Raw genomic sequence first — 144,179 nt, 5'->3', positions numbered from 1 at the left:
TCCCTCCTTTCTAAGAACTAACAGTTTAGTAGAGACTAGGCAAAAATCTGTGAAAATTAAGTATACAATTTCAAAAACGATGCAGGGAAGAGTAAAAGCATCCCAGGGTATTGAATGCTTTAGCTGCTCAACAAATGACACTACATGCATAACTTCTGGCTAGTGGGACCTCCTGAATAGGCATTAGAAAGCAATGGAATTAATAACTGCTTTATGTGATATATGAAAGAGAATTATTATTATTAACAGAGTTCCTAAGAGTTCTCATCACAAGGAAAAATTATTTCTTTCCTTTTGCTTTGTATCTATATGAGATGATGGATATTCACTAAATTTACTCTCAGGATGCATGTTAAGTCTAATCATCATGCTGTATACATTAAATTTACATAGTACTGTATGACAAGTATATCTCAGTAAAACTGGAGGAAAAATATCTCAAAAATAATAAAGTAATGGAATTAAATTAGGTATTAAAAAATTGGTAAGTTTTGGATAGTCTCACAATGGGATGATGAGGTAACTTTCCTAAGAGTAAAAATCCCTTCAGCATCATGGGGAAGATTGGAAAGGTGCACTTGGAAATATGAGTAAATCTCTTCATCTGAAAAGAAAATTCATGTTAGGTGAGTTCTAAATTATTATAATATCTCTAAGACTAGAAAAGGCCAATGTAAGGCATACTGAATTAAAAAAATCATCAGGACTGGCTTACTGGTCTGGTATGCTTATCACATAGATGGTGCCCAGTTAACATTTGTGAAATGAATGATGAATTATTCAAGGTTTAAAAACCTGAATGACAAATGCACATAATTAATGAGGTCTTCCATACTTGATGTAAATGAGCCTTTGAAACTCCTGAAACAGCCACAAACCTACACAAGTTTCCTGACTTGGTGGCTGACTTTACTATTTAAGTTACTTCCAAACAGCTTAAGAGAGAGCTCATAGTGAAAGGTACATGTATTTGAAAAGTAGCCAAGATATGGTTATTGTAAATGATGCTTCAGTGAACTTTGGTGTGTATTGTTAATGATTTCTAATTACATTCTACTCTGATCAATGAACATACTTTGTATTATTTCAGTATTTTTAAATTTAATGAGATTAATTTTGTGGTCTACTATGTGATCTGTCCTGGAGAATGTTTCTTGTGCCCTTGAGAATAATATGTATTCACTGCTGTTGGGTGAAGTGGTCTATAGATGCTGTTAGGTCAAGTTGATTTATACTGCTGTTCAAGTATATTTCCTTGCTGATCTTTTCCCTTTTTTTGCCACACTGTGGGTCATGTGAGATTTTAGTTCCCTGATCAGGGGTCAAACCCATGACCCCTGCATTGGAAGCACAGAGTTTTAACCATTGGACCACCAGGGAAGAGCCTCCTTGCTCATCTTCTGTCTACCTGTTCAATTCACTGATGAAAGTGGGATTAATGTCTCCAACTTTTATTTTTAAACTGTCCAAATCTCTCTTCAATTCTGTCACTTTTTGCTTTGTGTATTTTGGAGCTCTATTATTAGGTATGTAAACAATGTTTAATTAAATGCTTTTTTCTTGAAACAAAAAGAAAGAAAACTGGCCAAGATAGCAATAGAAATACAAATTATGCCCTCCTGTCATGGAAAGAAGAGAAGGAAAGGGAAAGAGAGGGAAAGGGAGAACAAGCAAGACAAAGCAAGGTGAGTCTAAGTCACAACACACACACAGCTGAATGTAAAATTAGCTCTGGGCTTTCTAGAAGTGAAGTAAAACATAATATACAACAGACCACAGCTACTTATTGCCTAACAAAACAAAGTATAACAGCCATCACATCAAGGAGAGAAAACTATGTCCTGGCACTGAACTTTAATAAAAATGCATTGAATAAGATACCCGTGGCAGATTCATGTTGATGTATGGCAAAACCAATACAATACTGTAAAGTAATTAACCTCCAATTAAAATAAATAAATTTATATTTTTTTAAAGATATGTTTTTAAAAAATGAAATTAGATAGCATAATAAATATTGTGTTTGATAACAATTTTCTAGACAATGAAGAGGCATTATGTATATGGTCATTTTTTAAATTTATTTTCAATTGGAAGATAATTGCCTTACAATATAGTGTTGGTTTCTGCCATACATCAATAAGAATCAGCCATAAGCAGACATATATCCCCTGCCTGTTGAACTTTCCTCCCACCTCCCATCACATCCCATCACTCTAGGTTGTCACAGAGCACCAGGTTTCAGTTTCCTGCATCTTACAGCAAATTCCCACAGGCTAGTTGTTTTATAGTAATGTATAAGTTTCAATGTTGCTCTAATTGTCCCACCCTCTCATTCCCCTACTGTGTCCAAAAATCTGTTCACTATGTCTATATCTTCATTGCTGCCCTGCAAATAGGTTCATCAGTAGCATCTTTCTAGATTCCATATATATATGTATTAATATGCAATATTTGTCTTCCCCTTTCTGACTTGCTTTACTCTGTACAACAGGCACTAGGTTCATCCACCTCATTATAACTGACCCAAATGTTTTCCTTTTTATGACTGAGTAATATTCCATTGCACACACACACACACACACACACACACATATATATACCAGATTGTTACCATCTTTCTAAATTCCATATATATGTTTTAGTATACTGTATTGGTGTTTTTCTTTCTGTCTTACTTCCCTCTGTATAATAGGCTCCAGGTTCATCCACCTCATTAGAACTGATTCAAATGTATTCTTTTAATGGCTGAGTAATATTCCATTGTGTATATGTGCCATAGCTTTCTTATCCATTTATCTGCTGATGGACATCTAGGTCGCTTCCATGTCCTGGCTATTATGAACATTAGGGTACAGTTGTCTCTTTCAATTCTGGTTTCCTCGGTGTGTATGTCCAGTAGTGGAATTGTTGGGTCATATGGCAGTTCTATTTCCAGTTTTTTAAGGAATCTCCACACTGTTCTCCATAGTGGCTGTACTAGTTTGCATTCCCACCAACAGTGTAAGAGGGTTCCCTTTTCTCCACATCCTCTCCAGCATTTATTTCTTGTAGATTTTTGGATAGCAGCCATTCTGACAGGCGTGAGATGGTACCTCATTGTGGTTTTGATTTGGATTTCTATGATAATGAGTGATGTTGAGCATCTTTTCATGTGTTTTTTTCCCATCTGTATGACTTCTTTGGAGAAATGTCTGTTTAGTTCTTTGGCCCATTTTTTGATTGGGTCATTTATTTTTCTGGAATTGAGCTGCAGGGGTTGCTTGTATATTTTTGAGATTAATTCTTTGTCAGTTATTTCATTTGCTATCATTTTCTCCCATTCTGAAGGCTGTCTTTTCACTTTGCTTACAGTTTCCTTCGTTGTGCAAAAGCTTTTAAGTTTAATTATGTCCCACTTGTTTATTTTTGCTTTTATGTCCATTACTCTGGGAGTTGGGTCATAGAGGCTCCTGCTGTGATTGATATCGGAAAGTGTTTTGCCTATGTTCCCCTCTAGGAGTTGTATAGTTTCTGGTCTTACATTTAGATCTTTAATCCATTTTAAGTTTATTTTTGTGTATGGTGTTAGAAAGTGTTCTAGTTTCATTCTTTTACAAGTGGTTGTCCAGTTTTCCCAGGACCACATGTTAAAGAGACTCTCTTTCTTCCATTGTATATTCTTGCCTCCTTCGTCAAAGATAAGGTGTCCATAGGTGTGTGGATTTATCTCTGGGCTTTCTATTTTGTTCCATTGATCTGTATTTCTGTCTTTGTGCCAGTACCATACTGTCTTGATGACTGTGGCTTTGTAGTAGAGCCTGAAGGCAGGTTGATTCCTCCAGTTCCATTCTTCCTTCTCAAGATTGCTTTGGCTATTTGAGTTTTTTTGTATTTTGCATACAAACTGTGAAGTTTTTTGTTCTAGTGCTGTGAAAAATACCATTGGTAGCTTGATAAGGATTGCACTGAATAAATAGATCGCTTTGGGTAGTATACTCATTTTCACTATATTGAATCTTCCAATCCATTAACATGGTATATTTCTCCATCTATTTGTGTCCTTTTTGATTTCTTTCACCAGTGTTTTATAGTTTTCTATATATAAGTCTTTAGTTTCTTTAGGTAGATATATTCCTAAGTATTTTATTCTTTCCATTGCAATGGTGAATGGAATTGTTTCCTTAATTTCTCTTTCTGTTTTCTTATTGTTAGTGTATAGGAATGCAAGGGATTTCTGTGTGTTAACTTTATATCCTGCAACTTTACTCTATTCATTGATTAGCTCTAGTAATTTTCTGGTGGTGTCTTTACGGTTTTCTATGTAGAGGATCATGTCATCTGCAAACAGTGAGAGTTTTACTTCTCTTTTCCAATCTTGATTCCTTTTATTTCTTTTTCTGCTCTGACTGCTGTGGCCAAAACTTCCAAGACTATGTTGAATAGTAGTGGTGAGAGTGGGCACCCTTGTCTTGTTCCTGACTTTAGGGGAAATGCATTCAATTTTTCACCATTGAGGATAATGTTTGCTGTGGGTTTGTCATACATAGCTTTTATTACGTTGAGGTATGTTCCTTCTCTTCCTGCATTCTGGAGAGTATTATCATAAATGATGTTGAATTTTGTCAAAAGCTTTCTTTGTATCTATCAAGATAATCATATTGTTTTTCTCTTTCAATTTATTAATGTGGTGTATTACCTTGATTGATTTTCTGATATTAAAGAATCCTGCATCCCTGGGATAAAGCCCACTTGATCATGATGTACGATCATTTTAATATGTTGTTGGATTCTGTTTGCTAGAATTTTGTTAAGGATTTTTTCATTGATGTTCACTAGTGATATTGGCCTGAAGTTTTCTTTTCTGTGTGGCATTTTGTCTGCTTTTGGTACTAGAGTGATGGTGGCATCATAGAAAGATTCTGGAAGTTTACCTTCTGCAATTTTCTGGAAGAGTTTGAGTAAGATAGGTGTTAGCTCTTCTCTAAATTTTTGGCAGAATTCAGCTGTGAAGCCATCTGGTCCTGGGCTTTTGTTTGTTGGAAGATTTCTGATTACAGTTTCAATTTCCATGCTTGTGATGGGTCTGGTAAGATCTTCTATTTCTTCCTGGTTCAGTTTTGGAAAGTTATACTTTTCTAAGAATTTGTCCATTTCTTCCAAGTTGTCCATTTTATTGGATATACTTGATGACAGTAGTCTCTTATGACCCTTTGTATTTCTATGTTGTCTGTTGTGATTTCTCCATTTTCATTTCTAATTTTGTTGACTTGATTCTTCTCCCTTTGTTTCTTGATGAGTCTGGCTAATGGTTTGTCAGCTTTATTTATCTTCTCAAAAAGCCGGCTTTTAGCTTTGTTGATTTTTGCTATGGTCTCTTGTTTCTTTGGCATTTATTTCTGCCCTAATTTTTAAGATTTTTTCCTTCTACTAACCTAGGATTCTTCATTTCTTCCTTTTCTAGTTGCTTTAGGTGTAGAGTTAGGTTATTTCAGTTCAGTTCAGTTCAGTCACTAAGTCGCATCTGACTCTTTGTGACCCCATGAATCGCAGCACACCAGGCCTCCCTGTCCATCACCAACTCATAGAGTTTACAAAAACTCATGTCTATTGAGTCAGTAATGCCATCCAGCCATGTCATTCTCTGTCGTCCCCTTCTCCTCCTGCCCCCAATCCCTCCAAGCATCAAGGTCTTTTCCAATGAGTCAACATTTCATATGAGGGGGCCAAAGTATTGGAGTTTCAGTTTCAGCATTAGTCCTTCCAATAAACACCCAGACTGATCTCCTTCAGAATGGACTGGTTGGATCTCCTTGCAGTCCAAGGGACTTGCAAGAGTCTTCTCCACCACCACAGTTCAAAAGCATCAATACTTCAGCACTCACCTTTCTAAACAGTCCAACTCTCACATCCATACATGACCATTGAAAAAACCATAGCCTTAACTAGACAGACCTTTGTTGGCAAAGTAATGTCTCTGCTTTTCAATATGCTATCTAGCTCATAACTTTCCCTCCAAGGAGTAAGCATCTTCTAATTTCATGGCTGCAATCACCATCTGCAGTGATTTTGGAGCCCCAAAAAATAAAGTCTGACACTGTTTCCACTCTTTCCCCGTCTATTTCCCATGAAGTGATGGGACCCGATGTCATGATCTTCGTTTTCTGAATGTTGAGCTTTAAGCCAACTTTTTCACTCTTCTCTTTCACTTTCAAGAGGCTTTTTAGTTCCGCTTCACTTTCTGCCATAAGGGTGGTGTCATCTGCATATCTGAAGCTATTGATATTTCTCCCAGCAATCTTGATTCCAGCTTGTGCTTCTTCCAGCCCAGCGTTTCTCATGATGTACTCTGCATAGAAGTTAAATAAACAGGGTGACAATATACAGCCTTGATGTACTCCTTTTCCTACTTGGAACTAGAATGTTGTTCCATGTCCAGTTCTAACTGTTGCTTCCTGACCTGTATATAGGTTTCTCAAGAGGCAGGTCAGGTGCTCTGGTATTCCCATCTCTTTCAGAATTTTCCACAGTTTATTGTGATCCACCCAGTCAAAGGCTTTGGCATAGTCAATAAAGCAGAAAATTTTTTTTGGAACTCTCTTGCTTTTTTGATGATCCAGCAGATGTTGGCAATTTGACTTCTTGTTCCTCTGCCTTTTCTAAAACCAGCTTGAACATCTGGAAGTTCATGGTTCACATATTGCTGAAGCCTGGCTTGGAGAATTTTGAGCATTACCTTACTAAGCAGTGCCTTAGCTTAGGGCTTTTCACAGGATAGTTCTCTCTCGTGCGTGTGCACACACACATTTTTTTCTCTCTCTCTCTGGCTATCCAACAGTTTAGGTTGCTATCTCAGGTTAGCTCCCTCAGATTGCCCTCAGGACATTCAGGCCCGATCCTTACCCTAAGCAATGCTGCCCACTCCTCTCCGTTCAGCGCCTGCTTGCTGGTAGAGGATGAGAGCATCTGGGGTACTTCTCTGCTGGGAGTTGCCTTTAGGCACATAATCTGTGGGTTTTATCTATTTATTTTTCTTCCCGGTTATGTTGCCCTCTGAGATTCAAAAACTTCCCCCAGAACTACCAGTGAGAGGGTTTCCTGGTATTTGGAAACTTCTCTATTAAGACTCCCTTCCTGGGATGGATCTCCGTCCCTAATTGTTTTGTCTCTCTTTTTATCTTTTATATTTTGTCCTACCTCCTTTGAAGACAATGGGCTGCTTTTCTGGGTGCCTGATGTCCTCTGCCAGAGTTCAGAAGTTGTTTTGTGGAGTTTGCTCAGCATTCAAATGTTCTTTTGATTAATTTGTGGGGGAGAAAGTGGTCTCCCCATCCTATTCCTCCACCATCTTAGGACCGCCCACTGCCCACTTTTTGATTGGATTGGTTTTGTTTTGTTTTTTCTGGTATTGAGCTGCATAAGCTGCTTGTGTATTTTGGAGATTAATCCTTTGCCAGTTGTTTCACTTGCTATTATTGTCTCCCATTCTGAGGGTTCTTTTCACTTTAGAATTTCTTTAGCTGTGCAAAAGCTTTTAAGTTTAATTAGGTCCTATTTGTTTATTTTCATTAATCTAGGAGGTGAGTAGTAGAGGATCTTGCTGTGATTTATGTCAAGGAATGTACTACCTGTGACCTTACAATTAAGTCTTTAACCCATTTTGAGTTGTGTATTGTGTTAGGAGTTGTTCTTGTTTCATTCTTTTACAAGTAACTGTCCAGTTTTTTCAGCACAAGTTATTGAAGAGATTTTTCCATTGTATATTCCTGCCTCCTTTGTCAAAGATAAGGTGCCCATAGCTACATGGGTTTCTCCCTGGGCTTTCTATCTTGTTCCGTTGGTCTATATTTCTATCTTTGTGCCAGTACCATACTGTCTTGATGACTATAGCTCTGTAGTAGACTCTGAAGTCAGGAAGGTTGATTCCTCCAGTCTATTTTATCTGATATGAATACTCCATTTTTTTTTAATTTCCATTTGCATGGAATATCTTTACCAGCCCCTCACTTTCAGTTTGTATGTGTCCCTAGATGTAAGGTGGGTCTCTTGTAGCCAGCATATATAGGGGTCTTGTTTTTATCTCCACAGAAACACAGATACAGTCAATCTGTGTCTTTTAGCTGGAGGATTTAATCCATTTACATTGGAGGTGATTATTGATATGTATAAACCTATTACCATTTACTTAATTGTTTTGACTTTGTTTTTGTAGGCCTTTTCTTTCTCCTGTGTTCCCTGTCTAGAGATAATCCTTTAGCATTTGTTTTAAAGCTGGCTTGGTGTTGCTGAATCTCTTAATTTTTGTTTGTCTGTAAAGCTTTTGATTTCTCCTTTGAATGTGAGCCAGATCCTTGTTGGAGAGAGGTCATCTTGGTTTTAGGTTTTCTCCTTTCATCACTTTAAATATATCTTGCCACTCCATTCTGGCCTGCAGAGTTTCTGTTGAAAGATCATCTGTTAGCCTTATGGGGATCCCCTTTATGTTATTTATTGCTTTTTCCTTACTGCCTTTAATATCTGTTCTTTGTGTTTAAATTTCATTAGTTTGATTAATATGTGTCTTGGCATTTTTCTCCTTGGGTTTATTGTATATGAGACTCTTAGGCTTCCTGGACTTCGGTGGCTATTTCCTTTCCCATGTTAAGAAGGTTTTTGACTATAATCCTCTCAAATGTTTTCTCATACACTTTCTTTTTCTCTTCTTCTGGGACTCCTATAATTCCAACTTTGGTGCATTTACTGTGTCCTTGAAGTCTCTGAGACTGTCCCCATTTATTTTCATTCTCTTTTCTTTATTCTGCTCTGCTTCAGTTATTTCCACCATTCTACCTTCCAGGTCACTTATGTGTTATTCTGCCTCAGTTATTCTGCTATTGTTTTCCTCCAGGGTATTTTTAATCTCAGTTATTGTGTTGTTCATTGCTGATTGTCTATTCTTTATTTCTTCTAGATCTTTGCTAAATATTTCTTTTATCTTCTCAATCCGTGCCTCCAGTCTATTTATCTTTGCCTCCATTATATTTCCAAGGTTTTGGATCACCTTTACTATCATTATTCTGAATTCTTTTTCAGTAAATTGCTATTTCCTCTTCTTTTTTTTCAGGGGGGGGTCTTGTGGATTTTTACCACGTTCCTTCTTCTGCTGCATATTTCTTTGTCTTTCCATTATGTTTAATTTACTGTGTTTGAAGTCTCTTTTCTGCAGGGTGGAAGGCTCTAGTTCTTCTTTTTTAATTTTTTAAATACTTTAAAAATTAGAGGATAATTAATTTATAATATTTTAATTTAATTAGAGGATAATTACAATATTATGATGGTTTTTGCCTTACATCTACATGAATCAGTCTAAGTATACATATGTCCCCTCCCTCTTAAGCACCACTCCCACCTCCCTCACTGTCCCCCTATCCTAAGTTGTCACAGAACTCCAGTTTTGGGTTCCATGAATCATACAGCAAACTCACACTCACTATTGATTTTACATATGGTCATGAATATGTCTCAGGGCCATTCTCTCAAATTATCCCATCCTCTCCTTCCCCCACTGTGTCCAAAAGTCTGTTCTTTATGTCTGTGTCTCCTTTGCTGCCCAGCATATAGGATCATCAGTACTATCTTTCTAGATTCCATCTATATGTGTTAATATATGATATTTATCTTTCTGTTTCTGATCTACTTCACTCTGTATAATAGGTTCTAGGATCATCCACCTCATTAGAGGTGACTCAAATATGTTCCTTTTTATGACTGAGTAATATTCCATTGTGTATATATACCACAACTTTTTTATCCATTCATCTGTTGGTGGACATCTAGGTTGTTTCCATGTCCTAGCTATTGTAAATAGTGCTGCAATGAATATTAGGTTATGTGTGTCTTTTTCATTTATGGTTTCCTCAGGATATATGCCTAGTAGTGGGGTTGCTGGGTCATACGGTAGTTTCATTCCTAGCTTTTTAAATGAAATCTCCATACTATTCTTCATAGTGGATGTAGCACTTTACATTCCCACCAACAGTGCAAGAGGGTTCCCTTTTCTACACACCCTCTTCAGCATCTATTGTTTGTATTTTTTGATGATGGTCATTTTGACTGGTGTGAGATGATATCTCACTATAGTTTTGATTTGCATTTCTCTAATGATGAATGATGTTGGCATCTTTTCATGTTTTATTACCCACCTGTATCCAACCAGTCCATTCTGAAGATCAATCCTGGGGTTTCTTTGGAAGGAATGATGCTAAAGCTGAAATTCCAGTACTTTGGCCACCTCATGGAATAGTTGACTCATTGGAAAAGACTCTGATGCTGGGAGGGATTGGGGACAGGAGGAGAAGGGGACGACCAAGGATGAGATGGCTGGATGGCATCACAGACTCAATGGACATGAGTCTGAGTGAACTCCGGCAGATGATGATGAACAGGGAGGCCTGGCGTGCTGTGATTCATGGGGTCGCAAACAGTCAGACAGGACTGAGCGACTGAACTGAACTGAACTGAACTGTATGTCTTCTTTGAAGAATTGCCAGTTTAGGCCTTCTGCCCAATTTTGATTGGGACTGTTTATTTTTCTGGTATTGAGCTTCATGAGTTGCTTGTATATTTTGAAGATGTTTCTGTTTCATTTGCTATTAATTTCTCCCATTCTGAGGGTTGTCTTTTCAACCTAATTGTGCAAAAGCTTTTAAATTCAATTAAATCCCATTTGGGTTTTTTTTTCCTTTTTTTAAAATTAATTAACATATTTTAATTGGAGGCTAATTACTTTACAATATTGTAGTGGTATATATTTATACATATATTATTATTGTAATGGGTTTTGCCATACGTTGACATGAATCAGCCATTGGTGTACATGTGTTCCCCATCCTGAACTCTCCCCACCCCCCACCTATTTCGCCATCCCATCCCTCAGGGTCATCCCACTGCACCAGCCCTGAGCACCCTGTCGTATGCATCAAACCTGGACTGGCGATCTATTTCACATATGATAATATGCATGTTTCAGAGCTATTCTCTCAAATTATCTCACCCTCGCCTTCTCCCACAGAGTCCAATAGTCTGTTCTTTATATCTGTGCCTTTTTTTTTTACTTTACAATACTGTATTGGTTTTGCCATACATCAACATGAATCCTCTGTGGGAACTTATGTATATGTGCCTTTTTTGCTGTCTCACATATAGGGTCATCGTTATCATTTCTCCAAATTCCATATATATGACTTAATATACTGTATTGGTGTTTTCTTTCTGACTTACTTCACTCTGTATAATGGACTCGTTTCATCCACCTCATTAGAATGGATTCAAATGCATTCTATTTAATAGAATAATTAATGAGTAATATTCCATTGTGTATATGTACCACAGCTTTCTTATCCATTCATCTGCTGATGGACATCTAGGTTGTTTCCATGTCCTGGCTGTTATAAACAGTGCTGCAATGAACATTGGGGTGCACGTGTCTCTTTCAATGCTGGTTTCCTAGGTGTGTATGCCCAGCAGTGGGATTGCTGGGTCATATGGCAGTTATATTTCCAGTTTTTTAAGGAATCTCCACACTGTTCTCCATAATGGCTGTACTAGTTTGCATTCCTACCAACAGTGTAAAAGGGTACCCGTTTCTCCACATCCTCTCCAGCATATATTGATAACAGACTTTTTGATAGCAGCCATTCTGACCAGCGTGAGATGGTACCTCATTGTGGTTTTGATTTGCATTTCTCTGATAATGAGTGATGTTGAGCATCTTTTCATGTCTTTGTTAACCATCTGCATATCTTCGTTGGAGAAATGTCTGTTTAGTTCTTTGGCCCATTTTTTGATTGGGTCATTTATTTTTCTGGAATTGAGCTGCATGAGCTGCTTGTATATTTTTGAGATTAATTATTTGTCCGTTGCTTCATTTGCTAATATTTTCTCCCATTCTGAAGGCTGTCTTTTCACCTTGCTTATAGTCCTTTGTTGTGCAAAAACTTTTACATTTAATTGGGTCCCATTTGTTTATTTTTGCTTTTATGTCCATTACTCTGGGAGGTGGGTCATACAGGATCTTCCTGTGATTTATGTCAGAGAGTGTTTTACCTATGTTTCCCTCTAGGAGTTTTATATTTTCTGGTCTTACATTTAGATCTTTAATCCATTTTGAGTTTATTTTTATGTATGGTGTTAGAAAGTGTTCTAGTTTCATTCTTTTACAAGTGGTTGGCCAGTTTTCCCAGCACCACTTATTGAAAATATTGTATTTTCCCCACTGTATATTTTACATCTTTTTCAAAGATAAGGTGTCCATAGGTGCATGGATTTATATCTGGACTTTTTATTTTGTTACATTGATCTATATTTCTGTCTTTGTGCCAGTACAATATTGTTTACATGACTGTAGCTTTGTAGTATAGTCTGAAGTCAGGCAGGTTAATTCTTCCAGATCCACTCTTCTTTCTCAAGATTTCTTTGGCTCTTCAAGGTTTTTTTGTATTTGCATACAAACTGTGAAATTATTTGTTCTAGTTCTGTGGAAAATGCTGTTGATGGCTTGATAGGGATTACATTGAATCTGTAGATTACTTTGGGTAGTGTACTCTATTTCACTATATTGATTATTCCAATCTGAGAACATGGTATATTTCTCCATCTATTTGTGTCATCTTTGATGTCTTTCATTAGTGTTTTATAGTTTTCTATATATAGGTATTTTGTTTCTTTTAGGTAGATTTATTCTTAAGTATTTTATTCTTTTTGTTGCAATGGTGAATGGGGTTGTTTCCTAATTTCTCCTTGTTTTTTCATTGTTACTGTATAGGAATGCAAGGGATTTCTGCATATTAATTTTATATCCTGATACTTTACTACATTCATTGATTAGCTCTAGTAATTTTCTGGTGGTGTCTTTAGGGTTTTCTATGTAGAGGATCATGTCATCTGCAAACAGTGAGAGTTTTACTTCTTTTTCCAATCTGGATTCCTTTTATTTCTTTTTCTTCTTTGATTGTTGTGGCTAAAACTTCCAAAACTATGTTGAATAGCAGTGGTGAGAGTGGGCACCCTTGACTTGTTCCTGACTTTATGGGAAGTCCTTTCAATTTTTCACCATTGAGGATAATGTTTACTGTGGGTTTATTATATATGGCTTTTATTGTGTTGAGGTATGTTCCTTCTATGCCTCCTATCTGGAGAGTTTTTATCATAATTAGATGTTGAATTTCGTCAAAGGCTTTCTCTGCATCTATTGAGATAATCATATGGCTTTTATTTTTATTTTTTGAATATAAATTTATTTATTTTAATTGAAGGATAATTACTTTTACAGTATTGTATTGGTTTTGCCATAGATCAACATGAATCCACCTTCAATTTGTTAATGTGTTGCATCGCATAGATTGAGTTGTGGATACTGAAGAATCCTTGCATCCCTGAGATAAAGCCCACTTGGTCATGATGTATGATCTTTTTAACATGTTTTGGATTCTGTTTGCTAGAATTTTGTTGAAGATTTTTGCATGTTTGTTGTTTTCTTGTTTTTGTGGCATCTTTGTCTGATCTTGGTATTAGGGTGATGGTGGCCTCATAGAATGTATTTGGCAGTTTACCTTCCTCTGCAACTTTCTGAAAGAGTTTGAGTAGGCTAGGTGTTAGTTCTTCTCTAAATTTTTGGTAGAATTACCTGTGAAACCATCTATCCTGGGCTTTTGTTTGTTGGAAGATGTTTTATTACAGTTTTGATTTCCATGCTTGTGATGGGTCTGTTAAGATTTTGTATTTCTTCCTGGTCCAGTTGTGGAAGGTTATACTTTTCTAAGAATTCATCCCTTTCTTCCAAGCTGTCCGGTTTTTTGGCATATATTTGCTGATAGTAGTCTTTAATGGTCCTTTGTATTTCTCTGTTGTCTGTTATAATTTCTCAATTTTCATTGCTAATTTTGTTGACTTGATTCTTCTCCCTTTTTTTCCCTGATGAGGCTGGCTACAGCTTTGTCTATGTTATTTATCTTCTCAAAGGACCAGCTTTCAGTTTTGTTGATTTCTGCTATAGTCTCCTGTCAGGTGATGTTCAACTTTCAGGGATCCAATATGTTTTCTTCCTTCGTGTGCTGTTTTTCAAGGACTCTCTGTTCATTATCAGTTCCTGGAAAACAGGAACGAGTAGAACTGCATGCAGTTCTCAGGACTGAGATCATGGGAAAGGGCACCTGCTTGGATTCCCTTCAGTGACTCTCTTCAGTGACCTTGTACTTACAGGGCTATCCATTTTTTTGTAGCTGGTGGGATTTCATTCTTTTTAATGGCTGAGTAATCATTTTATTGAAGATATATAAGCATGCATTTCTGCAAATAAAGTACCCTTGTTTCACTTGAGACTTGGGTCTCCTGTGTCCTTTTCTTCAGCTCCAGTCCCCGGATCCTGGTCTACGAAGATTGTGACAATTGGTGCCCGAACAGGGACCTGGTGAACACCCTTGGCAAGTGGACGGAATGACTGTTAGGATCTACGGAGGTCGGTAAGTGCGGGGTTATGGGACAAACAACTGGAAAGCCCCACTTTTCTACTTACTTCATCATTTATTTAAGGTTCAAGGACTTTTGGTTTCATGTCAGCAGACAGAGGCTTATCTCCAAACAGTGGTTGAATATAATCCTGGTTCCCTGAAGAAGGCAGTTTCGATTTAAAAATTTGGAAACAGGTTAAAAAAAAAAAATGTTGAACGAGCCGCAAGACAGGGAGAAAATATTCCAATAGATTTCTGGCCCTTGTGGGCCCTCATTAAAGCCATGATCTTGCCATTTCAAGGCAATTCTAGCCCCCCTGATATTCCTCAACAAGCAGAACTCTTATTATATGAATATAAATTACATGACAAGACTTTACAAAAAGCCCAATTAGAGCAACATAAAATGTTTCAAAACTTTCCCACCATCCCTGCTCCGGCTGTCCCAAGCGCTCCTCCTCCTCTTGTAACAGGCACAAAACCAAAGGTCCCCTAGATTCAAGGACAAGATGAATCTGATGATGATTCTTCTGATGCTCTCTTTGACCCTAAAGCCAACAATACTTTTTTTGATGACAATGATAAGCCACTAACACACACTAATATTTATGATTACAGACGATCCACTCATTCTCCTTCAAGACAAATGCTTTCTGATATACTGGCTTTGCAATCTCGAGTCTCTGAGGCCGATGATCTTTTTGCCTTTCCTGTGTTAAAAAATGTTAATGCTCAAAGACAACTAATACCTCAATATGAAGATATTAATTTTTCTCACATGCAACAAGTGAAAAAGGCTATAACTATGTATGGCCCTCATTTGCCTTTTACAAATAACAGAGGGGACAACAGAGGATGAGATGGCTGGATGGCATCACTGACTCTATGGATGTGAGTCTGAGTGAACTCTGGGAGTTGGTGATGGACAGGGAGGCCTGGCATGCTGCAATTCATGGGGTCACAAAGAGTCGGACACAACTGAGTGACTGAACTGAACTGAACTGAAATAACTTCTAAACACTATGACATCTATTGAAAATTTTATTTCTTATGATTGGCAAATTTTGATAAAAGCTCTTCTTAAACCAGGAAAATATCTTCAATAGATAATACGGTTTCATGATGTGGCCTGAGATCATGCCAATTCTAATGCTCAAGCTGGCACTCCCCAAAACCAAATTACTTTTAAAATGTTAACTGGTACAGGGAAATTTAATTCAATGGAAGCTCAGATACAATGCCCTCTTTTGTCACATGAGTAATTGAAAGAAGTTGCCCTTGAAGCTTGGGATCAAATTACTCCTCAAAGAGAACCTAAAGATAGCTACACAAAGATATTACAAGGGCCGAAAAAAGCCTCTGCTGATTTTTCAGCTAGACTGGGAGTTGCTACCTCCCATAGTATTGTTGGAGAGGAGGCTAGAGTACAATTAGAAAAACTGTTTACATATTAAAATGCGAATCAGAAATGTCAGAGAGCCATCGCTCCGATTTGTGAGACAGGAAATGTTATTTATTATTTGAAGGCTTATCACAACTTAAGATCAAAAAGTCAGAAAATGCAAATGTTAGCTGAAGCAATGGCTGCTACCTTTAAAAGGAAAAATGAAAGAAGTTTTGTTTGTAGGGATAAGAGCCATTTAAAAAAGGATTGCCTGATTACCTCTTTTACCTTACGTTTCTATTAATTCTTCTAATGATATACGGACAGATGGATTTGGTAATACTAATCAAAAACAATCCTTATGGACATCAATAGTGTCTAAATATGCACGGCCAAATATAAATATCAAAATTAATGACAAAAGATTTTCTGGTCTTCTTGATACTGGATCCGATATTACCATTATTTCCAAACATTTATGGCCCAAATCTTGGCCTATACAAAGAATTTCTTGCCAAATTGCAGGAGTTTCTCAAACCAAAATGCAACAGGTTTATCAAAATATCCAAATATATTCATGTGAGGGACCAGAAGGCCAGCCTACAACATTACAACATTATGTGATAGATGCACTCCTTAATTTAATAGGAAGAGATCTACTTATACAATGACAAACTCAAATATATATTCCACATTTTTCCTAGGGGTACTGCTCATTTAATAAACAATACAAGCAGAAAGTGAAGAGGAACTAAAAAGTGTCTTGATGAAAGTGAAAGAGGAGAGTGAAAAAGTTGGCTTAAAGCTCAACATTCAGAAAACAAAGATCATGGCATCCAGTCCCATCACTTCATGGGAAATAGATGGGGAAACAGTGGAAACAGTGTCAGACTTTATTTTTTTGGACTCCAAAATCACTGCAGATGGTGACTGCAGCCAAGAAATTAAAAGAAGCTTACTCCTTGGAAGAAAAGTTATGACCAACCTAGATAGCATATTCAAAAGCAGAGACATTACTTTGCCAACGAAGGTCTGTCTAGTGAAGGCTATGGTTTTTCCTGTGGTCATGTATGGATGTGAGAGTTGGACTGTGAAGAAAGCTGAGTGCGAAAGAATTGATGCTTTTGAACTGTGGTGTTGAAGACTCTTGAGAGTCCCTTGGACTGCAAGGAGATCCAACCAGTCCATTCTAAAGGAGATCAGTCCTAGGTGTTCTTTGGAAGGAATGATGCTAAAGCTGAAATTCCAATACTTTGGCCACCTCATGCGAATAGTTGACTCATTGGAAAAGACTCTGATGCTGGGAGGGATTGGGGACAGGAGGAGAAGGGGACAACAGAGGATGAGATGGCTGGATGGCATCATCAACTCAATGGACGTGAGTTTGGGTGAACTCCGGGAGTTGATGATGGACAGGGAGGCCTGGCATGCTGCAATTCATGGGGTCACAAAGACTCAGACACGACTGAGCGACTGAACTGAACTGAACAATTATTAAAATAACTTGAAAAAATGACGAGCTCCTTTAGACAGAGCAGTGGCCCCTTACAAACGGGAAATTAAAGGCTACTAATATAGATACACAATTGAAATTAAAACATATTGAAAAATCTTGTTCCCTTTGAAATTCTCCCATATTTGTGATAAAGAAGAAATCTAACAAATGGCTTCTTTTAACAGACTTTTGAAAGGTTAATGCATCCATGAAACCTATGGATACATTACAACCAAAAATTCCATCACCTACCACTATTCCTCAAAACTGACATATTATTATTATAGATTTACAAGATTGCTTTTTTACTATACCTTTACACCCTCTAGACCGAGAGAGATTTGCTTTCTCTCTCCCTTATCCTAATCATATCAGGCCTCACAAACAATATCAATAGACTGTATTGCCTCAAAAAATGATAAATTCTCCCACTATGTGTCAATATTATGTAGCCAAAGCTTTTAAACCTATAAAAGAAACAATTTCCTAACTTTCTGTTATTCACTATATGGATGATATTATTGTTTTCAGCTCCTTCTATTTTAAAAACTCAACAGATGTTTGACATAGCTCAACAGTACTGAAAATATTCTAGATTAATCATTGCCCCTGAAAAGATTCAAACCTCTACACCTTACCATTACTTAAAATTTATTGTTAATAGACAACACATTACTCACCAACTAACACAGATTCATGTTAATAAATTACAACCTTAAGTGATTTTCAAAAACTTTTAGGCGATATAAATTGGATTAGACCCTCTTTAGACATTACAAATTATCAACTGACTAATTTATTCAACACTTTAAAAAGAGATCCCAATTTAAATAGCCTTCGTTCACTTTCCCAAGACATAAGAACTCTGTTTAATACAAAATAAATTGCAAAAACAGTTTCTTACTCATATTAGACTTGATTTACCTCTAGAGTTATTTATACTCCCCTCTCTCCATTCTCCCACAGGACTTCTTACCCAACGAGAATACCCAATAGAATGGATCTATACCCACTTTAGAGGGACAAAGTCACTTATACCCTATCTCAATTTGATCACTCTAATCATTATCGATGGAAAAAATAGAGCTAAGACTCTAATTGGCTTCAATCCGCATAAAATTGTAGTACCTATTAATAAATCTCAATTCGAAAACACATTACAAACTTCTACTGATTTCCAAATAGCCTTTCTGAAATATTTTAAAGAAATTTCATTTCATTATCCTTCTAAAAAACTTTGAAATTTCTTCAAAAATACTGAATTTATTATCTCTCACATTGTCACATCACAACCTGTACCTCAAGCTGATGTTTTTTTATATAGATGGGACTAAAAATGCTAAATCCTCATTCTTGTCTCTCAAAGAATATAAATTTTTATACTAAATTTCACTCTACTCAACAAAATAAATTTTATGCTCTTATTCAGGTTATTCACCTACATCCTTACCCTATTAATATAGTTTCTGATTCTTTATATTCAGTTTTTGTATTACAATATATAAAAACTTCTACATAAATTCTAAGCAGTCTATTATTCAACTTTTTCTTGAACTACAGTCTATTGTTAAGAACCTCAATCCCCCCATTTATATTACCCATATTCAAGCACATTCTTGTCTTCCTGGCCCTATGGCTCATTGCAATGCACAAGCTGATAAACTTGTCTCTTTTGCTACTCCTGAAGAGCAACATGCTCTATTAAACAATAATGCTGGCTCATTACATCAAATTTAGAAAATTCCATAACGACATGCTAAAAAAAAATCATTAATAATTGCTCTACTTGTAGGCCCCTACATCTTCGACCCATTGCACAAAATATCAATCCTTGTAGATTACAACCCAATAAACTATGGCAAATAAATATAACTAATTGCCCTAAACTTTCTCCCTCTGCCTTCTTACATGTCTCAATTGATAACAAATTCTTCTTTTATATGGGCCACACCTCTCCAAGGTGAAACTACATAACATGTTATAACCCACCTGTTATACAATAATGGAAACACCTAGTTCTATAAAAACAGACAATTGCCCTACCTATATTTCTAGGCAATTCAAAAAATTTTGACATCTATTCTCTATTAAACATATTACAGACATTCCTTATAATCCACAAGCACAGGACATAGTTGAGTGAACACATCACACACTGAAACTATAAATAAAAAAATTTTAAAAGGGGGAATACACAGGAACACTTCTATGTTCCTTATCCACAGCAGACTTTACTAGATTCCAGTGCAATACATTCTTTATAACTATTGTTAATACAGCTTTATTTGTCTTAATTTTTTTAAACTTACTGCAAGGAGATATTTTGACAAAAGAAGAAAAATATTTCAAGACATTGAAGGATACCTCCCTCTGCCCATTTCGTATCAAGACGGGTTGACTCAACGATGGAAATCTTAAAAAAAATAATATTACAGAGAAAGGGGTATGCTTGTATTTCTCCAGATAGATCCAACGAAATCAGTTGGCTCCCTCTTCGGAAGATCTGCCCCAGAAGAGCCACCAGCATCCAAGATAGAGAAGAAATGGTGAAATCCTCAGGAGGAAGAGATTCCAGTACAAGCCATGGTGGCTTTAAAAATTTCCAAAGAACGCTGCACCCAACCTCATCAACCTTATGATCTCCCTGCTTGGAGACAGATAAAAACTTTTACTAACCAGGCTGAAAATCTGGTTTCTCAACAGGGAATGCCTCGAAATCCTGAAAATATTTTTGTCGCTATGATTGCTTTGCTTGCTTTTGCTTCCCCCGCTCAGGCTGACTTGATTAATCACACTTATTGGGCTTATATACCTAACCCCCCTTTATTGCAGGTTATAAAATGGGCAGACATAGGACCAGTCATATCCACTAATGACTCAGTACATATGCGTCCTCCTTGGAACTTGGAGGGGCCCTCTCATCCTGAGAAAGAAGGAAGACTAATTAACATTTCTCTAGGCTATGAAATCCTTCCTTTATGCATGGGCCCAGCAGAACTATGTATTAATGTTCGTCATCAAACGTGGACTTTTGTCCTGCCTCCAAAAAAGAACTTCCACACATTGCTTGGACTGTTCACTGCCCTATCCTTTTATGAAAACCATGTCAATATCACCAAAACTCTAGGGAAAGGACAAAAGTTGGACTGTAAGGGGTTTACTTATAAGGACTTTAAATATACCCTTGTTTATTGGGATAGATGTCAAGCTAAATCAGGGAAATTAATGGTTGTGGCCAATTACACTATTGTTGATTGGGGACCCCATGGTATGTGGCTATCTAACTTCTCAGATGGTATTAATAGTATGATATGTGATTAGGTTACTTAAGTAGCATGGAAGATTACCAACAGTTCAATGAAACACTTCCATGACAAAGGACTTCTTGGCTGGCTTGAAGGTGAAATGGCACCTCCTCACCCTCAAATTGTCCTCAAGAAATGAATAGGGCCTGAACAGTGGGACATCTGAAAACTTGCTGCAAGTACTGAAAAACTTGGAACTTGGACTAGATATTTCACAGAGACCAGTTGTAGTCATAGTAACTATTCCTTCCATTATAATCATTCATATTTTATGCAAGCTTGTGTTCCCCTTTCTTTTGTTATAGCCACAGGAAATTTACAATTTAATGACTTTACGTTCTGTGACTTGTATAGATTGCAAATTGTATACTTGTCTTAATTCCTCTATTTCTCTAAAAAACAAATCCCTTGTGACTCTTCAATCTCAATGTAGTCTGTGGTTGCCAGCAGATCTCCAACGACCCTGGGAAGAGGCTCCCATGGCAGGACTTGCCTCCTGGTTACTCACTAAATTACTCCGACGATCTAAGTGATTCATTGGATGGCTAATTCTTGGCATTTTGGGGTTAATAGCCATTTGCACCACTGCTGCTGTCACAGACATTGCTTTACAAACTTCAGTTCAAACACAAAGCTGTATTCAAAATTGGACTAAAGATGCTCATACTATATGGGTCACTCAGGTTCAGATAGATGAAAAAGTTCAGGATAAAATTCAGGAATTAAAAACAGCCATCCAATGGGTTGGAGATCAATTAATAGATTTACAAAAACAAATATTATTAAATTGTGATTGGAATTCTACTTAATTTTGTATCACTCCTGTGCAGTTCAACCATAATGCTTACAATAGGAAACAAATCAAATTTCATTTGCAAAATATACATAATAATGCTTCCTTAAATGCACAAGTGTTGCAAAAGGAAATATTTGAAACCTTCTCTAAGAGTCTACCCTCTTCCAACAATTTGGAAACCTTAGCTGAACAGCTAGCTAATCAATTATCTGGGCTAAACCCTCGAAGATGGTTTCAAAACATTACACATAGTATTGGATCTGAAACTATAATGCTGATAATTATCCTGGTGATTATATTTGTAGTATACCGATGCCTTTCAACTAAAATTGTTCAAACTAAACAAACTCAATTGGTCAGGGCCTTTTTCACAAAAGTATCTACAGTCACCAATTATGCAAAAATAAAAAAGGGGGAATTGTCAGGGGACGTTCAACTTTCAGGGATCCAATATGTTTTCTTCCTTCGTGTGCTGTTTCTCAAGGACTCTCTGTTCCTTATCAGTTCCTGGAAAACAGGAATGAGTAGAACGGCATGCAGTTCTCAGGACTGAGATCATGGGAGAGGGCACCTGCTTGGATTCCCTTCAGTGACTCCCTTCAGTAACTCTCTTCAGTGACCTTGTACTTAAAAGACTATCCATTTTGTTCCAACTGGTGGAATTTCATTTTTTAATGACTGAGTAATCATTTTATTGAAGATATATAAGCATGCGTTTTTGCAAATAATGTACGCTTGTTTCACTCGAGACTTGGGTCTCCTGTGTCCTTCTTCTCGTCGACTCCAGTCCCCAGGTCCCAGTCTATGAAGACCGTGTCAGTCTCCTTTGTTTCTTTTTCATTTATTTCTGCTCTGATTTTTATTATTTCTTTCCTTCTGCTAACCCTGGGGTTCTTCATTTCTTCTTTTTCTAGTTGTTTCAGGTGTAAAGTTAGGTCATTTATTTGATTTTTGTTTGTTTGTTTGTTTCTTGAGGTAAGCTTGTATTGCTATGAACATTCACATTAGCACTGCTTTTCCTGAATCCCATAGGTTTTGGGTTGTCTTGTTTACATTTTCATTTGATTCTATGCATATTTTGATTTTATTTTTTATTTCTTCCATGATTTGTTGGTAATTAGAAGTGTGTTGCTTAGCCTCCATATGTTTATTTTTTTATTAGTTTTTTTCCCTGTAGTTAACATCTAATCTTACTGTATTGTGATCAGAAAAGATGTTTGCAATGATTTCGATTTTTTTTAATTTACCAAGGCTAGATTTATGGCCCAGGATGTGACCTATCCTGGATAATGCTCCATGTGCACGTGAGAAAAAGGTGAAATTCATTGTTTTGGGGGTGAAATGTCCTATAGATATCATTTAGGTCTAACTGGTCCATTGTATCATTTAAAGTTTGTGCTTCCTTGCTAATTTTCTGCTTGGTTGATCTATCCATAGGTGTGAGTGGGGTGTTAAAGTCTCCCACTATTATTGTGTTACTGTTAATTTCCCCTTTTTACTTGTTAGCATTTGCCTTACATATTGGGGTGATCCTATGTTGGGTGCATATATATTTATAATTGCTATATCTTCTTCTTGGATTGATCTTTGATCATTATGTAGTGTCCTTCTTTGTCTCTTTTCATGGTCTCTATTTCAAAGTCTATTTTATCTGATCTTTGTTATTCCTGCTTTCTTTTGGTCTCCAATTGCATGAAATATCTTTTACCATCCCTTCACTTTCAGTCTGTATGTGTCCCTCGGTTTGAGGTAGGTCTCTTATCTTTTACCATCCCTTCACTTTCAGTCTGTATGTGTCCCTCGGTTTGAGGTAGGTCTCTTTTAGACAGCGTATATAGATTGTCTTGTTTTTTATCCATTCAGCCAGTCTTTGTCTTTTGGTTGGGGCACTCAACCCATTTACATTAAAGGTAATTATTGATAAGTATGATCCCATTACCATTTACTTTGTTGCTTGGGGTTCGAGTTTATAAACCTTATCTGTGTTTCCTGTCTAGAGAAGATCCTTTGGCATTTGTTGAAGAGGTGGTTTGGTGGTGCTGAATTCTCTCAGCTTTTGCCTTGCTGCTTTCAATATTTGTTCTTTGTGTTTGATCTTTGTTAGTTTGATTAATATGTGTCTTGTGGTGTCTCACCTTGGGTTTATCCTGTTTGGGACTCTCTGGTTTTGGACTTGGGTGGCTATTTCTTTCCTCATTTTGGGGAAGTTTTCAACTATTATCTCCTCAAGTATTTTCACATGCCCTTTCTTTTTGTCTTCTTCTGGGACTCCTATGATTTGAATGTTGGGGTGTTTAGCATTGTCTCAGAGGTCTCTGAAGTTGTCCTCATTTCTTTTAATTCTTTTTTCTCTTTTCCTCGCTGCTACATTTATTTCCACTATTCTACCTTCCACCTCACTTATCGTATCTTCTGCCTTGGTTATTCTACTGTTGGTTCCCTCCAGAGTGCTTTTGACCTCATTTATTGCATTATTGACAGACTCTTCTTTATTTCTTCTAGGTCCTTGTTAAATATTTTTTACATCTTATCAATCCTTGTCTCTAGTCTATTTATCTGTAACTCTATTTTGTTTTCAAGATTTTGGATCATCTGTACTATAATTATTCTGAATTCTTTTTCAGGTAGACTCCCTCTCTCCTCCTCTTTTGTTTGGTTTGGTGGGCATTTATCATGTTCCTTTACCTGCTGAATATTTCTCTGCCTTTTCATTTTGTTTAGATTGCTGTGTTTGGGATGTCCTTTCTGTAGGCTGGAAGTTATGGTTCTTCTTTATGGTGGAGCCTGCTCCCTGTGGGTGAAGTTGGACTAGTGGCTTGTCAAGGTTTTTTGGTTAGGGGAGCTTGTGTCTGTGTTCTGGTGGGTGGAGCTGAATCTCTTCTCTCTGGAGTTCAATGAAGTGTCCAATAGTGAGTTTTGGGGTGTCTATGGGTTTGGCATGGCTTTGGGCAGCCTGTCTTTTAATGCTCAGGGCTGTGTTCCAGATTTGTTGGAGAATTAGCATGGTACGTCTTGCTCTGGAACTTGTTGGCTCTTGGGTGGAGCTTGGTTTCAATGTAGGTATGGGGGCTTTGGGGTGAGCTCTTGTTTATTAATGTTCCCTGGAATCAGGAGTTCTCTGGTGTTCTCAAGTTTTGGAGTTAAACCTCCTGCCTCTGGCTTTCAGTCTTATTCTTACAGTAGCCTCAAGACTTCTCCATCCATACAGCACTGATAATAAAACTTGTAGGTTAATCGTTGAAAAGATTCTTCACAGTGAGGGACACCCAGAGTTTCACAGAGTTACATGGAGAAGAGGGAGGAGGGAGATAGAGTTGACCAGGAAAGAAGAGGGAGAGTCAAAAGGGGAGAGAGCAATCTAGCCAGTAATCAGTTCCCTGTGTTCTCCAAGCCCGGAACACCCAGAGAGATTCACAGAGTTAAGTAGAGAAGAGAGAGGAGGGAGGAGATAGAGGTGACCTGGGGGAGAAGAGGGAGAATCAAAAGGAGAGAGAGAAATCAAGCCAGTAATCACACCCCAAAGTGAAAATGAATACTGAAGATTAGATTCTTAAAGGTACAAAACTGATATACCAAAAAGCAGAGATTAAAAATCTAGATTAATGGTTAGACACTCTAAAAAAAAAATACAAAACAAAAACAATCACAAAAATTATAAAAACTATATATATGAAATTTGCTTTAAAAATTGGGTCTTTTTTGGCAAGGTAGTAGTAGGGTATAAAAATGAAATTTAAAGGAGTAGTAAAGAACTTAAATTTTTTAAAAATAGATAAAAAGTGATAATAGTAAAAATATATATATCTAGGAATTTCTCTGGTGCTGTTGTGGGCAGTGTGGGGTCAGTTCAATTTCAGATGGTTCCTTGTTCCAGTTTGTATTTGTTCTCAAGGTCTATAGGGTCCCTCCAATGCTTAGTCAATGTTAACTACAGGGTTTTAATCTGTTGCACCTGTCACTTCCAGAGCAGTTCCCTCTTGTTTATTTTGGCTTCCTCTGTTTGCAAGTCTCTTCAGGGTCTAATTTTGCCCCTGACCCAAGGGGGCGAAGGTGGTCACTTATTTAGGCTCACTTGTTCAGTTGTGTTGTGGGGAGGGAGGGACACTGCAAACAAATATCACTGGTGTGTATGGGGAGTGCTCGCAGTGTATGGACCACACTGGGTTTGCCCCAGCTCAAGGCAGCGTGTGCTTCCTGGGTCTCCACTGCTCAGGCTCCAGGGTGCTCTGCAGGGGCACTGTCCAAAACAGCCCTGTGTTTTATGCACTTCCCAGGTCTAAGCTGCTCAGACTCTTGGGTACTCTGCAAGGGCACAGACTCAGCCTGGGCATGCATTTTTTGCCTTTTCCAGGTCTGAGCAGCTCAGGCAATCAGGTGCTTGGCAAGTGCACTGTCCCAGGTGGACCATGCATCTTAATCACCTCCCAGGTCCTGGCTGCTCAGTTTCCTGAGTGCACTAGGAGAGGACCGTCTCAGATACGTCATGTGTCTCCTCTAGGGAGTTGATCACAGGCTGTGACCCTCCTGGAAGATGTCAACCATCCAGGATCCCAGGGAGACATGGTTAGCAACTAGGAGCCTGCTCACAGTTAGGTGGAGGATGCCAGCCTCTGGGGTCAACACTGGAGCAGCCCCTTGCAGCTATTGCTGTGGCAAGCCTGCCTCTCTGCCTCCGGTGGGGGGGTGGGGGGGGTCGGGGTGGTTGGACTGTACGAAGCTGGCTAGCTCTCCTTTGGTATTCGCTCAGTCCTTTGCTGAGAATTGAGGATTGAGGCCAGGCTGCACGTTAGAGCCTTTCACAGGAAAGTTCTTTTTCTCTCTCTGGTGATCCCACAATTTGGGTTGTTATCTCACGTTAGCCCCCTCAGATTGTCCTCAGGGCATTCAGGCCCAATCCTTACCCTAAACACCAATTATGCAGCCCACGTCTCCCTGTCCAGCCCCTACTCACTGGTGGCAGACATGGGCATCTGTGCTACTTCTCTGCTGGCATCGGTTAGGTGTGTAATCTGTGGGGTATTTTTTTTTCTTCTTCTTCCTGATTATGTTGCCCTCTGAGATTCCAAAACTCCCCACAGATGCCTATGAAAGGGTTTCCTACTGTTTGGAAACTTCTCCTCCTTCACGACTCCCTTCCCAGGACAGGTCTCCATTCCTAACTCGTTTGTCTCTCTTTTTCTTTCGTATTTTGTCCTACCTCCTTTCAAAGAGAATGAGCTGCCTTTCTGGGTGCCTGGTGTCCTCCGCCAGCATTCAGAAGTTGTTTTGTGGAAGTTGCTCAGCATTCAAATGATCTTTTGATGAATTTGTTGGGGAGAAAGTGGTCTCCCTGTCCTATTCCTCCATCATCTTGGGACTGCCCCCTGAGGTAGAATCTATTATTCCCTCTAATTTACAAGTGAGGAAATGGAGGGTCAAACAGCTAAGTGACCTGTCCTAGAGCATTTCAGAAGCTGGCAGGGCCCAACAGGGCCCCCAGGTCTGGGTGGCAAGGCAGAGCTAAACAAGTGACACCAGTAATGTGCCGAGTGAAAGACTCACACCCGGGCTGTGTCCTGAAGGAAGGTATTACAGAACCATAACATTTATATATCAGTCAGTCTGCAGGAAGGTGTTTATGTAGATCCAGAATTCAGAAAACGAAAAGCCAACTAGGGTCCAAATTTGGAAACATCCAGGGATTGGATTATGGATTTAATTTGGTGAGTGCCACCTCCTACCCTCAATGTTTCCATACTTATACTTGGAGGAAAATTTTTAAATCGAACTGTGACAAATTTGTAAATCTGGGCAACTTTTACTTATTGGTTGGTTTCTTCTTTTGGCCTTGTCGAACACTCATCAAACCAGCTATTTCTAGTGGTGACATGCTTTCCAGTCTTCCCTGTGCTAGTGGAAGAAATTCTTATTTCTTTGTTAATTCACAATTTCCAGTGTGATCTGCTCCTGCCGTCATATCACATGACTTATTTACTGCTTCTCTGTAGGCACAGTGCTTTACCTTTTTGATTCATGAATATGTCTCTGTTTACATGTTTTAAATTTTACACAGTTTTACAGTTCTCTCCCCAAAATCCTACATGAGTTTTGTGAGATTTATACATTTTCAAACTATTTAATACATTTTCTTACTGACATTTGGAAAGATAATTAGCTTTTTCATATAGAGTTTTTTTAAAGTAACCTAGTTTTAAATCTTATCAATTTTGATATATTATTAAAACTATTTTTTCAATAAATAAATATTTCATCTAAGAATAATGACAGTTTTTTCTTCCTTACCAACCTTATACATATTATTTCTTTTTGTGGACACATAATTTGTTCATCTTAAAAAGAATACTTTTAACATTTCAGTATTAATTATGGTAAATTTCGTTACAGGTATTTGGTAACCCCCCTTTATTAGGAAACAAAATTCTAGCCCTAATTTGTTGAGTTTTCATCATTAATTTGATGTTGAATTTTATCAAATATTCTTGGATAGACTGAGATAACCATATGATTTTTCTCCTTTAATATAGTGAGTTATCAGGGCTGCCCTGATGGTTCAGCTAGTAAAGAACCCACCTGACAATGCAGGACACTCAAGAGACATGGGTTTGATCCTTGGGTTGGGAAGATCCCCTGGAGAAGGAAATGGCAACCCACTTCAGTATTCTTGCCTGGAAAATTCCATTGACAGAGGAGCCTGTCAGACTATAGTTCTTGGGGTTGCAAAGCTCCCATGCATACATACACATGGTCAATTATGTTGGTTGATTTCCTAATGATAAATTAAATTTGTAACCCTGTGATAAACTCAAATTGGTTATGACATATCTTTTTTTACACATAAAGTTGGATTCTGTTTGATAGTATTCTGTTTAGAATTCTAACAGCTAGGTGAGATCACTCTATAGCTATCCCCTCTCATACTCTCCATCATACTGTCATAGGGTTCTCAAGGCAAGAATACTGAAGTGGTTGGCCACTGTCTTCTGCAGTGGAAATCCAGTGGAAGGACTGATGCTGAGGCTGAAACTCCAATACTTTGGCCACCTGATGCCAAGAACTAACTCATTGGAAAAGACCCTGATGCTGGGAAATATTGAAGGCAGAAGGACAAGGGGATGACAGAGGATGAGATGGTTGGATGACATCACAGACTCAATGGACATGAGTTTTGGTGAACTGAGGGAGTTGATGATGGACAGGGAAGTCTGGTATGCTGCAGTCCATGGGGTCACAAAGAGTCAGACACGACTGAGCAATTAAACTAAACTGATAGTGTCCTTCACAGAGTTTTATATCAGGCTTACACTATACTCAAAATATGAATCATAGATTATTATATCTTTCATGTATGTGGAAGAGTTTGTGTAGGATGGTAATTATTTCTCTTTAATTGGCAGAACTAGTATAATCATCTTGGCCTGATGTGTCTCTGTGGGAAAATTTTGATAACTGATTCAATTGCCTTAATTCTTATTGACACATCCATGTGTTTTATTAATTCAGTTTTTATAAGCTGTATGTCTTTAGGAATTCATTGATTTCTCTTAATCTTCCAATTTATTGCCATAAATATGCCATTAGAATCTCTCATCTTTTTAATATCTGCAGCATTTAAGTACAGTATAATTTATTTTTTCCTTGGAGAGTTGATTGTGAAGCTTAACAGTCTTGAAAAATAACCTGATGGCAAAATCTGATTTTATCATCATATTTACTAAGCTTCTATTTCCATTTTTTTCACTTCGTTCTTTTGTTTCTGTTATTATCTGTTTTGCCTCTTAGTGTTCTTTCTTCCCAAATCATCAATTTATCTAAAAAGGTGTTTTAAAATAATTTCTCCAACATTTCTACTCATTTTCATGATGGAGATGGGGTTAACCATGCTATCTAGCCTCCTAGATTATGGAAACTAAAGACGACTATATGATATATTTTAAGGAAAGGATAATAGAGTTTTGCCAAGAGAATGCACTGGTCATAGCAAACACCCTCTTCCAACAACACAAGAGAAGACTCTACACATGGACATCACCAGATGGTTAACACCAAAATCAGATTGATTCTATTCTTTGCAGCCAAAGATGGAGAAGCTCTATACAGTCAGCAAAAAACAAGACCGGGAGCTGACTGTGGCTCAGATCATAAACTCCTTATGACCAAATTCAGACTGAAAGTGAAGAAAGTAGAGAAAACCAGTACACCATTCAGATATGACCTACATCAAATCCCTTATGACTACACAGTAGAAATGAGAAATAGACTTAAGGGACTAGATCTGACAGACAGAGTGGCTGATGAACTATGGACAGAGGTCCGAGACATTGTACAGGAGACAGGGATCAAGACCATCCCCATGGAAAAGAAATGCAAAAGAGCAAAATGGCTTTGTTTTCCTCTCAGAATACAACAGAATGGGAAAGACTAGAAATCTCTTCAAGAAAATTAGAGATACAAAGGGAATATTTCATGCAAAGATGGGCTTGATAAAGGACAGAAATGGTCTGGACCTAACAGAAGCAGAGATATTAAGAAGAGGTGGCAAGAATACACAAAAGAACAGTGCAAAAAAAGATCTTCACGACCAAGATAAACACGATGGTGTGATCACTCACCTAGAGCCAGACATTCTGGAATGTTAAGTCAAGTGGGCCTTAGAAAGCATCACTATGAACAAAGCTAGTGGAGGTGATGGAATTCCAGTTGAGCTATTTCAAATCCTGGAAGATGACGCTGTGAAAGTGCTACACTCAATATGCCAGCAAATTTGGAAAACTCAGCAGTGGCCACAGGACTGGAAAAGGTCCATTTTCATTCCAATCCCAAAGAAAGGCAATGCCAAAGAACACTCAAACTACCGCACAATTGCACTCATCTCACACACTAGGAAAGTAATGCTCAAAATTCTCCAAACAAGATTTCAGCAATATGTGAACTGTAAACTTCCAGATGTTCAAGCTGGTTTTAGAAGAGGCAGAGGAAAAAGAGATCAAATTGCCAACATCCGCTGGATCATCAAAAAAGCAAGAGAGCTCCAGAAAAACATCTATTTCTGCTTTGTTGACTATGCCAAAGCCGTTGACTGTATGGATCACAATAAACTGTGGAAAATTCTGAAAGAGATGGGAATAGCAGACCACCTGACCTGCCTCTTGAGAAACCTATATGAACATCAGGAAGCAACAGTTAGAATTGGACATGGAACCACAGACTGGTTCCAACAGGAAAAGGAGTATTTCAAGGCTGTATACTGTCACCCTGCTTATTTAACCTCTATGCAGACTATATCATGAGAAACGCTGGGCTGGAAAAAGCACAAGCTGGAATCAAGATTGCCGGGAGAAATATCAATAACCTCAGATATGCAGATGACACCACCCTTATGGCAGAAAGTGAAGAGGAACTAAAGAGCCTCTTGATGAAAGTGAAAGAGGAGAGTGAAAAAGTTGGCTTAAAGCTCAACATTCAGAAAACTAAGATCATGGCATCTGGTCCCATCACTTCATGGGAAATAGATGGGGAAACAGTGGAAACAGTGTCAGACTTTATTTTGGGGGGCTCCAAAATCACTGCAGATGGTGCGTGCAGCCATGAAATTAAAAGATGCTTACTCCTTGGAAGGAAAGTTATGGCCAACCTAGATAGCATATTCAAAAGCAGAGACATTACTTTGCCAACAAAGGTCCATGCTTGGTTTTTCCATTAGTCATGTATGGATGTGAGAGTTGAACTGTGAAGAAAGCTGAGCACTGAAGAATTGATGCTTTTGAACTGTGGTGTTGGAGAAGACTCTTGAGAGTCCCTTGGACTGCAAGGAGATCCAACCAGTCCATTCTAAAGATCAGTCATGGGTGTTCTTTGGAACGAATGATGCTAAAGCTGAAATTCCAGTACTTTGGCCACCTCATGTGAAGAGTTAACTCATTCGAAAAGACTCTGATGCCGGAAGGGATAGGGGGTAGGAGGAGAACGGGACGACAGAGGATGAGATGGCTGGATGGCATCACTAACTCGATGGATGTGAGTTTGAGTGAACTCTGAGAGTTGGTGATGGACAGGGAGGCCTGGCGTACTGGGATTCATAGGGTCGCAACGAGTCAGACACGACTGAGTGACTGAACTGAACTGAATCAAGAGATAACAGTGACCTCAATCTGAAGAAATGGAAAGCAATGGAAAGTTTTGGACAAACATAAGATATTCTAGATGAGATCTCCAAGATCTGCTGATGCATTATACTGTCAAAGGGAGACGAAATTGGATGCAATTGGATGTGCAATTAGGGTGACTTGTTTTCTGCATGAAGCTGTCAGAAGATGATGGATCTATTTACTTACCTTAGGAAATCTGGGGAGGAATATTTTTGAGCAGTACAATTTAAAACATGCTAAGTTCGATATGACTGAGACATCCAGGACAATTTATCAGTGATAAAGATGGCTGCATGAGATTGAGCTCAGAGAAAAGGTTTAGATGGATACAAATTTTCCAGGATCCGTGATGTGGTTTTTGAGTCCACAGAACTAGATGAGAGATCACCAATAGAAAGAAAAAAGAGGGAAGAAGCCAGGAAAGCACTGAGGAATTATAAAATTTAGAAGACAGAGGCACATGCAGCTAGAGAGAGAAGAAGCCAAAAGAAATGGCTGAGATGTCCTTCGGTGAGGGAACTGCTAAGGAAATTAACTTATACCCATCCTATAAAATAGTGTTCACGGGGTTCTCAAGGCAAGAATACTGAAGTGGCTTGCCATTCCCTTCTCCACTGGACTGCATTCTGTCAGACCTCTCCACAATGACCCGCCTGTCTTGGGTTGCCTTGCAGGCATGGCTTGGTTTCATTGAGTTAGACAAGGCTATGGTCCTAGTGTGATTAGATTGACTAGTTTTCTGTGAGTATGGTTTCAGTGTGTCTGCCCTCTGATGCCCTCTTGCAACACGTACCATCTTACTTGGGTTTCTCTTACCTTGGGCATGGGGTATCTCTTCAAGGGAATGGCAAGTCACTTCCGTATTCTTGCCTTGAGAACTCCATGAACAGTATGAAAAGGCAAAATGATAGGATACCAAAAGAGGAATTCCCAAGGTCATTAGGTGCCCAATATGCTACTGGAAATCAGTGGAGACATAACTCCAGAAAGAATGAAGGGATGGAGCCAAAGTAAAAACAATACCCAGGTGTGGATGTGAGTGGCGATAGAAGCAAGATCCAATGCTGTAAAGAGCAATATTGCATAGGAACCTGGAATGCCAGGTCCATGAATCAAGGCAAATTGGAAGGGGTCAAACAAGAGATGGCAAGAGTGAACGTTGACATTCTAGGAATCAGCGACCTAAAATGGACTGGAATGGCTGAATTTAACTCAGATGACCATTATATCTACTACTGAGGGCAGGAATCCCTCAGAAGAAATGGAGTAGCCATCATGGTCAACAAAAGAGTCCAAAATGCAGTACTTGGATGCAATCTCAAAACGACAGAATGATCTCTGTTCGTCTCCAAGGCAAACCATTCAATATCACAGTTATCCAAGTCTATGCCCCAACCAGTAATGCTGAAGAAGCTGAAGTTGAACAGTTTTATGAAGACCTGCAAGACCTTTTAGAACTAACACCCAAAAAAGATGTCCTTTGCATTATAGGGGACTGGAATGCAAAAGTAGGAAGTCAAGAAACACCTGGAGTAACAGGCAAATTTGGCCTTGGAATGTGGAATGAAGCAGGGCAAAGACTAATAAGAGTTTTGCCAAGAAAATGCACTGGTCATAGCAAACACCCTCTTCCAACAACACAAGAGAAGACTCTACACGTGGACATCACCAGATGGTCAACATCGAAATCAGACTGATTATATTCTTTGTAGCCAAAGATGGAGAAGCTCTATACAGTCAACAAAAACAAGACCAGGAGCTGACTGTGGCTCAGATCATGAACTCCTTATTACCAAACTCAGACTCAAATTGAAGAAAGTAGGGAAAATCACTAGACCATTCAGGTATGACCTAAATCAAATCCCTTATGATTATACAGTGGAAGTGAGAAAGAGATTTAAGGGCCTAGATCTGATAGATAGAGTGCCTGATGAACTATGGAATGAGGTTTGTGACACTGTACAGGAGACAGGGATCAAGACCATCCCCATGGAAAAGAAATGCAAAAAAGCAAAATGGCTGTCTGGGGAGGCCTTACAAATAGCTATGAAAAGAAGAGAGGCGAAAAGCAAAGGAGAAAAGGAAAGATATAAGCATCTGAATGCAGAGTTTCAAAAAATAGCATGAAGAGATAAGAAAGCCTTCTTCAGCCATCAATGCAAAGAAATAGAGGAAAACAATAGAATGGGAAAAACCAGAGATCTCTTCAAGAAAGTTAGAGATACCAAGGGAACATTTCATGCAAAGATGGGCTCGATAAAGGACAGAAATGGTATGCACCTAACAGAAACAGAAGATATTAAGAAGAGGTGGCAAGAATACACAAAAGAACTGTACAAAAAAGATCTTCATGACCCAGATAATCATGATGATGTGATTACTAATCTAGAGCCAGACATCCTGGAATGTGAAGTCAAGTGGGCCTTAGAAAGCATCACTATGAACAAAGCTAGTGGAGGTGATGGAATTCCAGTTGAGTTGTTTCAAATCCTGAAAGATGATGCTGTGAAAGTGCTACACTCAATATGCCAGCAAATTTGGAAAACTCAGCAGTGGCCACAGGACTGGAAAAGGTCCGTTTCCATTCCAATCCCAAAGAAAGGCAATGCCAAAGAATGCTCAAACTACCACACCATTGCACTCATCTCCCATGCTAGTAAAGTAATGCTCAAAATTCTCCAAGCTAGGCTTCAGCAATACGTGAATCGTGAACTCCCTGATGTTAAGCTGGTTTTAGAAAAGGCAGAGGAACCAGAGATCAAATTGCCAACATCCGCTGGATCATGGGAAAAGCAAGAGAGTTCCAGAAAAACATCTATTTCTGCTTTATTGACTATGCCAAAGCCTTTGACTGTGTGGATCACAGTAAATTGTGGAAAATTCTGAAAGAGATGGGAATGCCAGACCACCTGACCTGCCTCTTGAGAAATCTGTATGCACATCAGGAGGCAATAGTTAGAACTGAACATGGAACAACAGACTGGTTCCAAATAGGAAAAGGAGTACGTCAAGGCTGTATACTGTCACCCTGCTTATTTAACTTATATGCAGAGTACATCATGAGAAACGCTGGACTGGAAGAAGCACAAGCTGGATCAAGATTGCTGGGAAAAATATCAATAACTTCAGATATGCAGATGACACCACCCTTATGGCAGAAAGTGAAGAGGAGCTAAAAAGCCTCTTGATGAAAGTGAAAGAGGAGAGCGAAAAAGTTGGCTTAAAGCTCAACATTCAGAAAACGAAGATCATGGCATTCAGTCCCATCACTTCATGGGAAATGGAGAAACAGTGGAAACTGTGTCAGACTTTATTTTTGGGGGCTCCAAAATCACGGCAGATGGTGACTGCAGCCATGAAATTAAAGACGCTTACTCCTTGGAAGAAAAGTTATGAGCAACCTAGAGAGTATATTCAAAAGCAGAGACATTACTTTGCCGACAAAGGTCCATCTAGTCAAGGCTATGGTTTATCCTGTGATCATGTATAGATGTGAGAGAAGGCTGAGTGCCAAAGAATTGATGTTTGAACTGTGGTGTTGGAGAAGACTCTTGAGAGTCCCTTGGACTACAAGGAGATCCAACCAGTCCATTCTGAAGGAGATCAGCCCTGGGATTTCTTTGGAAGGAATGATGCGAAAGCTGAAACTCCAGTACTTTGGCCACCTCATGGAAGAGTTGACTCATTGGAAAGACTCTGATGCTGGGAGGGACTGGGGGCAGGAGGAGAAGGGGACGACTGAGGATGAGATGGCTGGATGGCATCACTGACTCTATGGACGTGAGTCTGAGTGAACTCTGGGATGGTGATGGACAGGGAGGCCTGGTGTGCTGCGATTCACGGGGTCGCAAAGATTCGGACACGACTGAGCAACTGAACTGAACTGAATAAAACTGTGTGTGTGTGTGTGTGTGTGTGTGTGTGTGTGTGTGTGTGTGTGTGTACTCAGTCATGTCTGACTCTTTGCAACCCTATGAACTACAGCCTAAGAGGCTCCTCTGTCCATGGAATTTCCCAGGCAAGAATACAGGAGCAGATTGCCATTTCTTTCTCCAAGGGATATTCCCGACCCAGCAATTGAACCCACGTCTCTTGTATCTCCTGCACTGGCAGGTGGATTCTTTACCACTAGCACCACCTGGGAAAGCCATATAAAATTGTATGCCCACACAAATATAGTCAATTAATTTTGACAAAAAGCAAAAGGAATACAATGGAATAAAGGATAGTCTTTCAAACAATGGTGCTGAAAAACTAGATGTGCATATGCAAAAAAGTCTAGACAGATATTATCTTCCCAAAAATTAACTCAGAATGGATTATAGAGCTAAATATAAAATGCAAAACTGTAAAACTCCTATTAGATTGAGAAAAATCTAAATAACATTGAGTTTGGTACTGACTTTAGATATAACACCACAGGCAGGATTCATGAAAGAATTAAGTTGGACATCATTAAAAACATCTGCTCTGCAAAGGACAGTTTCAAAATAGTGAGAAGATAAGCCACAAGACTGTGGAGAAAATATCTGCAAAAAGATATCTGAGAAAGGACTGTTATACAAAATATGCAAAGAACTTGTAAAACTCACCTACAAGAAAATGAAAAGCCCAATTTAAAAATGGCAAAGGATGTGAACATACGCTTCACTAAAGATATAGAGATGGAAACCATGCAGAGGAAAATGATCCGCATCATATGTCATTCAGTTCAGTTCAGTCACTCAGTCGTGTCCAACTCTTAGTGATCCCATGAATTGCAGCACGCCAGGCCTCCCTGTCCATCACCAACTCCCAGAGTTCACTCAGACTTACGTCCATCGAGTCGGTGATGCCATCCAGCCATCTCATCCTCTGTCGTCCCCTTCTCCTCCTGCCTGCAATCCCTCCCAGCATCAGAGTCTTTTCCAATGAGTCAACTCTTCACATGAGGTGGCCAAATTACTGGAGCTTCAGCTTTAGCATCATTCCTTCCAAAGAACACCCAGGACTGATCTCCTTTGGAATGGACTGGTTGGATCTCCTTGCAGTCCAAGGGACTCTCAAGACTCTTCTCTAACATAAAGGAACTGCAAATTACACCAAATGCTGGCAGAGGTGTAGAACAACAGGAATGATCATTCACTGCTACCAGGAATGCAAAATGCTACAGCTACTTTACAGTGGGCGATTCTTACAAAGCTAAACATGCTCTTAAGTTGATCCAGCAATAACATTCCTTGGTATTTAACCAAATGAGTTAAAAACTTGTGTATACACACACACACACACACACACACACACCTGTGCACAGATGTTTCTAGAAACTTTATTCAAAACTGCCCAAACTTGGAAGTAGTTAGAATGTCCTTAAGCCAGTAAATGGATAAATAAGTAGTGATTCATCCAGATAATTATATATTTTTCATCGTTGAAAATGAACTATCATGACAGGGACTAGATCTGATAGAGGGACTGATGAACTATGGACGGAAGTTTATGACATTTTACAGGAGACAGGGATCAAGAACATCCCCAAGAAAAAGAAATGCAAAAAGCAAAATGGCTGTCTGAGGGGGCCGTATAAATAGCTGTGAAAACAGGGAAGCGAAAAGCAAAGGAGAAAAGGAAAGATATGCCCATTTGAATGCAGAGTTCCAAAGAAGAGCAAGGAGAGATAAGAAAGACTTTCTCAGCGATCAGTGCAAAGAAGTAGAGGAAAACAATAGAATGGGAAAGACTAGAGATCTCTTCAAGAAAATTAGAGATACCAAGGGAACATTTCATGCAAAGATGGGCTCGATAAGGACGGAAATGGTAGGGACATAACAGAAGAAGATTTAAGAAGAGATGCCAAGAATACACAGAACTGTACAAAAAGATCTTCACAACCAAAATAATCACGATGGTGTGATCACTCACTTAGAGCCAGACATCCTGGAATGTGAAGTCAAGTGGGCCTTAGGAAGCATCTCTACGAACAAAGCTAGTGGAGGTGATGGAACTCCAGCTGACCTGTTTCAAATCCTAAACGATGATGCTCTGTGAATATGGCAGCAAATCTGTAAAACTCAGTAGTGGCCATAGGACTGGAAAAGGTCAGTTTTCATTTCAATCCCAAAGAAAGGCAATGCCAAAGAATGCTCAAACTACTGCACAGTTGCACTCATCTCACACGCTAGTAAAGTGATGCTTAAAATTCTTCAAGCCAGGCTTCAGCAATACATGAACCGTGAACTTCCAGATGTTCAAGCTGGTTTTAGAAAAGGCAGAGGAACCAGAGATCAAATTGCCAGCATCCGCTGGATCATGGAAAAAGCAAGAGAGTTCCAGAAAAAACTTCTATTTCTGCTTTATTGACTGTAACAAAGCCTTTGACTATGTGGATCACAATAAACTGGAAAATTCTGAGAGTTGGGAATACCAGACCACCTGACCTGCCTCTTGAGAAACCTGTATGCAGGTCAGGAAGTAACAGTTAGAACTGGACATGGAACATCAGACAGGTTCCAAATAGGAAAAGGAGTGCGTCAAGGCTGTATACTGTCACCCTACTTATTTAACTTATATGCAGAGTACATCATGAGAAATGCTGGGCTGGAAGAAGCACAAGCTGGAATCAAGATTGCTGGGAGAAATATCAATAACCTCAGATATGCAGATAACACCACCCTTATGGCAGAAATTGAAGAACTAAAGAGTCTCTTGATGAAAGTGAAACAGCAGAGTGAAAACGTTGGCGTAAAGCTCAACATTCAGAAGACTAAGATCGTGGCATCCAGTCTCATTACTTCATTGAAAATAGATGGGGAAATAGTGCAAACAGTGGTTGACTATTTTTCTGGGCTCCAAAATCACTGCAGATGGTGATTGCAGCCATGAAATTATAAGATGCTTACTCCTTGGAAGGAAAGTTATGACCAACCTAGATAGCATATTAAAAAGCAGAGACATTACTTTGTCAACAAAGGTCTGTTTAGTCAAGGCTATAGCCTTCCCTGGTGGCTCAGAGGTTAAAGCGTCTGCCTCCAACGCGGGAGACCTGGGTTCAACCCCTGGGTCGGGAAGACCCCCTGGAGAAGGAAATGGCAATCCACTCCAGTATTCTTGCCTGGAGAATCCCACGGACGGAGAAGCCTAGGTTACAGTCCACGGGGTCACAAAGAGTCGGACATGACTGAGCGACTTCACCTTATGGTTTTTCCAGTGGTCATGTATGGATGTGAGAGTTGGACTATGAAGAAAGCTGAGCACTGAAGAATTGATGCTTTTGAACTGTGGTTTTGGAGAAGACTCTTGAGAGTCCCTTGGACTGCAAGGAGATCCAACCAGTACATCCTAAAGGAGATCAGTCCTGGGTGTTCATTGGAAGGACTGATGTTTCACTCCAATACTTTGGCCACCTGATGCAAAGAGCTGACTCATTTGAAAAGACCCTGATGCTGGGAAACTTTGAGGGCAGGAGAAGGGGACTACAGAGAATGAGATGGTTGGATGGCATCACTGACTCAATGGACATGGGTCTGGTGAACTGAGGGAGTTGGTGATGGACAGGGAGGCCTGGCGTGCTGCGGTTCACAGGGTCACAAAGAGTTGGAAACAACTGAGTGAGTGGACTGAACTGAACTGAGAAAAGCCAACCTGAAAAGCCTACATACTGTGTGATTCCAATTCTATGGCATGCTGGAAAAACAAAAGTATGAGGACAATAAAAATATCAGTAATTACCAACAGAAGGGGAGGGAGGTGTCCAAAGAGGATTTTTAGGACAGTAAAACTATTCTACATACTATAATGGCAGATACATGTCATTATATATTTGTCAAAATCCTCAGAATGTACACTAAGAATGAACCCTAATGTAAGTTCAGTTCAGTTCAGTTGCTCAGTCATGTCTGACTCTTTTGTGACCCCATGAACTGCACCACGCCAGGCCTCCCTGTCCATCACCAACTCCTGGAGTTCACTCAAACTCACATCCATTGAGTCAGTGATGCCATCCAACCCTGTCATCCTCTGTCGTCCCATGTAAACCATGGACTATTTTTAACCACGTCCATTTTTTAAAATATTTTGCAAGTATTTAAAAGAAGCAATAGGCAAAACTCATTAACATCAAACTTTCATGTGGAGTAAAAAAAAAAAAAAAGTATACTATGTATAGTTTATAGCTATGGTTTCATTTATATGATATATACATCTAGATATATACATATATTAAATACATATATATGTATATATCTAGATATATACATATATTAAATATGTATACTTATACTAGTATATATTAACTGTATGTGCACTGAAACAAATTGTTAATAATGATTCCTGGGAATTAAGAGAAAGAACAGTGAAATTCACCCTTTTACTTTACACTCTTCTATATTGTTTAAATGTCTTACAATGAATTTTGTATTGCTTTAGTAATAATTTCAAAAGGACATACACTTTATAAACCTTCTCTGTACTCTTAAACTCAGTATCTGTGAAAATACTGAATCCAACTGATGCCGCGTTTAAGTCAGAAATACTGGTGTTTATTAAAACATACTTCTGAGACCTCATCTCAGTTTTAGTAAATCAGATATTCTAGCCATGAGGTACAGGTCTTTGCATCCTTAGCAACCACACTGGGTGATCTTAACCTCTGTCATTCTAAATTTCAGTAAGCCAAAATGAATGTATTTGCTTAAAAATCAGCAAATGCCTCTGGGATGAATACTTATGATTGCTATCAGTCTAAAAGACAAGTTAGCACAGGCCTGACCCAGAGGGAGAAAAGGAAAAAAACTAGATTAATTACTTAACACTAAACGTGGTGAGTACAGCCATGAAATTAAAAGTCGCTTGCTCCTTGGAAGAAAAGCTATGGCCAACCTAGAGAGCATATTAAAAAGCAGAGACATTTCTTTGCCATCAAAGGTCTGTCTAGTCAAAGCTATGGTTTTTCCAGTATGGTTTTTCATGTATGGATCTGAGAGTTGGACCATAAAGAAGGCTGAGCACCAAAGAATTGATGGCTTTTGCATTGTGGTGTTTTGAGAAGATTCTTGAGAGTCCCTTCGACAGAAAGGAGATGAAACCAGTCAATCCCAAAGGACATCCACCCTGAATATTCATTGGAAGGACTGATACCAAGCCTGAAGCGCCAATACTTTGGCCACCTGATGCGAAGAGTTGACTCACTGGAAAAGACTGATGTTGGGAAATATTAAAGACAGGAGAAGGGGATGATAGAAGATGAGGTGGTTGGATGGCATCACTGATTCCACGGACAGGAGTTTGAGCAAACCCCGGGAGACAGATAATCATTATGTTTATGTATATAAAATAAAAAGCTCATTTACATTAACACACATAGAAAAAAAGCACATCTTCTTACATCTGTTATTAAATGGCTTTGCATTTCAGTTCATAATAGTCAAGATTTTCCTTTTTCAGTCCATTAGACACTATTTACAAAGATGAAGAGATTTATCAGTTTCATGTCATAACTGGTGCTGCATTTGACACTCATGTAAGGAATTCACAAAAAGCTTAAAATATTAAATCTATATCTACATTCTCAGGCTTGGATTAACTTGAAGGTAATTATCAGATGAAAAACATAAACTTATTAATAATCAGGTGATAAGATGTTTCAGGCTTCCCTGGTGGCTCAGCAGTAAAGAATCTGCCTGCAATGCAGGAGACCCAGGTTCGATCCCTGGGTCAGGAAGATTCCCTGGAGGAGGGTATGGCAACCCATTCTAGTACTCTTGCCGAGAGAATCCCATGGACAGAGGAGCCTGGCATACTGCAGTCCACAGGGTCACACAGAATCGGACACGACTGAAGTGACTAAGCAGCAGCAGCAGCAAAGTATGTTTCATTGTTTTAAGTTGTATAAAATACAGGTGACTGCCACGTACTTCGACCTTCTCTAAGAGTTGTTTGCTGTAAACATTAACCAAGGCTTCTAGTTAATCCTCTGCTAAGATCTATTAGTAAAAATGCCCAAACACTTAATACACAATGTCAAAACCCACGTTAGACATCAGCAGCTAGTTAGGTTTTCATATGGTGAAAAACAAACTCTTAACTTTTAACAAGGTTTCTGTTTCTCTTTAGAGTTTAATGACTTGAACAATTTCAAATAGTACACAATGTTAAAACAAAATGATAAAAATTACCCTAGTTGATTTTAGATCTCTAATTTTGGAAAAAAGTTTTTAAAAGATAAACCTTGTTTTGTTTCTGCTGAAGATTTAGTACTTTGAAATGAGCAAACTGAACAATAAAATACAAAAAATTAAGCTAGAGAAGATAGTAAATTTAAAGCGGCAGGAGAGAAGCGGACAGAAAAAACATGTTTACAATGAAAAAAATGTTAGTAAAATCCATTTCATTATATAGACCCATCAGTTCCGTTCAGTCGCTCAGTCGTATCCAACCAGTCGTGTCCGACTCTTCACGACCCCTTGAATTGCAGCACGCCAGGCCTCCCTGTCCATCACCAACTCCCTCAGTTCACCCAAACCCACATCCATCGAGTCGGTGATGCCATCCAGCCATCTCATCCTTTGTTGTCCCCTTGTCCTCCTGCCCCCAACCCCTCCCAGCATCAGAGTCTTTTCCAATGAGTCAACTCTTTGCATGAGGTGGCCAAAGTACTGGAGTTTCAGCTTTAGCATCATTCCTTCCAAAGAAATCCCAGGGCTGATCTCCTTCAGAATGGACTGGTTGGATCTCCTTGCAGTCCAAGGGACTCTCAAGAGTCTTCTCCAACACCATAGTTCAAAAGCATCAATTCTTCAGCGCTCAGCTTTCTTCACAGTCCAACTCTCACATCCATACAATACCACAGGAAAAACCATAGCCTTGACTAGGACCTTAGTCAGCAAAGTAATGTCTCTGCTTTTGAATATGCTATCTAGGTTGGCCATGATCACACTTAAATTTGAAAATTGGGTGGATTGAGTGACTGAGTTTGGAAAGGCCAGGTGTATGGAAGGAAGTTCACAAATTGAGAGAAACTTTTGGAGCTTGAGGTACCTTTAAAATAACTCAAGCATAGAGTTCAACTAGAGGTTTATGTACTTGTAGATAGAACTTGATGCCAAGAGCATGGTTGAAACTTTGGGAAAGCCCAAGATACAGGATTTTCAGAGCACCACCACTAACGGCCCAGTTATGTGGAGAAATGCTGCTACCTTATCAGTAAACAGGATGGTGCAACCATCCAGCCATCTCATGACAGCCTCCCTAGGCGAGCTCTGTACAGGATGCCCACCGTCTAGCCATCAGTTGATGCAGCTGCCGCCACCACCACCACCACCACCACACCCCTCGTCCCTGAACCAACAGTGCACGCTAAAGACTCAGGATGAGGACAGGATACCAGGATACTGGCCCCAGATAGCTGACATGCGTATCAAAGGAATGATTTCAGTGAGCCCAGACTCTTGCATCCTCCCATACATAGAAAAGCACTTATTTCCTTGAGATGTCGGGTTTTCTTTAACAGCACTCTTCTGATGTTCTGACTACCTGGTCTTCGTTGATTACATCCAGGTTGGCCCTCTCACTCTATCAGTCCTTCAGAGTGATTTCACAGTCCTGGCTCCCAGGTTTCAAGTCTTCAGAAAATCCATCAAATAAAACAGAATTCTCACCTTTTAGTTTGTGCATTTTTTTCCAGTCACTTATCCCCCCTCACCCACCAGTTTATCAAAAAAAGCATCAGTGCCTTGGAATAAAGTACCCAATTTATTGCTTTACACATTCACCCTTAACTAGTTAAAAGAAAAACCTCATTTTAACTTGGTACCACAATAAACTCCTTCACTGTGAAACATTTACAAATAGGGATAATATATGTGGCCAACTCCAGAACAAAAGAATACAGGATATGTGTATGAGTGTATAGATATATTTTGATCCAAACATGGAAAAAAAAAAAACCTAACGTAATTGTGATCAAAATTTGTAATCTGCCCCCCTCCAAAAAAAAGGCCAAGAGTTTTAATTAGAGTAACTATCTTACTGCTTTTTCTTTCTTTCTCCACTTTTATCTGATGGATTTTCTGAGGACTTCAAACCTGGGAGCCAGGACTCTGAAATCACTCTGAAGAACTGCTCTAATGAAGTGAGGGAGGTGATTTTTTTATGTATTTCTTTAGTAAACGGTTCTGTTCAAATCAGCTACAATCCTGGTGACAGAACCATCCTTCTAGAAACTCTCCAAAAAGTACTATTAATAGAAGTACTTGGCATGTGATTAAAGCAGAAGAGATGGTGCAGAAAGCTTCCTGGATATGGATGGGATAAATGTAACAGAAAACATCAAGACTAAAATGAGCTTCCCTGGTCATACATACTGATTTTTACATTGAAGAAACATCATCCTTAAATTTTGTAAATCCCATGGCAACAGCAAATGAACCCATAGGTTTTCAAGGTTGTGTCTGGGAAGTTATTATAAATAATCAAGAATTACAATTACCTGAATTAGGAGCAAAAGGTGGCTCAAATGTAGCTGACAGTGATGGGACGGCCTTTGGATATGATGTGTGCGAAAATAGGGGTAAATGTATAGTAAATGGCACTACTTTTTCTTGCAGCTGCTTGCCACACTGGGCTGGAAACACATGACCAGTCTGTACTGTTTGAATAATCTTTGCCTCCACCAATCTCTATGTATACCTGAACAATTTTCTTACAGTTGTTTGTGCTCTGGGTTGGGTGGGAAGGTATTGTGAAAACAATACTTCCTTTTCAACTGCAAAATTCATGACTAATCCTTACATTAAATACATTGATCCAGATTACAGACTGAGAAATCTTCAGTTCACTACTATATCCTTAAACTTTGGTACTACTGAAACTGAAGTTTTAATTGTATGGATAGGAAAAGCTCAAAATGAAGAAAATGGTTTTCTGGCAATTGGCCTCCACAATCAGACCTTGATAACAGCAGTTAACTTAGGAGAAAGTATCTCTGTATCTATGATTTATAACAATGGGACATTCTGTTGTAATAAATTGCACCATTTAATCATAATTCAAAATCAGACACTTATTAAAGCCTACCTAGATGACAACCTAATTCTGAGGATACTGATACAAACAAAAAAATGTGCTGCTCTAAATTATGAAGGTATTTGTTATCTAGGAGGCTTTGAATATGGCCAAAAGTTAAATATTGTTACTCAAGAGATTTTTAAAAGAAATTCTGCTGGCAAAATTAAAGATGTATTTTTTTCAGGATACAAAAAAAAATCGAGTTAATTAAATCAGGATATAATGTTTGTAACGCTGATGAACAAGATTAGGTTAAATTAGTAATTTAAATATTATATATATATATATAAAAATGTATTGATAGTTATTTCTCTGGCATACCATTTACTTGAATTAACTGTTTACTATTATCTAAAATAGTTTAAATGTTAACAGTTCTTTTTATATAAGCTTATAAAATATAGCTGAAGAAAAGACTTTGGTCATTTTATCCAACATCCAATTTATCGGAGTCCTGGTTTTCACTCCATTAGTGTTTATTCATCTGTAAATTGTTTTTAAATGAAATTTAGATGAGAATAAATTAGTGATACAAAGAAAAATAAGAAAAAGGTAAAAGGTATTAACCAAAGGAAAAATTTAAATTATTAAGAAAGGAAATATCATAGTCTACTACACGGCTCAGCTATGAATAATTACAATTGAAGTAATGTGAAATTTGAATATGGACCTAAGCCAAAAACCAGAGTGATTGTGGGGAGGCGGAAAATGGGGGAAAGGAGAGTTGACTTGTAAAGGTTAAATCCTTGTCTTCCACAGCAAGTTATCAAAAGATATTCGTTTTTTAAGTAAAAAAAAAAAAAAAAGCATATACATGTCACTCACAAATATAAAGGCAAATATCCTAAGAAACGTCTAACAGATTTGAAAGCAGTTACTTTGGGTTTTGTTTATCAACCTTGTAGAATTTCTTGACATTTTAAGCCATGTACTTATATAACTGTTCAAATTTTTAAGTTAAACATTTACGTTTAACTATTAAATTCTACAGGTCTCCAAACTGAGCTTAAAACAGGTTCTGACTGATGTTATTGAAAATTTTTGTCCTGATATCTGTACCTTTAAAAGCATAACTGAGGAAGTCCATTTTGCCCAAACATGTTAGTAACATAATTGTGAACAACATTTGCACCCCCCCTCCACTTAGACCGAGAGGTAGTTATCATTGCTGTTGTTACTTAACATTTTCAGTTTGGGATTTACAACAATTTTGCCACCGAAAAAACCACCTGACAACACATGACTGACAGAAAGTACTACCAGGTAGAACAGGACAGTGAGGAGGAAAAAAATCTTAGTAATAAGGAGCATGTGTAAAGTTGAAAAGAAAAACTCTGTAATTATCTGTTAAATGGAGAAAAGATTTTACACACGTAAGACTGATGCACATTTAACTTCCGAGTGCTATTAAAAAGCAAAATCTGCCTGTTCAGATTCCAGTCTATACAAAGAAGCTAGGTGAACAGTTTATCACTGCAAAATCTGATATTTTTTTTTTTACTTACTTTTGCCCCTGTACTGCAATCAGAAAGCTAGTTTAGAAAAGCACCAGAACCAAAGTTAAGAACTTTCGTGTCATTTGATAAGATACAAATGCCCCCATACATACTATTACCATCAACATTCGGAAGTGTGTGAGCAAAATATAATGTGAGGCAAAACTGCAGAATGTCTATGCATTGATTCAAAGGTTTTGTAACAGAAACCACACAACTCCAACACACGCTGAAAAACTGCCATAAATTTGCTTAATCCATACCATTTAACTGTGGAATTATTGAGATCACAAATGCTCTAAATTCTTTTTGATAGCTGACTTTTAAAGGTACACATTTTATGCATAAAGGCAAGAAAGTTGTTCTAGGACGGTTATGAAGGCTTCACCTAAACCACACACCCTTCACATTGGGTTTTTCTTTAAAGAGTCACTTCCCAAAGTATAGCTGAAGGACCCCTGAGGACCCCTAGATATTTTCAGGGGATCCACATAGAGAGTGATTCCTTTCTCAACAAAAATTGGTGGGAAGTCAAATTTCCTTCATATTTCGAACAAAATGACATTACTACTAAACATTAAATGCAGAAGAGTCCAGCAGTCATCAGATATTACAGATGTACAAATATGAAAACCACCTGTTAACTAAATTGACTTAGCTTGGAAGTTATTTTATATAAAATGTTATTAACACAGAATGAGATTACTGTCAAACAAGTATTTATTTTTACAATTAGGGCACTCAAAGCTGGTTGTCTGGGACAACCCAGAGGGATGGGATGGGATGGGGAGGGATGGGGGAGGGGGGTTCAGGATCGGGGACACCTGTACACCCGTGGCTAATTCATGTCAATGTATGGCAAAAACCACCACAACATTGTAAAGTAATTAGCCTCCAATTAAGATTAATAATTTAAAAAATAAAAAAGTGCTCATAATAAAATTTTGATTTCTAATATGCTAAGTATAGACAATTTATAAAAACAAAAGCTCTTTAGAGGTTTCAATAATTAAGAGTATAAAGAGGTCTTGAAACTAGTTATCTTTGAGAACTGCTGCTTCAAAGCTGCTTCTCACAGCTGGCATCTTACATTCAGATGCCTTCTACACCCCACCGCAAGCACTGAACAGGGTACTACTCACCACTGAATTCCAAGAACTGAGCAAATGCCTGAAGAATAGGCACAAGTAAGACTGAAAATTGCAACCTAGAGTCTGTAGGTAAAATTCATGTCAAAATCGTTAATATTTTTTCATCTTGAAATCCAAATTTTCCTGTGGTAAATTATCAACATTATTTGTTTTTGCTATCCTAAAGTGATGACGGTGTTGAGGATGATTTCCTGTGTGACATGCTTTTCCAGCACAAAATAAAAATAATTCCTTTCAGATAATTTTACTACAAATGGCATGATGCTTTTGTAACAAAAGTGTTGAATATAAACAGGAGAACATTTTTTAAAGTAAGCTGAAACACCTTAGCCAAGAAATTGCACTTCTATTTACATAATTTTTGTTTCAACTCACACATTCATGTACTCTCTTGCTCTACACATTATTGAAATTCTTTATGAAACAAATCAAAACATCAGGGTGTTTGGCACCTTCATAATAGCAGTAACCAATTTTACTCATGATTTGCTTTGGGAAACAAACTACTTGTTAACTGGTGAAGTTACATATAGCTGTTTTCAGTATTTTTAACAGTGACTGGGCATAAATCAAGTTTTGTGCATTCTAGCACCTTGCTGATGAAGAACCAGGTCTTATTAAAGCAAATAGTTCAATGTATGAACACATCAGTTGCATTATATTCATCTCCTCAGATCCCTCGAAAACTTTAGTAACTTGCCACTTACTAATGACCACAAAGTGCAATAAACATAATCAACACTTGACTTTTATGTTACCACACATACAAAAACATGTTAATATTCAAGAAGCTTGTCACTCCATTTTCTTCTCTGTATTTTTCCTTAATTTTTAAGCATTTACATGGCCTTAGATGTTTTATTCAAAAGCAGAGACATTACTTTGCCAACAAAGGTCCATCTAGTCGAGGCTATGGTTTTTCCAGTAGTCATGTATGGATGTGAGAGTTGGACTGTGAAGAAAGCTGAGTGCGAAAGAATTGATGCTTTTGAACAGCGGTGTTGGAGAAGACTCTTGAGAGTCCCTTGGACTGCAAGGAGATCCAACCAGTCCATACCAAAGGAGATCAGTCCTGGGTGTTCTTTGGAAGGAATGATGCTAAAGCTGAAACTCCAGTACTTTGGCCACCTCATGTGAAGAGTTGACTCATTGGAAAAGAGGGATTGGGGGCAGGAGGCAAAGAGGACGACAGAGGATGATATGGCTGGATGGCATCACCGACTCAATGGACCTGAGTTTGAGTGAACTCTGGGAGTTGGTGATGGACAGGGAGGCCTGGCATGCTGCAATTCATGGGGTCGCAAAGAGTCGGACACGACTTAGCGACGAACTGAGATGTTTTATAACTCCAAAAGACTTGTAATTAAGATCTCATTCACTATAATTTAAGCAAATTAATAATGTAAATAATGGCCCTCAAAGTTGTAAATCTCCATCCCTGGAACATATAAATATGCTAGGTTACACAGGGAAAGGAGAATTAAGGTCACAGATGGAATTCAAGTTGCCAATCAGTGGATCATAAAGTAGGATTGCCCTGGACTATCTGGACTGTCTGGACTATAGACCCACTGCGCTCACAAGGGTCATTAAAAGTGGAACAAGAAATATGAAGGGTCAGACATGGCAGAGAGTAAAACTCATGTCGCTGACTTGGAAGATGGAGAGAGGTGCCATGCGGCAAAGCAGGCGGGTGGCCTCCAGAATATGGAAAACGAAAGGAAATGAGTTACTTTCAAAGCCTCCAGATAAGGAATGCACCCTCTAACACCAGAGATACCCATCAGACTTTATAGAAGTGTAAGATAAATCTGTATGATTTCAAGCCACTAAGCTTGTAATAATTTGTCAGAGCAGCAAAAGGAAACTAATAAAAGGACTGGCAAATGAGGGTTTGAAATGAATACAAACTTTGCACATCTGTTCAGAACCCACAGACTTTTGGCCATGTCTTCTTGCTCACTCTGAGGCATGGGTGGTCCATGGGTAGATGAGACAGCAGGAAAAAGGGCTGTGATAGGCAAGTGCACTCATGAGGCTTCTGTCCCTCTTCCATTCTCCAGCCTCAGAGCACAACCAACCACTGGACTTCGGAGAAAAAGTAGAACTGAGCTAGGATTCCAGTTCTGATAACATCAATATAACCTCGGGGCAGTACCGGTTTCTGAGTACCAGTTTCCTCCGCTCTAAGGTAAGTCTTCACCTGGCAAGCTGACCAAGGTTCACATAAAGCACTCAGCATGAGGTCTGACCCACAGAGGGTACATGGAGGCTTTCTTACGAACACAAGGATTACAAGGAGTGGACTTGGTAAGCACTGAGACATCCTGGTAGGTACATTTTACTTAACAAGTGTTTAAACTTTTAATCATAAGATTGTTCTAAACTTTTTAAAGCATCAAACTTTTTAAAGAGCAAGCTTTCCTTAAAACAGGAGAAACAGAGAGATGACTTTCACTAGTTTGTGCAAGGAGGTTGGTAGGTGAGACGAAGCATGAGAATGGCTTTGAAGCTACTGCTCCTCACTGAAAACTTTTCTCATTTTCCCTTTCTCACAAAACCCTCAAAATACTCAATATACCCATACTTACTCTCCACAGTAGTCAGTCCCTGGGGTTAAGAGACCTGGTTCCAGCATTCAGTAGCCCTGCAATCCCAGAGGATGGTCATTACTAACAAAGAGCTATATGGAATCTACCATGATTCTACTAGATATGAACAGAGAATTGTACATTTCCCAGCTATATGTATAAAAACTATTTGCTAAGAGTAATCAAAAACTGACTTAAAGGCTTTCCTCAGTTGGTTAACCCATTCTTCTTTACTTTGTATTTTGCAGAAGAAACCTGCTGTCTGATCAGTTGGATCAGTGAAAGCACATTTACTGAGATACAAATAGTTGATTTTTAACCCATTCTTCTTTACTTGTATTTTGCAGAAGAAACCTGTTGTCTGATCAGCTGGATCAGTGAAAGCACATTTACTGAGATACAAATAGTTGATTTTCTACATCTGTGGATTTTCATCTTTTTTTCTGATTTTCATCTTTGAATTCAACATTAGATGGGGGGGGGGGGGGGGGGAATGCCAGAAAATTCCAAAAACTAAAACCTGAGTTTACTGTACATTGGAAACTATTTACATAGCATTTGCCTCATATTTACAACTATTTAAATAGTATTTACATTGTATTAGACTTACAAAATTGTAAGTAATCTAGACAGACATGATTTGAAGTATATAAGTACATAGGATATATGCAAATTTATGCCCTTTTATATAAGGGACTTGAGCATCCATGCATTTTGGTATCGGTGGGGGGTGGGGGGTGGTCCAGGAACCAGTTCCCCACTGATCACCAAGGGATAATTATATGTGAAATAAAAAACCTAAGGTTTCTTTGGTTCAGGGGCTTTTGGTAAAACCTTAGTAACAATTTCTTCATAATGATGCAAAAGCTGACTGACCTTAGTTTTTTTAATCTGCACTAATTTGTTTTCTAACAAGCTAGTTTCCAAAAGAAAAAGTGCAAATCAAAAAAAAAAAAAAAAACCACACACTTTTATTTAAATACAAATCCTCCTGTTTCAGAACCTGTGCTGTATGCTTTGATTAGCCCCTCAGTTGTGTCCGACTCTTTGCGACCCCATGGACTGTAGCCCGCCAGGCTCCTCGGTCCATGGGGATTCTCCAAGCAAAAACACTGGAGTGGGTTGCCATATCCTTCCCCAGGGTATCTTCCTGACCCAGGGAATGAACCCAGGTCTCCTGCACTGCAGGGGGATTCTTTACCATCTGAGTCACCAGGGAAGCCTGTTTCAGACTCCACATGATGATAAATTTCAGAGGATAAGGATGACAAAAAAAAAGGGATTTCAAGTTGCTGCAAATTAGACAAAATGATTTGGTTTAGAATTTCCACTCATTTTCTCTCCAGTTAAAAACAGCAAGGCTGATTCAGTTTCAAAACCCATTATCTGTAAACTTTTTAGGAAAACAAACTTATCTTCCTAATTTTGTGAAGTCGTGTGTATTTTTCTTCACTAATACAGGAAAATAAAAATACTGGCTTTTCTTTCTCTCCTTTTAGTCTCAAGGATTAGCATCATTTGGTAGCTACTACTTTAAAGCAATCAATATAGTATTATGCAATTTAGAGTGGAAATAAACTTAGGTTTGGATTAACAATAGCCTACCTGTGTTTTCAAGAAAAATGAGCATCCAACATTATATTTACTCTCTCTTTACAAAGAGATTCACATGTTTCTCTTAAATAAAAGTTCTATGGTCTTACAATGATTAGTCAGTGTATCAAATTTTGATGGTGTACCAGTTTTCAGAAACATACCTATAAATTGGATTACAGCTGCAGTTTTTCAACAGTAACTCTAAATTCTAGTCTCATCAGAACTACATGATTTATCTCAACAGCCTATAATCTAAGATAAAGAAATCATTTTTCCCCTCATCTTACTCAACCTATATGCTCTTGGTTGAGTAAGAGAAAAACAATGTCTAAAGGTATTTAAAGCCTCAAAGAAGAAACTCTTTTACTACTGAATTTCAAATCACAACACAAAATAGGTGAGAAATTCTTTTATCATATTTAGAATCAAAATATCCCTTAAAATATTTACATTTTACAGTAAAAAGGATAGCAAAACACAAGATCATGTACAAGCTTAAGTATTCAAGTTTCTGAAAAGCCAAAAAGAAAAGGAAAATAATGGACTACCACAAAGCTGTAGCACAATAATAAACGCCTTCAGTGAGTGCAGATTAAAAGCAATACATGTACTCCTTGGGCTTCTGATTCTTGGTCAAAAACTGCCAAATGAAATGATTAATATAATCTGATTACGAAGTTGCTTGGCTTTTTGTTGCTCCTTTAGAGTTTCTTTAAAAACAGTGCAATTTAAAACAAAGTTACAGAGTACACATTACTCTCAAATTAGTCATTATAGAAAGGACATTCACTAGAGGTGGTAAATATATTCCACAGTTAACCATATTTACCAATTAAGGAATAAAACTAAAATTTCTAAGCCTTTATTGCATATTAATAAAACAAATCTTTGAATATACAGCAATGTAAATTTTTAAAAATATTAAATTCCTGTAACTAGGGCTGTTGGTATGAAAAAGGGATGATGAGCAACTGGCACAGAGCACTCTGCACCAACACACACAATTTATTCTTCTGCAAACCACCAATATTAAAAATTCAAAAGATGGCACGATCCTAGCAGGCAGTCATGAAGTTTCAAAGACACGACATCGAACAGTTATTAAATGCACCCCTGCAGCCGCCCGCCGGCTTTTACCTCTTGCTCTTAGCTCTCTCAGCGTGGTCCCTGTCTTTGTGGTACCTGTCTCTGTCCTTCTCTCCCTCTCTATGCTTACTCTTCTCCCGCTCCTTGTCCTTCTCCTGGTCCTCGCCCTTCGGCTTGTCGGGCTTCCTGTCTGCACTCCTGCTCTCCCTGCTCGCCCTGCCGTCCACCCCGCGCTCCCCATGAGGCAGCCGCGCCCGCTCTTTATCCTTATGCCCCTCGTCCCTGCCCTTCCTGTCTCTGTCCTTGTCCTGGGCTCTGTCTCTGCGCCTGTGCCTTTCGGGTTCCTGCTCCCACTCCTTCTCATGGCGCTCTCTTCTCAGGTGGTGTGAGTCACTGTAAAACCTCTGACGATCCCCCTTACCCCTGTTAAATGGTCTGTCCAGTTGCTGCTGGTCTTGCCTACCCCAAGGGTCACTATGGCGCCGTTCCGGCCTCCGAATGTCTTTAACTTGGTAAAAATTCTGTGGGCCCAAATACCTTGACGCTTGTGAGAGGGGACCCATCATACGCTGCGGCTGGCCGGTCAGATGGACAACAGGTGGCCAGGGAACCAAGGGATTTGGGGCAAAGCCAAAGCCTGGAGGGGGAAGTAATGGGGGTGGCAAATGTGGAGGAAATCCAAACATGCTTTGTGGGGGGAAATTAGGAGGTCCTGGAAATGGAAACCCAGGTGGGCAAGACTTGAGATGCTGAAGGCTGGGCTGCTGCGGCCTTATGGGTGAAAAGTTTGCACTTGTTCTGGGGCTGGTGCTTCTGGAGGTGAAACTGATGCTTTTAGAAGGAAATTCGGATTGGCATGTATTTCCAACCTCAAAATGAGATGCTGATGCTGCTGATCCTCTTCGAAATGGGTGCACAGTTTCAATATTTTGCATTAAAATTTCCTGTAAGGGTTTTGCTTGTTCCACTTGAGAAGACTGTATGTTTTCTACCGATGGTGAGTCTTGTACAGCCCCTGAATCGTCACTCTGCTGAACACAGGGGCTTTTCTCTACAGAAGGCATCTTCTCCTCCACGCTGCTCTGCTCAGTTAAGTGCGATGGGCCAGGCAACGGCGGCTTCTCTCCCTGACGGCAGCCTTCTCCTTCTCTGTTTTCAGGAGCAGTCACCTGCTGACTTCTTCCAGCTGCTTGCCGAGGATCCCTTTTCAGGTTGATAAACTGTGGGGCCCTTGTCGTGTTAGTAACAGCATTTTCACTGCAACTCACGTTACCATCTACGTTTCCTCTCCCTACATTAGACCTACAGGGAGGACTAGTACTTGAAGTCCTGTTATCTTGCAAATTATTCTCTTGATCTTGCAGCAGCTGTTTTAACACTCTCTCTTTACTCTCCACAGTGTCCTCTTGTTTTGACTGAATTGATAAATTTGTTAGGAATGCTTCTGTAGAAACATCTGGTGGTTTACCTCTGAGACTGAGACCTGTCAAAGGCCCAGCAGAAACTGAAGAGACGCCCAGTGCAGACATCTCTTCTCCTCCTACTGCATTATCTGTCAATTCTGAAGGGTTATCTCCTTTAACTTTCACTTCCTTGGCTTCACCACCAGTTGCTTCTCCTGTATCTATCGTCCCTGCTTTTGGATTAGCTTCCTCATTTATAAATGGAATTTCCTTAAGAGTGTTTTGTTCTGTCCCTAACTGAGCTTGTTCGTATGTTTGACCAGTGGTGCCCAAGAGGCTCTGAAGGATATCATCCACAGGAAGAGGTTTATTTGCCAATTCCAGAGTAGAAGGTTGATTTTCCCAGCCAATCAAGACCCCAGGAAGGAATCTTAAAGGTTTTGGTGGTTCCTGTTTGGTGACTTCCAATAAAGGTTCAATGACTGTTGGAAGGTCTTCCTGAAGAGTTTGCTGAGGCTTATTTCTCTGTTTGTGCAATATAGTTGTAAAAGAATTAAAAAAGTCACTTTCTTCCTCTGCTGCCCCCTCTGTGGACACTTCTGTCTTACTTTTCTTGTCAGGTGGTACTGTCACCGGTGCGCTGTCAGATGTCTCAGCTGTGCGACCAGTACCAGCACCAGCACTAGCACTGTGCTGCCGCTTCAGCCTCTGACGAATAATCAAGCCCAGCAACAGATTAGGTCTATGCAACTCAAGGCCTGTACAGAATCAAAAACATCAATCAAGAGTCATTTCCAATCATTACAATAAAGAGTAAAATTCTGCTTACTACAGTCTCCTAAACAGGTGCCTGTTCCTATCTGGGCAGATCCTGACGGCCAAGTCCCAAGAAGGAAAGCAGGCTCAGCTTTCCCACTCGGGCCCTCTCACCCCATTTCACTCATATTCTACTAATTAAACAGATACCTACCAGGTCCATCAAAGGGCACGAGAGGGTGTGGGATTTTATCCGTGGCGCCCAGAGGGATGAGGTACATGTCCTTGACCTGCTTCATGTTGTTAGCGGCCACTCCATAGCGCTTCCTGCTACTGAAGTATGCAAACAGCAAAGTATAAGAAATTTGATCTTCTTCTGTCACAGGTGTGAAGCGAACCACACAAATTTCCTATTGAAGAAAATAACAAATAATAAAAATAATAACCTAAACAATAGCTTGGTTTTAAATACCATTCTCAATTATAATAATCTATTGCGTTTTCTGACATTTACCAAGTAATAACATGGCTTACCAACTTATATGCAGATATGAATACTATAAGGAAACAACTTTTAGGAAAAGATCTTTGCTGATCCAGAGGTGGATCTGTTTCATCTGAAAGTGTTTCACAGAAACTCAGTCCTAAAGTAATTAATTTGTTCAAGGTGACACACTTATCAGTGGCAAAGAAGATATTTAAAGCCACATGTCTTGATATCTATACTATGTCCTATTTCCAATGTTACAACTTCTACAGAGGGCTGTCTATATTCTCAGCACACTGCAAATTAATAGCAGCCACCACCACTGCCCCACTATGTACAAACACAGAGAAATGCACAAGTCCACTGATATTCCAACTTAGAGGAACTGAATCTAGGAATAAAAGGGGCTAAGTGAAATGACCTCAAATACACATAGGCCATAAATTTTATAAAATCATTTGGCTTACTCAGAAACTTATTTGCTTGACTCTGAGTTCTTGGCTTTGTTTCAGATTTTAAAAATAAAAAAATAGTCCCAATTTGGTATTAATTTGGTAGAATGAAAAACTGATGTTTTTTCATGAAAGTATACAATCAAAAAGTGGAGAGTCAGGTCAACCACAAAGCCTAAACTGATGCAAGACTGCAGGAGGAGAGCACGTGAGCTGGACTAAGGCTACAGCTCTTAGATCTGTCACCTCAAATGCCCTCATCTGGAGGCAACAACCGTGACAGTGTCTTGGTCAGTTCTAGACAGAGGCACACTATGCCGTATTTGCGATAATAAAGGGGCAGATGAAGAGCAATTCCCCAAATGTCCAAGAGTAATACTTCCCAACACTTTCCTGACTTCCACTATCATAAGAAAGTGAAAGCAAATAAATAAAACTTTTCTTATAGTGCTTCAAAGTTTTATCTGTACTCTAACACTGCATCAGTTTAAATTCTACAATCTATATTGGAAAAAAAAAATTATTTTCAGCTGAAGAGCATCCATTTTGAATTATTACTAACCTTACTAAAGACTTCTGATCATAAGAGAAAAAAATTAATGTTCATTTATTCAAGATTTATTTTTTGAATGTCTGTAACATGCTGAGTATTAACATCCTTGGAGAGAAAAATGATTTCTTCTAATGATTAAATATTCCTGTGTAGCAGTGTTCTATGAGTTAAAGAAATGATAGAAGATATAGAGAGAAAAGAAAAAGAGAAATATTGCTGTAAAGGTTATTAACTATATCCCAATATCTATCCTCCTCATTTCCTACTAGAGAGCCCTCTTAACCTTCGGTTGGGCACATGGCCATCCAACAGAGACCACACTTCCCAGCCTCCTAATAGCATATAAGCTCTTGCCAATGGCAGTTAGAGGAAGTGAAAAGAAAACTGCACATTCCAGGTCTTGCTTTTAAAACAACTCAACAGCCATTCTTCTTTTTTCCCCCACTTGGAGCTGATAAATCAGCTTTGATTTTGCTTGATTGCTAAGGGCCACAGTCTTAAAAACAATAAGACAGAAGAGCCCAATCCATGAATGATCTAACAACTGAAAGACTCTGAATTATGGACCTACCTATCATAACAAGAAAAGTTTATTTTTTGAGCCACTGTATTTTAGGATCTCTGTCCCAACAGCTTAGCCTGTGCCCCAACCAAAACAAATGTCTATAATCAAAGCAAGGCAACATTCCAGAATGAATCTCAATACTTATTCTAAAGCATTCCTTTCAAAACAATGATAGAAATCACTGAGACAGCATACCAAAAGTGGGAAAAGAAAAAAAAACAAAACAAAACTAAAGGAATAATGGGTTTGAACCTTAGCCAATGGCATATTATGTCAATATAGGTCCTCCCTAGGGGACCTTGCATAAGTAATCTCAGTGGTTTACTTTTCAAATATTTTCACGTATTGGTAGAGAGAAAAAAGTTCTCCTCACCTTGGTTCCTGAAGCTTTAATTTTTTCCACATAATCCCAAACTGTCTGAGGTGATATCCTACCACCTACTTGAATACTATCTGGTAGGTCCTGTGGTAAAAAATGAAGGTGATCAATGTACACAGTTTATCCTCATTATAATATCTATATTTCATACAAATTTAACTCTAAGACTAATTTGAAAAAGTGATTTAAAAAAAGATTATAAAATACATCAATGAATATAAGAAAATATAGGGAGAGGTGACTGAGGTGGATGCTCAAATACAATTAAGAAAGAATCTCAGGTCAAGAAAAAGCAGCAGCACCAGCATCCCATTCTGATAACCCAGGAAGACTACAGCAGACTTCAGAATATTAGGGGGCACTGTTTTCCCCATCCTTTTTTTTTTTTGGTGATAGTAAACTGGAGTATGCCTTAATCACTAACAGCTGGATTTCAGAAGTTATCAAGTTTAACTATACAGTATCATTTTGCACAGAAGAGGATAATATTGTAATAATGCAAAGTTCATTTCTTTTTTAAAGGCCGAATCTTTCTGAGAAAAGGTGACTATACATAAAATCAATTATGAGGGGTATAGTTAAGAATATTTGAAACTTTAATCAGTATATTTGTTTTTTGATGAAGACAGAAAAATCATAATCAATATTAATTCAATTAAATTTAAATAATTAATTGCTTTAAATAGTTTATTTGGAATTTTAGTCCAAATCAAACTAGAAATAAGTAGGAAGCAGAGGTGGAGTTCTGAAAAACAACCACAAATAAACTGGCTCAGAAAAAATAACAATAGTTTTGTTTAAAATCAAAAGGTTTCCATAGTTTAGGACTTAATTATTCATTTAAAAGAAGTATTATTTTCACTGTGGACTGATCTAGAAATTTAGAAGACTAATTATGCTATAAGAAAAGCATAATGGGTCTATTGAATTTTTTTCTTATAAAATCAATGTGTCTGAAATATTACTTCCCAAGCAAACTATATGCAAAAGTAATAACTAAGTTGTTTATTAATCAAAAACACAACTAGACAAATAAGCTGATAGATAAGCAATATTACACTGACTTAAATTAATTTCATTCTAATACAAAGAAGAGTTTATCTTAGTCTTAAAAGAAAACAGGCATACGTAAGATTTATGTCTTATAAAATACTGAAAACTTTGCCTTTATGGTCAGCAGACTGAGAATGGATAGAAAATTTAATGTTAAATAGCATATAGCAAAATGTAATCTCAACAAAAATACAGTACACATATACTGATTTATTTTCCTTTTTGCATAAACACAGAAAAGCACAAACTATTCAAGAGAATTTTTAAAAGTCATACTTTCTCATTTATCATATTCCTGATATAATATTATATATACTGTAGTACTACAGCTGCTTATTTCCCACAAATGCTGCTTAACAGTCCTTTCCTATTGTCTCAGGTATAAAATCAACCAAGGGCACCACTGCAGCAACCATGGTCACTGACCTCAGGACTGTCAACTAGCTGGAAAGATTCCACTAGGCAGCTGACCCTTGAACAACACGAGGATTACCTCTGTGCAGTAGATAATCTCAGTGTAACACATAGTTGGCCCTCTGTATTCACAGTTCCACACCTGAGGATTCAACCAACTGAAGGTCATGTGGTACTATGGTATTCACTATTGAAAAAAATTCACGCATAAGTAGACCCAAGTAGTCCAAACTCATGTTACTCAAGGCTCAACTGTGGTCTTTACCTCATTCACCGAAATGGGCAGGTAAGAACCATAGTCGTGAAGTTGTGGAAATACAAGCAATAGGGGAATCAGAAGACTTGTTAACAATGAAAAGTCTTCCCAAGAGACTAGCACTGGAGGCCATAAACATGTTAATCTTTCATGTAAGTCTGTATTTCAAGAAAAACTTAGATATCCATGCAAAATATCCATTGATTTTTAATTGATATAGTAAAGAGTACAATTGATATTGGAAAGAATACAAGACGTGGATTTAAAACTTTCAGAGAACAATTTTCTATAGTTCTGAAACTCCATTTGTGAACTTATAATTACATTAATTCAATGTCTAACAGTCACTGTCAATAAATACTTTTACCATGAATGAAAATAAATATTTTTATTATTTTATTATGCTGTTTCCTTGCCCTTTGCCTTCAGAAACATATATGTCAAACCAGTCACAGAAGAGCAGAAAAGTTTACAGTACCTCTGTCAAGTATTCAGGGGAACCAGATACTGGGTAGGCTTTGGTAACAAATTTTGCTACAGACGGCATGTTGATAAAACCTTTCCAGATGAAGTTCAATCGAGCTAGGAAGGTACACTCAACTTCGACAGTTCCAGGCATCTCTGGACTAAAAAAAAATGACATTAAGAAATTTTCACCCTGAAGATCTGCTCATGATAATTGTATATTCTACTTGCTCATCAATTATTTCTACTTTAGCATGTCAAGAAGGCCAAAGCAGGACTTCTCTGGTGGTCCAGTGGTTGGGAATCCATCTGCCAATGCAGGAAACACACGTTTGATCCCTGGTCTGGGACGATGCCACATGCCACAGAGCAACTAAGACTGTGCACCACAAATACTAAGCCAGCACTCTACAATTACTGAAGCCTGCATGCCTAGAGCCCATGCTCCCCAACAAAGAGAAGCTCCCACAATGAGAAGCCCATGCATCGCAACTAGAAAAGGCCTATATGCAGCAACAAAGACCCAGCAGAGCCAAAAGTAAAGAAATGAACCAAAAGGCCGAAGTACATAAAGCTATGATTAGAGTGTAAATTTTCACTTCATAAAACATACTCATATTAACATAGTCATGTTTTACATGATTTTCTTCTAGACTGGCTTAGGTGGACTAATGGGGTCCAGAGAAACGCAAGCAATTTTTCTTTAATTCTTGCCTCTTAGGAAAGACTTATTTCTTAAGACTTATTTCTTGCCTCTTAGGACTAATGAAAGAGAGCTTTAAAGTCAAGTCTGCTGCTGCTGCTAAGTCGCGTCAGTTGTGTTCGACTCTGTGCGACCCCATAGATGGCAGCCCACTAGGCTCCCCGTCCCTGGGATTCGCCAGGCAAGAACACTGGAGTGGGTTGCCATTTCCTTCTCCAATGCATGAAAGTGAAAAGTCAAAGTGAAGTCGCTCAGTCGCGTCCGACTCTTAGCGACCCCATGGACTGTAGCTTACCAGGCTCCTCCGTCCATGGGATTCTCCAGGCAAGAGTACTGGAGTGGGGTGCCATTGCCTTCTCCAAAAGTCAAGTCTGCACATACTCAATTCTAACTTTTAGAGTCTAAAAATCTCAATTAGTTGAAAATAAAGGAAAGTACAGTTACCATCTCAAAAAAAAGATTCCTTTCTTAAGAAACATGTCACTTTTCTGTTTCTGAAGACTTCCAAGTACAATCTAGCAAAGAGGTATAAAGATTAGAATTTATAACTAAGGGGAAATTACCGTGGAGCAGGAGAGAATGTTGACTTTGGAGATTCTTGTTTCTCCTCTTCAAAGAATTCAGAGGCCAAAATATTTGAGGTTGAAGACAAAGCATCTGCTATACTTTCTGCTTCATTGTCTGAATGTTTACGAGACACGCCAACAACAACTTTCACTTTTTTTGGAGAAAGATCATCTACAGGTGGCGCCATTCTACCTAAAGCCAGAAAACACCAAAATAGACCACTTTTGTAAACCGAAATTTCTGTAACTTTATCCATTTTCACTTCTGGAGTTATTCACTTTCCCTGACTGCACTGCTGCATACCTGGGGTAGTTTTTAATTATCATCATTTCTCACAATGATTTATGGAACACACCTCTCTTACTGATGTGGGAAAAGAGAACTTTAAACAACTCAGACAAGCTTTTGAAAAGGGAACATGATAACCATACCCTAAAACAGGTAGTCTGATCCCCTAGCAAACATTTTTCGAACTAAACTACACCAAATTCCAACAGTCTTGAGAGGTAATGTGAAGACCAAGTAAAACAAATCTGTATACTACATCGTATTACATACAATAGCAATTCATGACATAGGCATACTGCAAAGTGACTTAGTTATTTACTAAGAATGAAAAACACTAGTAAAGTTTAGAAAATGACACTAGTTTCACCTATAGAACCACAAGAAAAAATCATTCCACCTTTCTAAAAATAGGTTAAGTCTTAGTAGTGTTTAACAAATGTATTGTGGGCTACCATTAAATCTGAACTATTACAATATTAAACAATATATTAATTATAAATGTTACAATGTTAATCATTAAAATTAATAGAAATTAATAGATTCAAAATAATAGAAAAATTACTAAGATTTTTCCCAAACAAAACAAACTAATGAGTATACTAAAAATACTATGACACTATAAGATAGCTTTCTTCAGGGATAACAATATCTAAAAGCACCCTGTCTTTAAGTCTTTACCATTATATACATTGTAAAAATATGAACACACCATTCTGAGAAGACATGTGATTTGTATTATCATAAAGTTACCAAATTTATAATACATTTCAGTCAGTCTCTAATACAGTGATGGAGGATAGCATACTGATAAAAGAATCTCATCTTACTGAACAAAGTGTTCAGTATTCCTTTAGCATACCACAGTAAAAAAATTAAAACTGAGAGCAACAACTCTAGAGTTAATTTAAAAAACTCTTAATCCTCCATCTCTCCCAACAGACTGAATATAAACTTTCTCAACACATTCCATTTTCTTCACATCCCCATTTCTTACGCCCTAAATCCTGTCAGTCTCTAACATTCTATCAGTATTACCTGAATATATCAAAGCTTATTCACCTCTACCTCCAATGCTTCCACTTTAAATAAAACCATTTCATCTCCATCTTGCACCAGTGCATAAATGTCTACCACTTAGGTTCCTTCACCATAATCTCTACTCAAAGTCAAAGAAATCTTCAAAATTCCAATCTGATCATGTCATTCCCCTGCTAAACACCCTTCAATCACTATCCACTGCTCCTAGATAAAAGACTAAAATCTTTAATATGGCCTACCAAAGTAGGTTTTCAGTAGTTTTCATTGTAATTTGTAAAGTATATTTTATATCATGATCCATAACTCACATACATACACACTCCATATACCCCTGTGTGTTTGTGATGTGTGTAATACATGTATGTATGCATGTGTGGAGTTTTTTATAATATGGCAAATAGATGGGGAAACAATGGAAACAGTGACAGACTTTATTTTCTTGGGCTCCAAAATCAATGCAGATGGTGACTACAGCCATGAAATTAAGACGCTTGCTCCCTGGAAGATAAACCATGACAAACCAACACAGCACATTAAAAAGCAGAGGCATAACTTTGCCAGCAAAGGTCTATATAGTCAAAGCTACAGCTTTTTTCAGTAGTCCTGTATGGATGTGAGAGTTGGACCATAAAGGCCAAGAGCCGAAGAATTGATGCTTTTGAACTGTGGTGTTGGGGAAGATTCTTGAGAGTCCCTTGGACTGCAAGGAGATCCAACCAGTCTATCCTAAAGGAGGTCAGTCCTGAATATTCACTGGAAGGACTGACGCTGAAGCTGAAACTCCAATACTTTGGCCACCTGATGCGAAGAGCTGACTCATTAGAAAAGACCCTGATGCTGGGAAAGATTGAAAGCAGGAGGAGAAGGGGACGACAGAGGATGAGATGGTTGGATGGCATCACCTACTCGATGGACATGAGTTTGAGCAAGCTCCGGGAGATGGTGAAGGACAGGGAAGCCTGGCATGCTGCAGTTCATGGGGTCACAGAAAGTCAGACACAACAGAGCGACTGAACAACATAGTCTCTCAAAATTGCACTTATCTTTATCAGTGCAATTCACTGCGATGTTTCCCATTTTCTGTTTTTGTTTGTTCTGAAATGCTAGTCACTACTCACTAAACTGGTTTCACTACTACCCTTTAAGTCATAGACTGACTCACATCAACACTGGGGAAACAAAAACCAACTTAAATCACAAGTGTCCACATTTCAAAATGAAAGCAACATTTTAGGAAGAAATAATTCCAATTACCTATGCAAATTTTGCAGTTAAGATCAAAAAGATGCTGTCTGTGTTGACTAGTGGTATCTTTAGACATCGAGTCAACCTCTCCTTTTTGTTTTTCAGATCCTTCTGTCTTCTCCATTGACTTATTAGCTGTAGGTTCCTAACAAAAGTGAAAGTAAAAATTAGGTTAACAGAAAATAGTTGGCCTCGGTTATTTATGAACTTGTATTTCATACTGCTATTTTTTCCCCAAAATGAAACTGTCCCATTCATATGTTGTTTCTCACTATTTCTTTAAAAAATAAGTGCTAGATGTTAATTATGACATAAAAATGGAGTAAAAACTCAAACATTCCCATTCTCCAAGGCCTCAAATAAGATTTCATATTATTACCTCACTGATATTTGAAAATAAGAAAAGTCACACCAGATCTCAAAGTACAGTCTGTGTGAGAAGCACCTACAGAGTTTAAGGCCTACTAAGAAAATTTCTAAGTCATAAAGACCCTAGGAATCTTCATTATCAAGTGTTTAACTGTCTTTGTGATGCAGGTGGTCTGTACGCTTCATAGAGAGAAACAATACTTTAAACACTCTCAAAAAAACCACCAAACTACTCTAATAAACACACAGGTTAAAAAATTACTTTTTTCTGCTTTAAGAATATTAGGCAAATAAACCTTTTCTGAATCCTCATGTTTTGGGCACTACAAAACATGCTATTTTTATCATCATCATTTACCTGAATCTCCATGGCTGCTTCCTGTTCTTTCATTGGAGCATCACTCTCAATTTCTATCTCACCTTTATGTGTTATTTTTGTGATAGGTCGTCTTTCCACTTCTCTCTGCTCTTTCTCAATCATCTCTATGGTCTAACAGGAAATATTTTAAAGAAATACTTTACAATTAAAATCACAGATGATTTTTAACCTTTAGTTTGTCTGTCAAAAAACAAATATATACTGAGTACTTGCAAATGTCAGAGACTGTTTTAAGTGCTAGGGTTTTAAGAATGAGACCTCATACCTCAGCCCAGAAAGATTTCAATGTAAGAATGAGACCTCATTTCTCAGCCCAGAAAGGTTTCAATGCAGTGTGTGTGTGTGTGTCAGTTGCTCAGTCGTGTCCGACTCTTGCAACCCCATGGACTGTAGCCCAGGCAAGAGTACTGGAGATGGTTGCCATTTCCTTCTCCAAGTCAATGTATAGTAATTGGAGGCAATTGAAGTGCAACGTTATTTGCAAAGTGATGAAACCTAATATTTACATTTAAAACCTGCTTTCTGATCTACTATTTTAGCAGCTGCCAAAGAGAAATAAATGAGAACAAGTTCCTCTCAGGTTCTTAACCTGATGTTCTAACACTCCCCAGAACAGTAATTTACTCAAATAACAAAAACAAGCAGTCCTCCATCAGTGGTCTATTGATGGAACATACTTAGTTACAGTGAATAAGCTCAGCAATAAAACATAATAAACAAGTAAGCACAGAAAGAACTAGGAAAAGGAAGTCGACAGCAGAAAGATAGGTCCAGTCACTTGTCTTGCCATTGTTAAGTGCAAATTTTCCTTCAAAGAAAGAAGTCTCTGGATGCAGATGATACTTGTAGGCATAGATTCAAAGCAGAAGCAAGGCATGTGCGTATTTGGGATTCAGAGGGAAAAAAGGAAATGGTGATACTATTTGCAAAATAAGAGAAATTACACAAAGTGAAAGTGAAAAAAAATGATGTGAATGAATGCAATCTATCAAATTAAGGCCTCTTGCACTTTGAACCAGATTTGGTAGAAAATCAATTTAGAGGCTTAAGATCAAGTATATCATGGACAATTAATATGAACTATAAGGAATCAGTATTTTCTAGAATAAAGGGCTACTACTCTAAGTTTATTGTAATAAAAAACATGGGATAATGTGGCTATCTTGCTGACATAGTAACTCAAAGATACATATTCACCTCACCTTCAAAGGTATATCAAGTTCACAAACCCCAATCGAAAACTCTTGGCATGGTGACTTTCAGGATTTTTCAGTAACAAAATGCAATACAGTGTACATACTACATATGTTATATAATACACTAGTTAGGTCTGGAACATCGCCACTTAACAAGAAGTATTTCTGTGACTATGAACTTTCATACATGACACTTCAGGATCACGTTTTATCAATAAATTTGTAACAGGGGAAAAAGAAGCCCTTATTTTTCAAAGCATTTGGTATTTGAAACTGAATAGTATGGGGTTATAAACATACAACTTTTTCATTCTGACTTAATTTGGCTCCACAAATTACCAAAATTCATAATCTTCAAAGTGTGTTTCTGAAATGTGAAAATGTGAGTGAGAATAGATTCACCAATTTTTCCATCCTTCTGATTTACAAAATATAAGGTTATGTAAGCTGATAACTGGAGAAAATGAGGAAAAAGCAGAACAGAAAAGAAAAAAGAAAAAATTTAAGATTAGGCTAACAGAGGATGTGGAGAAGGCAATGGCACTCCACTCCAGTACTCCTGCCTAGAGAATCCCATGGATGGAGGAGCCTGGTGGGCTGCAGTCTATGGGGTCGCACAGAGTAAGACACGACTGAAGCAACTTAGCAGCAGCAGCACCAGCAATGGAGGATAAGTAATGAGAAATACAGAACAAAAGGTCTGTAACTGTGTACTCTGAGTTTAATTTCCTCTGTGTATATACCTTTTCTCTGTGGCTAAAAAATGTACGTTTTAATATAGACAAACACGTATTCACAGATAATCTTACATGTCTGTTTTCTCTTCGTCTCCAAGCAGCTAACTCTTTAGAAGCAAGCTCTTCTGGACTCATTCTTATAAGGTGATCAGGGGTTACTTCTCCTTTCAGCACTTTTTTAAATAATATCTGGAGGTATTTAAAAATGGGAAGGAGAGAAAAACATTTTTAAAACAAGGAGAAGCTGCTGTATAGAAACATAATAAAGATGCAATTTTGAAATCTGATTTATAAATGTTTAATGATTCACATATCACCTACTGCAAAGAGAATAAATGACAGCCTTGTGTTCTAGAAACATCAAATAAGGCAGCAAAATAAACATTTTGTATAAAAATCAACACATAATGGAGAAGCATGTATGGTGGTGAAGTTATTACACCACCTATCCAAAATTGTATTAAGTCTTCCCAGGGACACACACTATCACAACAGCCAACCCATGACTATATAAAAGCTACTGCCTAAAGGAACTTTACTGAACACAGTCTTTCATATTCTTAAAACTTCACATCTTTAAATCCTAACAGGCTTGGAGGAACTCCCAAGCAAAGAACCAATTGAAAGGAAAAAATCTAAAGGAAATAAACATTTACTTGAAGAAAAGTTTTCAGATTATATAATTCAAAAAGTATCTGATCCCCTGGACCATGAGAGCAGAATTTACATGAAGATTTTTCTTAAGTAGTAGTTAGAAGACTTCAAGAAAATATCTCATATCACACTTACAGCAAGTATCATTACACAAACTGTTGCACTCATGTGAAAACCTTGTAAAACTTAAGCAAATATTTAAGGAGTTTGAATCTACACCCACAGCCTCTAAGTCCCAAATAAAAAACCCTAGGAAAAGATCAGGTATTCAATTAAAGTTTACTGCATTGCTAAAAGATTTTTTAAAGTCATTTTTAAATTAATAATAATATTTTAAAAGCTATCTTTTTATCAAATTTAAATCAGAAAGTATTAATTATAGTGTTATAAAATTTGCCTTAACAAATTTTTGAAGATTACATAGGAATGAATTTTTTGATGAACTGGATTAAACAAAGAACATAAAGGAAAGAATTCACATAAATCAGGTTAAGACATATTTAGTATTTTATATTTTAAAAGACACTGTATAACACTAGTCACCACTGTGCAGAATTTGTAACTCAATTCAATAGCAGAACACTTTATTTAAATTACTGGTCTCACTTCAAGAAATAAATTATAGATCTATTGTGTTAAATTATTAACCCGTACGCATTGTATATGTGCTCAGTAGGAAAGCTGGGAACATAAATGTCCAGACATGAACAAAATATACTTACGTTGTTTTTAGGATCTTTCAAATTGAACATCAAACTTCTATATTTGTTCTTATATTTAGCATCTGTGTCCCGAAAAAAAGAGAAAAGCTCTTTTTCAATTTTTGTGGCAACTTTTGCTGCCTTTTCCTCTGGTACCTTCAAATTTGAGTCTGTAAGTCTTAAAATTAGAATAACTCAATTATTTTTCAAATACATGAAGCGTACATTATTCAATCTTCTACAGTATCAACGTGTGTTACCTTTTCATAAGAATGTCTTTTAGAGAATGTCGGACACTCTGTCGGATCTGGTCTGCAGAAGGCTTGGAAGCAGGAACAGCTGGAGGGTGCACACCAGGCAGTCCCTTTTCAGTTTTCTTCTTCTTTATCTCCTGCTTCTCATGAGCACCTAATTTAAATAAATATCAAAACTCACTAAGCTGCTTTTAAAAAAATATTTTCCTTTTTAATGCACAATCTAAGTTTGTAACAGAGCTGACTGATTAAATATCACTACTTTTAGGGACTTCCCTGGTGGTCCAGGGGTTAAGACTCTGCTTCCACTGCAGGGGGTGCAGGTTCGATCCCTGGTTGGCAAACTAAGATCCCATGTGCCATGAAGAAAAAAAAAATCATTTTTAAAATCATTAGATCAGAATCCATATCCCACATTGAAATATTCTTGACAAGGAAATTCTAACCTATGTATGATGACAGATGTTAACTAAACTTATTGCAGTGGACCATTTTGCAATATATACATATATCCCAAAACATTATATGGTACAACTGAAACTAATGTTACACGGCAATTATACCTAAAAAAAAAAAAAAAAAAGCTCTAAGTGAATTTTACTTAGAAACTAAGTTTCCCTGGAGAAGGGAATATATATGTTGTTGTTTAGTCACTCAGTCATGTCCGACTTTTCTGCGACCCTATGGACGGCAGCCCACCAGGTTCCTCTGTCCATGGGATTTTCCAGGCAAGAATACTGGAGTGGGTTGCCGTTTCCTTCTCCAGGGGATCTTCCTGACATGGGGATCAAACCCATGTCTCTTGCAGTGGCCAACAGATTTGCTACAAGTGAGTCACCAGGGAAGTTCATTTTATTTTTATATATATCCACACAGTGTGATCAGATAGCCCAAAATGTACCCTTCCCCTGTAGCCTTCGCATCTTTATTCTCTCTCCTTTAAACATCTGCATTGGCAAAAACAATAACCTGGCGAAAGCTAACTTTTATCCTTCACCCAAATAGCCTACAAACAGGTAAAGACAGTACTAACAGATCTCACTTTAAATTTATAACCAAAAATCTCAAGTGGATAGCTCAATGTACTACCCTAATCTTATTAAAAGGTCCTAGAATTTAAATTTGCTTTCCCACTTTCCAAAACATATATTTTAGGCTTTTTCTTCTTTCTTCTCAAACCAACAACACCTGCCTCTCCAATTTCAACCTCGCCTGACTTTCTCACTTCGTATTTCATTAAGGAAATAAAAACGTCACCTATTTTCCCATCACCAAACCTACTAACATCACTCACGCGTCCCTGCTCCTTCTGCATGCAGCCTTCCTACCATTACAGGGCATCAGCTGTCCCTTCTTAGGACCAACCCCTCCGGGGGAATCCCATCTCCTCTGATCTCTTCAAGGACTTTGAACCTGAACCATCATCTCTCTCCTATCTCATCAAATTCTCTCCCTAGTGGATCATTCCCAATAACCTTACAAATATGTTATCTCCTTAAAGAGAAATCCTGACCTCGTATCCACCTCAAGTCACTCAGGTCATTACACCATTTCTATTTCTTTAACAGCAAAATTCCTAGGAAGAGTTACGCACAATCACCATCTCCACTTCCTCACCCTCCATTCTTTCATCCACCACTACAACTGGCTTTTGTCCCCACTGGTTGGTTGGATGGTTTAGTTGCTAAGGCATGTATGACTCCTGAGACCCCATGAACTGCCAGGCTCCTCTACCCATGGGATTCTCCAGGCAAGAATACTGGAGTGGGTTGCCATTTCCTTCTACAGAGGATCTTCCCAACCCAGGAATCAAACCCAGGTCTCCTGCATTGCAGGCAGACTCTTTACCAACTGAGGTATGAGGGAAGCCCAAATAGCTATCTAGACTGCATCTGACAGTTGATCATTACCTTCTTCTCAGAACTTAACCTGGCCTCCAGGTCGCCATGGTCTCTCAGTTCTCTTACATCAAAGGCCATCTCTTGATCTCCTCTGCTGGAGCCTCTCTCCCGCCCAAGTTCTAAATGCTGACATGCCCCGAGGCCTCTGCTTCTATTCCTTCATCCTCAAACTCGCTATGTAGCTCTTCACCTTTAAGTGCATGCTTTAAAGTAACGACTACACAACACTAAATCCCAAATTTATACTCCACGGCCCGAAGTCCAGACTCATCAGCCAAAGATTTACTCTAAACATCTCCTTGTGGATCTCTTAGTAAGCATCTCAAAATTCCCAAAACATAATTTTTCAATTTTTTCTCCCCAAATCTCTCTCATCTCCACAAAGAACACCAACACTGATCTAATCATCTGCTAAGACTCCTTTTTTCTTTCACCTACCTACATCTAACCTGTCAGCAAGTTCTACCAAGTCTACTATAAAACATATCTGAACCTGACCACCTTCACCACCCTTACTGTGCTGTTTCAGGCTACCATCCTTTCTTCTAGATCCTGGTAGACTCCTAACCAGTCTACTCTCCTTCTCTCCTATTCCCTGACAGTCCAGTCTCCACAAAAAAAAAGGGAGCTAGCATTCCCTCATGTAAATTCCTCTAAAGGTTCCCCACTCTATTCAGAATAAACAATAAACTCCTCTCATGGCCTCAGTTTCTACATAATTTTCTCTCAACTCACCTTCTGCCACCCTCTGTAACATTCTAACCATTCCACAGGGACCTTCTTGCTCCTCAAATGCAGACTGCTTCCACTTCAAAGCCTTCAGCTCCACTGTGCCCTCTGTGGATTCCTGCCTCCAAAACAATTCTGCATTCCTTCAGATCCCACCACCTCCATTTTCTGTGACAAAAATTCCTCCCATTCTCCTTGACCTTGACTCTCTGTTCCATTATTCAAGTTTTTCTTCAGTGCCTAAATTCTCTAATTTTTTTTGTCTCCCTGTTATCTGTCATTTCCCATTATTATTTAAATGCCATGAGGGCAGGGGTCTTATCTTACTGAGGTTGTTAGTACTGCCCAAGAATTCCAAACAATAATGTCTTATTTCAAGTAAAGTCAATCACCTATTTTTCTTGCCATTAAAATATAAAAACATTAGTATACAATAATTTCTACTGTTCTTACTACCTGGTTTTGAAGCTTTTTCTCCTGTGCAAATAACAGTTGTAGACTCTTTTGTCATTTTTTCACTTTTTTCTTCTGAGGATCTCCGAGGTAACACTGGTTGTCCCATCTTTCGAAAAGGTGCTAGCTGCCATTTTTTAATTTCACTATCCCTACAGTCTGATGAGGTTTTGCCTTCACCAGATTCCTAGGAAAAATAGTATTTAATTCATTAGAATGAAAACTACTAAAATATCTTTAAAATACAAAGCAACCTTCATGAGTATGTAGATGAAACAAATTAAACCTAATTAGTATGACAACTTTTTAAGATCATACCCCATTCTTTGGCCCAGTAACTGTTCTGTGAAGATATACATAACTCTCAACAGCAAAAAGGACCTTCATCCTTTCATCCAAAACCCACCTGTTAAGCACCTATTTTCTGCAGAACACACAGTAGTCTATAAAGGGAACTAAAAAACCCTGAGATTATATTCCCAATAATTGTACTAGAAAGAAAATTAAATATAAGATTTCCCTTCGTCAGCTGTGGATATGGAAAAAAAAGAAGGGCAGGGAAAAATTGTAAAGATATCAATTATCTATATTTTTCTTTACTACTATCTAGAACAAAGTCATATTTACCTATAAAAGTATCAAATGTTCAGTGTAGCTATAATTATAACCCACAAAGAACTACAAATGAAACCAGAATTTGGAGACCCCTGGAAACAAGTAATATCATTTAATAAGAACATTATGTATAGAAATAAAATCATAGTTTTTAGGAAGACAGTATATACAAAAAAAAAAAAAACTGATTTTCTCTGGACTGGGAATCCTCTTTTTTATTTACTTGTGTTTATTTTCTACCTCTCCAACTAGAGTTGAGAGCAGGAACATATTTCAATCAGTGATACATACTCAAATCTGGTATCATGCTTGGCACACAATAGGAACCCAATAAATGGTTCAACATAAAATCCTAAGAAGTGATCTTTAAAAAGCATATTCCATAAACTAAATTCAGAGTAGTTCAAAGAAGATTTAACAATTCAACATGAAAAAGAAAAGGAAGCAGTAATTACTTCATTCATGTATTTATTTATGAAATCAGACTAACCTCAGTTCCTTATCTGGTAAGACTGGCTAGAAGGTTTCTTAAAACACTCAGTGTTAATGCTTTATAATGTTTTTTTAGACAAGATGGAGGTTTTCTATGACAAAATAATAAGCTGTATTTCTGAGTGGCCAAGAAATTGTACCCAAGGAATGATGATTAAACGTTAAAAGAACCTTTCCAAGACTTGCTATAAACTGTCTGCAACGGCACTCTCAGTTCTATATTATTGATTACTTTGGTGCTAATCAAATCAACAGAAAAACAGTAAATATTAGGAGGACATAATCTAATTCTCAGAAAGTCTTGGCAGACAGAAAATGCTGGATGCCACCAGGATCTGGCAAACTAGAATTTAATCCAGATTTGTCACATAAGGAATGTCTGGAAGAACTACATTTGTAAATAAAAGAGAAAGTTTTAGAGAAAACATGCTTATGTTCTTCAATCTGAATGGTCATACTAAAAAATTTCCAAGGCTCCTTCCAACTCTATAACTTGTGTTCTCTGTATCTTGGAATTATTATATTTGACCATCCATATGTTTGTTACCAGTGTTTCCTCCCTAGAGCTACCTACAAGAATAACCAATGATTAAAAAAAATCATAGTATAAAAAAGGTAGAAAATGAAAATAAAACTTAATTAGATAAAAGGCTGTGTACACTTCTCCTGTAACTGACCAAATATCTTAAAATTTCTATTTAGAAAATACAGTAGTTGAAAATGAAAGATGAGGGGAAACTAACTTTTTAAGACACCACATTATAAGGGAGGAATTATGAAGTAAGGCTTCCAAGCAAATACTGGGAACAAAAATCAAAAAGAATTAAAGATTACATTTCCTTACAGAGAGAACATTCACAGATATTTATGGACTGAAAAGCTTTTTAGAAAAACTTCTCAGTAAGCACAATTTATATCTCGCCCCACAAGATTACATACACATTCTACCACTGAAAATCCAAATACCAAACTAGAGACCAGACATAGCACAAAGACTTAAGGAATAAGTCTGCATATTTCGAAGATGTCACTAACTGGTTTCACCAAAACTAACAAAACATTTTAAGTAGACCTTCATTTTTGTGGAAAAATAAATGTGAAAATGTACACTACAGTGAAATCTAAAAAATTTCAAATTCTCAGTCAGTCCATACAAGTTCTTAAATAAAAAGAATGCATATGAGAAGCTCACCCGTTTTAAAATTTTGACCTTGTGCTTCACTGGATCATCTACATACTTGGTTTTATCATTTGCTGTAGTGTGCTTTGGTAACCCAAGCTTTTCATGTTCCATTGTTTTATCTTCACTATGGATTTCAGCTTTAGCCTGGTTTCCCAAAATATCTGGATCGGCTATTTCAGTCTTTTTATCTTCTTCAGCACAACATTTTACACACACATATTCTTTGTCTTCCTCTCCCATTTGCTGTGCTTGAGAAAGACTTAACCCAACACAATCACCATGAAACCAGTCATCACATCTCCCACAGCCAACCATAAACCTGGAAAGAAAAAAGAACATTCTGATTTGATACATTTTCTAAAAAACCAATGCCAAGTGAGCCTAAATTGAATTTTCTGTACTGTGGTATTGTGCATGTTTTCTGTCCTTACACATTCTATCAGTTCAACATTGTCAAAGTTTTCCAAGCAAAGAATATTGTATGAAAATGAAACTTTTTAAAGAAGTCAGTATTTCCCTTCTTTTTTTTTTTTTCAGTATTTCCCTTCTAATGTAAGTGAGAAAATACTGGGGGCAGGGGGTTGGTGGAGCACATAAAGATAAAAACAAAGGGCAACTGGTCTGTCTGCATACTGTATGGAATAATTAACATATAGAATAAGGGTATTTCTCCACTGAGAAGGGTGATAAGCTTTGACATTCAACCTATCCAAGTTACATTTACCACATAGACCTGAATTTATACATAAAATTGCAGTCACCCAACTAATTTAAGTGACAAAAAGAAAAACCATATGCAACAAAAATGCAACTCAAAAACTAATTTAATTAAGCCTCACTGACTGTTCCTTATTAACCACCTTAACTATATAACTATTCTTAGAGCTCAAAATATTCTGGTTCATCACGTCAGACTGATTTAGCTTAAGAATTTTTTACATACTTTTGAGTGTGAGCTTACTACTTGACCTTGTACCTCAGATAATAAACCTGTTTTCCCAAATAATGACCAACAGTGTATCAACATGAAGATATTACTATTCAGGCTAAGCTTTCTTTCATTTCCAAACAATCTTCTTATATTTCCCCTTTACTGCATTTTATCTAACAAATTATTTCATTAGCCAATTAAAGTCTAAGGACATATTTACCACTCTAAAAAGTTTGCTTTTTTAACTTAGAATATCTGGAATTACTTTAGAATAAAATAGCAAAACAGATGCATAAACAGCAATTTGAGGGTGAAATTATCTTTTTCACATACTTTTCAACCCACTGTTAAGAAAATGACAAAAGCTCACTTAATTATGTTTAACATTTTTTTTCTTCTTCAGGTTAGTAACTCATGGTATATCTGGAAGATTTAGGAGAATTTAAATATGTTCTTTAATGATCTAAAAACTTTGTGCTGATTTTGATAATAGTACCACCATCAACGACAAAACTTTTTTTCTGTTACTGTACTTAACCATAGAAGAGGTTGTATTAGATCAAATTCCTATTTACAAAAGCCCTAAAAACATATAATTACAGACATTTGGAACACAGTAGACTTGCATATTAAACCATAATCCACGAGTAAAAACTGAAATGGTAAAATAAAGCAGCTGGTGGCGACAAGACACCAGTGTAAAACTCTTTTTAAAAGCCTATTGTCCAGTAAGATGCTAAAGGTAATATACTGGGTGATATAGCTGACTCTCTCTAAATATAATCAGAGGTCCTATTTTAACACAGAGACTATAAAATTCAGAGCACTGAGTTTCAAACCTTGTAGGATATCTTGAAATCAAGTCCCTGACTGCAGACCACTCCACTCTTCCATCTCGTGTGCCCTTGTCTATATTGTGGACCAACCACTGCTGTGCACTAAGGAAACTGTGTTTTTTCCTGTCTGTAATTCACCATTCTTGAAGTGGTGATATTTATGCTAGCTTTTCAGGGTTAAGTCACCATTTCTTCCATGGTTCATTAAAAAAAAAAAAATTCATTGAAAAAAACAAATTAAAAAACTCATGCCTTAAGTAAAAATACAGAGTATTTTGGATTCATAGCCCTAGTGAGGAAACTTTCTAACAATGCAGTATTTGTCTGCAAGATAGAAATGGTTTCTAGGTGTGGAAGATTTTAGATAGGTCTATTGCATGTTGCACTTCCCTGGTGGCTCAGACGGTAAAGCGTCTGTCTACAATGCAGGAAACCCGGGTTCGATCCCTGGGTCAGGAAGATCCTCTGGAGAAGGAAATGGCAGTCCACTCCAGTACTATTGCCTGGAAAATCCGATGGACAGAGGAGCTTGATAGGCTACAGTCCATGGGGTCGCAAAGAGTCGGACACGACTGAGCGACTTCACTCACTATTGCATGTTTCAATGACACAGATCATATAGCCAACAGAAAAATACAAAGCTTAAAAAATAGAAAAGTTCTTCTATTTCAGACTGCAAAGTTGTAAGAACTCCCATTTCTTGAAAATAACTATCTAGGTTGATTCTTTTGAAATACTGAAGGAAAGCTAATGTGTTCCCCATCACAGCTATATTAACAATTTCTTCAAAGCAAGCCTGGAATGGTTTCAACTATGACCATGGCTATGCTTTTGTCCCAAATCCAAACCTAACTAACAAACTATAAAGCACATATTAGGAAATTTCAAATCTTTATTTGACCAGGGAACAGTCACTTTATGATGCAGAATGTATTCACTATATCACCATACCCCAAGTTTATTCTGGAAATATCTCCTCGAACTTGAGAAGCTATGAAAAACAAATCTCAAAACTATAGTGCCAACCACAGATGTAATCTTAATGATTTATATTTTAAGTAATAAATACACTTAAATATAATTCTGAAAAACCACAAAATTACACTGATGATTATTATTACCGTGTCCTAGGGGAATATGTAATTGACTTGAAAATGAAACTGGAGAATTTCAAAAGAGGAAATAATTAGCAGTATTACAAACCTTATTAACCACATATGTATTTTTAAATGGCTTTTCAAAAAAGAGAAGATACACTGTCTTCCGTTTTCATGATATTCCTCATGGCTTACAAATGGAGTATGGACCAAATAGTGAACATACTCTCCTACTTTCTGCTCTGTCCTTGAAATTCTCATCACCAACAGGCAAAATCACTCAAAGAAAAGACTATAACCTGGGTGTTAAATATTTCACCAAAAACAATTAATGTGTGAAGTTTAGCTCTGAATTAATTGGACCAAGTCAGCATGAAATCAATTAAATGGAAAACTTCAGAAACATCTGTTGTGTTCTACTACTGTTATATGTTCATATACAAAATTTTAAATCCTACTATAATTTAAACAATTTAAAATGTAATCCTAATTCTAATCTTTTTGGCACAAATTAAAACATATTCTTAGAAAATTTCCATGTTTCTTCAGAGCAAACCACAAAGGCAACATTGAGAATTCCTGTTCTTAAAAAGTCACAAACTCACTAACAACAGAGATATTTTAAGATGAGCCATCGTTCTAAGTTTAAAAGTAATTGAGACTGTATTACTGTGAATGTACATGTACTCACTCTTCCCTAGGATAAAATGATTTCCACATAAACACTAAATCATTGTTGTTGTCACTAACAATCTAATCTACAGAGAAAAATATTTATCTATCAAACTTGTAAACTCCTAAGAAAAACCAGAATCACTAAGAGAAAATTTCCTTTTAAGAAAAAGGTTTCTTGCTTAAAGCTAAGACTCAATTATGCTAAGTAGACTTTTTTGTTTCTAAATTTCATCCAATGAACTAATCTTTTAAAACTGGACAAGAAAGTGTAATACAAACTGAAGATGCAAATGTCACCTGAAGAGGGAGGGAATACTAGAAACTACAACATAGGTTATTATGAAAAGACTAAGATTTCTTCCTTCCAAAATGCCAACTAGTTTATGTTTAAAAAGTTCAAAGGTAACTTTTAAAAAAAGGATTAAATAGTCTGGTTTTTACAGTAATGAATATGCCTTAGCTGTAAGGAGAATCCAGAAAATAAATGGAAGCCGAAACAGGATGAAGAGTAAACAAACCATAAGGCAGTCGATGTCTACTGCCTTTAGGCCATGTACAGAAGTTTAAGGTCAAATATTGTATTTGGCCACACCATGAACAAATCTGTATTTAAAAATGCAATTTCCAAATGGAAGCATAAACATGAAGCTAACTTCAGTTGCATTATATATAAAATGCTGAAGTAATAAAATAACCTTTATAGGAATAAATATGTCACAAGTGCTAAAAAAAAAAGTCACATTAACAAATAGTTTTCACTGAATGTAGCTAGTGCATGAGATCAAAGAAATGGATGAAAATTATTTCCACATATGTCCTTCCTAATAAATTCATATACTTATACATGGATTAAACTAGGAAAATTACATGCTGCATGGCGGTTGCATTTTTTTGAGTAACCTCAGTGTATACAAGCAGAAAGCATCAAAGAAGTAGTGAAGGCTAATTAACATGTAAAGAAAAAAACAATCATTAACTTAAGCTTCTTTATTCACATAATTGAAGTAATGAGAAATGTTGCTTCCAAAATTGATTTTCCAATATTATAATATTCATTTCAATTACATAGGGTAAACTCAAAATCCCTACACATCTAATATTAGAATATTAGGTCATTTTCCAGATGGAGGCAAAGAAACTCTAGGTTTTATAGGTAAGACCCAAAAGGCAGCTTTAGGTAAAAGAACAATGGGACTTAACACTAAATCTTTATTTTAGGAAAATAACTGATGTTGGTGAAGTGACAGTCTTCATTCAAAAGCCTGAGCAAACTCCTGAGACCATCATAACAGAAGTTATCTCAAAAAAGCTACTTTATATCATAGCTTCCAACTCTAGGCCAAAGTTTGATTTCAGAAACTTATTCACTTTAAGGCTTCTATCTGATTACTCTAACAACATGTCAGTGTGATCATTTTAGAAGATGCTTGCAAAGAAACAAGGTCTTCTAAAAGACACAAGGCCCATCCAGCCCTTAACTCTCTTAAGCCCACTTTAGAATATTTTAATAGGGTATTTTAAACAAGCAAACAAAAAAGCATAAACAGCACAAAAGTGAGGGCAAATGTAGTACTATATTCAAATAAGTCAGTTTTAAAAGCTGGGAATATGCTGTTATAAAGTAACTACTGACACTAAAAATAGGCTACAGGCTGAATCACAAATGAAGGAACTTGACATAAAAGTTATTTTTTACAGAACAGCCCCAGCAACTCCCAACTACCATCTTCCACACCAAATAATGTATTACAGCACACTGCACTAAACTGTCCCTCCCTAAAGAGTTTCATTTTCATGCTAACATTCACTTTCATGAGTAAAGATAATATTACAATGTGCAAGTTACAATGTTCTTTTATTATATCAATGTTGATAGAAGTTCCAACAGCAATCTCAACACTTGAACAGGATAATCTTGTAGCTGAAAACTCCACTTCATCTCTTGTTCTCTTTTTCTGAAAAAGCTAGCAAATAAAAAACACAGGGGGGCAGAGGGGAAGCAGAGGATGGCAGTGTCATAAAACTAAGGATAACACTGAGTCCTGCGGAAAGAATGTCAAGGGCAGCGCTATAAAATCACCTCCTAAAAGAGGAGAATTCACAGGAAATCCAAATCACTAAAACAGCAAAAAACAAAATATAGATTTCACTCCATCCCATGTTACATACAAAATTCCCCTGGGTAATTTAATAGTTGTTTTAGCTATAAAATTTCATTCTAAAGTCAAGTTTGATAGTTATAAAGTAGCAGTATTAAGTCAGAGGTACTGCTTCATTAAAAATAAACAAACAAAAGTGTATGTGTGTGTGTGTATATATATACATAAAATTTCCATTATGCCCTTCACATTTTATTACTAGTTCTTCTCAAGCCAAACAAAATAACATATAACTTACAGGCCCAAAGCCCTATAAAAATTTTCTGATTTTTTTTTTCTTTTTAGGATGCAATGACTAAGTTACAGTCTCTAACTGATTACAATGACAAAACAATTCCATATATATCAATTTTTGGTCAGACTATGTATTTTAAAGTGTTCTAGAATACTGATGTACTCAGTGGCTCCATCTTTCTATCATCCAGGACTGAGGAGGGGTTTTTGTTTTTGCAAAAGTCTTTGCATATAAATAATCTTTCTATAAAAAGTTCTCACACTAATCTCACTCTAAAAAACAGCAATTTCTCTTTAATGTACGTATCACATACACACACACACACACACACACACACACACACACACACACCTGTTGCCATGTGGTTTTTTGCAAAACCCACACTGCTTGCTGGGAGTCCAGATATATTTGCATTCGAATGAAGAGCTATGATCTAAGCCTTCCCTTTTTACAGTAGCTATGTTGTCTGGAATGAACAACGGTGGCTCATCCAAAGAAAAACTTTTGCTGCTTCTTCTTTGGCGGGGTTGTAGGTTCTTCTCAGGTTTTTTTAATTTCAATTTTTCCTCTTCCTTTAAATGTTCTCCACCACCTGCATGCTCCAGCTCTTCCTTCGCATGACTATTGGTTCTCACAGCTGGAGTCAGCTGCTGGGGCTTATGGCACTGTTTCTGACTGGCCTGCAATGAATGTCCAGTTTGTACAGGATGGTGAGGTTCTTTAGAGCAACTAGGGTGACCATGAGGTTTATCACTCATAGAATGAGTTAAGGGTTTGGAAATCTGTACTAAATTTTGATCCTGCGATGTTTTTTTGAATATAGAATGAGCTTGATTTTTCACAGATTTAACCCCAGAAATGCAACTCTGAATCTTCGAATCCTTATCAACTTGTTTTTTTCTCACTTTGACTGGCCTTTGAAAATTCTGCTTAGATTCTGATTCATCAGCATTCCGCTTCACACTTTTGACATTAGCTTTAGTTTTGTTATGCATTAATTCATGCTTTGCTGTAGCAACTTTTTTCTGAATATCTGCTGTCAAGGTTTGCTTAGGATGAATTACAGGTTTTTTATGTTTAGATTTTATGTTTTTTGATTCTAAGGAAGAAACACTACTTGACTGGCTATCTCTATCATCCTGAAGGGTTGCTGTTTCATGTAACTCCATTTTAATACTTTCAACAATATTCAACTGTTCTGAATTTTGGTCAGGTGCATCACAAATAGCATTTTCTAAAGTATTCCTTTCTGGTTCAAAAGCACCAGTATTAACCACCTCCAAGTTTGATTTATTAAATCTGGTGCCCTCCAACTGCTTATCATTAGACTCTGTACCTTTACAATAAGCCATTTCTATTTCATTTCTTTGAAATAGAGGGGAGTTCTTAGCTTTATCAGCAACTTCCATGCTATCTTGCAATTCCAAACTACATTCATTTACTTTATCCACAGAACCAGACAAACTGACAAAGTTCTTTTCTGTCTTGTTTGGGTTTGTACAAGCAGCACTGCCAGAGAAAGCATCAGAAGATGCAGGTTCCTTAATGACATTGTCATCTTTGTGGGGTAATTTAACTGTCTCCTTTGATTCTTGTTCAACTTCCTCTGCCTTCATTTCTTCAACAATAGTCTCATCCATTTTACCTGAAATGGAATCGTTCCGTTCATTTTCTTCTTTATCTGAAAACTTAAATAATGGGCTAACAGACTTGGTTTTACATTCCAAAGTTTCACTTTTCTTTTCTTCAATATTAATACAAGTCTCTGAAAGGAGTGGACAATTTAACTCATGAGATGGCACATTTGCTTCTCCCTGATTATTACACTTCTGCTCAGAATCTAATCCAGCTTCATCCTTCATTTCAAGACAAGATGAAACTGCTGCTTCAACCTGTCCACTGTGTCGGTTGCTCCTTCTGCTCTCTTTCTGGTGTTCCAATTTCGGTGATGTACCAGCTTCTTCTTTAATCTGACACCTTTCTGGTTGTTTCACGCCTACTTTAGGGGCAGACACAGTCTTCCCAGGTGCCTTTTTTGTGCTATTTAAAGGTGCTGCATTTGAACGCTTGGCAATAGTGCTTTGTCGCAAATTTCTTACTTGTTCTATCACAAGGGAAAAAAATAAATAAAAATAACTTAGTTATGTTGCCATGTATTTTTATTTCAGTGCAATTTATTCTGAGCTATAAAATTTATTTTCCCATTTCAATGAAAATGTACTAAATATCTACTCGTGATGGACCGTATTTTAGATATGTTAAATTTTATACTTATCAAAGTTCTATCAATCTGAGGCAGGAAAAAAACCTCTATAAAATTCAGACTGATATTATACTTCACAATAAGACAAATATTTTTATCAAGTTTCCTTTTTATAAAAATAAGCTGAGACTAAAATTAATTAAGATCCTTTATATTACCACCCATCTCAAACAAGATTATCATACAGTTTTAAATATTAAATACCTTTAAATATATAAAACCAAACAATTCAAGTGCCAATTAAATCTGAACCAAACTATCTATCACAATAGGATCTGTGTGAGTTTCACTACAGCCTCAAAGGAATTCTAATGCCCTTATAAATGTACTTCCACTGTATCTCCATTTTAGCACTCAATCTATTCCTTGACTAGTTTGAATATACCAAGAAGTCAAATATACACTGAAGTACTAGACACAGATCAACCAAAAAAGAAACTGTATTTTAAAAGATTAAAACCATGAAAATGTTTCAGAAGGGAAAATGAGGAAAGTATGAAAATAATACTGGATACACCCTCCAAAGAAAACAGAAACACAAAGTGAAAAAAATTTGGAAAGAAAGCTAAATAATACACTAAGAAAAAAATGTAACAATTCACTAAGCAGAAAAACAACCCACAAACTGAAATACAAAATAAGGAGCTATATATCCAAGCCTACGCACATCAATACCTCTGCATCAACTCTGCATGAAAACTAAAAGTCACCAATTTTAAAAAGCCTCTTTCCTTTTTAACACAAAACCCTACAATGCACTGATATTTAGAACTTTCTCCTAATTTGTCACGTATCACTGATCCTGAGCTGTGACTGTCTCACAGAAGGCGCTACACATCCTCCTCCGTCTCTAACTTCCCTAGGAAACGCCTGCAGTCATGACACTCAAGTGTCCCCGTTTGGATTATAAATTATATGGTCATCCTAACCTTAGAAACCCTTCCTAATCCTCCCAAGACTTGGTGCAATATCTAGTCTTCAGGTAGGTACCCAATAACTTTAAAAAAATTACTTACTGGATTATGAACCACTCTAACTCAGATACATTAACATTTTTAAATAACTAAAATTTTTATGTTTGTTATCAATATTTTGATGATTTTTAAAGTTTTGAAGGCAGTCTGTAATAATTTATAACTCTACTATATTTATCTGCCCTGAAATAAATGAAAAACTTTTAAAACCCATTATCTAAGTGGTTGATAAATGAATAGCACATTCAGCTGTGAAGGTATTTAAACAAAAAGCTATTTTCCAATAGTAATTGATTAATTACCAAAGGATAATTTAACTATCTCCTCTAACTATAAACTGCCTTAGTTTGAAGCTGGACTACATAGGCCAAACATTTATGGTTATTTGTCTGTAATGTTCACTCTTTCATTTCTCAAAGCCACAAATATCCACCAAATAACCAATTAAAAAAAAAAGTGAGGAAAAGATAAGTAAATATATACATCTCAGTTAATTTACTTCTTAAACCCCACATCAAAACTACCCAAAAGCTACAAATCTAAAAGGAAAGGAAGAATAAGAGAAAACACGGACAATTTAGGAGGCCTAACAACAGATGATCAAACACTAATGCAGAAAATCCCCCCAAGGTAAACACTAACTGACAGTGCTGGCCAAACCAATACCACTGTCATCTCCAAAGGTTTAGAAACTGGTGACCCCAGATGATCCTAAAGCAGGGAGGAAGGCAGGCAGTTCACCAGAGGAGTTGAAAGCCAAGCTATTTAAGAAGCAGTTGGACCCCAAGCTCCGTCTCCCCTGTTCCATCTATTGGGCAACTGCTCTTCCCAGTTTCTTATCCAAGACCAGAGGCTTACTCTTTAAGGAGTATAAAAACAGTTTTAAGACTAGGAACATTAAGCACAAATAAGAGTGGCAGTAAAGTACACTGAAATTTCTAAGATTATGTGAATCTCTATGTGCTGAAAGCTGAGATGCCCCCATCAGCTTCCCTAAAGGGTTTCCATGAATGCTAGTAATCTAACAATCTAACAATCTAAATTCTAATATCAGGGATTCCTCCAAAAAGTTACACAGCCAGATTACCAAAGAGAATGCTCACAGTCAACAAAACATTAAACACTGAGCAAACTACCAATGATCAGACATTTTAGGAAAGTCTCTTAACATGAAAGACAGAAGCAGAAAAAAAAAGAAAAAGGAAGAAAAATTTTAAAAAGTTTAAAACACTGTTAAGTACCTTATGAAAGACAACATAAGATACCACATGCATGAAACAAGGCCAAAATGCTACAAAAAGCATTATTCCATAACCAAAAAGGAACACTCAGAATTTGATGAAAAAGTTGATGGATAAACATGAGAAAAACTCAGTAAGAGGAAGAAGATAGAGGTGGATAAGCGAAGAAAATAGAAGAGCCAGTCCCTACTATCTAATACTTGAATGATAGGAGTTCCAGGAAACAAGAGCTAAGAAAATAAAGGGGAAAATAATCAGTGAAATAATTCAAGAGATTTTCCCAGACTGAAAATAGTATCACTTCCAAGTTTCTGAGGAAAAACAATTAGCAACCTTGAATTCTATGTTTAATCAGACTATGATTCCAATGTGAGAATAGATTATAAATACATTTGCAAACATACAAGGTTTAAATATATATATATATATACACATACTCCTTTTCCTCACAAAACTACTACAAGAGGTGTGTCACCACAACGAAGGAACTAAACCAAAGCAAAGTAAATAGGAACTGCAATACAGAACAGAATCCTCAGAACTCCAGTAAAGGGAGCTCTGTGGACAAGAGCCACGCCTCTAGCTTACGTAGGGCTAACACAGCACTGCACGCAGCAGCAGATCAGAAGGTCCCCAAAGACACTTTCCTCAGCAAGATGAAAATGAACAGAATGCCTGATATGCACAAATATATTCAGAAAAGATTCAGACCACTGGCAGAGTAGTTAGGGTGTAATTACTGATTAAAAGCTGTGTGTGCAAATGTGTAAACTAATAAGCAAATGATCAATTATTAAATCAGAAAGACAAAGTTGTATAGAATAGTTTATTAAAAGGATCATCACTAACAGCATACTGACTCATAATAACGTAAGTAATTCCTACTGATCTTGTGAAATTATCTATTAGAAAAACAAGAAAATATACTTTTGTTTCATGGGGGAACAAGAGGAGAAAAGGGTGCTAAATTCACCATCCAGAATGGGAAATCAATAAATACAATCATCAGAATAGTCAAGAAGTAGCAATATACATGTGTTACTTAAGAGACATGGAATACCAAAAAAGTAACAATAATTAATAAAACCAAAGTTTCCTCTGAGAAAAGGGAAAAAAGTAGTAGGATGGCAAGTACTGGAAACTCAGGACTAAACTCTCTGAATCATGTGTAATTTCAACGAAAATGTTTTAAAAATCATACCAACAGATTGATACAATCTCAAAACTGATGATCAAAATGCCTCAGGTTAGCAAACACCAAGAAAATACTATCAGTATTACAAGTTTACACTATCACATCTGTCCCTACGTTTGATTTTCTAGCTAGTTCTCTTCGGTAGTTACCTTGTGCCATTAAACGAGGTGATTTTCTTGGTGATCTCACTGAATTTTCTTCTACTTTGTCCCTCAAATTCCTGTTAGGTAAAATCAGTTCTTCGTCATCAATGGTATCATTGCCACTTTCTTTAACAACTCCTTCATCCATAATATCGTCAAGACCAACAACTAGGGGAAAAAAAAAAAACAATTTTTTTTTAAAAATATTAGTGATGTTAAGTGTTTAAAGGCAGTACAGAAAACACTGTGAGACAGTTTCCTAAAATGGGATAATGCCACTAACAAGCTCCCAATTCAGTTTACAAACTTCTACCATATGAGGCAACTGGTCAAAGAGAAGACTGGCTGTGATTCTTCTTGGTTTGCCCTCCATTGTCACACACTCTCACTTATCACTCACTGTACCTCTGTGAACATCATAAGCAGCTACCCCTGGAGTACTTACTTAATCCCAATTTTGGTTAAAGAAATACAAAAAAGAGTAAATACCCTGAAAAGCTTGCAATTCTAGGATCATGCTAGAATCAAAAGATTCAAGTTCTAGCTGTACTGTATTCCTTGAAGACGTTTATGCTACATGTGTGAGACTAAGTAATGGAGATATACTTTTGAGTTACATCAAGTGCATGCGCACGCAAACACACACACACACAGAATGAAAAACACAATGTAACTTCCCCCTCCCCCCACAAGTTGGGGAAAACAGTAGATGTTTAATATAACTATATAATTAAGTTACCTTCCCCTAATCAAAAGAGAGTCATTCATTTAATGGCAGGGGAGGAGGCATGGAAAAGGAATGCAAGACACTGTATTTATATTATCAACAGGTTTATTTCTGTACTGAACAAATGCCATTTTACTAGCTGACATATCACAATTCTAAATGTGCAGTTGTATAAAATCTTGTGAAAGGAACGTGATTATTGCAGTCATATGACCTGGATTCAAGTCCCTGCTAAAACACTTAAATAAAACCTGACCAATCCTTAACCTCTCTACCAGTTTCTTTTATCTCTAAAACGAGAACAACAATACCTGTCCTACCTACCTCACAGGGCTGTTGTGAGGATCAAGTGAGATGATGTATGAGAACTCACTTTGTAACTTTAGAGCACTACACAAATGTTAGTTATTATCTTCATCCTAGGGGTTAGAAGGAACCTCAAGAAGTTATCTAGTCCTCATCTTTGTATCCAAGTAGAACTTCATTTAAGAGTTCAACAAGAAAGTGGTCTATCCTAAAAATTTAAAGAGAACAAAATTCTTTATAAATATACTTTCAAATGGTACAATCCTTTCGAAGAGCAATTTGACAACAAACAGAATTATGAAACTCCTTACATACTTTGACCAAAGTATTATATAAGTATAGAAGAGAGAATAAATTATGAAAAAAATGCTGGCTAGAAAACATAGTGTGATCCTTGTTAGTAACAGACAAACAAAATGTGTGCATGCACATTTAGACAAACGAAAAAAAAAAAAGATCAGCAAGAAATGGATGAAAATTATAACAACAATTATTCTATAAAATAATACACTTTTTCGCTATTTTCCACATTTCCTGCTATATGCATGGATTACTCTCAAAAACAGAGTCCATGTTTTTTATCACTATGCTATATGTACTAAAGGCTTAGAGAAGAATTTATCTTAGGAAAATTCATCAGGACTCATTTAAGATATAAACTGGGGGAAACGCAGGGAGTTCCGTTAGAAGGTTACTCCACCATGATGGATGCTGCCACACATTCTAACACATTCTCAGAGAATCTCTAACATTAGATAATTAGTTCTACCATGTTTATTTTAAAAAGCAAAAGTTAAGCATTATATGCATACATGTATGAAGAGATAGAAATGGATGGGGGAAGGAAGGTTATCTGTGGCTATCTGGTGGTAAGGTGGGGTAAGGAACTGGGGAAGCGGGGTTTAAATCACTGTGTGTTTTCTACAATAAACATGCATTTTGTATTGTAATCAGGAGAGAAAGTAATAATTCAAAAAACAGTCCAGGAGAAAAGTGATTAAAACCTGATTAACAGTGTTCATTGGCAGGATTATAAAAGGGCAGTCTGAATTTTAGGGTTATACTGCAGAGCAGGATTGACAGGATTTAGCAAAGACAAATCTGGAGGTCAGTTACTAGGTTTTACCTTATTCCCTTTCCTGGCAGCTACAGCTGACCCCTCTCCCCATCCTGAACCCTGTTTCTCACTTGATTTCTGAACATCACACACTCCTCCCTCACTGGCTACTTCTCAACACCCTTTATAGATCTCTTCTTGCAGGTATCACACACCAAAGGACTTAAAAGGTTCAGTCTTCCCATCTCCCCTTTATGTGCACTCACTTCTCCCCAAACGACTTTATCCAGTCCATATATACTCGCTTGACTCCCAAAGTTATCTTCCCCAGCTCCAAACTCACATACGACCTCCTAAGAGTGTGATCTGACATGTCCACTAGGTTGTCAAACAGGTATCTCAAGATCAATATAGAAAAGAAACACCAATTCTACCCATTTCCCCTCCCCTCAGTAAAACTGCCCTCCTAAGACAGTCCTGGTCATGGAACCCAGCTGCTCAATGCTAAACCTCTAGAACTACCCCCAGAACGATCCTCCTCATATCCTACATTCAAGGGTCAGCTCAACCTGCTGGCTCTATCTACAAAACACATCACCTGTCTGATCACCACTGACCACTCCCACAGTTCACCTTCTCCCCACACCACCATCATCTCCCATCAAGCCCCCTAGTGTCCCAGGATCCTCCACGGCCACCCGCTACAGACACACACTCATACTCACAGTTTGTTTTCCAGACGTCATAACTATATCTCAGATTCTTCCAAAATATAAAGTTATATCATGTTACCATTCTTCTATCCCCCAAACCTTACCAATACAGATGTATGTTCACACACTTCAGATACATTTTCAAAATCCCAGCCAGGGCCTCCGGGATCCAGAGAAGAGCAGCCCCAACCCACTTTCCTGACTTCTCGACCACTGACTCACAGTGCTCCAGTCACACTGTTCTCTCCATAACACGGGGAAGCAAAAAAAAAAAATCAAGCTCTAGGTTGTTTCCAACATGTCCAGGGCTCTCAAGCAGTACGCCCCCAAAACCAACGCATCTGCTTAACCTTGCTGTGCCTCAAGCTGCTCTATCTATGAAGCAGAGATCATGCTAGTGGTCACCAGCGCACTGTAATGATTACATCAGAACTGTGGACTTTGGTTCACAGTCTCCCCTATCATGGACCCCACCATCACAATTTATGTATTCTTTTTCCCCTCAATTCCCCGGAGAACAAATCTTCCATTAAAAATGTACCTGAAATGTCCTTCTTCTAATCCATTAGTCCGATTAAAGTAAATCAGAGTACAGAATGAACAATCTCTTGTAAAACCCATCCAATTAGATACTTAAGTTTTGGAAAGTTCAGTCCAACAACTTCCACTAAGAAAATGAATAGAAAGCAGTGACGTAGAATCTGTGCTCTTTTCAAATTTCTGTTTATTCTCAGTTCAGTTCAGTCGCTCAGTCGTGTCCAACTCTTTGTGACCCCACGAATCGCAGCACGCTAGGCCTCCCTGTCCATCACCAACTCCCGGAGTTCACTCACACTCATGTCCATCCAGTCAGTGATGCCATCCAGCCATCTCATCCTCTGATGCCCTCTTCTCCTTCAGCCCTCAATCTTTCCCAGCATCAGAGACTTTTCCAATGAATCGGCTCTTCACACTGGGTGGCCAAAATACTGGAGCTTCAGGCTTCAGTGGCAGTCCTTCCAACCAGTATTCAGAGTTCATCTCCCTTAATATTGATGGTTTGATCTCCTTGCGGTATAAGGGACATCCAGGAGTCTTCTGCAGCTCAAAAGCCATCAAGTCTTCTGACACTCTGCCTCCTTTACGGTCCAGCTCTCACAGCCATAAGTGATCACTGGGGAAACCACAGTGACCATACAGACCTTTGTTGGCAGTCACGTCTCAGTTTCTCAACACACTTTGTAGGTTTGTTATAGCTTTCCTGCCAAGAGGCAATAATCTTCTGATTTCATGGCTACAGTCACCATTTGCAGTGATATCAGAACCCAAGAAGAGGACATCTGTCACTACTTCCACCTTTTCCCCTTCTATTTGCCATGAAGTAATGGGACTGGATGCCATGATCTTCATTTTCTTAATATTTAGTTTTAAGCTGGAGCTTTCACTCTCCTCCTTCCCCCTTATCAAGAGACTCTTTAGTTCTTCTTCGCTTTCTGCCATTAGAGTGGTATCATTCACATATCTGAGGTTGCTGATGTTTCTCCCGCCTACCTTGATTCCAGCTTGTAACTCATCCAGCCCAGCATTTCTCATGATGTGCTCAGCATATAGGTTTATAAATAGAGTGACAGCAGACAGCTCTGTCATACTCCTTTCTCAATCCTGAACCAACCTGTTGCTCCATACATGGTTCTGTTTCTTGACCCAAATACAGGTTTCTCAGGAGACAAGTAAGATGGTCTGGTATTCCCATCTCTTTAAGAGCTTTCCACAATTTCTATGATCCACACAGTCAAAGGCTTTAACGTGGTCTATGAAACAGAAGTAGATGTTTTTCTGGAATTCCTTTGCTTTCTCTATGATCCAGGGAATGTTGGCAACTTGTCTCTGGATCCTCTGACTTTTCTAAACCCAGCTCAGACGTCTGGAACTTCTTGATTCAGGTAATGGTGAAGCCTAGCATGCAAGATTTAAAGCATGACCTTACTAGCACAGGTGATGAGTGCAACTGTCTGATGGTCTGAACATTTTTTATCACTCTTCTTGGGAACTGGGATGAGGCCTGACTTTTTCCAGTCCTGTGGCCACTGCTGGCTCTTCCAAATTTGCTGACATGCTGAGTGCAACAATTTGACAGAATCATTCTTCAGGGTTTTGAATAGCTCTACTGGAAATCCTACTACTGGAAAAGTTCAGTTTTAATTCCAATCCCAAAGAAAGGCAATGCCAAAGAATGCTCAAACTACCGCACAACTGCACTCATCTCACACGCTAGCAAAGTAATGCTCAAAAATCTCCAAGCCAGGCTTCAGCAATACGTGAACCGTGAACTTCCAGATGTTCAAGCTGGTTTTAGAAAAGGCAGAGGAACCAGAGATCAAATTGCCAACATCTTCTGGATCATCTAAAAGCAAGAGAGTTCCAGAAAAACATCTACTTCTCCTTTATTAACTATCCCAAAGCCTTTGACTGTGTGGATCACAACGAACTGTGGAAAATTCTTGAAGAGATGGGAATACCAGATCGCTTTACCTGCCTCCTGAGAAATCTGTATGGAGGTCAAGAAGCAACAGTTAATATAGGACATGGAACAACAGAGTGGTTCCAAATCAGGAAAGGAGTATGTCAAGGCTGTATACTGTCACCCTGCCTATTTAACTTATATGCAGAGTGTATCACGCAAATACTGGGCTGGATAAAGCATAAGCTGGAATCAAGACTGCCGGGAGAAATATCAATAACCTCAGATATGCAGATGACACCACCCTTATGGCAGAAAGCAAAGAAGAACTAAAGAGCCTCTTGATGAAAGTGAAAGAGGAGGGTGAAAAGTTGGCTTAAAACTCAATATTCAGAAAACTAAGATTATGGCATCTGGTCCCATCACTTCATGGCAAACAGATGGGGAAAAAATTGAAACAATGACAGACTTTATTTTGAGGGGCTCAAAAATCACTGCAGATGGTGACTGCAGCCATGAAATTAAAAGACGCTTACTCCTTGGAAGGAAAGTTATGACCAACCTAGACAGCATATTAAAAAGCAGAGACATTACTTTGCCAACAAAGGTCCATCTAGTCAAAGCTGTAGTTTTTCCAGTAGTCATGTATGAATATGCGAGTTGGACTATAAAGAAAGCTGAGCACCAAAGAATTGATGCTTTTGAACTGTGGTATTGGAGAAGACTCTTGAGAGTCCCTTAGACTGCAAGGAGATCCAACCAGTCCATCCTAAAGGAAATTGGTCCTGAATATTCACTGGAAGGAGTGATGCTGAAGCTGAAACTCCAACACTTTGGCGAGCTGATGCGGAGAACTGACTCACTGGAAAAGACCCTGATGTTGGGAAAGCTTAGGGGCAGAAGAAGGGGACGAGAGAGGATGAGATGGTTGGATGGCATCACTGACTCAATGGACGTGAGTCTGAGTAAGCTCCGGGAGTTGGTGATGGAGAGGGAGGCCTGGCATGCTGCAGTCCACAGGGTCACAAAGAGGTGGACACGACTAAGCTGAACTAGAATTCCACTGCATCCACTAGCTTCACAGCAGTGATCCCTGAGGCTCACTTGACTTCACACTCTAGAATCACACCACCATAGTTAGCCGGTTCATTAAGATCTTTTTTTGTACAGTTCTTCTGTGTATTCCTTCCATCTCTTATTGATCTTCAGCATCTACTAGGTCTCTACTGTTTCTGTCCCTTATTGTGCCCATTTTTAGGTGAAATGTTCCCTTGTTAAAGTAAAATTTATTAAATTTCTCACAACTGGCATAAGTTTAAGTCACTTTACACCATACAGAAGGGAGAACCACAGTACTGCAAAGACTTCACATCTGACAAGCCTTAATTCAACTCACGCTGGCAGTAAAAGGCCAAACTCCACTGCTTCTAGGAACTGATCTCCTCTATTATGAAACTTGGCCCTAATTATCAGACTTGAGAAAAACCTAAAGAGCATGGTCTCTTTGCAAAGTCATAATGATAAAGGTTATGTATCTATTTCAGAGTTTGTGATCCGAAGTAAAATAAAAACTTCCACAGATATATCCTCTTAACAGAGTCCCCCTCAGGTTTCTCCTCTAACACAGCAGCAAACCACCACTCAGCCTCTAAGGGCCTCCCTCCAGAAAGTGTTTCCTTTATGGATGATTCACACGCTCCTTCCAAAAAGAGTCCACGTTATGACACACATCATCAATTTGTGTGCTATATATACAATGAGTCATTTGGGGGTGAATTTATCATTTTAAATATTGGTACATTTCTCATTTTAAAAATACAAATAATGCTACTACCCTTTTTCCCTCTTAAACTTCTTCTTTACAATAAATTTAAAAACACAAGTTTACTGAGTCAAAGAAGGCAAATTTATATATTCTACTATTTTTCAATCTCATCACATGACTTCTGATAAAGAGTATAAACAATTTACAGTGCAAAAAGTTTCATATTAAGTCTCAATTAAGAACTTACTAGCACTGAGTTGCAGATTTTTAAAAGAAACACTGTTACTATAATCCTGACATACATACTGCTTTTCTGTGTTTTTTTTAGCTCAGCCTTCTCTTCTAGGCTTGTCTTAATGCATTTTTCTCTCAATAATTTATACGAACTTTGTGTAATATCTGCGTTGCCTATTTAATGCAAGTATTTTCCCTCGTTTATCTTTATTTTAGTATTATCTCATGCTGCTGCTGCTGCTAAGTTGCTTCAGTCATGTCCAAATCTGTGCGACCCCATAGATGGCAGCCCACCAGGCTACCCTGTCCCTGGGATTCTCCAGGCAAGAGTACTGGAGTGGGGTGCCATTACCTTCTCTGATTATCTCATAATCTAATTTTTCTTCAGAATACTGTCTTCAGTTACTCCAACAGGATTAAATTATCCATCCTTTCTGTTGAAATTTAACACATTCTAAAGTCTTATATTTAAACGTGTATTTCGACTTTTGTCAAATATTTAAATATTTAAACAAATATTTCGACTTCTGTCAAACAATTCATACTTTGGGGAAAAACTCATTAATACTTCCAGAAAGAGAGTTTCTATCAAACAAATCTAAAAGACACTAGGCTAAATGAACTTGAAACAGTTTTTTCACTGCAAATCTTTAGAGCCTTCAGTATGTTAAAGGCATATAATATGAGGGAAAGAAGTGCACATGGTAAAACTGCTTCCCAAACTCTGTTCTCACACACACACCAATAACACACTCACCAAAATGCAACGATAGTTATCTCAGAAAGCAGCTTTCTCCTCCTTCTTATTCATGCTTTCTAATCCATATCATATTAAAAACACTTTGTCAAAAAGAACTTCCCCAAAAATATATAATCACTGGTGCCACTTTTTAAATATTTTCTTTTTAAAGTTATACATGTACCTGATTTTAAAGAATTGTGCCTAATTCTATAAAATTTATGAAGAAAAACATTAATGCTCAGCACCCACTCACTTTCCTTCTGCTTCTCCCACTGAACATCAGTTCACTGGGAAAATGTAGGTAGTATCTCCCTCCACTGAAAGGCTACTGTAAAAACTATCCTAACAAGTGCCTGACTGCATGCTTGACTGAAAACATAAGACAGTAGCCATTATAACATCTTAGCAGATACTAATTATTTTTCAAACCATTTTCTGTAGCCCTAAGTACCCTTCACTATGACCCCTCCCCAACTGCCAAAATAATTTCTCTTATTGCCAAAATGATTCGATCACATTATTATAAAAGTGAGATGATAATCATTCCCTAACTTTTGAGCATTTTAATTCCATCCTAAAATACCATAAATTATGTACCTTTATAGTAATTCATTCAAAAATACTGAGCATCTACTATGTGTCACATGCTGGCGTAGATTATTCCAGATACCAATGACACAGAATTCTCAAGACAAACAACCTGGTTTCTTCACTAAGTGTGAAGAAGTAAGGGGTTAGAAATAGAAACGTGTGTGCATGCTCCGTCGCTCAGTTGTGTCTGACTCATTGAGACCCTATGGGCGATAGCCCTCCAGGCTCCTCTGTCCATAGGATTTCCCAGGCAAGAACACTGGAGTGGGTTGCATTTCCTTCTCTAGGGGAACATCCTGACCCAGGGATTGAACCCATTTCTCCTGTACCTCCTGCACTGGCAGGAGGATTCAGCTGGGAGATCATTTAGTAATAGTAAGGGGCGGCTAAGTGTTTACATAGACTGATACATACTAAAGTCACACAGCAACCAAATGAACATATGAACATACTGACCTATTTCAATTCTAATTCAAACTGTAAAAAGAAAAATGTGTGGGAACTGGGTAAATAAATGAACACTGACTGCATACTTGGAAACATTAAAAAGTATCTTTATTTTAGACAGGATAATATTTATGCTATTTTTTTAAAATAAAGAATTCTTTTATTTTAGAGATACATACTAAAATATTTACAGATGAAATTATATGATTTCTGAGCTCTTCTTCAAAGTAATCTTGGTTGAGGGGAGGTAAGGAGGACTGAAGTTTGGCATGCTGAGATCCATGGGGTCGAAAAGAGTTGAACACGACTGAGTGACTGAACTGCAGTGAAGGAGAAGTGAGTGGGGTTTAAATGGAAAAAGAAGAACTATTAACTAATTGTATCAGTAACAGGGAGATTCATTTATTATACTAGTCTCACTACTTTGATGGAGAAGGAAACGGCAACCCACTCCAGTATTCTTGCCTGGAAAATCCCATGGACTGAGGCTCCTCAGTCTATGGGGTTGCAAAGAGTCGGACACAACTGAGCGACTTCACTTCACTTCGCTGCTTTTTTGTTTTCCATAAAACAGAAAAAATTTTAAAAACTGTTGCCATGAAGTTTCCTTTTAACTAGGATGAGACAAATAAAAAAGATATACAGTGTATAAACAAAAGGGAAGAATAATAGGGAGTACAAAGAAGGGAACAAACAGTAGTGTATAATTTTAAACTGAGAGGCCAGGGAGAGCCAGGGATACTGGTACCAGCTGTCTCCTGCGCAAGAGCTTCCAGGGCAGGAGAAAGCTCACTGCTCAGGCCAGAAAGAGCCTGGGGATGGCAATGCCGAGGTGACTTTTCAGCAAAAGCAGAACAAGTTGAGGGAATAGCTTTCTAGTTAGAAAGCACATCAAGTACCTAGACTCTGAGGCAGGAGCATGCCCACGACAGTGGAAGAACAGAAAAATGGGGGCAAGTCTACATAGCCTGATTAGCAAAAAGGGGGAGAGGAGCAGGTAAAAATAGAAAGGTACAGGGGGCAAGCCAGGCTCAGTCTCGTAGGCCAGGTGAACTTTAGTTTTCTCCTTTGTGTGAAATGGAAAGTGACCAGAGCACTGTGAATAAAAGTGTGATAGGATCTAACTCTCCAAGATTACTCTAGATGCTGTTCTGAGAACATATGGGACAGAAACCCCAGAGGCAGAAGCAGGGAAACCACTTCCAGGCTAATGCAATAATCCAGATGAGAAATGGTACTGAGTAAAACCACAGTGGCAGTGAACAAAGTGAGATTGTATGAGATACCAGAGTCTGGATATATTCTGAAAACAGTGTCAACAGGATCTGCTGATCAAGTGAATACAGAACATGAAAGAATTAAAAATGACCTCAATCTTTTTTGTTAAGCAACTCAAAAGAAGTTAACATTTCTAGAAATGAGGGAGACTATAGGCATAAAGTGGTACAAGCAGAACTGGGAGTTGGAGAAGCAGGTACCACGAGTTCAGTGTTAAGACATTAAGCTTAAAATGCCCAAGAGACAGCCAAAGAAGTAAATACAGGAGTCTGGAGTATATATATTTAAGAGCTGAATTATAAAGCACGTTTGAAGTCATAAAATTAGGGCTCCCCCAGTGACTCAGAGGGTGAAGAATCCACCTGCAATGTGGGAGACCTGGGTTCAATCCCTGGGTTGGGAAGATCCCCTGGAGAAGGGAATGGCTACCCACTCCAGTACTCTGGCCTGGAGAATTCCACGGACAGAGTAGCCTGGCAGGGTCCATGGGGTCGCAAAGAGTTGGACATGACTGAGCGACCTTTACTTTCACTTTCACTTTTCAATTCATAAAATTATACAACACCATAAAAGTGAGTAGAAATAGAGAAGATGCTTAAAATCTGAACCCTGAAATACTCCAGTGCCTAGAGGTCAAGAAGATGAAGAGGAGAATCAGAAGAAACTGAGAGGAAGACAGGAAGGTGAGAGAATAACCAGGAATGGTGACCCAAAGATTGCAGCTGGCAGACTGACACTGCGTGCAACCCAGAGCAGCTGATGAGAGTGAAATCAGAATGTGGAGGAGAGATTCTGGGGATGACAGCACTAAAACCCTTTCCAGGAGTTTGCTGTAAACAGACAAAAAGAACAGGGCAAGACAACTATACTGATGAATAAATGTAAAAGATGATATGTGGCTGACATTGAAATTCAACTGTAAGGACCTCGACAGAGACTCTTTCAGACTTCTACCAAGCACAAAGAAAAAGAGATATTCCATTATGTTAATTACATATCATATCCATGAAATACAGAAAATAGAAACCTAATCAGAGGGGACTTTCCTCGTGGTCCAGTGGCTAAACCTCATGCTCCCAATGTAGGGGGCCCAGGTTTGTTTCCTGGTGAAGGAAATAGATTCCATGTGCCACAACTAAGACCCAGCACAGTCAAATTAATTAAGTTTTTTAAAAAGGAAACCTAATCAGAAAACACAAAAACCTAATATCACAAATACCTAAGTATCTGATTTCATGAATATCTAAATATGTACCTAAGTACAGGATATAAGGGCAAAAAAATACCAAAGGTTTTTCTTTCTTTTTTTAACTACCAGGCAACATTATGAAATTAAGGAAAATATCAAAATGTACATAACAATTTTTTAGTTGAATTAGCTCCACTCCATAATTCTAAGAAGCACAGAGAAGAGGCACTTGGCCACCAACACAGCAAGCTCCAGAAAACTTAAGAGTAGCCAGGTAAGCCTCATCAATACAAACTGAAGTGTTAAGTGGGTACTGGGGAGTATAGAGTTGCTTCAGAATCTGCTCCTTGGTTGTATGGAAATCATTGTCTTACAGTTGATTTACATAATCCACTAATTACAGACTCAACTTGGCTGAAAAACTAAACATTAAGGTATTCCTATAAGCAAAACCCAAGGAGATATTATAGCTGACCCTTGAATAACATAGGTTTGAACTGTAGGAGTCCACTTATTCACAACTTTTTTTTCAACTGTAAATACTCAGTATCACATGACCCATGGTTGGCTGAATCTCTGAACTTGAAACCACAGATACGAAGGAACTGTGGACAGCAAGGAACCTCTGATATGGAAGGCAGACTGTACATTATACTCAAGATGACTGTGCTGAAGGCTGACATCCCTAAATCACAGTGTTCAAGGGTCAACTGTAAAACTACTTATTAACATTGGATTACTTTAATCTGACAAAAGGATTAACTAACAACCAGTTAGGAAAAGGAGTACGTCAAGGCTGTATATTGTCACCTCGCTTATTTAACTTATATGCAGAGTACATCATGAGAAACGCTGGACTAGAAGAAACACAAGCTGCAATCAAGATTGCCGGGAGAAATATCAATAACCTCAGATATGCAGATGACACCACCCTTATGGCAGAAAGTGAAGAGGAGCTAAAAAGCCTCTTGATAAAAGTGAAAGAGGAGAGCGAAAAAGTTGGCTTAAAGCTCAACATTCAGAAAACGAAGATCATGGCATCCAGTCCCATCACTTCATGGGAAATAGATGGGGAAAGAGTGGAAACAGTGTCAGACTTTATTTTTTTGGGCTCCAAAATCACTGCACATGGTGACTGCAGCCATAAAATTAAAAGACGCTTACTCCTTGGAAGAAAAGTTATGGCCAACCTAGACAGTATATTCAAAAGCAGAGACATTACTTTGCCGACTAAGGTCTGTCTAGTCAAGGCTATGGTTTTTCCAGTGGTCATGTATGGATGTGAGAGTTGGACTGTGAAGAAGGCTGAGCGCCGAAGAATTGATGCTTTTGAACTGTGGTGTTGGAGAAGACTCTTGAGGGTCCCTTGGACTGCAAGGAGATCCAACCAGTCCATTCTGAAGATCAGCCCTGGGATTTCTTTGGAAGGAATGATGCTAAAGCTGAAGCTCCAGTACTTTGGCCACCTCATGCGAAGAGTTGGCTTATTGGAAAAGACTCTGATGCTGGGAGGGATTGGGGGCAGGAGGAGAAGGGGACGACAGAGGATGAGATGGCTGGATGGCATCACGGACTCGATGGACATGGGTCTGAGTGAACTCCGGGAGATGGTGATGGACAGGGAGGCCTCGCGTGCTGCGATTCATGGGGTCACAAAGAGTCGGACACGACTGAGCGACTGAACTGAACTGAACAACCAGTTAAATTAAGTATACTTTTCATTTGCTATTTCTCTACTAGGAATGTTCTTCCCTTACCCAGGAACCCACGATCTTCAAAAGGTTGGCCACTACATGTGTCCAAGCACACTGCTTCTCTTGGGTCACCTCTACCCACAGACCTGCCCTGACCAGCCCAACTCTCTGAGATGGCACTGCCCACCAACCAACCAACCAGACAGTCTCTATCACCTTACATTCTACTTGGAAGCTCCAGGACAGGGATTTTGTCTCAAACACAACTGTATCCTCCAGCACATGATGGGCACCCAACAACTGTTTCCTAAATGAATAAAGAGCTCCAACCACTTTTTGCCAAATCATTATACCTTACAACTGTGGAATCACATGCTGCTGGTGCTTGGAATGCATTTTAATGAGAACGTTACCATAAAGCAGGAACTGGGTGAAAAGAAGGTGACTAACTCTTCTATAATATGGATCTTACCTTTATTTATTTTCACACTGCAATGAACCAGATCCCAACAACGCACTTTGTTCTATAAAATTTTGTTTGCTTCTATTCAAACATAAAAGAAAACCAGTGCCAAATGAGGCTAAGCAAAAAGTTCTTAGAGGATTACATATTTTTCAGTATGTAAGACTGATTAACATCCTTAATCCATAGCACCCCGTGACAAGACTCTACTGCTATTTTAGACAAAACTAAATAGAATATAAACTCCATGAGAGCAGAAATTTGACACTGTTTTCTGATATGTCTGTAACTCCTATAACAACCAATGTAATTCCTATTAACATCAGCAGATTGAAAACATAACCTAACTGCACCAAAACTCAAATATAATTCCTGGGTATTTTATTCTCTTTGGTGCAATTAAGATTGTTTTCAATCTCTATTTAATGTCAAAGTTTCTTTTACACAGTAACATTGATCTCTTGTAATGCAGCTTTAGCTCTGATGTATTACTAATTCTATATTTCTGAGCAGGTAGCTTTTCTGTTGTTTGGCTGTTTCATGTTGGGATCCTTCCTTTTACTCTCTGGTGTTTAAAAACTATAAGCATTCTTACTCTGAGTTCTGGAAGGAGTTAGCCAATGCTACTGTGATATGGAGTTCCATTCAGTTCAGCTGCTCAGTCGTGTCCAATTCAATGAGACACCATGGACTGCAGGATGCCAGGCCTCCCTGTCCATCACCAACTCCCGGAGTTTACTCAAATCCATGACCACTGAGTTGGTGATACCATCCAAACATCTCATTCTCTGTTGTCCCCTTTTCCTCCTGCCTTCAATCTTTCCCAGCATCAGGGTCTTTTCAAACGATTCAGTTTTTCGCATCAAGTGGCCAAAGTACTGGAATTTCAGCTTCAGCATCCGTCTTTCTAATGAATATTCAGGACTGATTTCCTTTAGGATGGTCTGGTTGGATCTCCTTGCAGTCCAAAGGACTCTCAAACAGTCTTCTCCAACACCAAAGTTCAAAAGCATCAATTCTTCGACTGTCAATTCTTGACAGTCCAGCTTTCACATCCATACATGACTACTAGAAAAACCATAGCCTTGACTAGACAGACCTTTGTTGGGAAAGTAATATCTCTGCTTTCTAACATGCTATCTAGGTTGGTCATAATTTTCCTTCCAAAGAGTAAGTGTCTTTTAATTTCATGGCTGCAGTCATCATCTGCAGTGATTTTGGAGCTCGAAAAAATAAAGTCTGACACTGTTTACATTGTTTCCCCATCTATTTCCCATGAAGTGATGGGACCGGATGCCATGATCTTCGTTTTCTGAATGTTGAGCTTTAAGCCAACTTTTTCACTCTCCTCTTTCACTTTCATCAAGAGGCTCTTTAGTTCTTCACTTTCTGCCATAAGGGTGGTGTCATCTGCATATCTGAGGTTACTGATATTTCCCCTGGCAATCTTGTTTCCAGCTTGTGTTTCTTCTAGTTTAGCGTTTCTCATGATGTACTCTGCATGTAAGTTAAATAAGCAGGGTGACAATATACAGCCTTGACGTACTCCTTTTCCTATTTGGAACCAGTCTGTTGTTCCATGTCTAGATCTAACTGTTGCTTCCTGACGTGCATACAGGTTTCAACAGAGGCAGGTCAGGTGTTCTAGGATTCCCATCTCTTCAAGAATTTCCCACCGTTTATTGTGATCCACACAAAGGCTTTGGCATAGTCAATAAAGCAGAAATAGATGTTTTTCTGGAACTCTCTTGCTTTTTCCATGATCCAGCAGATGTTGGCAATTTGATCTCTGGTTCCTCTGCCTTTTCTAAATCCAGCTTGAACATCTGGAAGTTCACGGTTCATGTACTGTTGAAGCCTGGCCTAGAGAATTTTGAGCATTACTTTGCTAGTGTGTGCGATGAGGGCAATTATGCCATAGTTTGAACATTTCTTTGGCATTGCCTTTCTTAGGGACTGGAATGAAAGCTGACCTTTTCCAGTCCTGTGGCCACTGCTCAGTTTTCCAAATTTGCTGGCATATTGAGTGGATCACTTTCAAGCATCATCATTTAGGATTTGAAATAGCTCAACTGGAATTCCATCACCTCCACTAGCTTTGTTCATAGTGATGCTTCCTACGGCCCCCCTGACTTCACATTCTGGGATGTCTGGCTCTAGGTGAGTGTGAATGATCACATCATTGTGATTATCTGTGTCGTGAAGATCTTTTCTGTACAGTTCTTCTGTGAATTCTTGCTACCTCTTCTTAATATCTTCTGCTTCTGTTAGGTCCATACCATTTCTGTCCTTTATTGTGCCCATCTCTGTTCCCTTGGTACTTCTAATTTTCTTGAAGAGATCTCTAGTCTTTCCCATTCTGTTATTTTCCTCTATTTCTTTGCATTGATCGCTGAGGAAGGGTTTCTTGTCTCTCCTTGCTATTCTTTGGAACACTACTTTCAAATGGGTGTATCTTTCCTTTTCTCCTTTGCTTTTCGCTTTTCTTTTTTTCACAGTTATTTGTAAGGCCTCCTCAGACAGCCATTTTGCTTTTTTGCATTTCTTTTTCTCAGGGATGGTCTTAATCCCTGTCTCCTGTACAATGCCACAAACCTCCATCCATAGTTCATCAGGCACTCTATCTAAATCTATTTCTCACTTCCACTGTATAATCAAAGGACTTGATTTAGGTCATACCTGAATGGTGATATGGAGTAGAGGTTTGTTATTTTGTTTCTTTTGTTACTCATGGTAACTTCCTGATTGGAGTCAAATTTACAAGGTGGTTCTAATCTCTTGAGATAAAAATTTGGAATCCTTGAATTTTTGTATATATTCATGTATCTGTTTATCAAAGCTGTGCTTAGGACTGAAAATTCACTGTATGTTTTGGCTGCTGTTACAGGAATTCCAGATATATCAGAAAACAGTGACAAATTCCTGCCCTCATGGAGTTTATATTCTACTTAATGTTGTGTATAATATCAGTAAAAGTCATCTCCTGGGCTGCTATGGACTGCAGCTGACATACATTTCTGCTCAACATCAGTTAATTCACTTGTAAGCAAATAATTTGAGCCTGAAATCAAGTATAAAATGGGCAGAGAAGAATCTTCATAGCCTCACTAGCAAGGCTCTTGGCAAAGATAATCTGGATGCTAAAATTTCTAGTTTGAACAGTGAAGTTCTGATACTTGACGAACAAATCATTCACATAAAGACAAAATTTTGCCTGCTATGGTAAAAAAAAAAAATTGTCCAGTTATTGAATATGCCAGTTGGAAAGGGAGATTTGATCTGCAGAGTAAACAAGACTATTACACAGCCAGACAAAAGTTATTTTTAAATCAGCTGATAAAACAAAGGGCATCATCTGAACATGTACAATTATCACATGAAACTGAACTGAGAAAGCATTAGCACATGAATTGTCTGCTTGAAAACTTGGTTCAAGTACTTAGTCAAACTAATTTGATGCCCCAGCAGTGACTGAAAATGCTAACAGACCCATCAGTATCTCAGCAGATAAATCCTAGGAATACCTTTGATACCAAGGATTATTCTACTCACAGGCTTTATTGACTTTTAGAAGGAGAAAATAGGAAAAAAGAATTATTACCCATGTAAATCTAGAGAAGTGGCCGAGAAACTAAAACAGGATGCTTCTTTGGTATAACAACAGTTGGCAGAATCTCCTCAGGAATATTCTTTCTTTCTGTCCAAACTAAATAATGATGTGGACATGCTCTGTGATGCTTTGTATCAAGGAAGAAATCAGCCTTTGCTTAGTGATCAGACACTTGAGTTGTTTACAACTTTTGGCTTTTGGGTACAATACTGCTGTCAACATTGTTGTACAAGTATTCAAGCCCCTGTTTTCATTCCTTTTGGATATATACCTGTAAGTGGATGCTGGAACAGAGTTAACAGAGCAGTTTCAGTAGGTTGAATTTAACTAAACAACCTAATTCATCTTCTTATTGATATTCTTGCTGATGTGAAGACTAAAAGAAAAATTTGGGTATCTAGTAAACTGCATCAAGTGGAAAGATAATTATATGTATATTTTTTAAAAGATGAAGATTAAAGAATCTTCATCAAGAATTTAGAAAACCAAAGATTAAAGCTATTGGTTCTGCAGACTGAAATTTGCCAAAAATGAAATCTTCACTGCCTGTGCTACATTTTAATGTTTTAAATATTTGGAGAAGAACATAGCTAATAATGGAAAAGAAAATGGCAACCTACTCCAGTATTCTTGCCTGGGAAATTACATGGACAGAGGAGGCTGGTGGGCTACAATCCATGGGGGTCACAAAGAGTCAGACACGACTGAGCAACTGAACAACAAAATATCTATTAATAACATGCCCCAAACAATCTACAGATTCAATGCAGTCCCTAACAAAATTCCAATGGCTCTTTCACAGAAATAGAATAGGCAATCCTAAATTTGTCTAGAACTACAAAAGACCTTGAAAAGCCAAAGCAATCTTAAGAAGAACAAAGCTGGAGACATCATACTTCCTGTTTTCAAGCTATACCATTTTCAAAATATATCATATATACCATATAATCATACCATAAAACAATCAAAACAAGCACACTGATCAACAGAACAGAACTGAGAACCCAGAAACAAATTAACGCATACACTGTCATTAATTTATGACAACAGAGCCAAGAATACACAAAGCAGTAGTCTCTTCAATAAATGGTGTTGGGAAAATTGAATAGCTCATGTAAAGGATGAAACTAGACCACTATCTTATATCACACACAAAAATCACCACAAAATGAGTTAAAGACATGAATATAAGACACGAAACCATACAACCTCCTGGAAGAAAACATAAGAGAAAAAGCTCCCTGATATTGGTCTTGGCAGTAATTTTTTGGATTTAACACCAAAAGCAAAAGCAACAAAAGCAAAAATAAACAAGCATGACTACATCAAACTAAAAAGCTTCTGCACAACAAAGGAAACCATCAATAAAATGAAAAGGCAACCTATAGAACTGGAGCAAATACTTGCATATCCTACAGCTGATAAGAGGTTAATATCAAAAATATATGAAGAATTCATTCAACTCAACAGCAAGAAAATAATCCAATTAAAAAATGAATGAAGCACTAAATAGATATTTTACCAAAGGAGACATACAAATAAATGGCCAATAAATAGATGAAAAGGTGCCAACAATCCCTAATCATCTGCTGCTACTGCTGCTAAGTCACCTCAGTCGTGTCCGACTCTGTGCGACCCCACAGACGGCAGCCCACCAGACTCCCCCGTCCCTGGGATTCTCCAGGCAAGAACACTGGAGTGGGTTGCCATTTCCTTCTCCAATGCAGGAAAGTGAAAAGTGAAAGTGAAGTCGCTCAGTCATGTTCGACCCTCAGCGACCCCATGGACTGCAGCCCACCAGGCTCCTCCATCCATGGGATTTTCCAGGCAAAAGTACTGGAGTGGGGTGTCTGAGAAATGCAAATAAAAACCACAATGAAATATCACCTCATACGTCAGAAAGGTTATCTTCACAAAAAACAAGAGAAATATAAGTGTTGTCAAGGATGTGGAGAAAAACTACATTTGTACTGTTGGCAGGAATGTAAACTGTACAATCGCTATGGAAGTTACCCAAAATACTAAAAATAGAAATACCATGTTGTTATTTTAGTCACTAAGGCCTGCCTGACTCTTTGGCAACCCCACGGACTCTGGGCTTGCCGGGCTCCTTTGTCCGTGGGATTTTCCAGGCAAGAATATTGAAGTGGACTGCATTTCCTTCTCCAGAGGATCTTCCCAATTCAGGGATAGAATCCACGGCTTCTGCCACAATTCCTGCATTGCAAGCAGATTCTTTACCGCTGAGCTGGTAAAGAATCCACCTGACAATGCAGGAGACGTGGGTTCTATCCCTGGATTGGGAAGATATCCTAGAGGAGGAAATGACAACCCACTCAGTATACTTGCCGGGATAATCCCATGAACAGAGGAGCCTGGCAAGCTAGAGTCCTTGGGGTCACAAAGAGTAGGACGTGACTGAACATGCATTTAGAACTACCATATGATGAAGCAATTTCACACCTGGGTATATATCCAAAGGGGATGAAAACAAGATATTGGAGAGATATCTACACTCCCACATCCATTGCAGCATTAGTTACAACAGCCAAGATACAGAAACAACCTCATCTAACAAAGGCTGACTAGGTAAAGATGTGGAATATATACTCTGCAGAATATTACGAGAAAGAAGAAATCCTGTCATTAGGGATGACACGAATGGACCCTGAAGTCATTGTGCTAAGTGAAATAAGCCAGCAAAGAAAACACAAATACTACACAGCTATCACTTACATGTGGAATCTAAAAAAAGGTCAAACTTAGACAAAAAAGAGTAAAAAGGTAGTTTCCCAGGGGAAATAATGAGACTAAGATTGGTAAAAGGGTACAAACTTTCAGCTGTAAAATGTTAAGGCCTAAGGAGCTTAAAAAATGAATTAATATTTTACATATTTAGCCTCAAGCAACTATATAGCATAAAACATATCTCATTCCATTCTACAATATAGGTTTGAGTCAGTAAATACTTTGTTATCTTCAATAGCCCCTCTGGGCTCCTGTGAGCAGTAATGGACTGAGAGATCCTTTACCAAGTTCATTTTAGTTAAAATTCTAATTCTAGAACCCTTTCTAAGGAAAATCAAGTAAATAGAAGTCCTTAGAGAAAAACTACTAAAGTTTATTTCTGCCACGTTACAACATTTATAAGACAACTTTATCCATAAGCATGTACAATCTTACATTTATTTCACACATTTCTAGTAATCTGTTTCCTGGACTCTCAAATTAGATGGACAGAATACACATGTCCGAGAAAGATATACCATGAGGTCCAAAGACATCATATAAAAAAAAGAAGTAAACCATTAAAAAATTTTTTCCAGGTGTACTTGTCTCAGATTCAATTAATGTAGGAACCGAAAGCCCCACCTACTAACACAATGCCTCAGGATGACACTAATAACGAGTGATGGTGTGCTCAGCCACTAAGCTGTGTCTGACTCTTTTGTGACCCAATGAACTGCAGCCCACCAGTCTCCTCTGTCCATGGGATTTCACAGGCAAGAATACTGGTGTGGGTTTCCATTTCTTTCTCCAGAGGATCTTCCCAAGCCAGGGATCAAACTTCATGGGCAGGTGGATTCTTTACCACTTGAGCCACCTGGGAAGCCCTCAATAATGAATTATATAATAATTTATTTCCTAGGATAATGCAATCAACAATTAAATTATGCTCATTATATTGTCTTTTAAAAAGGAAGAGCTATCTAATTATTTTAGAAAGTGACCCATCCAAAGTAGTCAAAATAAAAAATGGCTTTAAAACTATCTGCTCCTTTGGAAATTTTTTTCATGTAATAACTATTTCCCTAAAATATCATATGAATATTTCCATATTAAAGACAACATTTCTTGCCCATTAGTCAGTCATTTGTTTGACAATTTTCCTGTGACTTATTTGTATCAAACTTAATTATCATTTGCTATAACTAATTCCACCAAATACCATCAACAGATGCACAAAACCATAAAGGCTATTTGAGGAACTAAATATTTCCATACTGCAAAGTTATACCCCTACAAATTACTTGCTAATAACTCAAATATTTAGGATGGAGAGCTTTGGCTGCCATCACCTTAACCGGGCAACAAAACTTAACATCAAAACTAAACAGTGTAAAACTTCTATTGTGATGTAATATTAACTACCTAGTTTCATCCATGAGTCTTGCCAAATTACATTTAACCTGAATCTCATCAAGTTTATTTAAAACCTAACTTACAATTTACAGGAAATTGAAGAAACAGAGGAACAAGCCAACTGACATTACTTACACACACACACACACTCTCCAAAACTTGGCATAATCCTTATAGACATTTTTGGTCTTATCTCTTCAAAGTCAGTATCACTGGAAAAGTGTGTGGGAGGCCTCAGATATGAAACTAAAGACTAGGACCTTGACTGCAAATCAAGTGAAAATGGAATTTGGGGACAAATGGCAAATTTGAATATGGATACGTATGAGATTTTTGGAAACTATTTTTTCAGTGTAGACACTGATATGCAGAAATCCTTTTTCTGGAAATACATGGTGAAGTTAAACTAATTGGGCAGAAGAACTGGATAAATAAGTAAACTGATAAATGGATGCAGAAAATACATCAAAACATTAAGAGGTGAATCTTGGTGATGGGTAAATGTGTGTATATTCTACTATTCTTTGCTTCAGTATGTCTTTAGTTTTTAAACTACAAAGTTTCAGGACAAAAAAAGGCCAAGATGAAAGTATGTCCTTAATTAGATATCTAAACAGCATTTAAGTGATTTATAGTCCATGTTTTTTCAAAACAGATTTAAAGTGGCTTTTAAAAAGATATACAATATAAGGTAATATCTTTAAGAAAAAAAGGTAAGAAAAATCAAGCAAAAGAAAAATACATGTAAGACACCAAGGTGAGGTCAAGGATTATATCAATAAACTGAATGAGCTACAAATATTGACATTTTACTAGGAGTTCCTCGATTCTTAATGAAGTTTAAAGTTTGTCAGGCAAACAAAACACTTAACATTTGGTAAAACACTTCAGGGGAAAGGTATGAAGAAATAGTCATTATATATTCAAACAGTACTGCCTCTAAATAAAATGCTTTACCATTTCTTTCAACAGACACCTGTATAATAGCTTTCATTAGACTTAAGTATACATTTGCCAGTGGTGTCCTAAGAAGACCTAAAGGGGTACATACAAAATCAATCTATGTCCAAAGAGAAAATATCACTATGTATATTGTGAGCTAAAAACTAAAAAGAAATTAAACTTTACCAAAATTAAATCAAACTGACATGATACCTCGCTAGCTTCATGAGAGAAAAGAATTTCATAAAATGAAAAAAGTTGACACCTTTAATCTCATTTGTTTGCCTTCAGCATTCTGCAGTACTTAAGGATGTTATCAATGTAACTCTTTTTACATATATTTTTAAAAACTTTTAAACAGACTGCTTGCAGTAATTTTAATGAAATGGGAAATGACTATTAAAATTTTTGCAGTGTCCAACTCTTCACAAACCCATGGCCTGTAGCCCACCAGGCTCCTCTTATCTATGGAATCCTCTAGGCAAAAATACTGCAGTGGGTTGCTATTCCCTTCTCCAGGGGATCTTCCTAACCCAGCGACCAAACCCAGGTCTCCTGCATTGCAGGTGGGTTCTTTAGCAGCTGATCTATGGGTTTAGCAAGAGACCCATATGGAAACACTAAAGAACCCAAATAGCAAAAATAATCTTGAGAAAGAAAAATGGAGCTGTAGGAATCAAATTTCCTGACTTTACACTATATGACAAAGCTACAGTCATCAAGACAGTATGGTACTGGCACAAAAACAGAAATACAGAAGAATGGAACAAGACAGAAAGCCCAGAGATAAACCCACACACCGATATGCACCTTATCTTTGAAAAAGGAGGCAAGAATATACAATGAAGAAAAGAAAACCTCTTCAATAAGAACTGCAGGAAAACTAGACAGCTACATGTAAAAAAATGAAGAGAACACTTCCTAACACCCTAAACAAAAATAAACTCAAAATAGATTAAAGAATTAAACATAAGACCACAAACTATACAGCTCTTAGAGGAAATCATAGGCAGTACACTCCTTGACATCAACCACAGCAAGACCCTCTGTGACCCACTTCCTAGAGAAATGGGAAAAAAAAAAATCAACATAACCTAATAATCATAGACATTTTTCACAGCAAAGGAAACAATACACAAGACAACACTCAGAATGGGAGAAAATAATTGCAAAGGAAGCAACTGACAAAGGATTACTTTCCAAAATATATAAGCTGCTCATACAGCTTAGTATCAGTAAAACAAACAGCCCAATCAAAAAATGGGCAGAAGACTTAGACATTTCTCCAAAGACATACAGATGGCCAATAAACACATGAAAAGATGCTCAATATCACTATTAGAGAAATGCAAATCAACATCAGTCAGAATGGCAATCGTCAAAAATCTACAAACAACAAATGCTGGAGAGGATAAGGAGAAAAGGGAACCTTCTTGCACTGTTGGTGTGAACATAAATTGATACAGCCATTACAGAAAACAGTATAGAAATTTCTTAAAAAACTAGAACTTAATCTACCATATGACCCAGAAATCCCAATACTGGGCATATACCCTAAGAAAACCACAAATCTAAAAGACACGTGTACCCCCAAATTCACTGCGGCCCTATTTACAATAGCTAGGACATGGAAGCAACCTAGGTATCCACTGATAGATTGAGTCAGTGGTAGTGAGACGAATGAAACAGAGCCTGTTATACACAGTGAACTAAATCAGAAAGAGGAAAATAAATATCATATATTAACACATACACATGGAATCTAGAAAAATGGTACTGATGAACTTATGCATGCATGGAAGGAATGGAAATACAGATGTGAAGTCCGGACATGTGGGGACAGCAGAGGAAGGGGAGAGTGAACTGAAAGGAGAAAGCAGCACTGACATTGTACACTAGCATGTGTAAAATAGACAGCTGGTGGGAAGCTGTTATACAACATGAGGAGTCCAGCCTGATGCTGTGATGACCTAGAGGGTTAGGATGAGGGGAGAGGAGGCTCAAGGCAAAGGGGATGTATATGCAATTAAGGCTGATTAGTGTTGCTATATGTCAGAAACCAATACAGCATTGTAAAGCAATTTTCCGCATTTAAAAAATAAATTTAAAATAAATAAAACTGCTCATTTCCATGCTCAAAACCCTTCAAGCTAGGTTTCAGCAGTATGTGAGCCGAGAAACTCCAGACATACAAGGTGGGTTTCCAAAGAGGCAAAGGACCCAGAGATCAAATTGCCAACATCCATTGGATCATGGAGAAATCAAAGAAGTTCCAGAAAAAAACATCTACTTCTGCTCCACTGACTACACTAAAGCCTCTGACCGTGTGGATCACAACAAACTGTGGAAAATTCTTAAAAGAGATGGGAGTACCAGACCATCTGACCTGAGAAATGTGTATGCAAGTCAAGAAACAACAGTTAGAACTGGACATGGAACAACAGCCTGGTTCACAACTGAGTAAGGAGTACGACAAGGTTCCTGCTTATTTAATTTATATGCAGAGTACATCATGTGAAATGCCAGGCTGGATGAATCACAAGTTGGAACTAAGATTGCCAGAAGAAATATCAACAACCTCAGATATACAGATGACACCATTCTAATGGCAGAAAGTGAAGAGGAACTAAAGAGCCTCTTGATGAGGGTGAAAAGAGAAGAGTGAAAAAGCAGGCTTAAAATTAAGCATTCAAAAAACGAAGATCATGGCATCTGGTCCCATTACTTTGGCAAATAGATGGGGAAAAGGCAGAAGCAAGGACAGATTTTATCTTCTTGGGCTCCAGAATCACTCTAGGTAGTGACTACAGGAATGAAATAAAAGATGCCTGCTCCTTAGAAGGAAAGCTATGACAACCCTAGATCCCATATTAAAAAGTAGAGACATACTTTGCCAACAAAAGTCTGTGTAATCAAGGCTATGGTTTCTCCAGCAGTCATATACGGATGTGAGTGTTTGTCCACAAAGACTGAGTGCTGAAGAACTGATGCTTTCAAATTGTGATGCTGGACTAGAGTCTTGAGAGTCCCCTGGATGGCAAAGAGATCAAACCAGTCAATCCTAAAGAAAATCAACCCTGAATATTCATTGGAAGGACAGCTGCTGAAGCTGAAGCTCCAATACTTGGCCACTTGATGAGAAGAGCTGGCTGATTCACTGGAAAAGATCCTGATGCCAAGAAAGATTGAAGGCAGAAGGAGAAGGCAGGGGCAGAGGATTTGATGGCTGGATGGCATCACTGGCTCAATGGACATGAATCTGATCAAACTCTGGGAGATAGTGGAGGACAGAGGAGTCTGGCATGCTGCAGTTCATGGGGTCGCAAGACTCTGACACAACTGAGTGACTGAACAACAAAGTAGGACAAGTATATAAACACACATATAAGGATGAAGGAGCACTTTAAAATGCTTTTACTGATAAACATTTACAGTCAGAAGGTCTGGATATCGTCCCTTAATGAAATGAAGCTTCCGGTACAGAAGCAACAATTCGGACACCCACCCCCTCTTCAGGGTGCAACAATACAAGAATCATTCTCCGGCTAAAACTTTTTATATGATGATTTATCAACAAAGACCTAAACTTCACAAACTTAGTGTGTTAGTCACTCAGTTGTGTCTGACTCCTTGCAATCCCATGGACTGTAGCCCACCAGGCTCCTCTGTCCATGGGATTCTCCAGGCAAGAACACTGGAGTGGTTTGCCATGTCCTTCCCCAGGGGATCTTCCTGACCCAAGGAGTCTCCACATTGCAGGCAAATGCTAAACCATTTGAGCTACCTGGAAAGTCGTTTTACAAACTAAGACCCATGTTCTATTAGTTAGGAGTGAAAAACATACACTCACCCTAGAAAAATCTTTGAAGAGTATAGCAGGTTCAGTTCTAAAAACAGGTCAAGTATTTAAACCCAGGTAGATCTGTGAGCTGGCACGGACCTATCATTAAAAACAGGTCCTGATCTCAGCGCCTGAACAGAGTGAACTAAAGATACTGTGCCTGAGCCCGCTGGCCAGCAGCTGGTCAAAGTCCATTCAGCCTTCCTTCCTCATTCATGAATTCCTGTTATTTCACATGGTCATCCAAATTAAGACTACACCTTTCAATCTACCCTACTATCAGATCTGGCCACTGTCCAAGTACATGCAATTCTCAGGATGTGATCGTAAAGGAAGGGGGCATGCCTTTACCTTCCCTTTTACTGGCCAGGCACCAACCTGACAGCTGAAGAGCCATCACAAACTATGAAGTGACTCTAGAGCCAAGGATCACACCTGATAGTGCAAGGAAGAGGGAACTGAAGTCCCTGACACTGTGGAGCCCCATCAGCTCTAGGCTACTTTCTTCTGAGCTATTTCATGAAAAAGTAAATTACTTTTTTTCAGGATGCACTTATCTAACACAGGTGGTGGTGGTGTTTAACTCTGTGCCAGTAAGCCAGACAGAGGGAGGGTCAGCATGCCATGCAGAAGATTCACTGGGGAGTGCTCTTGAGACAGATGTCTGCAGAAGGGAAGGGAGGAAGCAGAGATGGAGCGAAGGAAAAGCTGGGATGTGGTATAGCAGGAACAAAGGCCTCGGCTAGCCTTGGGGGGAGCTCAGAAGCTGAGGGGATCTTCCTGAGTTCAGTCACCACTGCCTGAGGTGAGTCATCAGGAGTTGTGATGATGGCACCAGCTTTTGTACCCCCATAGCACCCAGTCACTGGATGCAGACTGCCCTGGGAAGAGTGGGTGACTCGGGGTGAAGCAACTCCATCACAAAGGCAATACTGAAGTGGGTTCTCTGCTGGCAGCATTCCTTGATTACCACTGTTACTTAGAAGTTTCCTGTCACTCCCAGCTGAACCTAACCAAGGCCAAAAAGCCAAAACTTTTTCATCAAGATGACCCAGTGAGTTACAATCCATGAGAATCAAATCTATGACAGCAACAGACCAGGAAAAGAACAGAAAGCCTTGAACAGATAAAGCACTTCTAGGGTCAGCAAGGAGACCGAGGATGCCTAGATCTATGATACAGAAAAATCCAGGTAACCAGATTTTCCTAATTTTTTAATAGCCACTTTCACTTTTCACTTTCATGCATTGGAGAAGGAAATGGCAACCCACTCCAGTATTCTTGCCTGGAGAATCTCAGGGACAGGGAAGCTTGGTGGGCTGCTGTCTATGGGGTCGCGCAGAGTCGGACACAACTGAAGCGACGTAGCAGCAGCAGCAGCCACTGCCACAGAATTACAAAATTCAACTCCTCTGGCTGGCAGGTACACTCATCTCCAGGACAAGGAGGGCAGGCCAGGGGTAGGGCCCTAAAACATGCTAATCTCTCTCTTTGACCAATGAAAGTCAGTCAAACAGTCCTGTCAAGATCTCATAAGAAGAACTGCAGGCACAGCTCTTTTATCAGAATTCCTTTTTCACTAGCAAAAGATAGCAAAGTAAAGAATTTAGAGATTTCATAATTCAATTTTCTCCGTGATGGGAAAAAAAATTAGAATGAAAGTATCAGAGTAATTAGATAAAGGAACAGAAAATCAATATCAAGATGAAGAAAGCAAGGATCTTTAGGTTTCTTTATACCCAAATTATTTTCAAACTACAAAGCAGAATAATTCACCACTTGAAACATAAACAAGCTGTTTATAAGCCATTCATGTTGATTAATAAGTAAGCTAAGTACCAACTTTCACTCATCTAGCATGGAACAATATTTGATAATTACAAATATATTCTATCTTTTGGTACCACATTAAACAATTATCAAATTAAGAACCCTAGTCTATCAAATTGCAAAATCATAGACTACTAGCCTTTCTGCCCAAAGAATACTACCCATTACCCACATACAGTGCCATAAAACTTTTTTATTCCACTATGTTAATATGTACCAACATAATTACTTGCAAAATCACCTACAAAAGAAAAAATTTAATAATGCAAATAATTGTGGAACTGTTAAGGAGTTAATGATCTTGTTTAAATTAGCTACATACTTATGGCAACTAGAAGCACGGTACTGACAAATCTATAAACAGAGCAGCAATTGAGATGCAGACATAGAGGACAGACTTACGGACAAGGGTGGGGAACAACAGGGAGAGGGTGAGATGAATGGAGAGCAGCATGGACGCATATACACTAACATATGTACACAGACAGCCAATGGGAGTTTGCTGCAGGATTCAGGGAGCTCACACTGGGGCTCTGTAACAACCTAGAGAGGTGGGAACAGGTAGGAGGTGGGAGGGAGATTTAAGAGGGAGGGAACATATGTGCAGCTACGGTTAATTCATGTTGATGTGTGACAGAAATCAAAATACTGTAAACCAATAGTCAATCAATTAAAAATAAATATTTAAAAAAAGGGAAAAAATTAGCTATATACAAATGTGATATGCTTACATGCTTTAATTCTGAGCTATGATCCATATAAGGTATAAAAACTAATTTTCATTATAGATAGAATAAGCAACTAATTCTGGAGGGAAAAGAAAACATCCTGCAAATAAAGAATGAGGCTGAAAGGAATTCAGCTGAGAATAAAGGAAGAGGTAGAGAGGTAAGAAAATTCAGAAAATAAAAGATGGTCAACAAGAAGCATAACACATTATTTTCAAAATACTGTAGGATAAAGGATTTAAAAACACCTCTCTTTCATACCTCTGCACAAAACTAGGACTCACAGGTCAGGCTCACTGCATTAGTACTCTAAAACAACAGAGTTATGGACTTAAAAAACTTATGAAAAGCCAATCTGAAAATATGACCATTCTAAACCTTGTTAAAGAGAAACTTCAAATTTATATATCTTCAAAACTGACTCATGTCTGTTATGTTCTTCTTGTATTTTAAATACAATTTAAGATATCTTTAAAATCTGACAAGTATTCTCTTCAAAATATTGTACCAGCCATATTTTATGAATTCTACATCTTTAAATAATAACAACAAAAAATTTCCAGACTGTGACAAAAGTGATAAAATTATTAAACTATTTTTACTCTGGCAAGAGAAAAAAAATACCTTGCCTTTCTGACTTAAAATACAAGTGATAGTTTTCTCTTTTTGTACACCACCACCAGGAGGTAGTAGTTCAATAATCACAGACTGAAATCAAATTTTAGACTACATTTCCAAACCAGTGGTCTTACAATGAGATTTCTCAGCTGTACCTTTTCTCCTGTTAAAGAAAGCATAAAACTATTTAAATTACCACACTGCAATCAAATAATTATCAGACATCATTTTAAGTTAAAATATCTAAATAGAAATTAATGTTCACTCCCTTTAACTACCCCAGGCTGCTATCCACTCAAAGGGGCATCATTCACACTGTTTTCTCTGACTGGTACTCACTGGAGTTGTACAAGCCAACCAGTAAATTGCTCTCATCCTAATCTTGAACTCTAGTTACAGGAAAACAGCTTTACCACGCAAAAGGAGTAAAATTGTGTTTAGAATAATGTCATCATTTTAGATTCCTTGATTTCAGTAAACTTCTAAATAATTATACCCTGACAATTTACCTCTTTGCTATGTAAATATAAACTGAGTAATCAATTATCATTCAAGATGACCTAGAGACATAGACAAAAGTTTATGATAAAAGATTCAAAATTAAGGAAAAACAGTATTTTAGGGAAGAAAAGATCACAAAGGACAGTACCTTTTCTGGACATTCTCAACTAAGGCAAACAGAATAAGAATGAAAAAGTACAAGTGGCAGAAGTACAAAGTACAGGGGCCAAAGCAATTCCAACAGAATCCAGGCAATGCTCATGGTGACAATGGCCACAAAGGATTCTGTAATCCTGCCTGACTGGAAGAAAACTCCAAGAATAATATATATACTGGAACTAAAGGGTTTAGAAGACTATGAATTTTACTCAACAAGTTGCCAGTTTAACCATGGGCTATAAAATGATCTTCACTTAGGTCTGAATATTAGGCTTCTCCTATTTACGCGTTAGAGAATCCAAAATCATTTTCTGAGAAAAATCTTGACTCTGTCCTCCTCTCCACAGGAGGGCAGAGCAGCCTCCTACTATTCACAAAGATGTCACTGCCAGTGCCTTTAAAATTTCATATCCCATCACAGCCCAGTTTATTTATAAATAAAGCTTCTCTATGCACTTAGCTGGCAAAAAAGAAGGGGAAAGGTGAGAGGTAATTGCATTGCCAACAGTTCTCAGACAGAGAAGATGAGTTATCAATATACTCAGAAATCTGACGTTGAAAATGATATCCAAGATGAGTTGTCTGAAAAATAACCTAATATCGAACCTAGAACTACGTCAGACCATTCCATTAGTCCCTGTAATTCTACTGGGATACACATTGAGGGATACCACAAGAAAAGGTCCTATGTTCATTGAAAATATGTTAAGGATTTTCTTTTATTGTATCACATCACAATCAAACTGTGAATGAAATATCTAATTTTAAAATCAGAAATAGCTTCCCTTTCCCTGGGCACTGGATTTGTTTCTACCTACACTGTTCTCCTCTTCAACAACTTTGAAAAATCTGAGCGCCAAAGTGCCCCACCTGCAGACAGTACTTTATTTCCTACTTTAATCTCTGGTCCCACGACGGAGCCCTACTTCTCTCCTTTCTTTGTACTCTTTTTTTCTTTTTCCAGTTAAAAAATGTACTTAATATCTACTACCACCTCCTTTGATCTTTTAACAGACCTTAAAAAACAAAAGAAGAAAACATCTTCTCATTTTTCTAGTCTTACTCTTAAGAGCACTCATGTACTTGAAGGCAGGAAGAAAATCTATTCCAGTTCAAGTAATATGACTTATTATAAATTTTGGAAATTACTTAACTACCTCAAAATCTCAGTTTATTCAGCTATAATATGGGATTATTTCTAGTTATCTATAGCAAAGAGATAACATTGGCAAAGTACTTCTATACAGTACCTGGCATATTAACATCCACATGGTATTAACTATTTTATCAACTTCCTTTATATCTAATCCCTGAGAGAAAAGACCTGGGGACCATATAAGCTGACTCTGCCTACAAACTGCCTATGAAATGACATTCCCCAAAATCCTGAGATTAAAACTAGTTTCAGGACAACACATATAAACTATTTATAAAAGCTGAAAGAATATCATGTTCTGAATTAACTTTATTATGCCACAGTAGTCAGATATTTAGTGAAGTGCCAGCCTAAATGTGACTGTGAAGGTATTTTCACATGAGATTTAAAACAACAGAGTTTGAGTGAAGCAGATTATTGTACATAACATGGGTTCAGTTCAGTTGCTCAGTCGTGTTCGACTCTTTCCAACCCCATGAACCGCAGCACGCCACGCCTCCCTGTCCATCACCAACAGCCAGTTTACTCAAATCCATATATATGGAGTCAGCGATGCCATCCAACCATCTCATTCTCTGTCGTCCCGCTTCTCCACCTGCCCTCAATCTTTCCCAGCAGCAAGATCTTTTCAAATGAATCAGTTCTTCGCATCAGGTGGCTGAAGTATTGGGAGGTTCAGCTTCAGCATCAGCCCTTCCAATGAATATTCAGGACCAATTTCCTTTAGGATGCACTAGATGGATCTCCTTGCTGTCCAAGGGACTCTCAAGAGTCTTCTCCAACACCACAGTTCAAAAGCATCAATTCTTCGGTGCTCAGCTTTCTTGCCAGTTCAACACTCATATTCATACATGACCACTGGAAAAACCATAGCTTTGACTACACAGACCTTTGATGGCAAAGTAATGTCTCTGCTTTTTAATATGCTCTCTAGGTTGGTCACAGCTTTTCTTCCAAGCAAGTGTCCTTTAATTGCATGTCTGCAGTCACCATCTGCAGTGATTTTGGAGCTTAAAAATATAAAATCTCTCACCATTTCCACATCTATTTGCCATGAAGTGATGGGATCGGATGCCATGATCTTACTTTTCTGAATGCTGAACTTTAAGCCAACTTTTTCACTCGCCTCTTTCACTTTCATCAAGAGGCTCTTTAGTTCTTCTTCGCTTTCTGACATGAGTGTAGTGTCATCTGCACATATGAAATTATTGATATTTCTCTCGGCAATCTCGATTCCAGCTTGCGCTTCATCTAGCCCGGCATTTCTCATGATGTACTCTGCATGTAAGTTAAATAAGCAGGGTGACAATATATAGCCTTGATGAATTCCTTTCTTGATTTGGAACCAGTCTGTTGTTCCATGTCCAGTTCTAACTGTTGCTTCTTGACCTGAATACAGATTTCTCAGGAGGCAGGTCAGGTGGTCTGGTATTCCCATCTCTTTTAAGCATTTTCCACAGTTGACTGTGATCCACACACTCAAAGGCTTTGTCAGTCAATAAAGAGAAAGTAGAAGTTTTTCTGGAACTCTCTTGCTTTTTCAACGATCCAAGGGATGTTGGCAATTTGACTGCTGGTTCCTCTGCCTTTTCTAAATCTAGGTTGAACATCTGGAAGTGCACAGTTCACGTACCGTTGAAGCCTGGCTTGGAGAATTTTGCTAGTATGTGAAATGAGTACAATTGTGCAGTAGTATTGAGCATTCCTTGGCATTGCCCTTCTTTGGGATTGGAACAAAAACAGACCTTTTCCAGTCCTGTGGCCACTGCTGAGGTCTCCAAATGTGCAGGCATATTGACTGCAGCATTTTCACAGCATCATCATTTAGGATTTGAAACAGCACAACTGGAATTCCATCACCTCTACTAGCTTTGTAGCGATGCTTCCTAAGGCCCACTTGACTGTGCATTTCAGTATGCCTGGTTCTAGCTGAGTGATCACACCATCATGATTATGTGGGTCTTGAAGATCTTTTATGTACAGTTCTTTTGCGTATTCTTGCCACCTCTTCTTAAAATCTTCTGCTTCTGTTATGTCCATAAAATTTCTATTGTTTACTGTGCCCATCTTTGCATGAAAATTCCCTTGGTATCTCTAATTTTCTTGAAGAGATCTCTAGTTTTTCCCATTCTATTGTTTTCTGCTATTTCTTTGCAGTGATCACTGAGAAAGGCTTTCTTATCTCCTCTTGCTATTCTTTGGAACTCTGAATTCAAATGGGTATATCTTTCCTTTTCTCCTTTGCCTTTTACTTCTCTTCTTTTCATAGGTGTTTTTAAGGCCTCCTCAGCCATTTTTCCTTTTTGCATTTCTTTTTCTTGGGGATGGTCTTGATCCCTGTCTCCTGTACAGTATCACGAACCTCATTCCATAGTTCATCAGGCACTCTGTCTATCAGATCTAATCCCTTCAATCTATTTCTAACTTTCACTGTATAGTCATAAGGGATTTGATTTAGATCTTAACTGATTGGTCTAGTGGACTTCCCTACTTTCTTCAATTTAAGTCTGAATTTGGCAATAAGGAGTTCATGATCTGAGCCACAGTCTGTACCAGCTTTAGGATGTTCTTATCTTTTGGTGTTTAGTCTTTATTTTTGCTGGCACTTGGTGGGCCTTTTCATTTGAAGAGTGATCCCTTTAGTTGTGGGAAGTTTTCTCATGTTTCTTCTGCAAACTCTAGTGGCTGGTGGCCCTTTTGGATTAATTGCCTATTTTTCTTATCTCTTTCTTGCATCTTTTCCATCGTTTTGCTTTGTGTCTTTTTAGAGATTCACTGACATATTTTCCATCTCTTTAAATATGTAATTTTGACAGTTACGGTTTCTGAGAACTGTTCTCTTTATCTGTAACATTTTTTGAAAGTGCTCTGTTGTCATAGGAGTATAGTGCGTGTGTCTATGATAAGCCACCTCAGTCGTGTCTGACTCTTTGCGACCCTATGGACCGTAGGCTCCTCTGTCCATGGGATTCTCCAATTGAGAATACTGGAGTGGATTGCCCTTTCCTTCTCCAGGGATCAGTTCAGTTCAGTCGCTCAGTCATGTCCGACTCTTTACGACCCCATGAATCGCAGCACACCAGGCCTCCCTGTCCATCACCAACTCCTGGAGTTCACTCAGACTCATGCCCATCGAGTCAGTGATGCCATCCAGCCATCTCATTCTCTGTCATCCCCTTCTCCTTCTGCCCCTAATCCCTCCCAGCATCAGAGTCTTTTCCAATGAGTCAACTCTTCGCATGAGGTGGCCAAAGTACTGAAGTTTCAGCTTAAGCATCATTCCCTCCAAAGAAATCCCAGGGCTGATCTCCTTCAGAATGGACTGGTTGGATCTCCTTGCAGTCCAAGGGACTCTCAGGAGTCTTCTCCAACACCACAGTTCAAAAGAATCAATTCTTCGGCACTCAGCCTTCTTCACAGTCCAACTCTCACATCCGTACATGACCACTGGAAAAACCATAGCCTTGACTAGACAGACCTTTGTTGGCAAAGTAATGTCTCTGCTTTTCAATATGCCATCTAGGTCGGTCATAACTTTTCTTCCAAGGAGTAAGCGTCTTTTAATTTCATGGCTGCAATCACCATCGGGAGTGATTTTGGAGCCCCCAAAAATAAAGTCTGACACTGTTTCCCCATCTATTTCCCATGAAGTGATGGGACCAGATGCCATGATCTTCGTTTTCTGAATGTTGAGCTTTAAGCCAACTTTTTCACTCTCCACTTTCACTTTCATCAAGAGGAACAGGTATATAGTGAGAGTTTCTTTATAGTGTGAATTTGTTTTTTCTATTTGTTTATTTTGATGTTTCCAATAATGTTGCAGACTTCCCCTAAGTGGTTATTTTTTGGTTGCTTGCTGTTTAAAATGGGAGGAAATAGAAAATTAATGTTAAATTTTGCTGTGGGATAAGTGGGCTTTAACTGGATAATCCTATGGTTATTTTAAGAATCTCTGAATGCCAGGGAGAGAAGCTCCTTATTATTATGAGGTTGTGGTCTTGTTTCCTGCAGCTTGTTCATTCACTTTCAGTTTAGGATTAAGAAGATACTTCCTTGACTGGAGTTCAGTGCTTGGCTATTGGCTTTACTGGGTGCTGAAGTCTGGGAAGGCGTGAAGTTGACTTCTCAGTATTTAGTCCTTAAGTTAATTCCTTATTTCTGGCCTAACTCACTGTCAGTACTCTCTATCATTCCATAATGGATATAAAATTTCTGACACCCAGTAATTCTTACTTAATGGATTTTGGAATCCTGTATATTGCTCTCTAGCTTTTGTCAGTGTTGAATTTTACCTTATTGTTTGTTTCTTCTGTGGTCAGTTGGCATTTGTTCCCTTCTGTTCAAAATTTCTTAACCTGTAAGTTATATTGCTAGTTTTGTTAGTAATAAACCTATTAACAGACTTCTCAGAGTTTGCAAATCTCTCCTACCTCTCATCAGATTTTACAGAGAAAATGGAATGTGTGTGTATGGAGAGCACATGAGATTGCTTGCTTGACTGACTGAGACTTATCTTAAGAAAAGTTTTATATAATTATAGAGGCTAGTGACGGAGAAGGCAATGGCACCCCCACTCCAGTACTCTTGCCTGGAAAATCCCATGGGTGGAGGAGCCTGGTAGGGTGCAGTCCATGGGGTCGCGAAGAGTCGGATACGACTGAGCGACTGAGCGACTTCACTTTTCACTTTCACGCATTGGAGAAGGAAATGGCAACCCACTCTAGTGTTCTTGCCTGGAGAATCCCAGGGACGGGAGAGCCTGGTGGGCTGCCATCTATGGGGTCACAGAGTCAGACACGACTGAAGTGACTTAGCAGCAGCAGCAGAGGCTAGTGAACCCACACCTTCAAGGTAGACTGGAAACCCAGGGAAGAACTGATGTTGCAGCTTGGGTCTGAAGGCAGTTTGGAGACAAAATTCCCTCCTACTTGGGGAACCTCTACTTTTTTTTCTCTTTAGGCCTTCAACTGATTTGATGAGGCCCACCCACTTCTAGAACTAACACCCAAAAAAGATGTCCTTCTCATTATATGGGACTGGAATGCAGAAGTAGGAAGTCAAGAGATACCTGGAGTAACAGGCAAATCTGGCCTTGTAGTACAGAATGAGGCATGGCAAAGGCTAACAGAGTTTTGCCAAGAGAACACACTGGTCATAGCAAACACCTTCTTCCAACAACACAAGAGAAGACTACACATGGACATCACCAGATGGTCAACACTGAAATCAGACTGATTATACTCTTTGCAGCCAAAGATGGAGAAGCTCTATACAGTCAGCAAAAACAAGACCGGGAGCTGGTCCCATCACTTCATGGCAAATAGATGGGGGAAACAATGGAAACAGTGACAGACTTTATTTTTTTAGGTTCCAAAATCACTGCAGATGGTGACTGCAGCCATGAAATTAAAAGATGTTTGCTTCTTGGAAGAAAAGCTACAACCAACCTAGAGAGCATGCAGAGACATTACTTTGCCAACAAAGGTCCATCTAGTCAAATCTATGGTTTTCCCAGTAGCCATGTTTGGATGTCAGAGTTGGACTTAAAAAGAGTTGAGCACTTCTGAACTGTGGTATTGGAGAAACTGCACTCAATATGCCAGCAAATTTGGAAAACTCAGCAGTGGCCACAGGACTGGAAAAGGTCAGTTTTCATTCCAATCCGAAAGAAAGGCAATGCCAAACAATGCTCAAACTACCATACGATTACACTCATCTCACACACTAGCAAAGTAATGATTTGCTAGTAATATGGTATCGGAGTCCCTTGGACTGCAAGGAGATCCAACCAGTCAAGGAAATCAGTCCTGAATAATCATTGGAAGGACTGATGCTGAAGCAACTGACTAATTGGAAAAGACCCTAATGCTGGGAAAGACTGAAGATGGGAGGAGAAGGGGACAACAGAGGATAAGATGGTTGGATGGCATCACGAACTCAATGGACATGAGTTTGAATAAACTCCAGGAGTTAGTGATGGACAGAGAAGCTTGGCATGCTGCAGTCTATGGGGTCATAGAGAGTCACACACAACGGAGCAGCTAAACTGAAAGCAGGGTAGGGTCCAGAAAAGGCCACCTAACAAGGCAACAAACCTCATACAAACCCAAGCAGCCAACCCATCAGGAATACCAGTCACAAAATTTTAAGGAAAGTGATACTCAATTTTGTTTCTATAAAGGCAAATTATCAGTCAAGTGTAATACTATTAGAAATGTACTAAGGATGTCATTAAGTAAAGAGGGCATAGCTAAAGAAACTGACATCTAGGAAAACAACAGCTTCACTCAAGGAGAGCAGAGACACTCAGGGATGACAGGTGTACAAGCCTGGAGCACGGCAAACGCAGACAGAACAGGACAGTGACAGAAGGCGCTGGGAGCAGGCAGTTTCAGTAAACTCAGAAGTATGCCCAGGACCGTGGGTAAAGAAGTCTGTTCTATAACAGTTCAGAAATGCAAGCTAAAAAATAACACTGGAACATCCCTGGTGGTCCAGTGTTAAAGAATTCGCCTGCCAATCCCTGGTCTTAAAAGATTCCACACGCCTCAGGGCAACTAAGCCAGCACACCCCAACTGCTGAGCCCCCGTCCTAGATTCTGCAAGCTACAACTACTGAGCCTGAGAGCCCTGACTGAAGTCCCTGCCCGGGAGCCCACGCTCCACACCAGAGAAGCCACGGCAAAGGGCAGCCTGCGCACGGCTGTGGCTCCCACTTACCGCAACCAGAGAAAGCCTGTGTGCAGCACTGAAGACCCAGGACAGCCAGAAACTAAAAATAATAATAACACAGAGCAAATTTTAAGTAGCAGGGGAAAGGAAGAAACCGAAAGATATTAGGAATATAGTGACAAACACATGATTAATTTTATTCCACATTTTAAGCTTACAAGACAGAAAATTAAATGCTCAGTCAATGTAAAGTAAAATTAAAATATGTTCTGCTTTATACTACATCAAACTAAGAAAAGCAAAAGTCAACTGAATCAAATAGAGGTAAAACAGAAAGGCCACAAAATATTCCAACTAAAACCATAAACTGGAAAAGTGGTTGGGCCAAAACTTTCCTCTCTTCATTTTCTGATTTTAGAAACTGGCATTTTAATGTTTGTGTTAAAGGACTTATTTGTTTTATCTCTGAGTTCAATTCTGTTATTTTGGTAGTTAAGGATGACTTGTGGCAATGATTAATGAAAAATACATGTGTGTGAAGAATTGACTATCTATTTAAAATGTCTAAATTGAATACAGTGAGGGAATAAGAAATAAGATGGAAAGAAACAGTGAATTAAGAGCAATGAAAGTTGCTTACATAAAAGTAGTTATCACTATGCTTTTCAAGTTGTATTTCAAATAATTTAAAGAAGCAATGAAATACATTAAGTCTACAAACAAGATTTATATTAAAGTAAACATAATTTAATTTTTAATAAGAAATAACAGGCACTTTACGTTGGGACAGACAATGACAGAGGACTCTGGGAGGACACTGGCCATGAAAGGTCACCTGACAGAAACTCTGTGGGACAAAATTCCCCAATGAAAAACCTGGGCCAAGGGGTCACACCCAGCAAAGGCATAAATCCCATAACCCCAGGGAACCTATCATTCTATCTTGAGGGAATCCCAAGTTCTCCCTTTCAGCCAATCAAACTCTGCCCCCTCTCTTTCCTATTATTCATTAAAAAAGTCAAATCTCTTGTCCAAGTGACAAACTTTCAAAAATCTATGACTGCTGTTTTGTCCTCTGTTTCCACTTCCCCGTATTTTCTCTTCTCCACTGATTGTACAAAGTGTTTGTCTCTCTCTTGTTTGTTCTCCCGATAGCGTTAGTGGTAAAGAACCACCTCCTGTCAATGCAGGTAGATATAGAGAGACATGCGTTCAATCCCTGAGTTGGGAAAATCCCCTGGAGGAGGGCACGGGTAGCTCACTCCAGTATCCTTGCCTGGAGAATCCCATGGACAGAGGATCCTGGCAGGCTACAGCTCATGGGGTCCAAAGAGTCAGGCATGACTCAACATGCATACACACCCGAATTTCACTGAAACCCCTCTAACTCAAAACATATAATATTAATCATCAATCTCAACAGAAAAAAATCTCCATCCTTAAAAGCTATGAATGTTCTTACAAGGTTGATCAGTTACTCTTTACTAACATTCAACTAAAGGGTATACATTTTGTCTTAACCAATATACTGTCATTTCATTTGCATAGCTACTTTACATGTACTAAATTTGTAATTTATTATTCAATAACTCAAAAATAAGATCAATGGCAAAGAGATGTTCACTAAAGCACAGAAGTTTAAAAAAAAAATCAGTGAGCACTACTATTCAGAAAAATAATATTAGTGGAAAAAAGACCCCAGTACAAATATGTAATGAATGCATATGTGAAGTTGGATCTACAAATGTAATAAATGGGCACCGTCTGCTGCCGATACAACATACAAAAAAGGAAAACAAAAACTACTATCTGCCAACTGAATCTTACTGAACCAAGCGTCCACTGTGTTTAGCTCAACGTACTGACTGGAAATGTTGTCCAAGAGTAGCATGAAGCCATAAAAAGCTGTAAATACCTTTTAAACAAATCTCAGTGAGGCAAAAAGAACAATCATCTTTTCAGAACAAGTACCATAATTTTTTTAATATTACACAGATGAATTTTGCCTTTAATGATGAAGGAGCCCCAAACTACAGAACTATGTTTAAAAGTTAAAAATCTGTGTGCTAACAAAAAAAAAAAAGGCCCAAATCACACTACTGCTGAGAAGCTTGTAAAACTAGACTTAACATGTATTAACAATACTTTGCTCAGAAGAAAAGCAGCACAAGCTAAAATTCTTATTAAACAACTACTTGATGTAATAAATTACCAGTGGCATTCTTGATAGGAAACAACTATCACATATACATGGTAGCAGAAATTTACAACTGAAAAAACTATACAATATGAACTTCTTTACAACTGAAAAAACACCTAACCACACGATATGAATCAACTCTTGGCAAATATGTAAGCTACTGAATTCAATGACTGTTTGATGCTTTTAATCTCCAAAACCATGCTAAATTAGGGACTTTTTTTTTTTAATTCAGTCAATGATGGTTTTTTAAGCAATGATATAGCCTGGAAAGGACATCCTGGTTTCACTCAAGGATGCAGTAGCTACAAGCACTACCTAAATGAAAGGCTCCTCTGCATATCCATATTATCTACAGCGCATACCTCCTCCTCCTGGTCTCAAGGAAACAAATCAAATTACAGCCACTGAACATTTCTCTTCTACCACATAAAGAAATGGTTTCATAAATACAAGATCTGTTTCACACTTATGAATCATGGTTGTTAAGTAAGAGATAAAATTAACATTTCTTTATTACACTGACAATGTCAGTTTTTCAAATAGCACTTCAATGATTTTTAATACATTCCTAATGTAGTATATTTAACCAATATAGTCAATATCCTGAACCTATTACTTGGGAAAGTATTATTTTTATTTTAAAGATAACAGGAATTTTTAAGAATACAAATAATTGGTTTCATCATCAAGATCAAACACTTTCCAAATTTAAAGGGTTTCCTCAATTATTAGAATATTTTTTAAATTTATTACCAGGCAAATCTAAAAACCATACACAAACACTACATTTACATAAATACTTTTAGAGTCAAAAGCATCCAAAAGAGGACCAGAAATCTACTGGTTATCTCTCAAGATTAAACAGTGAGCATCCTAACTCTGGGCATCTGACAGTACTAAAGGTGATCCTCCATGTGTCTTTCCTATTTTTAAAACTGTTAAAGCTTCTCTAGGATTTCTGGAGACGATGAAATATAATGAAAAATTTATATAAGAAATATAATGGAAGACATTCAACAATAGCTCTGTAACAACCACAACAACCAACCTATGTCAGCATAGGAGAACAAAACAGCAGTTATTGTTTGCTATCTTTTGCACTGTTAAAACCAAAGATACAAAATAACCATAATCTATAACTTTCCATGGCCTGAGAAATACTAAAGAGCCATTATCCTGCAAAGCTTTGGTCAAGACAATTAGTAAAAACCTAGAGAGTCCACTCCTCACATGAGGTGGCCAAAGTACTGGAGTTTCAGCTTTAGCATCATTCCTTCCAAAGAAATCCCAGGGCTGATCTCCTTCAGAATAGACTGGTTGGATCTCCTTGCAGTCCAAGGGACTCTCAAGAGTCTTCTCCAACATCACAGTTCAAAAGCATCAATTCTTCGGCGCTCAGCTTTCTTCACAGTCCAACTCTCACATCCATACATGACCACTGGAAAAACCATAGCCTTGACTAGACTCACTGGAAAAGACTCTGATGCTGGGAGGGATTGGGGGCAGGAGGAGAAGGGGACAACCGAGGATGAGATGGCTGGATGGCACCACTGACTCGATGGACGTGAGTCTGAGTGAACTCTGGGAGTTGGTGATGGACAGGGAGGCCTGGCGTGCTGTGATTCATGGGGTCGCAAAGAGTCAGACACGACTTAGCGACCGAACTGAACTGAACTGAGAGAGCCAAGTGCAAACATCTGGGTAAGAAGCTTATCCTTTTTAGTTTATATCAAAAAGCTGAAGCAGTCTGTGAACAGCTTAAAGTCACAATAGGTTTCACTAGTTTACAAAAAAAAAATTTTTTAATGTTTCCACTTTGCTATCATTAGAAAAGATGTTGGCCTTTTATTGAACCAAATATCCCAAAAGACCAAAGAAATTCTGAAATAATCCAAGATAAATCCACTGCTTTATGGCACAATGAAATCTAAGCAATCCTACAAGGAGCTTTAAAAATTTCCCACACATATTTCCTTATATATCTTCAAAGTGTATGGATGCATACCATTAACACAGTTTTGCTTTAAAACCAAGATAATTGTAGCAAACAAAACAGAAAAATTTAGAAAATATTTCTATTTGTAGATTCTTAATAAAAAAGTTAAAAGTTTACAATGAAATTGTAAACAAGTATTAACCAGAACTCAAAAAAATTTAAGTATTTAAATATAGAGTTCTAAGTCTTCTATTAGCAAAAGAAATATTCAACCAAAGAGACTTTTCACATGAAAAAAAACTTTTCACATCAACAGAAATTTTTTAAAAAGACTGTAAGTAAGAACACCAGTATTACTCAGGGACTAAAAGATAAATCTGTCAGTTCCAGGCCTAACAGAACATCCTTAAGGGTAACTGTACTTCTAGTAATAAGCATATAAGTATTCAATAATCGTTCTTCCTGAAATCAGACTAAGCTGTGAAACTTTGTGCATATAACCAAACAGTGTCAAAAGTGCTTGACAATAATTAGATATACTGTACTGACACAGGAACAATGCATACATAAAACAAAACTTTAAAAGCTTAAAACATTTAAGAATACAATGACAACAAAAAACAATGTAAACCTATGCAATAACACAATACAATGTATATAATTCAGAGATACACCATTATTAGCAAGCAATTAAAAAGACTTCAGTATTAAAGAGTCGTTAAAATGAAAGATCCTTAGAAGCAAAAGTGTTGAGTCAGAGTAATCTGAAAAATTTACAAATGAATAGCAGGCCACCTAAACCAAACTTTAAGTATTTATATCAAAACATTAGGTAGGAAATTTTTAAAAGGTAATGAAAATTACTGAAAAACTACAGTGCATAAGTCTTGAGTCATTGAAAAACAGAACACTACCACATACACCTGAACTAAAAGCCTGACTTCTCCATGTGAAGCTGCTTTTCCTTTGTCTGATTTTAGCTTACAGAATAGCTAACTGCTCCAAAGTTTGTTGCAATATTTTCTCTGCTTTATTAAAAAAAAAAAAACCTACATATTTTTCCACATATTAATATGATCTCTGAAGTAATCTCTTATTAAGAATCTGACTAGCAGTACAGAAAGTTATCCTCTGAAAGTTACTTTCAGTTACTTCAACTATAGATCCAAAAGAAGTGTCATCTGTCCAGTGGAAATATAATGCAAGCCACATAAGTAATTTTAAATTTTCAAGGAACCACTTAAAAAAACACTAAAAACAGGTGAAATTAATTTTAATGTTTTATTTAACCAAAAATACCCAAAATATCACCTCAACATGTAATCTACATTTTTAAAACTTAATGAAACATTTTACAATCTTTTTATTCACAATGAATGTTTAAAATAAAATGTGCAATTTACAGCACATCTCAACTAAGAGAGACTCATTTCAGGTGGTTAACAGTTAAGTGGATAGTGGTTGCTATGCTGGACAGCACAGGCCTAGAGCTCTTTCTCTGGTTTTTGAGCTATTACACAAGTACAAAATACTAAAAGACTTGAAATGAGAACACACAATAAGAGCTAGGATGGGCACTGGGAAAGGTCAATTCAGCCATTTCCCTTGATTCCAACAGATGTAGGATTACATCACATCGCAATTGATGAGGCAATCACTATCTGCTAGGAGTCCCAATTTATACCTGCTGTCATGATGTAATTATGAACAGCACCCCCTATGATTCTCAAAAAAGGCATCCCATTCTGGATGATAAATTACACAGTTACCCTATCTATATCCACAACATCCTCAAAGATAACTCCACATTCTTTGGAAGAAAATTTAAATTCTAATTCTGATGACTAGAAAAGGAGCTCTAAATCCAAAGGAAAGAATCCTAAATGTACTACCCTCATCAAAAAAAAAAAAAAAAAAAACTGCTGAAAATTCCTTTTATTTTAAATTGCAGACTAAAAAAAAAAAGTAAGAATTACCTGTTGAACAAGGCATCTGGAAATTGGGATCATTGCTATCCAAAACAGGCAAACAGAACTGGTTACTTGCAGATCCTAGCATAGGATCCTTATCGCTGAGCATGTTCTTCAGCGAGTCCTCTAAGACATTTTGACTTGTACTAAAATCCTCACAGACTTCATTCTCCAGGTTGGATCCTAGAAATAGGGCATCATCTAAGTGTTCAGTAGGAATTAAATGATTAAATGTATCAACTATATCCATGAAGACTTCTGTGTGTCTTTCAGCCCTATAGAAAGACAAAAAAAATACCATAAGAAATAAAGCTATCAACTGATAATCACCTAAAACCAAATTATTTTAATAGTTTTGAGTCTATGAACACACTTAGGTTATTTCTAAATTGTTTTAAAAAAATCCTCACTGCTTTTAGAATATACATTTGGACATGTAGAACGAATCTTTGGTAAACAATGTTTCTCCATCATGCATGTAGAATTTCATTTTAACAGAGATCCTATTAAAGGTTCACTTAATTAATTTTAGAGAAAAAAACTATGTATATATAGTCCATTAACTTGACACATTTGAAAGAATTCCATGGTTTAAATCATAAAAACCATATGTTTTTAACCACACTCTCTTCATAAATTTAAGACTCAGACACTGCATATTAGTAAAGGTCATATAAAAGAACTAAAATCAAATCATTTAAAGTACTGTCCCATATTTATTAAAACTGTAAACACCCTTGCTTTATTTACAACGCATTTAAATGATGTAAAGAAACACAAAAATTTTTTTGTGGGACAACAAGAAAAAAATGGAAAGAAACTATTAATTAAACCCAACAAATCAAAACTCAAAAAAACTACAGACACGCAGGCACAGATGTGCACACACACACACTTAAAGGGAGCATCTCTTTTAAGATAAAATAAATGTCAAGAAAAGAATGTATCAGAGATTTATATTTGTCTTAGTGAGCTATGTGGGGTTTATACAGATATCAAGCTAATCCCCTATTCAAACTGTACCTAGGCATTGCTCAACAAAGGTCATTTCAAGCTCTAGAGGAGCCTTCATTATCAAAAGCTGAATTATTACTGGTTTCAGAGAATAATGAACTAATAATGTATTTTGGGTGACAGGGAAGAGTCAACTAAATAAGATCTAGTAATATTTAATTAGCTAGAAAATTCCACTAATTAACCTACAACATCTTGGATTTCAAAATTCCAAACATTAGCTCCAATTCTACCAAACTTTCCTCAAACCGTCCTTGAATTCTTTATCCTATAAAAATGAGAAGAGGAAGTTCAAAAATACTCTACAAACTTACTGGGTGTATATTATATGCTGCTAAACATTTTGCCTACATTTTTAATTCACTTATTCCCAGTGATAATAATAGACTCTATTAATATCCTAGTTTTGTAAACAAAAGGCATTTAAACATGTTCCCTGAAGGCAGAGCTAAACATCCAAACCTAGGTTTTAAGGCTATATGGCCCACTGCTGTAACTCTAACCCTTTGATACTGGTAGAAAGGCAGGTAGAAACTAACTAGATTTGACTCCTTAAAGGTTCTTCTTTTAAAAACATTTTCCAACAAATCAGTAGTTGCCTGGGGCCTTGGATAGGAGAGGGACTGACTGCAAATAACAGTAATGTATTCTGAAGGATGATGAAAATGTCCTGAATATACCCTGAAATTTGACTTGAGTACATATACCCACGAAAGTTCACCAATCTGTTCATTTTAAATGGATGCAGTTTCACTGCAACTCAATTTAAAATTTAAAGAAAAGGAAAAAAATGGCCTCTTATAAAAGTTGATCCTCTTCTAAATATAAGATTTTGGTATCTATTCTCAAATTTTGCAAATTATTTACACTGAAATATTAACAAAGCACCAAAATAAACTGATTATCTTACATGCATTCTCTAATTACAACATTTAGAGAAAATTGAGCTACAATAGTGATGAAAAGTCAGGAAAAGTTTTAATTTCTTGAAGCTATCTGATTTCAGTACCTAGGAAAGGTTCAATTATCATACATCCTCAGTACTTCCACTAATATATTTTTAGATTCCAAAGAAATTTTAGTATAATAAATTTCTGGTAATTAAAAACAATTTACAAAAATGTTACTAAATGTTTACAAATTAGCTAGAACTACCAACAAATTTGTTTATCTGAATATGCTTGAATCCAAAGTTAATCACAAGCCAAAACAAACTCCCCTTCAGAGTTGCATTCCAGGTGAAACAGAGAAAAAAAGGCAATTCCAATTCAAGAAACAGTTATCTTTCTTTATAAATTTGTATGTTGAATCTACTAACTATGCACTCATTCCTACAGCAACACAAGTCTGGGAAATTCTACAAATTTCACCCAAGGTCAGTCTTTGCTGCACCAACTTCTGATCATGTGCATTTTGGGGACATTTACGACGTTCAGAAGGTACAGTATTATACGGCTTGAAATCACCGAGCTACACCGAAGACCAGCCCATTCTAAACGAGCAATATTTTTTTTCAGTGATACTACTACTGAACCATCCCAAACTCTTTAACTAAAAAGTCCCTTCAGAACCTCTGGCATAGCCGCTTTTTTTTTTAATTGAGACATGGTTGCCTTACAATGTTGTATTAGCTTCTGTTGTACAATGAAGCAAATCAGCCATATATACATATATATCCCCTCCCTCCTGGACCCGGATCCCAGCCCCCATCCCATCCCTCTAGGTCACTGCAGCGCTGAGCTCCCGGCACTACAGAGCAGGTTCCCACTAGCTATCTATTGTATACATGGTAGTTTCAACAGCAGACAATATTTAGTCTTTAAAGATCAATTTTTTAAAAAAAAGTAAAGCACACTGTATATAAGATGGGTGAACCTAATTCTCCAATTTTTTTTTTTTTTTTGGACAAAACTAGCATGACTTATATAGTATGTTGCCCTGGATTAAATAAGCAGACTAGGAAAACAGTGTAAAAAGTCAAGAAAGACCAGTATAGCAAAGTTACATTTCTTTAATATCTTTAATTTATTCAGCAAGTGATCACTAAGCAGTTACCAAGACACATAGAATGTGCCAAGGCAACTGGGGATCCTACAAGACAAAATATGGTATAAAGCACCCCAAACTTATGGGTCCAAACAAGACAATTTCAACAGAAGTGTTTTGTACAATTGTTATAAACTGATAAGACTGAATTTTCATAAGTTGTTCCAACAGGCTTTGGAGCCAATTCCAAACAATGCCAAAAAATCACAGTATACAGCCATACGGCAAGATTGTCTTGAAAGTAACACTGATTGGAAGTATAAATCTTTTTTTTTAATCAGTTTTATGTATCAAGTACTCAGTATCAAAATAAAAACTCTCCATGCTAAACTGTAAAACAAATGTTAGCCAACTATAGAAATATTAACTTACTTAACACAAATACCCTAATCTACTAAATGCAATGTGGTATCCTGATCTGGATCATGGAACAGAAAAAAGAGAGTAGTGGAAAAACTGGTGAAATCAGAATAAAATCTGGAGTTCAGGTAATAGTAATGTTAATCTCTAGTTCTGATTTTTTTAAAAAAATTAGCATTAGGACTTCCCAAGTGGTCCAACGGTTAAGAATCCACCTTTCAATGCAGGGGACAGGGTTTGATCCCTGCTCAGGGAACTCAGATGTCACAGGCCTCAGGACAACAAAGCTCCAGGCTGCAACTACTGAGCCGAAGAGCCACAGGAAAACTGGAGCACTGCAACTAAGACCCAACACAGTCAAACACTAAAGGAAAAAAAAAAAAGGACACTAGCATTATGTCAGGTGTAACAATCAAGAAAACTCGATTCTACACCATGTTTGCAATTTTTCTATAAATCTAAAACTACTTCAAAATAAGGTTAAAAAAAAAAAAAAACTAACCTAAAATACAGTGTCCTGAAATACCTAGCCATGCAGATAGACAAAGATAACTGATCCAATAAAGGAGAAATTTAAGAAATGATTCGGTGTCCCTTTCATTATAATTAAACAAATTGCCTGATTTAAACAAATTTCTGGGAATTCCTTTTTTTCCCCAGAGGCTCAGTGGTAAAGACTCCACCTGTAATGCAGGAGACTTAAGTGCAATTCCTGGGTGGGGAAGATCCCCTGGAGAAGGAATTGGCAACCCACTCCATTATTTCACCAGGAAAATCCCATGAACAGAGAAGCCTGGGAGGCTACAGTCTGTGGGGTCACAAAGAGTCAGACACAACTGAGCAGATACACACCAGACCAGAGTTTTTAGACTCTGAAGGTTCACTGCTGAGGGCCTGGGGTTTGATCCCTGGTAGAGGAACTAAGATCCCACAAGCCACGCAGCGCAGCCAAAAAATAAATAGACAAATTCCTGTTTCTTACACTGAAATTGTACTTATATGCATCTTTATATTTGGCATCATAAAGTTAATAATTAAAACATAACAAACCTATCCAGGATATATTTTAAGATGCTAATGAAAAGTATTTATGCAATTAAATTGATAATATTAACTAGGGAATACATATATATTAAAATCAGAAACTACTTCTGGGGGTTCACAGTCACACCTCAACATGACAATAAGATGCATAAGTCAGAGAATTGAATAATTTCTTAATTCAAAATTATTCCTCTATGCATGTATTTATCAAGCATCTACTATAAAGCACTATCTTAAGTATACCAGTGAAACAAACTCTATTATCAAATTCAAGGAACTTATGATGCAAAACAAAGTATAGACATATAAACAAATTTGAAAACAGGCAAACATCACAACAAAATACGAAAGGGTCAAACTCAAGGGCTCAGATGGCACCATAGAGCAAGGCAGAATCCATGGGGCCAAGAAAGGCTAAGTAGGCGATGTGAGCTGGGCCCTAACGGTCCAGGGACTACTTCAAACAGATGAACAGCACGTGCTGACTATGAAAGGTAGAGTTTGGTCCTAATGGAAGATTTAGAAAGACTCAGAATACAACCAAAAATAAGTATTAGTACTAACATGCTGAATCTGAGTCCAAAGATATTTCCCACTTGTTTCATCTGTAACAGAGAATTACAGTGCAGCCAAATTTTGTTTACACAGATAAAATCAACATATATTATTTTCTAAGTGTTTCCTGCACGCACAAAATGCAAAAAGATTTAAAAAGCATCAATGGAAAAAAATTACACTTCTACCAAAATCCCCTTTAAATTAAGAGTGAATTAAAACTACCCCAAACTCTCAGAAATATCCTCAAAATAAAATTATGTATTTTATCACATTTTCTTTTTAAAAAAATCACACACACACACACATAGTAAGCTTAACAATAAATCACTAAAGCTATTAAAGTCGTGTGTGTGCGTGTGCACATAAGAATGTAGAGGAGGGGACAAACATATATCAGGACATTATAAAATCTATGAAGAATAATTAAACACTGTAATAGTGGTGAGAAGAGAAAGGCCTTCCATGTATGACAGTAAATGAAGGCCTTGTTAACAAGGGCAACATGTGAGCCAAAACCTGAAATGAGGCAGTGATCCACACATAAATGGGGAACAACAATTCAAGTAAAGACCTAAATGCAAAGGCCCTGGGTTCCTTCCAACCACTACACCACAGTTTAAATTAAGCTGTCAATTCACCAAGCATGCTCACTATTAGCAAATTCTAACAGGCGGTAGTAGAAGCAGTAAAAAGAAAAAATAAAAGTACCACTACTAAAACAATGATAAAATGTAAAAACGTGCTCTGGGCGACAGTGCTCCACATCAGCAGTTCTCCAGCGGAGGAAATTACGCCTCTCCAGAGGGCATCTGGCCATGTATGGAGACATTTTTGGTCAACAAAACTGGAGGGCACGCATGATACTGGCAGCTAGTAAACATACTACACTGCATTTAGGAAAGCCCCATTATAAAGAACTAGCCAGCGAAAAAACAGTGCTGAGGTTAAGAAATCCTGCTCTACACTTATTAATTTAATCCTCTCGACAATGCTATAATCCTGATTGTACAGAAATAAATAAAATTGGGATCAGAGAGATTAAATTACTTGCTGTAGTCAGTGGTGGAGCTGAAATTTGAATCTCAAACAAGAGTCAATACACTTAACCACTACCTAGTATTATCTCTTCACAGTTAAATTCATTGACTATTATGTGCCAGGCAACAAGCTAACTTAAATATATAACGTCTTTAAACTTCACAGCCACACAATTTGGTGAGCTAAAGCTGAGCCAAGTTACACCCAATATTACAGAATAAGTAAGTAACAGAACTCAAAACCGCCTCTGACACACAGGTCAGTTCTTCACAACCATTAATACAACAAAGTTAAAGAACAATAAATTATCCTTTCGGGACAAAGTCAAGAAAAATTACTAAATGGTTAATATGTGTGGTATGACATAATTCTAAAAAGCACATTTCTACAAAGCAATGCAACCTCATCACCTGCTCTACAAGCCCATTTCAAATTCAGGTACAGTTTAGTTAGAATCTATGCGCAAGACTACCTAACAAAAAAAAGAAGGATCATAACTTTGTCACTGAATTTATCAGGTAAAAAGAATATTTAAGAATCCAAGATGACTGCCATACTAAGATCAAAGAAGACCTAACAACCTAGAAAAAGAACCCTCAAGCTGAAACTGGCAAAAGCAGAATTAATTAGCCCTCAGTGAAAAAGTTACCTTTAAGATTTACAACTATGATGCCCTATTGTCATTATCAGAAGCATCAGTACTTTGGATTAACCACAGAAATAGTACAAGCAGCTCGTCATCAAAACTATGGCAGTCCAAGTTAACACACACTTCACGTGTACTTTGTGTGAGGCCCTATGCTAACTGTGCTGCGTGCGTATCTCACTAGTCTCTCACAACTCTGAGAAACAGAGTAGATGCGATTACTCTGTTTTGCTAATGAGCAAACTGAGGCCCAGACCATTATGTAGGTCAACTAAGCTGTCAATTCACCAAGCATGCTCACTATTAGCAAATTTCTAACAGGTGGTAATAGTAGCAGTAAGAAAAAATAAAAGTACCACTACTAAAACAATGATAAAATATAAAAACTGTCCTGGTCACATACCCAGGACAGGTGTTCCTCAAAGATACTGCAGTGTAATTCCCAAACCACCACAATAAAGTGAGTATTGTACACAATGAAGTAAGTCACACCAATTTTTTGGTTTCTCAATGCATATAAAAGTTATGTTTATAGTCTAGTCTGCTAAGTATACAATAGCATGATGTCTAAAAATACAAGATACAAACCTTAATTAAAAATAATTTATTGCTAAGAAATGCATCATCTGAAACTTCAGCAAGCTGTAATCGTTTTGCAAATGGAGGGTCCTTCCTCGATGCTAGTGGCTGCTGAAGGTTGGGGTGGCTGCAGCAATTTCTTACAAGACAACAATGAAGTCTGATACACCAATTGGCTCTTCCTCCCACAATTTCTCTGTAACATGACATGCTTATTGAATGCACATTACACACCACAGAACTTCTTCCAAATTTGGAGTCAGTTTTCTCAAACCCTGCAGCTGCTTTATCAATTAAGTTAATGTAATACCTAAATCCTGTATTGTCATTTCAATCTATATAGCATCTTCACCAGGATTAGATTTCTTCTCAAGAATCCAATGACTTTGCTCATTCATAAGGAACAATGGATGAAGCAACACCTCCTCCATTTAAATTTTATTACAGGGTTGCAGCAATTCAGTCACATTTTCAGGCTCCACTTCTGATTTTAGTTCTCTTGCTATTGCCACCACACCTGCAGTTACTTCCTCCACTGAAATTCTGAAACCCTCCAAGCCATCCATGAGGATTGGAATCAACTTCTTCCAAACTCCTCTGAATGTTGATCTGACTTTGCCCAGATCCCTTAGAGGAATCAGTATCTATGGTAGCTATAGCCTTACAAAAGGTATTTCTTAAAAATAAAACCTGAAAGTCAAAGTGACTCCATGATCCATGGGATGCAGAACGGATGTTGTTGTGAGCAGGCATCACAAGGTGCAGACCAGGTCGATGAGCAATGACACTTGGGAACCTTTTTCTAAGCAACAGAACAGTGGGCTTAAAATATTCAGTAAACCATCCTGTAAACAGATGTGCTGTCATCCAGGCTTTGTTGCTCCATTTACAGGGCACAGGCAGAGTAGATTTAACGTAATTTTTAAGGACCCTAGGACTTTTAGAATGAGCACTGGCTTCAACTTGAAGTCACCAGCTGCATTAGTCTCTAACTAGAGAACCAGCCTGTCCTTTAAAATCAGGCACTGATTTCTCCTCTCCAGCTATGAACATCCAGGACGGCACCTTCTTCCAACAGAGGGCTATTTTGACTAGACTGAAAATCTGTTGTTCAGGGTAGCCACCTTCATGAATTATCTTAGCTAGATCCTTTGGATAATTTGCTGCAGCTTTCACATCAGCATGCACTACTTCACACATTTGTACTTTAATGTTATGGAGACAGTTTCTTTCCTCAAACCTCATGAACCAACCTCTCCTAGCTCCAAGTTTTCTTCTGTGTTTCCCCACATCTCTCAGCCTTCAAAGAATAGAAGAGAGTTAAGGCAATGGCACCCCACTCCAGTACTCCTGCCTGGGAAGTCCCATGGACGGAGGAGCCTAGTAGGCTGCAGTCCACGGGGTCCCAAAGAGCGACACGATTGAGCAACTTCACTTTGACTTTTCGCTTTCATGCATTGGAGAAGGAAATGGCAACCCACTCCAGTATTCTTGCCTAGAGAATCCCAGGGATGGGGGAGCTTGGTGGGCTGCTGTCTATGGGGTCGCACAGAGTCGGACACGACTGAAGCGACTTAGCAGCAAGGCCTTGCTCTAGATCAGACTTTGGCTTAAGAGAATGTTGTGTTTGGTTTGATTATCCACACCACTAAAACCTTCTCTGTATCAGCAATAAGGTCGTTTCACTTTCTTCATTCATATGTTCACTGCAGCTGCACGTTTAACTTTCTTCAAGAACTTTTTCTTTGCATCCACTACTCAGCTAACCGTTTGGCACAAGAGGCCTACTTTGGGAGATATCTTGGCTGTCAACATGCCTTCCTCATTAACCTCAGTCATTTCTAACTTTTGATTTCAACTGAGAGACATGGACTCTTTACTCAGAAAGTTAAGAGGTCATGGCAGGGTTATTAATTGGCCTACTTTCAATATTATAGCATCTCAATGACTAGGAAGGCCCAAGGAGAGGGAGAAAGATAGGGAACAGCCAGTCGGTGGAGGTGTCAGAACACACACAACATTTACAATTAACTTCACCATCTTATTAGGATTGTGGTTTGAGGTAACCCAAAATGACAACATTAACATCAACACCAATTCCAAAGCAATAACACAACAATGACAAAAAGTTTAAAATATTGTGAGAATTAACAAAACGTGATATAGAAGACTCAAAGTGAGCAAATGCTGTTTAAAAAAAATGGCGGCAAGACTCGCTCCATACATGTTTGCCACAACCTTCAATTTGTTTAAACAAAAAAAAAAAACCCTGCAGTATCTGCAAAGCACAATAAAAGAGGTATGTCTCTATACCCAAACTGGAATCCAGGCAGCAAGATTCCCGAGCCTGCACTTTTAACCTACTGTACTTTATGAAGTCTACATGCATAACATATATCAATCTTTATATCATTAATGAAATCATTAAAATATTGAAAACAAAGTGACATGCCCACTTCCAAAATAAATTGGGAAATATGCACTTAGCCACTCCCTACATATAAAAAATAAAATAGATATCTTTAGTGTGTACATCATCATTGTGGAAGTGATGAACCACAAACTTCACAATTTATTTTCAAAGTCTACAATTTTAGAATGTTTTCATGTGACCATCTCACACAAATTATGAGTGAATTAAAACTTAAGCCTTTGTGTACAATCCACTATGCCATTCAAAATTCTGTCTAATAAAGTTAGACTGCGACAAAAGATAAAATGTCAGAATACTATTTAAGTTTTTGCTTAACTGTTTCTCTTCACCCTCACTCCATTATACAAATAATCCTAAATATTTAAATCTTGATCATTAAAAATGATCTAGATTAAATACACAATCCATGGCAATAACTGTCCAGTCTATACATTTGACAATTCTTCATACAATGTGTTTTGTAACTCTTGAAATATCTTCCTCTTTTAACTCTAATTCAATGATTTAATAGCACCCATCTGAATCTGGTTTCTCAACCTAGAATACATTCCATGAGAATACAAATAGTACCTGAGTCTCAAATATTTTGAATCAAATCAATACTGTCAATATCATTCCCTATGTAATTAAAGGGAAACATTCAAGAATTTTTTTTTACTGTTCTTAAAAATGCAAGGGCTAGAAATATGTAAAAATTTGCCAAGTTATTTTTGTAGTTAAAAAATAAGATATCTACACTTCTGAAAAGATATTACAGGATTCTCACAGGGTGCTCTAAAAAATGAAAGCAGCAGAGCCTAAGATGTACTGTTCCAAGAAAGAAAGCCAGCAACCAAAAGTCCAAAAGAATTGATGAAATGTAGATGAATAAAAACATTTAGAAGTCAGCACTTCAAGAACCTTGCACTCCCTGACACTTTGGTGGTGATCCACAAACCTGAGAGGCTAATCAATAACTATATTTCCTCATTAAAAAAAAAAATAAAGATCTTACCTCCAGATTATTATCCTTAAAAATTAACTAAAAAAGAGTTCATGAGATATCTGTGTAAAGATAAAAAAAAACACCTTTAAGAAACCAAAACATATCAAAAAGGTAAAAAGTTACCATGTCAAGAAAGATAACCATTATTTATATTTTAGTACCCAAAACTAACTTTCATCAAAAATAATTTTTTTAACTGCCTCAAACAGGAGCTCTGTATCAACCTATAGTGGTGGGATGGTGAGGGAGATGGGAGGGAGTTTCAAAAAGGATGGGATATATGTATATCTATGGCTGATTCATGTTGAGGTTTGACAGAAAACAGCAAAATTCTGTAAAGCAATTATCCTTCAGTGAAAAATTAATTTTAAAAAGTTTTATTAACTGCCATTATAAAGTCAAAAATTATCAACCCTTCCCGATTCTAGTACTCAAAATAATTATGATTTTAACATTACGGTTTTAAATAAAGACAACTTCCTTTCCTTATGTCCATCCTGAACGTTGCTTTGAACCAATGTGATTTTTCACCTACATTTACACAGACCACTTCTCATAGATTTGACTTATCTAAGTATGCAACAGATGAGTATGTCACAGAATCAGCTCGACACTTATCTGACGTCTATCCCAAGAGCACTGAAAGCGTAACTAATTTAGTGTGATCGTTAAGGAAGTTCACTATCCTCCCAATGGATGCAAAAGCAGTATTATTTACATTTCCATGTTCTTCAACAAATAGACCTACAAATCATGCATGAAACCGGGAAACTTGTCCCATCACTGCTACTGCTGCTGCTGCTAAGTCGCTTCAGTCGTGTCCGACTCTGTGCGACCACATAGACGGCAGCCCACCAGCCTCCACCGTCCCTGGGATTCTCCAGGCAAGAACTCTGGAGTGGGTTGCCATTTCCTTATCCAACGCATCAAAGTGAAAAGTGAAAGTGAAGTCGCTTAGTCGTGTCCGATTCTTCGCGACCCCATGGACTGCAGCCTACCAGGCTCCTCTGTCCATCACTAACTCCTCACAAATCTCCGGTACAGCTACCAAATAAAGCTTACACTCTAAGGTTGTAGTTCTGCACACTTAACAAGAGGCTCACCTCGGTTGAGTGGATGTCTTTCTGCTGCTAAGGAACTGAGTGAACTGTTACTGGTTTCATCAGCTCAGTAAGAACTGTTAAAAGTACCTCCTTCAATTGTTACTATCATGGGGAAATGGAGCATATATTTTAAAATAGTGATGACGACGATGCTGATGGAGGGAAAATTCATTATCGTTATATACGTCCAGTAAACAGAACTGGATAGAAATGATAAAGGAAAGGTCTAAGTGGTAATCATGATAAAGAAATCACTATTTCAAACAATAATATTCACAACACACCATGTGTGCTCTGGAATGAAGATACAAGTTCAATAACATAAGAATGCTGCAAAAATTTCCTGGTTCTTTGACTCCTCTCTCGCCTACCAGAAAAACACATCTACAAACATTTTCTCAATCCCAAACACTTCATTCAAGAGTCAAAAAATGGTAGCTAATGAATGGAAACACAGTTTTGGAAGATCTCAACCAGCTTAGAAGAGGGAAGACAAGTTCGAATCCAAAATAGTAACTAAATAGAAACAATGTAGTATTTAAGTACCTCCCCCCACCCCAACCAGCTTAAAATAACTTGGTAAAGATAGCATTTGCGAAGGCTCAATTACCTCCGTTTCATTTTAAATTAAGTGTCAATAAACGCAATGAAAATTAGGACTGGGAAGATATTAAAGCGTTCTTGTCGCCTACAGTAATCACTATTCATAATCATGCAAATAATTCCTGAACAGCACCAATAATCACACACTCTTCTTAGAATCAGAGTCTTGAAAAACAGCATTTAAAAACTCAAAAATGGGAACGAACCCTCGGACCCCGCGATACACGGCTGGGGAGAAGCAGGGGCGCTGTGCAGCACCAGCATTCTCCCTCTTTCTCCGTCCTCCCCGCCCCCGGTCAGGTGACCAACTATTTAGCACCATTAACACCCACGGGTCGACAAGTGGTTCATTAAATTACACGTATTGTGGAAGGCCAGGTTCCGGGCTCCTCACTTCAAACTATGCAAAAGGAGGAGACAGTTTGGGGCCCGACCACAAAAGCGTGCGGCCGCGGGAGGGAGGATGGAGCGCCGGCCCCGCGTTCCGGCGGCGGGGACCCAGCTCGGCTCCGCGGCCGGACCCGGGCCCCAGGCTCGACGCTGCAGTGCCGGGGCGAGGCCTGCGGGCTGGGCCTCCGGGCCGCGCCGCCGCGCCTCCCCGCCCGAGCGCCTGCGCGGCGGCGGGACTCACCCGAGGCGGGGGCGCGGAGCCGGCGGGGAGGCCGCGGCCCGACCCTAGCCGGGCGGCCCCGCCACCGCGGCCCAAACGGTCCCGGGCGGCCGAGGCGGCGCGGGCAGGCCGAGGCGTTGCGCAAGAGGCCGGGGGGCGCCCCGGTCTGCGCGGGAGGGAGGCGCGGAGCCCGGCCGGCGGAGGGCGGGAGGCCGCGGGGTGCGGGGCAGAGGGGGAGGGCCGCGCGTCGCCGGCCGCCGCCGCGCCGCCACTCACCAGCTCCGCCGACAAGCGCTACCTCAGGCAGCGAGGGAAGATGGTGGCCGCGCCGCGCGGAGGAGGGGGCCGGCGAGCCGAGAGGGGGTACGCGCGGGACGCAGGCGTCGCTGCCGAGGCTTCTTCCTCCTCACGGCCGGCTGGCCGCCGCGGACCCCGGCGCCCCGGCTTCCGCGCCGCCCTCCTCAGCCTTCGTGCAGCCGCCGCCGCCGCTCAGCGCCCCAGCAGAGCGCGCCTCGTGGGGACGGTGCAGCGGCGCGAGACCCCGAGGCCATCTGCGTGCGGCGGCGGCCCGGCGGCTGGAGCGCGGCCGCGTCACGTGACCACACTGTTTACCGTTCCGGGGCAGCGCCGCGCCTGCGCGCTGCAGGCCTCGGGCCTCCGAGGGCGCGGCCCGCCCGCGGGCCCGCCGGAGCTGCGCGCGCTCTCCTCCGCGGCTCGGTGACCGCCCGCTCTGTGTGATACTGACGGGCACGTCTCTCCCTCTCCGCTGCTCTTTATGAACGGGGCATGGGTCCCAGAATGGCGGGCGAGGGCGGAACCGATCGACCCCGAGCCGGGGGATCCCTGCTGGCCCTGCACCACAGTCCGTTCGTGAACCGCCTCGCCCTCTGCTTGCGCATGTTAGCTATCCTCTCTGCTTTCAGGACTCGAGAGGCCTCCTTCTCCTCCAAGTGCCCCTGATCTAACTCAGCAGCTTTCAGCGGTGGCCATAGGTTTCCTGCAGGGCCCCCAGACGTTTCAGAGGGTCTCCAGTTCTTGCAACTGTCAAAGACTAGATTTTCTTCGTCTCCTTCAACCGAAGCAGCGTGTAGCAGTTTAATGCAGAAGCAGATATGAGAATTCAGCCATTGTGTACTAAGGCAGACACTGCGGATATTTGCAAAAATTTAAAATAATGCCATTCTTTCATTATGTTTTGTTGGAGAATGTATTTTTCATAATAAATATTTATGTTAACAATGTATTTCGTTATTTTTTAAATGTTCTTTATTGTCCTTTGGTTTAATTTCTAAGACAGTAAATATCAATACATGTAACTAACCCACATAAACAAAAAGTCTACGAACTCCCTCGGTAATTTTTAAGAGCATATAGGGGTGGGTTCTGAGACCAAAAAGTCTGAAAAACGATGGTTTAATTTACGTGCTTCCACAGCAGGTTAGACTAACCCCTATCTCAACCCTACCAGGAATGTCTCCTAACTGGAGGAACCATTGCAATTACCCACTGAAAAATGATCGCTTTTAAAACCTTTACTTGTTTAGTTAAGCCTCAAGGCAACACCAGGATGGCCACATTGGAGGATGTAGTGTGAAGCATTAATAGAGTAATAGTTCATAGACAGGTGGTGAAGATCTGTGCTCTACTCTATCAGTTGTTACGGTATTTTGAGCGCTCCCCAAACCAGATGCTCTTCCAGAATGGAAGTTTAGATGGTTCTAATTCTGGAATCCTAGAGTTCAAGCCCTGTCTTGATTCATCAGTTCCTCAGAACTTTGTTTTATAATCTCTCTTTTTTAAAGGTTTTTTTTCCCCCCTTTGAGAAAGGTAAATAGAAATGAATAGTCAAGTTTTTTGTTGGTTTTTTGTTTGTTTGTTTCACTTTCAGTATCTGGAATCAACTGCAAAAATAAATCTAACTTTACTCTTCTCCTGGACCTCAATTTGAAAAAGGCCTTAGAAGATTATTGTCATAGGACTTCTCTGGTAGTCCAGTGATGGGTTCCATCCCTGGTAGGGGAAGATTCCACATGTTGGGGGCAACTAAGCCCATGTGCCACAACTATTCAGCCTACAAGCGCCTGGCCACAACAAGAGAAGCCACTACAATGAGAAGTGCACACACAACTAAGGAATAGCCCTTGAATAGAAATGAAGATTCAACGCAGTCATTAATTAATTAAGTTTTTAAAAAAGATTATTTTCATAAACAAAATTCCACCATAGTGGTGGTTAAAGTCACTCAGTCATGGCCAACTCTTTGCAACACCATGGACTGTACAGTCCATGGAATTCTCCAGGCCAGAATCTGGAGTGGGTAGCCTCTCCCTTCTCCAGGGGATCTTCTGAACCCAGGCATTGAACCCATGTTTCCCACATTGCAGTCAGATTCTTTACCAGCTGAGCCACAAGGGAAACCCAAGAATACAGGAGTGGGTAGCATATCCCTTCTCCAAGGGATCTTCCTGGCCCAGGGTCTGCTGCATTGCAGGCGGATTCTTTACCAACTGAGCTATGAGAAAAGCCCAAATTCCACCATAAAGAAATTCATACAGGAGACCTTGAATAGAAGAGCATTAGATAGAAAATCCCCTTAGAAGAACTGGGGGAAATTTTA

The 144,179-nt window shown here is 38.2% G+C and overlaps 1 protein-coding gene and 1 pseudogene across 5 annotated transcripts; one reads left to right on the top strand and one right to left on the bottom strand.

Moving 5' to 3' along the window:
• On the bottom strand, positions 51,860–142,119 carry PHF3 (PHD finger protein 3). 5 transcript variants are annotated; one of them, XM_018058805.1, is made up of 16 exons: positions 141,839–142,119; positions 128,549–128,817; positions 84,594–84,755; positions 79,123–80,875; positions 72,848–73,157; positions 70,552–70,735; positions 67,472–67,619; positions 67,233–67,389; positions 65,929–66,045; positions 63,903–64,034; positions 63,185–63,320; positions 60,601–60,796; positions 59,348–59,495; positions 57,141–57,230; positions 54,925–55,120; positions 51,860–54,712 (listed from the first exon to the last, which is right to left on the bottom strand). In XM_018058805.1, exons 2-16 carry the CDS (start codon positions 128,790–128,792, stop codon positions 52,599–52,601), a joined length of 6,087 nt encoding a protein of 2,028 aa, XP_017914294.1. In that variant the 5' UTR covers positions 128,793–128,817; positions 141,839–142,119; the 3' UTR covers positions 51,860–52,598. The 5 variants fall into 5 exon arrangements, with proteins under 5 accessions (XP_017914294.1, XP_017914295.1, XP_013824565.2 ...); XM_018058806.1 differs by having other exon boundaries at positions 128,549–128,725; XM_013969111.2 differs by lacking the exon at positions 141,839–142,119 and adding an exon at positions 85,639–85,828 and having other exon boundaries at positions 128,549–128,818.
• On the top strand, positions 100,910–102,294 carry LOC106502810 (annotated as a pseudogene).

This window comes from Capra hircus, chromosome 14, assembly GCF_001704415.2.
Source record: "Capra hircus breed San Clemente chromosome 14, ASM170441v1, whole genome shotgun sequence".
In the NCBI taxonomy this organism is placed as follows: Eukaryota; Metazoa; Chordata; class Mammalia; order Artiodactyla; family Bovidae; genus Capra; species Capra hircus.
The sequence above is the reverse complement of the archived record's forward strand: the minus strand, read 5'-3'. Positions and strand labels throughout refer to the sequence as shown.

Bases quoted from the DNA above. Each gene is read 5' to 3' on its own strand.
- PHF3 (XM_018058805.1), bottom strand. From the start codon at position 128,792: ATGGATATAGTTGATACATTTAATCATTTAATTCCTACTGAACACTTA. The intron at 80,876-84,593 runs GTAACTACCGAA...CCCTTGTGATAG, and splicing joins ACCTCGTTTAATGGCACAAG to AACAAGTAAGAAATTTGCGA. The intron at 63,321-63,902 runs GTAAATGATGAT...CACTTTTGTTAG, and splicing joins AAGCAGCCATGGAGATTCAG to GAACCTACAGCTAATAAGTC.